The sequence below is a fragment of the Carassius gibelio genome, chromosome A17 (assembly GCF_023724105.1).
Source record: "Carassius gibelio isolate Cgi1373 ecotype wild population from Czech Republic chromosome A17, carGib1.2-hapl.c, whole genome shotgun sequence".
NCBI classification, from domain to species: Eukaryota; Metazoa; Chordata; class Actinopteri; order Cypriniformes; family Cyprinidae; genus Carassius; species Carassius gibelio.
The window spans coordinates 15,557,082-15,675,811 of record NC_068387.1 but is presented as its reverse complement, the minus strand read 5'-3'; the positions used below and the strand labels follow the sequence as shown (position 1 = coordinate 15,675,811).

Sequence of the window (118,730 nt, the reverse complement as noted above, 5' to 3'; positions counted from 1 at the left end):
GGGTGTTTTACTTTGTGTAAGAGAAAAAGAAAGAAAAACTTCAGATGGAAAGCTGATTTACTAGGGAGACACTTAATCCTTCACTTTAAGTCTGTAAGGGGGTCTGCTATTCATATGAAACCATTTTCTGCAATAAAATACTGAAATACCCTTAACCTCCTACAAAATAGCCAAACACAAAAAAAAGTTAGAAAAAAAAAAGCCTTTCAAATGTACATCGAAACCTACTTCCTGTTTTACCATAGTTAGGGCATGAAAAGAAGTGGCATGGTTTTGTCTTATATTCTGAATGGAATATCCATAGTCTACAGTTTTTTTACCATCAGTATGTGATCTGGTTGGAAAGTTTCAATGCACGTGACAGCACAGTTAAATCAGGGTGAGGAAACAGGATGTGTTTAAAGAGATGAGCAGGACTGAAGCTCATGACCCTTAAAGATCAACCGTCCTCATGGTGCTGGTGCATGTGTTTGCCACGAATGGCATGTGATGTCACTGGAGACAACAAAAAGGATATTTTAAATGTATGTATGGTGATGAAATAATTTTTTCAGACATAAAAGTCGGGACCAAAATGAACCCTCATTAAACACTATTGTTACAGTATCTGCAGCTGGCTGCTGACTTTAAGTAACTGCAACACAAAGGTATGTTTAAATGAAATTCACACATGTACTTTCCAATGTACACTCATGTACCACCTTTTTTTTTTTTTATATGCTACTGTTTAAATGGCTGGTAAAAATATTTATTCACAGAACTGTAGAGAAGTAAAGAAGTTTACTTGTAGACAGGTCAGGAGTAAAAATTATTTCACTCTTTTCCATATCGATTTCTTTTATTTTTGGGGGGTGAATTATGTCAAAGGCTAAAAGGAAACCAAAACAAGTGAATTTGAGAGAGATTTCTGGGCTAAAAGCCAAATCCTGACCAGATGAATGGAGCCTCTATAATGTCCAATCTCATTCTGTCCTAATCTAGTTGTGTGCACAGAAACCAGTCTCGTCCATTCTTTTACACAAGCCTTCTAAAGCATAATGTATTAAGCATAAAAAAACAAACAGTAATCCATATGCAACATCGTATTTTGATCCATAGGAGCACCAGTTCAGATTTGAGTAACGTGAGGGTCCAGATTTCCATTTATGAGTTTGATACAAAAGGGAGGTGTGGGCAAAACCAGTGGAGAAAGCGAGGGGAGAATACAGTGACCTTTATTCACACACTGACCCACATTCTGTGACGATAGATTATACTAGCAGTCACTCAACATAGACGGTGGAGAGAGAGAAACAGAAAGAGAGAGAGAGAGAGAGAAACAGAGAGAGGAGAGACTACCAGGCTTTATAATCCTCTTCATTCTGCCAAATCAGGTCAGCCACAACACTCCCTGCCAAAGCCTTGTTACCCAACACCAACACTAGTGAAGCCATTACATTTCACGTTCTCACTTGTCAAAACACACAGATTCTACGACCTGATCTTGTTTTTTCTAATCTAATGAACTGCCATTCATTCTATCCAAAGGAAATATTTTTGCGCTAATATACTGTATATAACTTTTTAAGACCGAGCTAGCATGAGCACAGCAATTATTAAATGGTGGTATATGCTTCTGTGGAAGCTATCGTTTTGATTTAACTTTATGCTTAAAAAAATGTTTAATTGCCCAGTTCCCGGTGAAACACTACACTTCATGTTGCCGTTACCATGGAAACAAGAACTACAGTAACCAGCATAAAGCACTGTAATTGAAGAGTTATTTTCCTTTAATAAATAATAAAGTTAATAATACTTTCAATCAGCAAGGTTGTTTTAATTTAAACAAAGACATAGTTATAAAAAAAAAAAAAAAGAAATTGTTCTTTTGAACTTTCTATTTTTAAAGAATCGTGAAAAAAATGTACCATGGTTTCCACAATGGTTTTAAATGCTGATAATAGTAAATATTTATGCGAGGGTCGCATTTTTTTCAAATACGTCGCACTTTCGCTGCATAAATTGCCGATTTCAGGAAGCAAAATATGCAGGGGTATCATGATTTCATAATCCCTGTATTTTTGTTGCAAAAAAATTCAAATATATCTTAGCAGAAAGTTGAAAAATGTTGCATTTAATTCACACAAGTAAAACAGGAAAACGCACATTTTTATTTATATTTTATTTATTCATTTTTAAAGAAGTTTTTGAATATTCGTTTTGTAAAGCTAGAGAACTTGTTTGACTCAATGTTTTGAAAGTTTGAGCCATGTGTTAATTAAGGTCTGAAATAAAACAGAATGAGAAATTAAATATTATGGGATTTAGTATGCTTGCTTATCATAGGAAGTCATAAGAAATTACTCTTTACAGAAAGGTAGTAGTCTAGTGAGAACAGGGTGTTGGGGGAATCACCTTTTTTTTTCTTTTTCATCAAACCGCAGTTTTTGCAAGTTCCCGCAATTTCATCGCATAAAATTGCAAAAATATCCCGCATATTCCATCGCACTTCCATCGCATTTTTTAAGAAAACCTGCCGCAAAATCAAGGATTTTTGCCCCGCGACAATCACAAAAAAAATCTGTGTTTTTCTGGAGGGACTGAATACCATTCACAATGCTTCATACACTCTAGTACTTATATTTATTTCCAATTTTTAAACACTTTCTTGCTTTAAAATGAATCTTGCAATGCAAATCATTTCAGAGCTGGTTGTTTTGGTTGAAGGCTTTGGTCTTTTGAAAAGTCTCAGCTATTGTACTGAATAAACCACTGCATCAATCTGCCTAAACATACAACACACTTTAGAGGGCAAAGGAGGGTAATCACTGAAGCCTAGGTTCAGATGATGTCATAGATGTGGTTGCTATGGCAACACTTCAGACCATCTGTCAGCTGGCTCCTTCCTTTACAAACCTCAAATAAGTCAAAACAGTCATATGACATAGTTTGCACCGTCCAAACTTACATACTAGATTATTTCTGAGTTTATTGGGACAATGGTAAAAAAAGTGAGAGAAGGAAGAACAGAATAATGCCTTTTACCAAGCTGACTATTTTTCTGATATATTCCAGTTGGCTAGACAGCAAACATGATGTGTGCACAAAAAAAAATCAGACACGGTCAACTTCTGCTCTGTGCTAAATCTGCTTGCCCTTATTGATAGAGAGGACAGGCACATGGTATGATCATAAGCTGATGTATGACATTGGTTCGTTTCTGTCTTGAGCTGAGCTGGCCTCAGGTGTGCACAGGTAGGGATTTGTCACAGAGAGCAGCTTATTGAGATCAGGCAGATCTGCTTGAGGGCTGGATTAAATGCATTACAGTCACCTTAACGCAGATAACAATCTTCGTGGTGTGGCCAAATGTGCCCTCCATTGACAATATTTCCGAACATTATTTCTATCAGGTGACTGAAACGTGCCTACTGGAGTGTTTATTCCAGTTATATGTCTAGAGGCCTGTTAATATATGATTGGTGCAAAATGAAGGCAGAAGACAGGACTAAAGTAAAGATCCAAAAACAAATTGCATGTCTTATATTTTGATGTCGAAGTGAATGTCTCAAATTTTGGCACGCCCGTATTAATTCTGCAAGTCAGAATGATCTACAAAAGTTCATTTCAAAATACTAAAATCAAAGCATGTTTTTCATTAGTTTGACTAAAGGCGGGCGTACACGGTGCGAATTCGGATGGTCGGAAGATCGTATGTCCACGCACACGGCACGAGTGAGTTTATCTGAAAATCGTACGGACGAGATGATATACGACACGATTTTACAACCTGCGAATTCCAGAAGCAATCGAACAAAGTTGATAGACGCGTTCGACTTGAAGCACCGCTGCATGCACAGAAGGATCACTGTATGACATTAAAGTACCGCGAGAGTGCTAAGAGAGCACACATATCCAATGCATTCGAATCGCTCTCGCGGTACTTTGATGTCATACAGGTGATCATTCTGTGCGTGCAGCGGTGCCTCAAGTGGAACGCGCCTAATATAACTGCTCTCCCTCTCTCATAACTGCAAATAAAATATTGATACGAGCCGTGACTGTTTCCTACACGTACAGGTTATTTTTCAGCAATAGGAAACCGGGACGTTTGGTTACCCTGTGTGTGTGTTCTTGTATATGGTTTATAAATATCTGAAATGGGTATTAAAATGTAAACATGGTTTGTGAGGACAATTACTGTGCCCTCGTAAACCAAATGGCTTTAAAAAATACTATAGGACCTACGGTGTTTAATAGAAATTTTAAACATGCATTTTTCGTGATGGACAGAGGTAGTGTATGGGGATATACAGTATAGAATACCGTTACGTTTATGGAGAGTCCCTGTAAACTACATATGCGTGTGTGAGCGAGAGAGGGAGAGAAAGAGAGAGAGAGAACTAAAAAGGCATTGGAATACGTTGCTAGAAACATCATACAGCGCTCGCTGTTCCTGACAGACTTCAGCTGCCGTCTTCGTCTTTCTTCTTCTGTGGTTTTCCTAGTTCGTGATTGGTCAACTTCAGATAAATCAACAAATCGGCTCGTTCAACAGCACAAATGGCACGAATTCAAACCGATAGCTCACAAACTTTTTAGATATGTTTAAAAATGATTGGGAGGTCGGGAAGTGCTCATAAGCCACTCTGCTCGCCTCGTAATTCATCGCAAATGATACAAGCCGCGACCACACGAGAATACGCAATTTCCACACGATTGAAAAAAAATCGCATGCGAACTCGTACGACAGCAAAAATCGCACCGTGTTAAGAAATTAAACTAATTAAGAAAACTACCATCAGTCTCCCATTTACAAAACAAATGTGAAGATCAAATAAATTTCTACCACAAAAAAAATTAAAATATTGAAATCAAATACGGTCTGCATACATTAAAGACCCAATGAAATAAAACTGGGGTTTTGTGGCTTCATTCAAGCTCATGTTTGAGCCCATCTGCTAATGTACACCTAAAAGTTAACAAAATTAAATTTTTCATATATGCAATTTAAATAAAAGTTTCTCTTTCAGACAAAATATCAAATATATACATGACATCCTGCACTTAAACATAATAATTTTCCAATAAAAATGCTCTCAACCCTCCACAATGCGTGTAAATCATTGCAGAAAAAGTTTTTTTAGTTTTTTGTTTTTGTATTTTTGTTTTTCAGTTGAATAAAAGACAATTTTTTTATATTTCATCATTGAGGATTTCTTCAAAAAAAAGTCTAAAAATCTCTTAGGCATTTTATTTGGACTTGAGCCTCTCATCTGCTAACCTAATGTGCCCTAGCAACTCTTTAGACAGACTCTTTTAATCAGCAGACATAGTGATGCTATACAGCAGCCTTCAGCCATGTTCAGCAATAAATCAATTTTGCACATGCAGCTAATGAGAGAATCCAACCCAACCCAATCATGAGCCATTAGCATCATGGTACATCAAATGACACTAACAGAAATAAGCAGATAAAACTACAATACACCCTAGTCTCAACCTTTATAATAAAGACAGGCATCTTGTGATTAAGTGTGCTTTCCCAGCAAAGAACGTTCAGCAGCAAAACCTTATCCTACTTAGTAAAGTCACTTGATCAGCATGAACTTACAACATAAATACTGCACTGTAACACACAAAAAAGATTAAGAAGAACATAAGAGAGACAAAAGAGACTGAAAATAGATCTACAACCTCTCATGGAACAAATCTAAACCACACCACGTTTTGTTTCTCAATCTCATCTTTCAGTCTAACAAACCTAATCCACTTACATTAATGCAAAATGTCCTTTCTGTTGAGAGCAACAAAATAAAGAGTTTTTAGATGGATGATGACCTCGGCAGGTTCTCATTCTTTCCAAGCCATTCAGTGTTTTGTTTTATTCCCCATGTCTTGGTCCATAAAGACAAGGTGCAGCTTGCTTAAAACACATATAATGATAAAGAGAGATGCATTACTTATGATAACCATGTCCATGTTCAATGACAAAATATGATATCCATGATGACAATGACTTTTAATTTTGTGGTTTTCAATGCATTCATGAGTTTTAGTGACAATTTGTGACTGTGTGATAAAACTGTGGCTTTGTATTGTGACCAGGCAATATTCAACAAATATACTATCCGTAGATTATGATCTAATAAATCATTTCAGTGTTTTAGGATTAGTGAGTAAACCATATTTTTCCAAACAATAGTCATTTCTCTTCTTTCCCAGTTTGTTTCATGTGGAAACTCCAGAGAGACCAAACCTAATATGCAAACAGTCCATTTGAATGTCTGTCAGGTGATACTGACATCACCCTTGACTAAACAGAAGAACAGATGCTACACTGATGTAGTTTTCGGATCAAAGAGAGCCTAAATAAACATTACTCATCCAGAAACTACAAAACCCAACAGACACAAATAAAAAAAAAAAAAAAAAAAAACATGCATGAAGAGTCACATAAAGCAGCTGTGATTAGCCACTATCCTGCTAATGCTCACTTTGACACATTAAGCACCTTCCTTAAAAACTTAAAAAGAGCTTTCTGTCACTTTTACTGTCTCAACACACAAATCCAGGTCTACATCGGTTTTAAAGCATCTAAATAAAATAAAACATTAATATTCAACAAAATAAGTATTTCTAATATTTTAGATTGTGAGCGCAATGACCTAAAACTACAAGATGTCTGTTGCCTTTGGCTCCATCAATTAAATTTTAATGCATACCCAACCATGATGTCACACCAGCAAATATAGCAAATACTGACTGTAAATTCAAACAAACTGAATCCTAACAGGTTCATTTCTGTTTTTATGGGAACTCTGTAGTGAGTCTATTGCCAGTTAATGTCAATAAGCAAGCCTTTAGAATGATGTTTGTACAGAGATGTAGTTTTGTTCATTCTGAGAGGTGTGTGCTACAGATGTACGACAGAAATACACGTGTTTACACAGCTGAACACAACAGCAAAAATAAAAACCCATAAACAAACACACAAATATATACTCTATATGAGGGTCAGAAAGACAGAACACAAACACAAGGATGATGTTACACTCTAGACACCCAAAACAATCAAAAAGACTATGAAAAATATAATAGCCTCAATAATCAGCCTCATAGGAAAGCCACACACTGATACAAAGAAGAGAGATGATAGTGTCTACAATACAACATGGGCATTGGGCAATGAGTTTCTGGATGGTAAAACCACCGTCATAACAGCCACTACCAAAAATATTTTTTCATACTGTACACTGTAATGATTCCCAAATTCACTTTCAAGATTTCGACCTTCAAAACAATAAAAAAAATGATTGTTTTTTATTTTAAATAGTTTCACTTTAAATCAAAACAGGACAGAATTTTAATATCGGCCATCTATGAGTTATAAAGTCATAGCATGAAAATAATTATCTGCTAAGCAGGTATGATTTTTAATATCCGTGCATCCCTTATAAATGATGTAAGTGTACAATGCAGAACTCAACAACTAAAGTTACCACTGAACAGCTGTCTGGCACTGAGGACTGTATACTAGGGTTGCACGAATAATTGAATGCGATTGTCATGCGCATTTTGTTAGCAAAGTCAGTAGTAAATCATCATAGTGTGCTTTCAGATGGAGCTGCATTTACTACACAAAGCTCCGCAAATTAAAAAAAAACTAATTGCATATGATTTTATTGCATGATTATGAAATAAAAGAAATCGTTTGCGATAATGACCGCTGTTTGCATAGGTTCACAGTAAACTACAGCTCGATGTAGTAAATACTGCTCAACCTGAAAGCATGTGGAAAATAACATTTTATAATATATTATGAACTCACTTCATAACGTCAGTCGCGTGTTTGAGATAAATCCTTCTGCAAGATGATGTGGCTTCTTATCGGCATTTCATGGGTTTCTTCTATGGGGCATATTTGGATTTTCAGCATGAGGGCCTTTCGGGTGGAGATTTACTGCTGATCACTGAATCATACGCATGAAATTTGCTGCTTCTGTCGAATCGCGATTTCGATTCCATTTCGATTAACTGTGCATCCCTACTGGATACTTCATAATATACTACATTACACTCACTGTAATGAAATGCGGGAATCTAGCTTATGGACTGGAGGTCCCTGACAGGCCTCAGGATGATCACCCAACAGCCACTGCTGTCAATTAACCAGTCATGAGGACAAAGCAGCGCTAGGAAGGCTTTTATCAGGTTATAGTTTGGCAGAGGCATTCAACTGGTGAACAGACAAACACAGATGCCTGACAGCTGCTGGAACATTAAACACCCATGCAAACCATTGCAATAAACGAGAGATCCTTGCACCTGTCAAGGACACACACATAGTCCGTCAACACAAGTGCTAAGTGAGGGCCTTTAATTTTGTGGAGGGGGGTGTGTTGTTGATGCTTTGGCTTAACACCGTCTCGTCTGCATCTCTGACAGTTCATGGCCATTAACATCAGCACTGACTGACAGCTATGCAATCTTCATAAACAAAGAATGACAAGTGTAGTGGGTGGTGTGTCCCCACCCCAGTGCCAAATGACAAGATGACAGATAAATGTTCTTTACTGACATGATTCAGTCTTGATCCAAATGTGCACATTAAGCCATAATAACTGTATTCTTTTCAGACATAGTGTCTAAGAATCTGACCTTGTGCTTGCATGCATTGAAATATACAATAAAAATAACTTTTAATAAAGGCCTAACCTAAGAGGTATTCATTAAAAATGGTGATGATACTTCTGAATGCATTACTATAATCTCTGGTTATTTCCAGTGTTGGTTACTGAAAGATAAGACCATAACGGAAGTCATTATCTCAGACATCAAAGTCTATCTAGGCCTCCCCCGCAGTACTTTCTCCCTTGATGCCCTTTGTATTTCATCACATGGACCAGATATACACAGGTGACAGGGTCACACATGTGCTTGTTGGAATCAAGTATGAGCATTTAGCATTCCACAAATAACACGCTTCTAGAAAATGAAAGCAAAATGCACAAGTTTGTCTTTCAAGAAGTGAAGATGCTCTATGAATGCACACGCATCTGTGATGTACTGCATAACTCAGTGCATTTTGGAATAATGCAAATTGCTCTGAATACACATATTTGATATGGTCTGATGAATAGCTACTGTACAGTATATGTAAAAATACATTAAGTCATACTATCCTAGAGGCGGTGTTGTGTTTTTTTTTTTGTGTGTGTGTGTTTTTTTTATCTCTGTTCTGTCTGCTGCTTGGATGGACACCAGAAGAAAAAGCTGTTGTAGTTTAGGGTGCAAAGGTCATCTCTGTTCTCAAAATAGCAGTGCAGTTCAATGTTAGCATGAACAACATCTGAACTGAGCTGAGTGAATCTGGTAAACCATACAACTTAGATAGGTTCTTCAATCGAATAAATGTAATGGACCATTAAGAACATTTCACAATTATGTACAAAGACACGCATAGTACAATTTCAATTACACAATGTGAATGCAAACAAATAAGCACAACTATTATTAGTATTTGAAAATAGTATTTGAACAAATAAGTCAGATCTATCTGTAAATACAGTTTTGTGTGAGAGGTGGGAACTTTTGTTGTAGTATAATTCATTGTACTGATAGTATGGTTTGTATAATAATTCGGGGAATAATGATTATGAACCAGTTTTAACAAATCAAAAATTAGATTTAATAAAATACTCTGATTTCAGAACAAAAATCATAAGCGAATCAAATACATCAAAGTTCCTTTTTGGCGACTTTTTAGTCACAATTGTGAATCAGTCAGAGCTCAGAGGAACCACTGACTCACTCACTGATCAATGACATTTTAAGGAATTGAATCAAACGCCAAAATTTTTGTTTGTTCAGTGTTTTTGTATGTTAAGTGTTTAATTAATACATACTTTGGACACAAAAATATTAGATAAGCGTTGTTGTGACCTACCTGATCGATGAAAATCAGCCGCGTCTATTCATGATGTCGATGTCAAAACTCAAGAGTTCATGGTCAACTTTAAACTCTTATTTAAAACAGCTCACGCCTTGAATACTCAGCAGACTCATTCTATACACAACATCATATATTTCACACTGAAACAAAGACGTTAAACTGCTAGAAAGCAACAATGTTGCTAAAATAATCTAGAGAAATGAGACAAGGCTTCCTCTTAATCAGCGCGAATTTTCCAGAGCATGGTCTAAAACAGAAATGAACGCGCTGGTAAACAGTTTGAAAACAGATTCTCGTATATTCCCATTTTAGAATCGATATCCAGCATTATAAATATCCTTTCGCGAGAATTACAGCGCTAAAGCTGCGGAACAGCAGTGATGCTGTACTGAAGTGAGACTCCATCATGATGTTTGTGATGTTTCGTCACTTTCCAGCAGCATCCTCTTCATCCGCACCTTGCTTGCTCACAGCGATTCACTTCAGCTTCTACATAAACGCCTACGACATCAAAGAGCTAAAACAGGTAGTTTGTTAGCTCATAACGCTTAATCAGGCGGGTGGACTTCCTGTCTTCAGCTAATGTGTTAGAAAAGCGTGCGCTCAGCGTTTGGCCCGCGCCTACAAACAATCTCTAACCCCACCGAGAGCGAGCTGCTACCATGCTCTCACGCGCGCTGTAAGTGTGACTCTGACGTCAGACGTGATTCACAGTGCACGAGCTCCGGACTGGCTGTGTGGCTGGGAGCGAGCGCGAGCATTGAATGGCGATTCTGACATGTGATATGGGCACGTTTTTGTGTACTAAATATGTGGAATATTATACACTTTTTGCAGTTTATATTTATTATCTGGATGACCCTGTACACGTTATTACAAATACGTGTTATATATTTTTGGCTAGTCTATAGCTTATGGTGTAAAACGTAGGATAAAGAAAACTGGTATAACTAGACCAGTTGGGGTTGCCAGTGGGGGGACTAGTTCACCACAGATGTCCGGTAAGAGACATAAAGATGCAGGTTAAGTCTTTGATGCATTTATTTTCTTCCCAACAATTCACAAATGTTGCAGACATTACATTGGTGTTTCCATTTGGGTGTGGTCTTTAACAAAAGATATAACAAATTAGTATAAACAAATCAAGTAGGTAAATTCATACAAAGAAGGTAGCAATATACACTTAAATGAACAACCTACATAAGAATGTGTGATGACAACCAGTAATTGCATTTAAAGTACCTTAAACAATGAATATCAACTAAAATTCAGAAGGGTCACAGCTATCAAAAGCTGAAGTACATAAATAAACTTACTTGGTTCATCTAACATACGCACACAACACCAACACTTGAGAAAGCCTCGAGCACATTTGCTTTCACCTACTTGGTGCAGGCTATTTCTACCAAACACTAATCATTGCCACCTGCTGGAAGTGGGCGGAGCATAGTGTCTTTAGGTTGCTGCGATGACATCACATTCAAAACACTGGCTGATCACCAGAAAACTTCAAAATAAAAGCTTGTTTACAGCGGGCCTTTTTAACAGCCGCCCCAAGATTTCTAAAGAATGTGGAAATCTGTACATTATAAAAAGGCAAGTCAATTTCAATCTGGTATCGCAGGTAGCTGTACAACCTTTGCCACAGGTCGCACATAAGACTTGTCCTTAACTTTCACTTCAACAGTCCTGATTCTATTATCAAACCCAGGGAATACTTGAGAGATCTGACCAATGGGCCAGAGGGCCCTGGGAAATTGAGGGTCCACAATCATAACAGTAGTTCCCACCTTGATATCGGGTGACTCTCGCTGCCACTTGCTGCGAGTCTGAAGACCAGGCAAATAGAACTTGATAAACCGCTTCCAAAAGTGATCTGCTATAATTTGGCTATGGCGCCAACGACGTCGACTCAACAGTTCACTTTGGGGGTACATCACTTGAGGAAGGGACGAATCAGGCCGCCCCATAAGAAGCGAATTAGGAGTAATAGGATCTGGACCAGAGGCATTGGATGATGTATAACCCAGGGGTTTAGAATTTAGAATCCCTTCAATCTCGATGAGCACAGTTTGAAGGGTTTCCTCTGGTATTGGTTGAGTTCCCAGAGTGACCTGTAGAGCCTGTTTCAGGGAACGAATTTCCCTTTCCCAACACCCACCGAAATGTGGGGCATGAGGCGGGTTGAATCGAAAGATAATCTGCTGACTGGCAAGTTGTTCCTGAAGCTCCGGAACTAGTTCAGCATATGTCTGATGCAACTCCCTTTCCCCTCCTTTAAAATTAGTACCTTGATCACATAAAACCTCAAAAGGTTTCCCACGTCTGGCTATAAATCTTCTGAGGGCCATCAGGAAGGAGTCGGTGTCAATTCTTGGGAGAAGATCAATATACACAGCACGTGTAGTCATGCACTTGAATAGAATACCCCAGCGCTTCTCACTTTTACGTCCAATCTTTACGGAATATGGCCCGAAACAGTCAATGCCAGTCGAATAGAAGGCAGGTTTAAATAGACGTAGTCTGGCAGGAGGTAGGTCTGCCATCCTGGGTATCTGTGGGGTTTTGCGAAACTTCTGACACACTGGACAATCTTTGCGCTGATAACGTCGAATTGCTTCCCTACCCCGAAGAATCCAATATTTCCTACGCATCTCCGCCAGTATTCTCTCAGGACCTGGGTGGAATAGCTTCGTATCATATTCCTTAATGAGAAGGGTAGTGACTGGATGCCGGGGATCAAGGATAATAGGATGCATCGACTCGGGCTCAAGCTCTTCACAGCGGCGAAGACGACCTCCTATCCTTAGGAGTTTGCTTGCAGCGTCAAGTTCGGGGGCGAGGCAAAGCAGTCGACTGTTGGTCTGTAGTGGTTTCCCTGCCATAAGCTGTGCCATCTCAGAAGGAAAGCTTTCCCCTTGAGCTTGCTGAAGGATAGCCATTTCAGCCTGTTGAAAGTCCTCAGCTGATACATTGATCCCATGTTCCCCAAGAGATTCTACTGTTGCAGTCAATAAATCTTGGAAGGTCAGAAATTGGCTTGGATCAGGGATCGACAAACGAATTACAGTATTAGTCAGACCACAGAATGTAGAGTTTCTCAATTCATCACCAGCTATGGAACAGGATGGTGGTGGAACCGGCCACTGATCAGATGGGAGTTGAAGGTATGTTGGTCCCGTATTCCAACGGCTTTGTGGTCCAAGTTCTGCCAGCCTTTTACCTCGAGTGATGTCATCAGCAGGGTTACTTTCTGAATGCACATAGCGCCATTCCCAGCAGCTGGTAAGGTCCTGAATCTCTGTTATTCGTGTACCAACGAAAACCTTGAATCGGCAGGATTCAGATTTAATCCAGGTCAAAACTGTGGTGGAATCAGACCAAAGAAAAACTTGATGAATGGGCAAAGTCAATTCATTCTGCAGGATCTTTGCTAACTGGGCCCCTGTCAGGGCTGCACATAGCTCTAAACGAGGTATTGACAGACGTTTCTTAGGAGCCACTCTTGATCTGGCCACTATGAAGGTGATCTCCACTTCTCCCCTTTGATCTACTGTTCGAAGATAGGCAACAGACCCATAGGCACTCTCGGATGAGTCACAAAAGATATGGATCTCACGCTGGCTTGAAACATCATCCTTTGGTGCACTGCAATAGCATCTGGGTAAGACTATCTTTTGTAGATCACTGAGCTCTCCTGCCCATCTTTTCCACTCATTGACTAAGTTCTCAGGTAGTTTAGGATCATCCCAGTCCCTCTTCTTTTCCCATAATCGCTGTACTATTACCTTTGCACGTGTGGTATATGGGATAATGTAACCGAGAGGATCATATTGGCTAGCAAGCACTTTATAGATGTTGCGCATGGTAACCTCTTGGCACTCTACAGCACGGAGCTTATAGGACAAGGTATCAGTTTCACAGTTCCACTGAAGTCCAAGCACTGATTCATGGTTGATGGCATTACCCTTTGCAATCCATTGCTCAGCACTGTCAGATCTGGATGCCACTGGTAGATGACTAATGGTTGAGGGTGTATTGCTGGCCCATTGCCTGAGTTCGAATCCTCCTCCTGCTAAAACACTTTGCAGCTGGTCTACCATGAGCCTTGCTTCATCTACAGAAGGCAGACTTTGCAGATAGTTGTCAACATAAAACGCCTTTAGTACAGCATCACGTACCTTGTCACCAGGCTGACTATTCTCCAGGATGTGCTTCTGCAAGGCAAAGACCGCACAACATGGGCTACTAGTGGTGCCAAAGGGTAGAACTTGCCATTCATAGATTCTAGGCTCCACTTCTCTTTGCAGATCTCTCCATAAGAAACGGAGAAGGGGCCGATCCTCTGGAAGGAGTCTAACCTGGTGGAACATTCCTTTAATATCACTACAGATCGCGATTGAGTGCTCCCGGAATCTTAGTAGCACAGCCAGTAATGAAGAAGTCAGTGTTGGCCCTGGAAGTAACAATTCATTGAGATTGTTCCCTTGAAACTGGAATGAACAGTTGAAAACCACTCGATGTTTCCCATTATGTTCAACCATGTGATGTGGGATATACCAACTTATTTGAGCGTCTTCTGCTCCTGACTGCAATTCAGCAATGTAGCCTGCCTGCTCCAGTCTTTTAATCTCAGCCTGGTAGATAGCTGCTTGCTCAGGGGACTTACTGAGACGCCGCTCCAGACTTCTTAACTGAGGCATTACTGCTTCTTTAGGTGCACAAAGAGGGGGCATATTTTGGACCCTTAGCAGTGGGGTAGCATATCGCTTAATCCCATCAACATCAACTCTAGAAGTTCTTTGCTCCAGTAGTTTCATTGACTGCTGGTCTTGTACAGATCGAGTACTCATTCTCTCATCTCTCCACGGAAGGACATCCAGTTGCCAGAGTCTTTCAACTTGTTCATGCAACATAGCAGAGGGTGACCAACTTGTTGTGAACAGACACTGTTGCTCTCGAAGAAGATGCTGTAATGCTTGAACTGGTCCTTGCATTGTCCATCCAAGGAGAGTTCTAATTGCAGCAGGACCCCCTGGTGGACCTAAACGAACTGGCTCAACTGGGGTAATTAAATGAGGGCAGTCAGATCCTATGAGCAAAACTGGATGAGCAGCTTTAATTTCTTGGAGGGGAAGTCCTTTAAGATGACGGTACCTTTTCCGTAAAGCCTTGACAGGATAACAGTGCACTCCAAGCCCCAACTCCGCTGCAGTGAATGCTCCATTGATCCGATACATCTTGTTTGGCTGGCGGGCTGGTGAAAGGTTAAAGGAAACAGCCGCCCCATGCAGGACCTTTAATTCTTGTCTGACAGTACGCAGGGGCAAGTCCTCTGGCTTACCTTCCAGTTTCAGCCGGGTTGCTGCAGTATTTAACAAGATGGTTCTTTCGGAGCCATCATCCAGAATGGCATAAGCGGTCATCGATCGATCTCCATTTCTTAGAATCACTTTACATATCTTCAACAGTACCTTACGACTTCCTGGGGGCTTGTCAATGAATAACACCTCATTTGCAGCCTCCCCCAAGACAGGGCTAGTAGATGGATCTTCTGCTTCCACTACTTTCTCCTTGTTCCATATATTAACATCATGAAGAACAAGCAAGTGACGACCATTGCATGTTTTGCAGCGCATTTTAAGGTTACACTCTGATGATCTATGGCCCCGTCCACAGCGCCAGCATCGGTTGTGCCCCTTAATCCAATTCTGCCTCTGAGACTTGGAAAGTTGAGAGAAATTTACAAAGTTATTCAAAGTGTGTTTGTTGTTATCACAATAAGGGCAGTAAGCTTTCCCCTTGGTGATCTTAGCAGTGACAGCTGAGGAATGTGATGGTGATGAAGGGTATTTCTCTGTGCTAAGCAGAACCTCTGTGCCCTTGTTGAATGATGTCAACCTCCTTGACCTATCCCTGGGCAAACTGGTTGAGTATCCTCTGCCCGAACGGCTTACATACCTTGTGGAATCTTCTTGCACTTGGATTTCATATTCTAACCAGTCTGCTAAGTTAAGGAGGGTTGGAATCTTCACATCTAATGGATAAATAAATCTTCTGAAACTGCTACGCAGATCATGTGGCAACTTACTCAGAAGTCTGGACACATGCGAGCCACATCTTAATTCCACCATGCCAGGCTTACCTAGTTGTTTCAGCATTCCCACCAAGGATCTCACCCTCAGAGCATACATTCGAAAAGTTTTAATATCTCCAGTGCTGATGCTGGGCCCATCCATCAATTCCACTATGCGCTGTAATGCTAACTGATGTGGCTGGCCATACTGTTTATTGAGAGCATCCATAGTGTTGGTATAAGGATGACGTGAACTACTGTAAGATTCAGCAATTAACTGTGCCTCTTCAACCTTGAGATGTTCTAGCAGGATATGGAATTTAAAGCGTTCTGTAGCATCAGCTGGTAGAATGTTTTCTAAAGCAATCTTAAGCCGTGCAAACTCTCTGGGGTTTGGGTAAATCAGGTCAGGAATTGTAGGAGTAGGGCCACGATATACTCTTTCCTGGTCAGTAGTTGGACTCAGAGAGTGGTGGTGCCGTCTCTTGCTCCTAGAAGACAAGCTGTGCCATCTGGAAGAAGATTGTGGAGATCCAGAGCGAACATAACTTCTTACATTCTCGGCTTGAGTTCCTCCACTCTTTCTCTGACAAATTTGTCTAACAATTGCTGGACTGGTATTAACATTCTTCTTCCTGGATGAGCTCAGGGACAGATTTCTCATGCCCTCAACAGAAGAGGACAAACTTTCTTGACTGCTTGAACCCTCATAGCTCTCCACACTTTCTGCTGAACTACTATCTTGCGATGCATTGTAAGAGGCTTGGGCATAGTTTGAATTTGCTACAGGTTCAGCTACTCTTGGCTTTCTAGGGGCTGGAACTGGTTTAGGGCGGTCTCGGGCTTCGGACTGACAAGGTACAGGAAAGGTAGACAATGCCTGAGGAGGCTGTGACTGATTCTGCCAACTTAACAATTGTTTCACCTCCGCTTGTAGCTGAGACATCTGAGATGTAAACTTGGCGTTGGCCTGCTTAAGATCATCTCTTTCCTCCTGCAGCCGCTGAACTGTAGTAATCAGGCCACTTTGTTGTCTCCTTAAATCAGCATTTTCTTCTCTCAAGGTTTCAACCTGCTGATCCCATCGATCTGTTACATACCACTGTTGAGGACTGTGATAGTCATGGTGATGTGCTGCTACATGTGGGGTGTCCATCCTGACATCCTCCTCAGGTGACACAGCACAGGGGGTTTCATGGGAATAGCTAGGTGGTGATAAGGATCTTTGTAGACTGTAGCCAGTCAAGTCATAATCCTGCAAGTGTGCAGGCAGAGATGATTGTCTCCTGGGCCGCTCAACAGGAACATCATCTGATGGCTGCATCTCCATAACTGTGGAAAACTCTAGTTCCGGCTCGAAGGACCATAAAGAAAACTGGTATAACTAGACCAGTTGGGGTTGCCAGTGGGGGGACTAGTTCACCACAGATGTCCGGTAAGAGACATAAAGATGCAGGTTAAGTCTTTGATGCATTTATTTTCTTCCCAACAATTCACAAATGTTGCAGACATTACATTGGTGTTTCCATTTGGGTGTGGTCTTTAACAAAAGATATAACAAATTAGTATAAACAAATCAAGTAGGTAAATTCATACAAAGAAGGTAGCAATATACACTTAAATGAACAACCTACATAAGAATGTGTGATGACAACCAGTAATTGCATTTAAAGTACCTTAAACAATGAATATCAACTAAAATTCAGAAGGGTCACAGCTATCAAAAGCTGAAGTACATAAATAAACTTACTTGGTTCATCTAACATACGCACACAACACCAACACTTGAGAAAGCCTCGAGCACATTTGCTTTCACCTACTTGGTGCAGGCTATTTCTACCAAACACTAATCATTGCCACCTGCTGGAAGTGGGCGGAGCATAGTGTCTTTAGGTTGCTGCGATGACATCACATTCAAAACACTGGCTGATCACCAGAAAACTTCAAAATAAAAGCTTGTTTACAGCGGGCCTTTTTAACATAGGATGTATACTTTTATTGTTTATTTTAGTTTTTAAATAGTTTTTTTATGTCTATATGATTTTATTACTATTTATTTATTTTAGTGCAACAAGTTAAACCAAATTTAATGTTGCTTTGGCAACTAGCTAATATAAGTTAACATTTTTATTATTTTATTTCAGTTAACAATTTATTTATAATAGTGACATATAAAATCAGCCCCTTTATTACAATCACCCGCAAACTCACATTCAGATCTGCCTCCATCTGCCTCCAAGTCCTTAACATTTTATTGTTTTTTTTGATAATCCGTTTAAATTGGATGTACGTCACTATTTGAAAGATCTGTCAGTCTGTTACATCACCACTTTTATACTTTATACCTGCTGTCTGCTGCTTCGTGTAGTCTGCCATATAGACTATAGTTGTATGTTGTATGGCTGTGTTATCTTGTGATTTGTAAATGCCCCTAAGGATCAGCATGTTTAAGAATTCCATTGAGCATATTGCAAACAATGTACCCTGCTCTCCACTACTGCAAACACAGTTTAGTACATATTTTTTCTTCCTTGATAGACTGGGAAGAATTCTCATCTCCAGATTTTAAAATTTAATCTGCACAGAAACCATAGAGATTTCAGAATGAAACTGTGAAAGCATAAAAGAGAGATGCTGACAACTTGTTTAGCAAAATAAATGTAGCACTATTTATGCTGCCAAAAATATTTACAGGAGATTTAATGGGTTTTATCTGATTTATAAAAGAAAGATACATCTCTTCTTTATAAAAGGCCAGTCATGAGCACTTTTTTTATGATGGATTGGCACCGTTTATTGGACTTCTATTGGACTATTGAATATCAACTATTCATTGCCATTATAAAACTTGGAAGAGCCAGAACATTTTGAAATATAACTCAGATTATATTCATCTGAAAAAAGAAATTCATAAACACTTATGGCCTGAGGGTAAGTAAATCATGGTGTAATTTAAATTTTTGGGTGAACTATCCCATTAACGCTGAGGTTTTTTGGAAGCTGAACAAGGTTATCTTTCCCTCACAACCAAAAACACACTTCTTTGATTCCGTCCTTTATGATGTCAAGCCGGCTCATACTCAAAAAAATTCTGAAACTTATATAATCCCTGAAGGAGAGTAATTGGCAAAGAAATACTCCACCATACATCCAATTAGTTTTTTTAAACTAAGCCATGTTTGCATGAGGATCCAACTCAGAGAAAATAAGTCAGAATTCATCAAATAGCATTAGATCTCCCCTTTAGCTACAGTTAACACATACATCATGAACCCTTTCAGTCCCTTTCCATTTTACATAGGCTTTCTGAAATTTCTGGAGCTTGCTATTCACAGAATAAACTGCTTCAGGACATTAGTCACAAAAATATTACCAGAATATAAAATTTAAACCATCTCTCTGAGGGCAAAAAAAATACATCCAAGAATTGATGCTTGAACTGAATCAGGGCCTATTGTTTAGAGAGTCTGACTTGTAACCCGAAGGTTGAGGGTTCGAGTCCCAAGTCCGGCAGGTATTGTAGGTAGGTGGTGGGAGTGAATGACCAGTGCTCTCTTTCACCCTAAATACCACGAGAAAGGTGAGACCCTTGAGTCAGACACCCAACCCCCAACTGCTCCCAGGGCGCCACAACAATATGGCTGACCACCATAGGTGCGGGAAGTGGGGGTGCTGAGTGTGCTGCAGCACCCCCGTTTTTTTTTTACTGCTTTGCTGGTCAAGTGTTTAACAAAAAAATTTTTACAAATCAGAGTGTCTATTTTACAGTAAGTGCAAATACTCTGCCTTGTTGGTAGATGGTAAAGCCTATTTTTATACTCTTTTTGACGTGATCAACCAGGGTTCGATTCTGCCTTTTGCCAAACTTTTTTTCCTCTTTTCAAGTGCCATCAGAAAAGCATTTCTTTTTTGTGTGTAAATAATCCATTTTTTAAAATAAAGTATCAGGTAGGGTTAGTGTAGGTGGCATCCATTTAATAATTTGAGCTCAAAATTTACATTTATACTCAGAAACTAATTATACAGTACAGTATACTTTTTAATAATGTATTACAATGCTGAGGTGCAGATAACTGCCACTATTTGCAATAGGTAAGGAGCAGAATATCCTGCTATATTGACATAGTATAAATATAATCTAGCTATTTTCAGTCTGCATAGCATATCACACAAAAAAAATAATCCTGCTTTTTCACTTGGTGAATGTTACGATGAACAAGTCAGAGACGTTCGGATCCAGTTGCAGCATTTATTAAACTGAATGGTCAGGCAGAAATCAGGAATGGCGTCAGTTATGTCAGGGATAACCAGAAACAAGCAGAGATCGGGGCAGGCAGCAGAGAATCAGAGTCGGAATACACATTCCAAAGGTCAAACACGGGAATAACAAACACAGGGAAAAATGCTCAGAAATGCCTAACAGGGCTAAACAAGACTCCATAGTAACTGCGAGTGATTGTGCTGCTTAAATATGTGTCTGTGTATTAGCTGCAGCTGTGTGTGTCTAATAGGCTGATGAATGAGGTGCAGGTGTGGCTAGGTGATTGTGATGCATTGACTCATGGGGAATGTAGTTCGGGTGTGGTGCAACAGGATGAAAGGTGCTAGTGTCCAAGTGATTATGGTGACATCTGGTGGTTGATGGAAAGAGAAGATGTCAGGGTCATGAGTGGAGTGCCCTATATAAGAGTTCATGGGCACTCCAGCTGATGATCATAACAGTGTACATAGCATCTATCTCTAAGAAAATGTGCTGTTTTCAATAGTGTAAATAGGATCTATATCGTTCAAAAAAACACTGCTCCGGGTGTGTGTTTTCACTAATGTATTTCTGCAGTTGGATGGGTTAAAAGCAGAGCACAATTTCCAAGTATGGGTCATTATACTTGGCCACATGTCACTTCACTTTCGAATTGAGGTGATTGCTATTGTCTTCTGTAGAGTTGCTTTACAACTAAACATTACCTTGTTTCATAATGGATGAACTTGGTAACATCAATACTGATAAAACTAAACTTAAATAACATTGAACTGACTTGAGCTGAATGATGACACTATTATCTTCCGCTTCTGTAGAGCTTTACAACTGAAATTGAAGGTGTTTCATAACTGATGAACTTTGCAAGACTGTTATTTTCCTTTTTTTTGTGAAGCTAATTTAAAACAGTCAGAATCTGACATTAATATTGTATAAAGTGCTTTATAATTTTTTTTTAACTTGATTTGACATCTCAGTGCACTGACTTTATCCAGTGAACACCAGATGGCGCAAGCAAACAACTGTTTCCAGTGCTGGTGTCTCTAATGCAGCAGTGGTAGGGCCACATCACTCCACATTTGCATCTCTGTTTCTTTGTATGCATAATGGGAGCATTAGTCTCCTTGTTATGCTAAATTAATAACATATGAACCAACATGTGGGAGAGATCTGCCACCAATGTGACAAAAACAAAAGCATAAATGATGAATAGCAAACAAAAATGCTGTCCTGACAAAATGATTCATGTGTAGGTCAAAGGGCACAGAGGTCAGATACTGTACTTAAGGCTGCAGGACACCACAGAGGATACAAACTATTTATGCCTGTGACTATAATCAAAAGCCTTTCAAATAGACACATCGGCACCTGCAAAAGCTTTACTCACAGAAAAACAACACAAACATACTCATGCAAATTAAGTTTTCTGTCACTCAGTTTGCTTGAGTGTGGAGATTTGTGGATTATTATGACATTACATACTCAACAGATTGAAAAAATGTTTTGTTTTGGGATTTCAAAGCATAGTTTAGACTCATGCCATCCGGCCCATGGACCTACAGTAGATTTCATCTGTTTATGTGTGTGGAGTGAAGAGCTCTGGTTCTAATTTTGGCTTTACTTTACAGACAAAAAGATTTACAGGCCAAAGAAAGAGATGGAGGAACGCAGTACAAAGTAGGAGGAGAGAAAAGAGAGAGTTTAGGCTTGCACTGTTTTTAGATGTTGCTCACAGTCCATGTGTGTGTGTGTGTGTGTGTGTGTGTTTGGTGTGTCCATACTGTTAATGGATCTGCTAATTAAGGACTTCTCAGGTGAAGCCAGAAAAAGCAGGAGAGGAAATGGAGGAGAAGAGAGCCAGGTAAGAGGAGCTGGTAGAAATATTTTATCAACTGAAGAGAGAAGATGGGGGGGAAATAAGACAAACCTAAAGGAGGAGCAGAGAGAAAAGAAAGGTATGTGGCTGCCTGATAGTATGAAAGGGAATACAGAGAGAGAAAGAGTAAAAGAAGAAGGCAAAGTGATTAAATAGCAAGGAAAGAGAGAACTAAGAGAGGAGAGACTCTGGTAAGAATTTTTACACCAATTAAAAGAAATGGCAAAGGAATAAAAAGGGTGATTCTGTCAGGACGACTGCTCTGTTAAAGTAACTCTATCTGCTCTGAGCCGTAACATACAGTAATGACTTCCCAGTGATGGGGCCACTCCATTCTACACACACACACGCACACACACACACGCACAGAGAGAGACACTTCTAATGGGCACTCTGGGGCTTATACACAATACTGAGACTACTGTGAGTTATTTAACGAAGACGCAGATGAGACAGAATCAGCTTTGATCAAGATTTGTGCTTTTCTTTTATCTTGACATTTATAAGTATGATCTCTTTTTTTTTGGACATCAGGTTATGATCATGTGGCTCTTAACGTGGATGTTGTTTTTTCTGTATGTCTTGTGCAGTGTTCATTATGTCTGTGCTTTCTTGAAGAACATCTCTCACGATATCCTCAAGAAGATTCAGATCTTTGGGAGATAATGGTTCAATTTTAAACACAGTCCCCGTTCCCTTATACTCATTCTGGAAAGTTTTTGTTTTGAGGAACAAACTTTTTATGCATCTGAGTGCATTCTGGCACTTTAAAAGTCACCTGTTGAACGCATGTTTCAGATCCATAAACGTCCTTCCATGAGCCATGAATCTGATCTGTCATCTGTTGTTCATGACAATTACCCTTCATCTTGGCGTCAAGGTAAGTGGTTTATAGTTGCTTTAATGAGAACATGTTGCCAATGTGTTCTTATTTTAAATATGAAAAAAATATAAATTAAGATTATGGAAAGCAATAGGCAAATGCTTTTTTGAAAAGCAATTTCAAAAATACATTTAGCCTATTTATAAATTTATGATATAATGCTATATTTTACAGCATTTTATACCATTAATTAAATGTGCAAATATGTCTATTTGTCAATTAAGAAAGTAATTGAATAATTTATTTTATTGTGATGTTTAACATTTTAAATATGGATTTAACAAGCAGTTGCAAGTCAGATTATTTAAAATGTTTGTTTGGATTGTTAAATTTAACCAAATACCCTATAAAAAAAATTCCATGCTGTGTGCAACAAGCAAAAAGTTATTGATTTTTCAAAACAAATGTTTGATATTTAAATTAGTTTATATGAAGTTTATCATAGAATATTATTAGTCCAAAAGAGTTAAGAAAGGTAGAGTTTACAAGTTTACGTTTACTGTGCCATAATGGTTAACAGACTGCTGTAAATGTGAATGCTTCTTCATTTCATATGCATTCTTCATTCATGTGCCTCTCCCTTTTTTAGAGCATATTTCTGCACACATGCAATATGCTCGCAATATGACTCTCATCCATCAAGCCTTTAAATGCTCAGTAATTCTCACATATATTTGAAGATCTCAAAGATCAAGAAAAGGACTTAGGGAAAAATAATTGAAAAATAAATTACAGTTCATTACTTTTTCCTATAAAAGCAGTGGATTTAACCGACAGCTGAAGGATCAGACCCTGAAGACTGCAGAAAATTCAGCTTTGCCATCACCAGAACAAATATAAAACTTCTATAACTTTATTTGGGTGTGTGTGTAAGGGTGGAAGAGCCCAGCGTAAACAGAGGCAGGCTGAAGAGAAGTTGAGGCCTTATTTGGGCAGAGTGGATCCAGGTGAGATAGTTATTTAATGTCACTATTATTTTAAGACTGGTTTTGAACATTATTTATTTAGTATAAAAAGTTATTTATTATTTTTACTATTAAACTCACCTTTTCTTTCTTTCTTTCTTTCTTTCTTTTTTTCTCCTCTTCAGAATCCCTGTGTAAATTGTTGAAATGTCACAGTCCTATTGGTTCCTGGTGCCAAGTAGTGAAAGAGGGTGGAGTTCTCACTCCTAAATGTGTGTGTCCAAAGACCTGCCAACAGTAAGACACACTCTAGCAAACTAATAATAATTTTCCAAGACACCTGAGCTGATTTCTTTGCCAAGCTACTTACAGTGAGCCAGTGGCATGAACTGTGCGGCTCAGAGCTCAGTGTCATGATTAAGAACAGACATAAGACACGGCTCACGGACTCCTTGGACTCAAACCAGCAACCCAGACATCTAACTACTGGTATATTCGCTCTGTGCACTTAGTCTTTAATGCAGATAGATGCCACATTCAAAAAAAAAAAAAAAAAGAAAAGATGTGCCTGAGGGGACACACTTTAAAAATGCTGATGTAGTTAAAAAAAGAATATGATATTTTATTAAAACATACCAGGCAGGATGTTTTTTTTTTTACAATACCTTATGTAGTTAAACATATTAAAACAACCAATTAAACAGCTTTAAACTTGATTCATTAACAATAGCTTTACTTCTTTCTACATCAAGCGGTGAGCCTTCACAGTACCTAAGTTAGTTATCATTAAAAAAGTAGGCTAATTAAAAAGTCTATCAATAAATATATTGAGATTCATTAGTATTAACGTACCTTCAATTGCATGACATGTTAAAATCGACAGTTTTGGTTTTCTAAATGTCTCTTTTGATGGTTTTATGACAGTTCACTGCTCAAAACACTGCTAGGCACAAGCTATTTTTATCCTCACAGCAAGTGAGATTAATGCAGTCTGTATTTTCTTTTAACTTGTGTAACTGTTTCATGTTTTCTGATTTTGCACAACCTGTCCATGATGGCATCTGTCTAATTTGGCTGCTTCTACTAAGTGACATTTGATTTGGCCTCAAAATAGTACAGTTTGATATGACGCACAGCCTGTGATGTCAACAACAAAAAATATGAAGAGCATTTTCTCATTCCATTTACAAAATTAGATTATTTTTGCCCAATTATATGGTGTGTTGAATTGTGTTATTTGTGTTTAGTATTGTTACCTGCTGTTTTTTAATGCTGTTTTCTAACCAACCCAGTCGAGAAGTACTTTGTGTGTGGATGTTGTTTTCTACAGGCAGGGGGCAGCAGTGTGCAGCGTTATGGGCAAGACGTACAGCAACGACTGTCTTCTTCACAAGGAGGCCTGCCGTAAAAAACGACGCATTGGCAAGGCACATAATGGAGCTTGTCTTGGTAGAAACACACACCCAGCTGAAAAACAAACCAACTAATAAACAGAAACCATCACAGAATTTATAATGGTTCACTGGTTATAATAAGAATCGTATTGGTTTTAATTCAAACTTGATCCCTGTGGGTCCTTTATTGGTAGGCCTAATTTGTCACCATTTATTGGTTAAAACTCTAATGGAATATGTCCCAAAACACATTCCAGGAAACCATTTTTTAAATTTTTTATTGGTAAGTAGTTGATAGTTTGGAATGCTGTAATGATATTAGTGGAAATCATTAACATTTCTTTGATGACTTCTACTGTTTTAGATGTTGTTTGTTTTTTGACACCAAAAAAGTTTTAGCTTCATTATACTTAAATGCACATTCAATCACTGACAAGTGATGTTGTCTAAAAAACGCTCTTGTGGTTTCTCTGTAAGTGAGCGAGGCTGAGTGCTCTGAGGAAGAGTTCGGTCAGTTCCCGTACCGTCTGCAGGACTGGTTCTTACTCCTCAGCAGAATGGGAGAGAAATACACACCAGCCGCTCCTTCTCAAATCTGCCTCACACACACCCAGCGAATCCAACTCGCAGAGGTAAAACAAAGAAAGCAAAGAAATGCACTGAACTCACTTAAACATAGGGCCTATGCCATCCTTAGGTCATTCACGCTATGCATGCATTTTTGCATTTCAGCACTCACACACACACACACACTACTAAAAAACTTTACATTGTGTGTATTTGTGATGCTTTATGTCAAGATTCATAAATATGTCAACAGTCAAAAGAAACTCTTGGTTCATGTATATCCACACAAACCCTTGATGAAATGATCAGAGAAATCCGGTTTACGTCATCAGATTGAAGTCTGTTGTTTCAAAGATCGAGTTACAGCATTTTTTATTATTATTAAACACATGTATGGATGAATTGTTCACAAAAGGATCAATAACACGCATTTAGAAAACAGATAGTGTGAATATCCATTTCATGCCAGCTTTAAGCATTCCCTTGAGACGCTAGTCACGCTACCCTTCTAAAATTCACTCTATTGTCAAAGTAGTGTAAGTGTGCAGTGTAACTCTTTTTTTTTAAGCAGTCAGCACTATTTTAAGCCTGTAGGCTAAGCTGTTAGCTTGCTAATCAAAATCTAATTGAATATAATATGTATAAAGTACTTCAAAACACTTTAATTTAAATATTAAATGAGGATAAATAATTCTCAATGCCAGTTATGATTTCTAATCAGACACCCATAAAAAGCTATCTCAGCCAATGGATGATAGGGAATCTTCTTTTCTGTTCAGTTGTGAATTTGTGATAGAAGCATTAAGTCCCGATCCTTTGTTCTTTTCTCCCTTTATTTTTCAGAGAAGGTTTGTTCTGTTGGATCGTAACCAGGACGGGAAGTTAAGCAGGAGAGATCTGAGAAAGCTTCGCTATAAGCGGATGCCACTGGAGCACTGCGCTCAAAGATTCTTCCAGTAACACACACACAGAAAATGACACACACAGTCACCTCGCCACTGTGATTTTGTGATGATTTCTCCTGTCTGACCTCCTTTGTATTTGCATAATATTACTGCAAACCCTCCCAAGCACCCTTCTGATTATTGTACACATGCCTTCAGGATTTCACCCACCCCTCTCTCTCTCATCCTCTTTCAATCTTTCTTCTCTCGCTCATCCTCTCAGTCTCTCTCTCTCTCTCTCTCTCTCTCTCTTATTCAAAGCTGTTGATGCTTATTGCCTTCCTACTGTTCTAATGTGAGTGGTGTCCTTTACGGCTGATAGCAGCGGGGATATAGAAAATCAAAAACAAGAGGCAAAGGCAAAGAGACTCCACTTTCAATAATATGGTGTTTGTGTGTGTGCGCGTAGGTCATGTGACAAGAACAAAAATAAGGAGGTGACCCTAAGGGAGTGGACATCCTGTCTGGTTGACCGGTCGGAGCGCTGGTTTCAGGATTTCATGTGTAAGTCTTATATATTTGTTTCATCTGAATATGAGATTCTCATGTTTATGCATGTTCAAACACATACACACACACATTGTGTCCCTTCTTCCTCTCTCTACCGCAGCCATGAAGATGGGCTCACCAAAGCTGTGTCTTGCCCCAGAAAGCACCCTCTAAATACCTTTAGATGCTTTATCCAGGTGGAATTTTTTTAAACCTTATCAGCTGGACTCATGAATTTTAATAAACTAGGTGACATGACAATTATCTAGAAGTTATAATAATTGATACCTTGAGAAAGCTAGTCATTTGCATTCTGCATTTGATGGATTAAAAATACTGTAAAATAGGGATATTATGAAATATTCTTACAATTTAAAATTATGTATATATATATATATATATATATATATATATATATATTATTATTATATATTTTTGAATATATTATACTGTTATTTATTCCTGTGATGGTGAAGCATAATTTTCAGCAGCTATTACTCCACGCTTCAGTGTCACATGATCCTTTGTATATTATTCTAATATGGTGATTTATTACTTAAGAAAATGTTCTTATTATCATCACTATAATGAAAAAATACGATAGCTATGCTTAATATTTTTAGGATTAAAATAGAACATTCAAAAGTTATTTTGTAACATTATACATGTATTTACTGTCACTTTTGATAAATTTTAATATATACGGGCTGAATAAAAGGTTTTATTTTCTAAAAAGTATTAGGTAAAAATGTAAACAATTCCTTTTTCAAAGGTTTTTTTAATTTTATTTTTGTGCAAAATTCAATATTTGCATATAGTTTTTTCTTTTTTCATTTCTTTGTTTGCAGCCAAGCAAATCAAAGCACTTAAAACACAATGACAGGCCAAAAAGTGGGGGGATTAAATATTTAAAAGAGTGGATTATAATAGTTTCTTCACCTCTGTTAATTTTAAAGTCTGAAAAAATGGGATGTAATAAAAGTCTAAATATCTCAGTTGCTTTTGTATAGCTTTGTGCATGTAGTTGTGTATATGTTGGGACTCAGTGCTGCAATCTAGTCAACAAAAACTGCATTTTGAGGGACAGCGGCATGTATCATGGATCACACACGCAATTACTGCAGAGAGGGACAGCAAGAGAGGGGGGGCTATTGGGCTATAACCTTAAACAGAGGGATGGAGAGCAGATTAATTGAGGGGAGGGGTGGTGTTTAATAGGAGAGAGATGGATGGCACATGAGAGACATAAAAGAATACGTGAACAGGGATGAGAAGAATAGATAATATGCAGAGAGACGGGGAAAGGGAAGGACACCGAAAGAGAATCTCGTAATGCATCAGAATGAGACAAGGAGGGGGACAATTTACAGTAAACCATTGCAAATGGACGAGAGAAAATAGATTGAAGCATGAAAAATGGATCAGAAAGAGAGAGATGGCAGGGGGAAGGGGCTTGAGAGAGAGAAAGAGTTGCAGAAGGGTGTGATAAAGTGTGGGAAGAGATTGTTAGATGGAAAGAGAAAAAGAGGAGAGTAACTAAATGGCATCCCACCACAAAGTAACTTCCCCTTCCAGTACATCACGGATGTCTTCCACTTTTCCAAAGACTAAACGCTTCCAATCATGTCTGCCAAGTGTGAAAAATTGATTCTCAACATTTGCAAACAAGTAGATCGAGTTTTCCGTGTCTATATGACTCCAGGAAGTGCAGCAGAATAATCAGATCTCATTACATTTGTACAGTAGCTTTTAAAGTGGGTTTGGTTTCCTGTAGCTGTAGTGCAGTCAAGAATCATCTCGTCTGCCAGCATCTTCTGCTTTGTTTTGCTTTATGGTGCGGTTTGATATCCGTCATTGTGTTGCATGATCATTCTGAGTTGTGACATTTTGAGGTTATGCTTTGAGTTTCATGTGTGCTGTGATTTTCTTATGTATTGTGTTGTTCATATGTAATGTAGTTTGGTCCTGTGTTGCCTTGTTTTCATTTAGACTTGACTATCTGTCAATATATATAAATATTTACTATATATATATATATATATATATATATATATATATATATATATATACATATACATATATATATATATATATATATATATATATTAGGGGTGTAACGGTTCACAAAATTCACGGTTCGGTTCGATACGATACACTGATGTCACGGTTCGGTTCGGTTCGGTTCGATACGTTTTAGATACAGCAAAATGTAAAAACATCTCAACTTTTCAGAATGCCGCAAGCGCACCGCGGGTCATGTGACAAGAACCAACCAATCAGCTTCATCCTTTCCCGTAACAACGTTGAGAGCTCAGCCAAGATGAAGGAACAGCTGATCATAGTTGTATATGGATTGCAATTTTGAAATAAATTCAGTAGCAGAGCTACTGCAAGCGATTTTTAGAGCTGCAAATCCATTTATCCTTCGCTGAAATTTCCGCGTCTCATGGAGAGAGCACGTCATTGTTGCTTAGCAAAGACAGACGCCTCATGAGCGCTTCTGCCCGAGCGCTTTGGAAAGGAGGAGAAAGACGTGCTTAGCGTTTTCCATGCGTTTTTAGGCACGATATGTGAACGGCCCCTAAGGCGCTCGCTCACTCAGCACGCGCTGAAGGCTCGTTGCAAAATGTCTAATGCATTTAACAGACCAGAAATATAAGATCCTAAAATAACCAACAGGTCTGGTGTTTGGGTTGGATTCCCTGTAAGCTATAGTGTCTAAATGCTGCAGGGATAGTTTGCTGCGTGCATGTTTCTCCTTTTTTTCGTCTTTTCCCAGATAGTACTGACGCATATATCCCAGATATTCCCGCTGTTTTTTTTTTTTTTTTTTTTTTGTAATCCCGCTGGTGTACCCTGTCATGTTGCAGATGCGACATACCGTTGTTTTTTTATCCACCACTCTCTTGCCATCACCATTATAGCTTAAAGGGAATCCAAAGTGCACCCAAACACCAGACCTGTTGGTTATTGCAGGATCTTCTCATTTCTAGTCTGTTAAACGCATTGGCTATTTTGCAACGAGCCTTCAGCGCGTACTGAGTGAGCGAGCGCCTGCTGAGTAGCCTAACATAAACATATAAGATGGTGTTTTTTTCTTCTTCGGGAGTGTCAGGGGCGTTGCCTGTTACGTTGTTTGGGTTATTGGGCTACCTTGTTGAACGCATATCATTATATTTCTTTCTCTCTCTTTTTTTTTTTTTTTTCAAATATAATTAATTACTCCAACGAACCGTTCGGTATACATAATGCGTACCGCGTACCGAACCGAAAGCGTCGTACCGAACGGTTCAATACGAATACGCGTATCGTTACACCCCTAATATATATATATATATACATATATATATATATATATATATATACATATATATATATATATATATATATATATATATATATATATATATATATATATATGTGTGTGTGTGTGTGTGTGTGTGTGTGTGTGTGTGTGTGTTTGTGTGCGCGCGTGTGTGCGTGTGTGTTCGTGTATGTATAGGCTTCCGGCTTACATTTATGTATTTATTCGGATATATACTGTATTTATTTAAAACGTATTTTCATCAGCATAAAAGCTGTGATATATGAACAGTATATTAGTTAAAACATGAAAACTAGAAAGATAATTTGCAATAATTACTGGTAACATTGTATACTTACTAATCTCTTACCTAAATACATGTTTTATTGATTACCATGAAAAATGATTTTGATTTCTTACTCATTTTGTCAAAAAAAAAAAAAAATGTATACACTACCATTAAAAAGTTTAGGGTCGGTAAGATTATTATTATTATTATTTGTTATTCATGATATGTAAAAATTGATAGCCTGAATGCACTGTAAGTCACTTTGGATAAAAGCGTCCGCTAAATGCATAAATTTAATTTAATTTAATGTAATTTATTTTTTTATTTTTTTTTTTTCAAAATATCTCACCAAGGCTGCATTTATTTGCACACACACACATACACACCTACCCACAAAACAAAACAAAAAAATACTTTTATTTAATATTTTATATTATTGCATTTATTTATAAAACATTAATATTGCAAAATACTAATACAATTTAAAAGAACCTTTTTCTTTTGGAATAAAATGTAAAATGTAATTTACTGTATTTTACTAATTTGCTGGATATTTATTTCAGCAATTATTACTCTAGTCTTTAGTGCACATGACCCTTCAGAAATAATTTTAATAGCTGATTTGGTCCCCAATGAACATTTCATATTATTATCAATGTTGAAAACAGTTGTACTGCTTAATACTTTTGTTGAAATCATTATGAAATATTCTCAAGAGAATAGCATTTATTGAATTTGTTTGTAATAATGTAAATAAAATTCTTTACTGTAACGTTGATCAGCATAATGCATCCTTGCTAAATAAGCAATTATAGAATAAATAGAAATTTCTTTAAAAAAAAGTTTTACTGATCCAAAACTTATGAACAGTAGTGTAAAAAAACAACAACACAGAAATGCAAATTCAATGTCAAAGACAAAGTCTACATAACAATCATGTTTTCGCCCCTTACACTTCCATTGTAATTGTATTATTAATCAAAATTATTTTCTATTCTAATGTCAAAAGAGCTTAACTTGTATTTAACCCAGAATATTATTTTATTGTGCATGTGTTCAGGAATGAGTTCTGTCTGTGCTTAAGAAGATAATAAGCATGATAATGGTAACATTTCAAAGCTTGGCAGATCTTTAATTAATGTGTAAGTCAGAAAGAAAGGGAGAAGAAAGAGGGTCTTTTATTGGCAAAAATTAAATGAAATGAGGTCTAGTGGGGAGACACGACCCCTGGGGTCAAATCATGTTCCCCTCAGCTCTCTCGAGACCCTCCCCCTTAATCAGTTATAACTGTTTCAGGACACACACACACACACACACAGACCATCTCATTAAGAGATCTATTGTAATATGCTCTGCTTCAGACTGTGTGTCAGCACACACACACACACATACACAGATGTTTCAACCATCTCTGGCCACAACTCTAGTGTCTCTCTGAGGCCACACAGACAGCTATCCTGCTGTTGTAATGGATGCAGATGCAGGACAGGAATAACAAATCCATATGGAATTCTTGTATGGATGAGATCATGTACATGTGTCATGCACTAAACTCCCGTTGGATGAGAGATCAGAGTGACTCCATGACCTGCTGCAGCCATGACATCAGGCACTGGGAGGTCAAGCTGAACTCTGGGTAAAAATGACATGTTGACTGGTTAAAAAGACAATGCACATGACAGCTGAAGATTTATGAGTGAATATTTTTCCCTCAATCACTGACATTCTTCCTCTCTTCTGTTTTTTTCTTCATATTGCCCCCCTTTTTCTCTAATTCAGTTTTATTGTGCTTTATTAGTGTGACAAAAAACTGTACATTTGTTTTGCCAAAGTAAAATATAAAAATGCAAATTCAATGTCAAATAAAGTATAACGTAAATTAACAAGTCAAGTTTGTTTGGCACTTCAAAATAGTACTAGAATAACTAGAAAATCATTATTAAAGACAAAATAACAAAATAAAATTAATTAATTAAATGTGAAATAATAGTTTGAAATGAAACTGAATTTGAAATTAAATTTTATTTAAAGAATTTGAAATAAAAAAAATGAAAATATATAGTAACGTAATATAAATGTTTAGAATACTAAAAGTATAATATAACAGAGAAAGAGTAAACTAACAAAATGTGAAATTGACAAATTTGAAAAAGGGAATCAATTAAAATGTTAATACTAACTGATTCAGTCAGATTAAGATTTATTTAAGTGATTTAGTCAACTAAAGATTAAAGATCATTTTTCTCATCGTCTGTTCCTTTTTCTTTTTTTTTCTTTTTTTAGTGTGCTTAATTGTTATGACAAAAACTGTGAGTTTCTCAACTAAAGTGATTTAGCAGCCTAAAGATGAAAAATAGCATTAAAATATTCCAAAATGGTGATGTGATGCACCATATATATATATATATATATATATATATATATATATATATATACACACACACACACACTCTTTCACTCTGTCTTTTGGGTCCCTGGAGAGAATCCAGTTTTATATGGGCAGATGGGCAACTGCTGTTAAAATTCGGATCACTATCAACAGACCACTTTCATATCTCTCTCAATTATGTCTTCTCTCTATCCCTTCTCTCTCTCTCTTTCTGCCAGTTGTGTTGTGTTATGCAGGAGTTTGTCCTGAGCTACAGAGTTCCTCTTGTCATAACCTCTGAACTGCACGATATAGCATTTAATATGCTTAAAATCTTTTTAGGACTAATGGGATCTTTGTGAGAAACCTTTAACAAGCCATAAATAATTGATAAAACTTATTATCTATTATTTTAATTAAAGATATGTTGTAGGGGTGTGTGTGTGTGTGTGTGTGTTCATGCTGTACAGAGACAGAAGCATCCAGCAAATATGGTGAATGAATTATTAAGAAGAACACAAGAGACAGAAATTCTGCATGATAAAAAGAAAAACTAACCAGTGAAAGAGAATGAGAGAGTGAGTAAAACAGAACACCAGCAGTCGCAAACTCAGAAGGAGAGAGAGCTGATGGAACATGTATTTGTGCATTCATGTACATGTCTGTCATTTTTAGTATCTCTGGTAAATTCCAAAAGGTTAATCAGTTATAAATCAAAACTTCAAAACCCCGGCAGTAACAGAGAGAGCCCGACTTCAGGCAGTACAAACGGATTTTGAAGTGGGCCAGACCCTGTTGCTCTCAGCTAAAATACAAACAACATGTAAACCAATGATCATCGCAAGTCTGCAAATACATGTCAAGTTTGTCATTTGGGCCAGGGCCACACTTCATAGGCAGCTGCCTGTGTATGCCAAAAGAAGACAGCAAGGCAACCCATTTGTTTACTCCCATTTTCTCCCATTTACCTACTTAAATAAGTCCATTTTTCTAGATTCATTAGGACTTATTAGTCAAGGAAACCGAGTGTTGGGTGAGCTCTGGTTTTACTTGTGAGCGATGCAACTCCTTGCTGCATCTGGGGTCACAAACATTCATACACACACACACACAATGACCAGATGGGTGGAGTGTTCTCATTACCTCAATAGCATAGCTGAAGCACCCATAGAATATATTCAAAAAGGCCCAGGAGACATGCTTAACACACACACACACAATGCAAATAGCTCTTTTCATTCTGCTGTGGAGGATGGACAGAATGTGAGAGAGGGGTGGAAGATGCGAGAGATTGCATTGTGTGGAGGAGAGAGGCACAGTGTCGAGTTCGGGAAAAACACTTACAATTACATGTACATATTCAATCTTTCTGAGAAGAGCACTTGACCTTTAGAACAATACGTACACAAGCGCACACACACCCACGCTTCAGGTGTGTGCTCTGGAGCGACTTTATGTTCAGTGCTCATGCATTTATGATTAATAGGCCGATATATATGTCTGTGCCTGTAACGTAATACATATTGCCCTATATCAGCAGTGATAGTGCCATTTATTACCTATAAGGCAATGTACATTTCATATAGATACATATATACTAAAAAACTACATTTCAGTATGTTTTTGTAATTAAAAAAAAACATCTGTCTTTTATATTCACTTGTATAATATCAACATACATTGATGGATTTACATTTAGGATGCATACATGTACATTGACATGTCCAAAAATGTATTAAATATATATTGTTTAAACATAAATTTTTGCATGAACTAGTTATTTATTTTTATATGAAATTGTTCACATTTTTAATAGATTTAATTTAAGTTTTTTTATGACAATATGTTTTAATAAGAGGAAAAAGAATGTGTGTGTGTGTGTGTGTATTGTAATATTACCTGGACACCTCATTCCCATTATTTTCAAGGGTTGTTCCAATAAATGGAAATCTGTGTTTTTAAATAAGAATTAAATAAGTTCAGACTTGAAGTAGATTTTTATTTTTTATTTTAAATAATTACATTTAATGTAAACAATGGTTTTAAAATTTTTGGTAGCCTAGCAGTAATGTTAAAGAGATTTTCCTGCATTCTGGTAATTGCAATTTTGGGACAAATTAAAATAACAAGAAATCTAAAAGTATTAAAAAATCTAAAAAATATTTTTTTATTTAAATTAAATTAAATTAGTTTTTAATTAAGATGTTTATGGTTTGGGTTTCTATGAGAATTAATGGAAACTCTCTTTGGTGTGGGTCCCCAAATGTAATTAACACATCCGTTATCTTCATACACACACACACACACAAAGACACACATCTCCATACACCCTCCCCAGTTCTTTCTGCAATTACTCCACACACACACACACACACACACACTACCACACTTCTTACAGTGGCAGCCCTCACCAGACACTTTCTCCATCCTTCTATCCATCATCTATCTCTTCTCTTTCACACACACTCACACGCACACAGTCCACATGCGCATGTGTCTGTTTGACTAGCGCCTCAGTTATCAGACTGCACCGATCTGGGTCGGGGGGAGAAAACAGAGGAGAGAAAAGGAGAGGAAACAAGAGAAGAGAGAGAATAAGGGAGAAAGAGGAGAGGAGAAGGGTGGGAGGGCTTTTCTTTTTCTCTTGTTTTACCTCTATCTTCAAGACTCCAGGAGGACAGGGGAGTTACTGTGACTCTGTGAGCTTCAGTGCAGAAGACATCTGACACGTTTACTTCTTCACCTCTCCTCTTATCTTTCTTCAGAGTGTAAGTCCTGAGCACTGGCTGAGGTAAGTACATGCGATTGTATGTTTGTGTGTCTGTGATTACTTGTCAGGGACTCAACAACCATAGCAATACCAATAGCAACACCAAAGTCATGGGTTCAGTTCTCTGTTAAAATCAAAGAAATAATGCAAGTTGTTTTGAACGAAAAAAGTATAAATGTTTATTAATACAGGAGACCTCTTTCTTCAATCTCTATTTTCTATCTATTATATCTCTATTTGCCCCCTTACTTTGTTACATGAGACTGGGATCATCCTCTCTATGCGTGTGTCTTTACTCGTGTTTCTTTGACCACTAAATAGCCCATAAGAACAGCGCTGAGATGTCTGTGGTTTGAGATGGTGTTTCAGTTTCAGGGAAATCCAGAACAGCGCTCACAAACTCCTCATAGTGTGGATGAAACTCAAACTGAATCACAATATCTGAAAATACAAATTTGTAAAAAAAAAATAAAAAATAAAAATGTATTGTGTCAATCTGATGACACTGAAATCTTACCTAAAGAAATCGATTATAAAATCTAAAAACATAAGATATTTGAATAAATCTGATTAAAAATGTTATATTATAAAATCTAAAAACCGTTAAAAACCATTAATATAATATTACATATATAAAAATGTATAAAAAATGTATAAAAATATAAAAAGTTTAATTTTGTTAGATTTTATGATAACATTTCCTTTGTAAATATGGGCATTATATTGCTGTGTTAGCATTGTAATTACATGGCCATGAATTAATTACATTTGGATAGTAAGACAGAGACAGCAAGGAAAAAAGACCAAGCAAATTAGTGTTACTTGACTTCTTGAAGTCAACAATTAGATCCTAAATTCACAACCATAATATATTTCTGCTCCATCCATAATCTCATTCAGTCTTTCACTAAACTCTTTTTCTCTCGCCTGAGCACATCTCTGTCTATTTCCCCCCCTATGGCCCACATTTTGCACAAGTTCTCAGTTTTCATTCTATACCATTCAAGTTTGAAGTCCCTTTCTGTCTTTCCTCTTCTCTTTTCCACCTCTCTCACCTTTCTCTCTCTCTCTCTCTCTCTCTTTATATCTGGCTCCCCTGGGAACAGTCAGGACCCCTGCAAAGAGCATGTGTCACATGACACCACAGCCACCAATGCCATCAACAAGCTCTCCAACAAATCAAGAACGCGCGAGAGAGTGTACAGTAATACGAGCTCACAGATCACAGTAAACAGAGATTGAGAGATAAAGAGAGATATAAAACTGGGGTGAGATTTACTGGACGCACAGGCTGTCCTATAAACACATGGGCAAGTAAAACCTTTAGAAATAATACTTTGCATAAAGATTTTTTTTTTTTTTTTTTTTCTTAATGCAAAATATTTTGGGAGGAGATATTTGCATTTTTTTATGCAAAAGATTTACCTCATTTGGGGTTCACTAACTCGGAGGTTAAATGACTATCTGTCCAGCTCTTTTTCACGTTCACATTTATGTGGACGTGTCAGTTTTGTCTTCCATTTTTCTTCTACACTTCTTTCCATCCCTTTTCTCCTCCCGGCTCCTCCCTCGTTCACTCTGACCTTTACCTCTTTTTTCCCCTTCCGATCCTCTCTTTCTCACCTTCACTGTCTTCTTTTCACCTTTCTTAATCCCTCTCTTCATCTTCCTGGACATTTTCCCGCTCCCATCTCTCTCTCTCTCTCTCTCGCCTCCCTTCACGCTTTCCTTGCCTCCTTCTTTTCCACCCCCTCCATCCTTCTCCTCTGTTTCTAATGAGGGCCTGTTCAGCAGTCATGATCAGAGCAGAGGCTGGGTGATGAGAGCGCGTCGCGTCTCAAACGCGTTCACTCCACCGTCTGTCATCCGATCTACGGGGCCACGTTCCCCCAGCGACAACCATTCGTGTTGTTATGGGGACCCTTTTCAGCATGACGGCTTTGATCGCAGCCTCTCTCTCCCCGGAGACGTGAACTCACATCACTGGGCCCATCAGCTGCAGATAAACACCGACTGAACATCTGAGAGTTTCAAACTTCGTCAACTCTCCCCCACAGCCGCCGCCCGGCAGTGTTCAGATTACCCCCAGGTGCTGTTTTGGTTGGGTTTGTTCTCTTTGTCGATGGATTTTTATACAACCAAAGCAGCCTGCTGTTCATACATAATGAGAGGAGTTTAATTACATTTCCACGGTAAACCAATTTGATGTCGCCTGTTAAAAATAGAGCCATAGATTCAAGTGTGTTTGCCAGGCATCGCTGAAGTGCCGCTCTCGTCTCTGTGTGGAGTGTCAAAGCAGAGAGCAATGAGTTCTAGCGGATAGCAAATTTTCCTTGCTTATATAAATAATTCCCTCTGAATAAAGGCAAATGTTTCCTGCTATCAATGAATCATCAGCTGGAATGAGGCTAACTTTCTCTCCCTCATCCTCTCACGTTTTCCTCCCTCTCTCTCTCTCTCTCTCTCTCTCTCTCTCTCATCTTGCCCTCACAACAGATGGAGTGTGAGAATCAACTGACTGACTGATAGCTCTGTTCTTTGCTTGTCAGCCGTAATGAATAATCTTTGTGCTGAATGTCGGTAGAAACACAAGTCAGTTTGTCAGGACCTTGGGAGATAAATAACAGCACTGTCATCTAACACGTCATCCTGAGTCCAGATCTATCCCAGGATTTAGCTGGGAATGTGAGTTTCTGCCGTCAATGTTGGATTTTGACAGGTTTTAGAATTTTTTTTAAACTTAATTTTAATTTTAACTTGGAAGTTTATCTCTTAATTTTCACATCAAGGACAAGGCAGATGTTTTAAGTATGATGGATTTACACTTAGTGAAATGAGATAAAGTAAAAGAAAATCTGCTGTAATATCAGCTCCTATGAAACTTCCAGATGTCCTCATTTGTCTTGCAGCTTTCATAAGCCAAGCATAAGCCGTTTGTAATCTAAATAGATGGACTGACAAGATACGGTAAATCAACTTTTCACCAGTCTGTACACTTATGCATTTTTTTCTTTAAATAGTATGCAAATGAAAATATGTCATATGAATAGAACAGTGGTAGATGAACCTTATCTGAATGATACTACATTTGCGAAGATTGTGAACATCTGTGGAACATCAGATTCTTATGTTAATGTTAAAAAAACTCAATCTCAGTCTTATTTCAAGTGCCATAGCAAAAACATTTAAAGCTTTTTTCCAAAGTGACTTACAGTTTATGAATTTTAACAGTAATTTGTCAAAAAAAAAAAAATGTTTTCTAGGTAAATTATTGTTTTGTTCACTCTCAAAAATTAAACATCAGTTTTGCAAATTTTTTCTAACTATTTATAATTAGTATGTCATGGGTCGAAGGGATAACATAATGGTCAAAGTACAGTGCACATGGCGGATGTAGTATATGCTCAGATCTCAAGCACATACTTCATGTAAAGAAGTCCCTAAAGATCTTAATACAGTTTAGTACATACTAAGTATGGGAATTCAGAAGCACATTATGAAAGGTTTTATCTCTTGTTTTAAACTGACATTCTCTGTTTTCCAGACGAGTGTAAGTGAGCGGCCGTTTTTGTGTTGACAAGGATGGCTCTCTCGTGGTGTCTCTGCCTGGCCATGGCCCTCTTTTCTGGCCCCGGCACAATCTATGCCTTGGCACCTGAAAATGAAGTGACATTACACCCCACAACATGGCTGAGTGAAAACAGGGTCACACCAGTACATCTGCCTAAAGGACACACTCGCAGGTAAAACCCGACAGAAGAAATAAACACAATTTCTCCAATAAGAGGCAGGTACACTTAAATGGGCCAAGTGTACCAATCAGACAAGAATGGAAGAGAAACAATGGTTGTATTTTGCTGCTTCTAACTGGAGTAAAGAAGAAATGGAAGAGTGGAAAAGTTTAAATCAACATTGTAGTCCTCCAGAGAGATCACTTATCCTGCATGATCACTTAGCAGGGACTAGACTCGTCTGGAAAACGCATAATATCTCTCGTCTAGAGCAGTGGAGTAGAGATTCAAACACCCAGGAGGTCACAATGTGCTAATGCTGCATGGGAAAAATATTCAGTATTTACTTAATAGTCTTGTAAATATTTCTCGATATTATTATTCAATATTGCACATTTATAATATTCCTGTTGTTCACTATTTTATAAGTTTTATAGTTTGTTCAGTACACATGGAAGCAGCTGCCTTTTTATAATCATTGTTATTATTGTTAACTAAAACTAAAACTTTTTTTTTTCTTTTTGACGATTGAAATGAAATAAAATATTAATATTAATTGAAAAACTTTTGAAGTTGAAAACTTTTGAATGAAAAAAATGCTAATTACTAAAACTGAAATAAAAATAACTTTAAGATTTAAATAAATATGATAAATGGAACATGGAACATAAAAACAAAAGCTAATTTAAAATATTAATAATTAAAAGAAAATATTAAAACATTTTTTTGGGGGGAGGGGGGGTGATCCAGTGGATTTTTTTAGGATTTTTAAAACTTAGGCCATGTGAAAATATATTACAATATTTCCCTTGTAATCATTCTGTAGTAAAGACATTACGCTACATTTTACTAGCAACACAAACTATTTTCGTGACATTCTGAAATCAATGATGGGTCAGTTATTCCCTCCTGTCTGATTGATTCTTCTTAATGATCTTAAAATTATGACACAGATTTTCCTCCATATCAAACCCACTGAATTCAAGCAGCTAAAACTGCAGTTTTATTTTTCCATTAGCAACACTAGCCAGTGAGAATCACAGTGAGAACTGCTCCCTCACCCGTAACAGAGGTGTCAGGCTTCAGACTGAGCGCGAGAACGAGAGAGAGAGAAAAGTACAGAAAGATCTCAATGCACAGTCGCGGGGCAGGAGCTGATTAATTAATTGATTAAAAGATTGTAACTGTGCCTTCCACACAAAACTCTCTACCCTTTAATTGGATTAAAAGGACAGGGATGGACACACCTGAAGTGTACCTGCCAGTAATCGATCAAACTAAAACTATGGCCCCTTTTTGTTGTCGTATTTGTTGTTGTTCTCAAGGGCAAAGTTAAACCAAAGTTGATTACCAGAAGATGAAATCAATATTATGATAATGTGCCATGCTGGTGTGCCAGTCACATGCAAATAAGAGATCCAAATCACATTAAACAAACGCTGAGTCTTAAATCTAATGTCTGACTATTTCCATAACGATAATACAATGAAAACCATTGACTGAAGGCAGCAGCACAAGCAGGGTTTCAAGGTCAGAGGAAGTGGCGCTTGCCAAATGGCTGGTGTTACCAGAATGCACCGAGGGAGGTTCACCAGATTCTGGCCAGTGTGATGTTATTCACAGAGGGAGACTGAATGTGTTTCCTGTGTAGGGGAATTTACAGTTAAAACCCAAGGACCAGATATGTCGCAATGAAGACCAGGACTCAGAGATGAGTTAAATTAATAATAATAATTTTACTTGAAGAAAATAGTTTGCAATCTCATCACGCAGAAGTCAGCTTCAACACTCTCGAAGGAGTTCGCAGGCCGCCCCCAGTACAATACAAAATCAACCACAGTTATACCCTGACAGAGGATACTAATTGCGTCAATACATGAGTCAACAAAATTCTGATTGGTTCCAAAACCTAGATAAAACTCTCCAAAGACGTAGATCTGATACGCTGGACACTGGCAGTTGATTGTTTGTCCTGGGACTGTCTGAGCTTCTCCCTGTACAGAAAGATACTAACACACATACACAGAGAACTTATCTAAAATTCAAGGCTTTCTAGCACTGGCAAGTGTCTTATCATTACGATTGGATACACACACATAATATGTGGACATTAATCTTGAGGAAAAGAAATACAGCACACATAAGGTTACACATTTCACTCTTGCTATAACTTGATTAATAGTCAAACAAGAAATCATGTAATAATATAATATAATATCAGTATGAAGGATATGGCAACTCGGCATCCACTCCTTCAGTCCCCCGTTTTAGATCAATGTGGGGTCTAATACCCCACATCTGGTCTAATAAATGAGGTCAGGTGTAGTTGTGATGCATGCTAATAATGCAGGCTGTTTGTCAACTTAAACATGTGCATACTTAAAATCTCTGGTACTGGCTGACATTTCTAGTAATAAACACATTATTTTGTACAAAATACTTCCCATATACATTCTTATTTTCCATATACATTAATCTACTTACTTAATCCCACAATATCGGCACTTGCACTAGTCTTTCTTCACATAATGTCTTTTCCAGTGAATCATTCTGTGTGTCCCTCTACCTGGAAAAGTGTCCTCACTTTCATCAACATAACATCAACTTTGTAAATACCTCTCTTCCTACTACAGCTACTTCACACTTACCCTCTAAAACCAAACATTTATCCAACAGCCTTAAGACTAAATTTGCATATTCATTAACCAGATTTAACAAATCATTAAAGAAAAACGCATACACTATAACCAATTCAAAAAAAAAAATTAACCCTTAAGAAGGATATTTGTCTTATTTGTTTTCTTTTAACATGTCTCATACAACTATGATGAATTTTAGTTAATTTGGTCATATAGTAAATTAAACTCATTACAATAAACGTATATATATTATTCTCTGGAAGCCGGGCTAAATGAATAACCACTGTTATTGCATTCCTGACATATGTCAGACCCTCAGTCACCTCACAGATAACAAATACAGACATTGCTTATAACCTAAATCCCAGTAAAGAGACCCTTATTTTATGAAAATCTATAATTTTCCCGATCAATGGTACAATTATAGAGATTGAATATCCATTTTACCCTTTCATTCCAAACTTGGTGTTAAAAACACAAAAATAAACAAACCAAAAATAAGTAAGATCAATATTGAGCCATCTTTAAAAATAAAAATAATCATAATCATTATTTCCTCGAAAACCTAGAGCAGTTCCTAGTTTATTACTTAATAGCCCTTTTATTAAGCTTTACTTTCACCACAAATCCATTTGCAGTCATCATAGTTCACATGCTGTTTAAACATACATGAACCATTAACCTTGTCATTGTTAACACATTTGGTTAAAATTACATTTTAAGTATCAAAGTGTCTAACTTTTAAAATACAACTAACCTATCCACTTATTGTCATGCATGTATTTATTTTATACAATGACATTACTGTTAACCATACTCATTGCCTTATTATTACCTTTTTTTTTTTAAATGCAAATCTTGTCAATTATCATACCATATTACTGTACTCAGACTATATTAACGACACATTCAGAAGCAAATCCTCAATACTTAGTATAAAGTCAATTTAGTTCTCACTGTTTTGTCAGTGATAAATGCTTACAGGTCAGCTACGTGATCAATGTCTTAACAACCCTCGTTCATGTTTGTCATTTGGCAGTGATATTAATTTACTCAAAATTATTATAACCTGAAAAAGAGCAGACAGATTTCCCAATATTATTACTAAATGAACAATACTATTACTTAGTTCTAAACAGCCAAATATTTATTAAAGAGACATCCTCAGTTTCTGTAAATCTGTATTGAAACAGTATACATTATCAAAAAGACCTGTCAGTGTTCACAATATTAATTTGACTTGACAAGTGTTCATAAGCAGCTCCATAGAGCCTATTACAATTGTGTTGTTTAAACAAAATTTATTATTATATTTTTTTTTTTTTTGCTGTGCTATTTCAATTAATTCAAACCTCTTGTTATGGATTTGCTCCATTAAGGGGCTATCCACACGTTTTTGTTCAACTTATCTCTGTTCTACATAAACCACTACATAAAGCTTTTGCACTATAGTACACAAGCATGATTCACTCCTTTGTTTTCCCACCAGGCTTCTTTATGTGAGGGTGCTCTCTGGATAATTTGGTTAGTGACGTAGCCAATCTGTCACTGTTTTTCTGCCGTCAAGTCTAAAATATTTACCTTCACCATTCAAACAACAAAGTGTTAACTTGTTAAAATTTAGACCCTCATTTAAATTTAGGCATGGATTTTGGACGGCAAACTTAAATTTCACAAATCCAATCATATAAACACTCTTTAACATATTAATCCAGAGAGTGATTTAAATCAGTATTATAAAAGACAAAACAAGTCATTATTACCAGTAGCAGACAGAGCTGGATAACCAATCCACTTAAAGCTCGTCCCATGTTCGGCATTGTCTTTTCATTAGTTTCACTCAGAATTATGGACTTCTGTAAAGTAATTTCACTTAACACATCTGTAATGATAAAACACTCATTCCAGAGGTTAGTGACTCAATTGAAACATAACAGGAACAGAATTGTCCCCCAATAATATATATATAGCCATCCTCATGCATGCACATACTTAACACATTTATATTTTAACAGCTCATATTTAAGGTTTTCCTTTTGGTATTAAATCGGAAGGATTTAAACTCAAACATTGTCTGTGCATTTTACCAAGTTTGTACCTAATCTCTTATCTAATCTCAAAGTTTGCCTGCTCATTAATGATTTTTATTTTGAGAAAAATCAGCTGGGTTGTTTTGGTCTTAAAATTATTGCTCTGTTTTGGTTACTCTTTCTTAGCAGGCCAATAATAGAAGAAGAGCACCATCCCTGCCTCCACTCAAGCACTCTCTCTCTCTCTCTTACTGTGCAAAATATTATTTATTTATTTATTTTGACAATTTTTGCCAAACTTTAACTTAGACTATAATATAAAATTCATTACAACATATAACCCTAAATTATTCAAATAAGTTAAAAATGTCAAAGTTTCTAGATCTAAAATCTCAGTTTAAACTGTTTAAAATACATAAGGCTAGGAACATTTCTTTAAAATTATTTTTACCTTACATGCTTAATTCCCTTAACCTTTGTTATCTAAACCATCTCTTGATTAAGCAGAAGCAGTCTTCATTTTTAGCCACCACCATATCTTGTAATCATCTTATGCCATGCCTAATGACCTGCATGAGTAAAGACTATGATATAGACATATTAGTTCAATATCATTTTAGCCTCATAAGAAATTTTTGTCTCAAAATAATGGCTGTCATCACATGGTCTCAGATGGTTCTTGAAAGCCCATTGCCATTAACTTTTTATAAATAAGCTCCTTGTCCTCAGGGTGTGATCCACTGGCTTAGTGGCATCAAGTTGTGGACGCTTGTCACAACAATCAGTCAAGGAATGCGGTTGCTGGTGATCAGGTCTGGAGGAGCTCACATTTTGAGGCAGATTGCTGTACTTCCTACAGTTCCCCTCTTAATGATGCTCTAGGCCTATCAAGCATCCGCTCAACTCCACTACCATCTCACATATAACACCTCCCTTCAGGGCAGGTGCCCAGTGGCGGTGACCCCCTGCCTTAGGTTGTCCCCTATTGGCCAGAAGAGGATCTTACCCGTCATTGAGAAATCACCTCATGCACACTGGTAACCACTTTTTCCCGTTGCAACATCCTCGACAGTCTTCTTCCAGAATCCAGTATTTCCTGCAGCTTAGGAAAGGTGCACTCAAGAACCATGAGAGCCATTGACAGCACCTACTAGTGTTAAAACATTGAAAAAGGTTAATCAAACTAATATTTAATCGCTAAACTCAATTGGATACCTCCAAACTATCATGCTGAGATTACTCAGTGAATTTATTTTTCACACCCGTCCATTCATTGTAATTTTCTGTTGCTTCTGTAGCTGGAGCCATCAGGCCCTGTATGATGGTGAAGACTAAAAATAAGACAGATAAGTTACTGGTCATAGAACAAATAGCAATACAACTGTTTAACTATTCAAAATTATTTACATCTATAGCTCAGGGTCTGTATTATGATTTTAAAGACCTCATGTCTCTTCAACAATTGCTCCTAAATTGTTATTCATTATTTTAATAATCTCTTATTTCTTACATGCATTGGGCAGTTGAACATTTAACTACCAATTGCCCTCTTAATGCATTAAATCTGAACTCTTTTTATCATGTCCTTTAGCATCTCAGTGCCTATGATTTGACTGAAACACTGTGCTGTACTATAAATATCTTATCACTTAAACACAGGCTCAGATAATGGCATTTTAGCTTACTTTGAATGAGAGAGAGAGAACTCTGAGGGATTCAGGACTCGTAACAATGCATTTTCATTCATTTTTAACAATTTCATCGTACTATCATTTTACTCTAGCCCAGTTTAAAACTTGTCAGAAATTATATGCATTTTAAAAATAAACATCTTTATATTTGTATTTTTACTTTATTTTCGCAACTCAAATGTTTCTCAAAGTTCTTTGCAGTCATTGTCATTACTTTTACATCAACTTGTATTTATCCATTCACTTAATTCTGGCCATGGCTTCTGAATTTCAACATTGGTTTTAAATCTGTCAGAGGTTATCTGACCCAGGTATATTACTTTGGGTCTTGCTAGCATGCTGTCTTCAAAGTTACTTTGAAACCCCCGTTTATGTTACTTGTTTACAACTTTATCATCTCATAAACAAAAAATAATTTTCTTTTCTCTTCTTTTTTCTTTTTTTTATGATGCTGCGTGACTACAATTTTGCAATCCAACAATAAAATTACTCTTTTGGCCAAACATTAGTAAATATAGGAATTACATTTTTTTTTTTTTTACTCAGAACATGTCTCTGGTACTTTTAAAGCTTAAGCCAGAGTCATGGTGGGGGCCAGCATGAGATAAAACAACGGCTTCATTGTAGTCAAAGTAATTTTATCTTTTTTAAAGCAAAACATAAGCTTCTAAGTTTTTCCAAAATGCCACTGCCAATTTGTGTGCCTTCAGTTGTTTTTTTTCACTAACCCAGAATTCTGTTCAGTATTCCTTGTCAGGACTTTCAACAATTATATAGCACTCAGTTACTTCGGGGATTATTTTTAACAAATCGGCACATACATTTATAAATGTTTATTTCTCTGGTTCTGTCTTTGTTTAAAGCCAATAAATTTTTTAGTTTTAACTTTCCAATCAGAATCAAAGCTCAGACTGACCATTCTTTCAATGAATTCAGAGAATATTTTTTAAGTCAGAGCTTCAGAGCCAAACTGTTTACAGCATTTGCTCTCTTCTGTTTCATTATTTCTATCAGGGCTTACCAGGTTACCTAATTTGTCAGTCATATTTCTATCATAAACCAAAAACATATTGAGGCGGCGATCTTACCAACAGCACTTGACTTCTGCGTGATGAAATTACAAAGTATATTCCAGAATTTCCATATACTGGTCCAATCCAATCAGGGTCATGAAAACTACATTTTAGCTCTTTTGGGGTTGTTCCTGAGGCATCCCAGATCAATCAATACTTTCCCTTTGCATATATCCCTATATTTTTATAGGTGCACATATGAATTATCACTATTTATTTTTAAACACTAATTTTGGATACTCTTTTCCCTAACCACTGACCTGGCCTATTTCTAAGCTCGGGGCGCCCCTGTCTGTAATGGTGGGTGATCGAGAGTTGGAAGAGCGAGATACGACTAGAACCCCCGTCTAGCGTCTTACATTCTTCTCGGGATTTCCCATACCCCTACTTTGGCTTCCCTGGCCGTAAATGCACTGCCCTTTATGGCCTCTCGTGCTTTTCGGCTTTCTGTGCTTGACCCAGCACTGCCTATTTACGGCTCTATGTGTCCCTTGTCCCTCGGTGCTTGACCCAGCACTGCCCTTTACTGGTTCACATGCCTGTTAAGAATGCGTTTTTGTCCCCCCCGGACTGTGCACACCTAGAAAATTTTTACGTCTCTCTCTAAGACCTATAGATGTGCACCTGTTCCCTCTGTAACTGTACACATCTCTAAATATCTTATATCAAGACCTACCGATGTGTACTTGTACCCCTTATACTCACAAGGTTACTTATTTACAGGTATATTGTGACACCAATTTACCTTACTCCACCCTGGAGCTGGTGTCTACCCCCTCACGTCTGAGTGAGTCTATCGTTCCTCCTTCTCTCGACCCCCTCCACTTACAGACAGTCCCTAACCAATAATATTAAATCTAAAATCTTTCCTACCTTGGTTTGATGATTGATCAGGGATGTCACCAAAGAACTATTGCCCGCCGATCCTCCACCATTAACTGTAGGGGAATTTACAGTTAAAACCCAAGGACCAGATATGTCGCAATGAAGACCAGGACTCAGAGATGAGTTAAATTAATAATAATAATTTTACTTGAAGAAAATAGTTTGCAATCTCATCACGCAGAAGTCAGCTTCAACACTCTCGAAGGAGTTCGCAGGCCGCCCCCAGTACAATACAAAATCAACCACAGTTATACCCTGACAGAGGATACTAATTGCGTCAATACATGAGTCAACAAAATTCTGATTGGTTCCAAAACCTAGATAAAACTCTCCAAAGACGTAGATCTGATACGCTGGACACTGGCAGTTGATTGTTTGTCCTGGGACTGTCTGAGCTTCTCCCTGTACAGAAAGATACTAACACACATACACAGAGAACTTATCTAAAATTCAAGGCTTTCTAGCACTGGCAAGTGTCTTATCATTACGATTGGATACACACACATAATATGTGGACATTAATCTTGAGGAAAAGAAATACAGCACACATAAGGTTACACATTTCACTCTTGCTATAACTTGATTAATAGTCAAACAAGAAATCATGTAATAATATAATATAATATCAGTATGAAGGATATGGCAACTCGGCATCCACTCCTTCACCTGCCTGAGCAGAGCACGCTACAGTGATGCTGCACCTGGCATCAGCTGTGATCTGTAAACATTAGGGTTTGTGGAGATGCATATCTAACGACGGCGATGGATCGATAGAAGCTTATCAGGGATCAGTCATTCTGAAGTCATTGCTTTTGTTTCTCTTCACCTTCATTAGCAGACAAAGCTGTGCAAACAACAGCAGTCAAACAGTCTCCAAGGAAGCTCTGCGGCATGTTGTTTATAGACATAAACTTGTCATAAACTTTTTAGAATTCTTTTTATCCCCCCCCGAGGTGCTTTAAAAATGTCAGTGCTTTGTTTTGTTCCAAAACAGTCATAATGTTGTTTTTAATAACCACTTTTTTCCCCTCTCTTTGACTATTATAATGCAAGGGATAGTTCATCCAAAAAGACCAATTCTGTCATCATTAGCTCACATACATGTCGTTCTAAACCTGTACAAATGTATTTCTTCAGTGGAGCGTAAAACAAGATATTCTGAAGAATGCTGGTAACCAAACACTTTTGGTGATCATTGAATTCCACTGGACAAAAAAACACTGAGACATTTCACAGAATATCTCCTTAATACTCAACAGAAAAAAAGGCATAAAGGTTTGTAGCGACATGAGGGTGAGTAAATTATGATCAAATAAAACAAATTTAAGCAAACTATTATTTTAAAATAAATACCCTATTCACATAAGAAAGGAATATCACCTGCCTAGTACATAGATGCCATATGTTCACAATACAGAGAATTTCCACTCAAACGATCGTATTGAAATGGTCAGGCTTTGTTGAAAATTTCACACCATAATACATCAAAATAATCACATCCAAAATAAAAGTTTGTTTATATAATATATGTGTATGTACTGTGTGTATATATATATATATATATATATAAATACAAACGTGATTAATCGATTTGACAGCTCTAGTTGAGATCCTTCTAAATGATATTCAGGCACAGCACATAAGGTTGGCTGGACATTTCTAAATTTTACTCTTATTTTTACTCTGGTGTCTAGAAATTAGAATATGATTGAGTGGATCAAGTTTATGAACACTGAATAGGTGTTTATTCATAAATGTTGGCAGTCATGAGTTAAATTATTTGGGTTTCTGATGTCAGAAATCCAATGATTTTGTAACAAAATATTTTTGCAGCTTAATTTCAATAGAGGTTCTTTTATGGAGGTCTGTTTCAGCTTTAGAGTTAAAAATAAAACAGGATTTTTTTAAAATAAGAAATATAGCCACACTGTGAGATATAAAGTCGCAGGAGATGTTAAGTGACAGTTAAAAGTTTGTTGTTTAAAACATGAGGAATACAAATAGATTAAATTAGATTATCTTAATGAGACACAATTTGGCTTGTGCATATTGGTAAAGGAGACTGTTAGACCGATTAATCTATGATGAATGGTTAATCTATGGAAAATAAAATAGATTTTTTCGAAGATCTTACGAATAATTAGACCAAACATCATATTTACTGTGTCTAATACAAACAGATACTGATCTGTGTTTCAGACTGTATTTCACACTAAAGAAGAAAGCCGATTTGCTGTCTGTTACTGTGAGCCCCTGTGCAGTGCCCATCGAATGGAGCTTGGCTGTTCGGACCCTGAAGGATAAACCACCTAAGAAAGCACACTGTGAGTTTTTGTGTGTGTATGCTTATTAATGGATTAATGGACGTGCCTGCTTGAAGATATATTTGTGCATTCATGCAAACACGTACATGTATGTTTGTGTTTGGGAGTGCTGGCATAGGCCTAACCAGGGCTAACGGGCTAACAGACAACTAAGCGTTTTTATATCCAATGGGTTGCATCCCCTCAGAGGCTTTTGAGGCACACTGATTTAATTAGCAGGTGTAAAATTGCTGTTGTGTTGCTTTAGAATCTCTGTGGACAGAAGATTCTCCTCTTATCCATCTCTAAATCTCCAAGCTTTCCCTGACAGAGAGAAGACGAGAAAGAAAAAAAAAATTCTAACAGAAACAAAGAACACTGACGTCTGTTTCTAATTACAATTTTTAGTAACACTTTACAATGAAAGTCTGTTTGTTACCATTAGTTTATGAATTAGGTATTGTGAGCTTACAAAGAAAAACATGTATAGCATTTATTAAAGTGGCCCTGTTATGATATTTGAAAGATTTCTAATTCGATTTTGGGAGTCCCCAACAACAGGTTTGCATACATGCAAGGTCAACGAACACTTTCTTATAATATGCATTATTTTCTTATAATATGCTTTTAAATTTATTTGTTCGAAGATTCATCTTTCCGAACCCCTCCTTTGGGTGAGGCTACTCTGCTATGATTGGTCCGATGACCCAGTCTGTTGTGATTGGTCTACTGCTTACAGCGCTTGTCGGAAATAGATGTGGCAACTTGTGATGTGTGTACTTTGCGTAAAGCGTATTCAAATGTAAAACAACTAATTTAAGCGATTCAGAGTCTACTCTTTCATTTGAGAGACAATAACTTTATGAATGATTCACTTTCAGCTTTACAGTTTTACAGACTGTTTATATCCACATACAGCTAAACTACAATTTGCTTTTGCATTGCATTCTATGGTGACTACATTTTTGCACTCTGCTTTCGTAATCATGCGCATGTTCTGAAAGTAAGTCTGGCAGGCAAAGCAGCATTATAAAGTCATAAAGTGACATATAAATCATTTAGACTGTGAACTCAGGGGTCCCCATCTACACCTTTAAATTATTCACATTTATTACCAAACATTCTCTCTAAAAGTGTACCGACAAAAGTAATGATGTTTTGCATAAAATACAAACTTATCCGTGCATGCTGCCCAAATGTTTTTGCACTCTTTTCATAAGAGCCGTCTGTTGAAAATGCTGAATCTTGATCTGAAATGCTTCGTTTCTGCAGGGAGCTCCAAGAAGAGCATGCCTGAGGTTTGGTGGAGAGGTTCTGGAAGAGAGGTTAGGATTTACACCTACACCGGCAATGCTGTAGACACCTACACCGGTCCTGCCAACGCTCCAGCGTCCATCTACATCCTGCGGCTGAAATCAAACGAACAGGACACGCAGGTGTCAGCATACCTCCACGAAGGTCCTGGTCCCTCGGGGGCTTTCCCTGAACTGCCGTCGGACCCCAGAGTGCACACGCTGGGGGTGGGCATGACCAGTGTCACCTTAAACTGGGCTCCAAGCTCATCTATAGCCGTTAAAGATGGTCACCGGCCACATCGTGAATATTGTGTCTTAGTCAACCACAAACATAACTACCGAAATCTTTGCGCTGCTCATGAGGGAATCCGAAAGGAGATACAGAGTATGCAGAAGAGACAAAGGAGGGACAAACAAAGCAAAGAGATTGTGTGGGCAACAAGTAAAGATTGGTGGTGGCGGCAGCCAAATGCCCTCAAGGATCATGAATCATCTACGACTGACAAGTTTGAGGACACTGGGTGTGTGTGCAGGGACATTGAAAGTGTGTGCACGGTTTCAGACCTGCTTCCGAATACACAGTACTACTTTGATGTGTTCATAGTGGACAGGGTTAATGGCACGAGTGTGGCCTACACCGGCACTTTCGCCCGTACGCATGAGGAGGCTCGATCAGCCATCACATCCTTACGGGAAGGCCAGGTCAAATGGGTCACCCTGAGCTGGGAAGCAAGCAGTCAGGGGGATCAGTTCCTATTTAAACCTCGCGGGTGGCAACAAAATGGCCTGCTTACCTTGCATACCTGTAACGGCACTAGTAAAGTCAAAGTCAGCGTCTCCAGTAAAGGACAGACTTTGACATCTCAGGAGGTGGGACATCAGCTTGCCCAGATATGGTTGCACGGTGCCCCTTCATACCTCATCCAGCTCCAGGCCTTAATTCCAGGTTCCTCATCGACGATTCCTAAAGGTGATTCCAAAAAGTCCAAATTCTGTCTCAAAATGCAAGCGTCGTCAGCGTACCACCGCCGAGCCATGCCGGTGTTTCCCACCACACTACAGATTAAGTCTTTCAACAAGTTGCGGACCTGCAACTCCATCACTCTGGCCTGGATGGGGACCGAAGAGCGGAGTCTCTATTGCATTTATCGGCGGCAGATCCCACTCGACAGCAAGCACACCTCAACTGATCGTTGCGTCGACCCAGAGTCCCGTCCTGCCGATGAGAGAGTCTTCTGTAAGTATTTCCAGGAGCTGGACCAACGGCGGGCAGTCACAACAGCAGTGGTTGGTCAACTGGAACCAGGGATGCTATATGTGTTCGACGTCTATCTTATGAGACGCTGGGGACTTCCAATTAAGTACCACAGCAAGACGGTGAGAACCAGGAGTGAATGTTGAGTGGACATCTCAGAATCTTGCTCTCAGTGGAGAAGGACTCAATGGAGAGATATAACGCCACAGGAAAGCCAATATAAGGCCAGAGAGGGAACTAATGGGGGCCTTGATCTGGTGCAGTGAAGGTCGAATGTGACCACTGAAAGACATAATATAATATGCCAACACACAGACACACAAATACCAAGAGAGGTGAGACCAATCTCACACCAGCAAAGACTAATTGACTTTATTCCTGTACTAATGTGTGTGTTGTTGTTGTCTGTTGTTAATTATACAGTATTGAGTGTCTGAATAACAGAATCTCTCTCATCTCTTACACAAAAGAGGACCGTGCCAAAATATGCAAGAGAAACAGCCGGAGGCCTTTGAGCACCAGTGCTAAACAGAGCTGTATCAGATCTCTCAATCTGCCATCAGACACCAAGTGAGTGATGGGAGAGAGAGAGCGAGTGAGAGATGTGTGAAGTCAGCAGAGATGTATAGTAACGAAGTAGAACTACTTCGCTACTGTACTTAAGTACTAAAAGGCGGTATCTGTACTTTTCTAGAGTATTATTTTTTTCTCCTACTTCCACTTTTACTTCGGTACATATTTTCGCTGAGTTTAATACTTTTACTCCGATATTTTTTTTATGTGCTGCATCGTTACTCGTTACAATTATAATAATGTTACGAATCATTCCATTACAAACCACTGCCAGAACTGTAGATGGCAGGTTTGATGAAGCTGGCACATCATTGAGCGAATCAAGCGAGACTGCGCGTGCTGACTGAACTGCTGTGAAGTGTGAAGAGAGAGATGAACACCGAGCCGAGCCAGATAATGACTCGTTCACGAGTCAAGAACCGGTTGCATCGGTTTTCGGATGACCAGTAACGTTAGTTCTTTCTGACAGTTCGATTCAATAAACCAGTTGAAGAAAACAGTTCACCGATTCTTTTGCACTCGATGCAATGGCGTCATTGGCGTCATTGGCGTTGACTGCACATGGGCTCATAACATTAACACAGAATCAGTTCAGAATCAATCACCAAAAGAAAACAGTTCGGTTCCAGACGCTCTGTGTGTCGGTTTGCTTCACGCTAAATCACACATGCGCAGTATCATCAGCTCCTCGGTTCACGAATCGGACGCGTCTGACACAAACGGTTCTTGACTCGTGAACGAGTCATTATCTGGCTCGGCTCGGTGTTCATCTTCAGTTCTCTCTTCACATCAGTTCAGTCAGTGTACTGTTTGAATCAATGAATTACTCCGGGATATTGGTTTGTTTTAACTCAGAGGGAGTGTCAGACACATTAAACAAGTTAACATCTTAATTCATCTGTGGATTAATGCGTATTGGAGACGCGAACTGTTTAAAACGATTCAGTTCGATTTGGTGGACTGTTTCAAAAAGATCCGGTTACATCGAATGATTCGTTCGCGAACCAGATATCACAAACTGCTTTGTTTTTAACTGTCTTAAAACAGACACGGAAGAGAAGACAATGCTGAATAAAGTCATAGATTTTGCTATTTTTGGACCAAAATGTATTTTCGATGCTTCAAAAAATTCTAAATGACCCTCTGAGGTCTTATGGGTTTGAAACAACATGAGGGTAAGTTATTAATGACATCATTTTGCAAATTGGGCTAACTAACCCTAGTAACAGTTTTTTGTTTACAAGAAGTTACAGTCAAAGGAATTGTGATTGTCCTTTAGGTTAATCATTTGAAATAGTAAAAACAATATGTTCAAACTTTTGACTTCTTTCTTTAATAGCTACATAACACAATACTTCTACTTTTACTTTCAGTACTTGAGTAGTAAATTTTAAAATAGACTACTTGCAATACTTAAGTACAAAAAATGTTGAATACTTTAGTACTTCTACTTAAGTGTGGTGCTTAAAGAGCACTTCTACTTCTACTCAAGTCACTTTTTTGATAGAGCACTTGTACTTTTACTCAAGTATGGTTCTCTAGTACTTTATACATCTCTGGAAGTCAGTGTGTTGATTATGCTCTGCTAAAGCATGCAGCAGGGAAAAACGAGTTAGCAGTTTGCTTCGTTGTCTGTGATATGATTATTGTGCTGCGTTTCTGAGCACTAATAAAAACACAGTTAACAACCAGACATGAAAATGATCTGTAGATGTTTCACGCTTTGACATTCATCAAGGGCAATGGCTGTTCAGGCTCCTGATATAAAATGGACTGAATTTAGGTTATACATGTGAATAGATTTATTAAAAATATTTACGAAGAACTTTGAATGCTGCAGTCCCACAGAAACAGAAACAAAAGTGTGCCAGTGGCTCTATCTGCTGGCCAAATGAGGAACGAACCCTAAATGGCTGTTGGATTTCCCACAGTGGGTGGCAACAAGTTTTCAAAGGCTAGTTAAAAGAGAGAAAAAAAGTATTTCAGGTTTGATGGGGATGATGCAAGAGTGATTAAATGAGGACATACAGTATATGGCCAACTATCCATTTAAGTCGACTGAAACAAGTCTTATTTATTAATAAAACGTGCGTGCAATGTGTTTAATGTCCTTATGTCAAATTAATTGCATATGGTCATCAGTCATGTTATAAAAAGCAGTAATAATAATAATAATTTACGTGATTACATTTAAACTATCAAAACAAATTATCAGAATAATCATCAAAACCTTGTTTCACTCATCAAATATTAATAATTTTATGAATTGTTTACATGTATAATGTAGAAAAGTGGTTTTAAAGTTCAGCAAAACTATGATGAGGATAGAATTCTAATTTCACAGCGTTTTGAACCAGGTATCTGAAATCAGCATACTGTACAATACAACTGCTAGAGAATACTGAAGTTAACTATAAACTGTATAATTACTGAGATACAAACACATGAATGTACAGTACTGTTACAGTGTAAAAGACAAAAAGAAAAACACCATATTATTCGAATAATTAACTTTTATTTTTCAATTGCCATTCTCATTTCAGTTACAGAGGTAAACATTTAAGGGAAATCGTAAATAGAGCAGTGCTACACCTGCCAAGAACTGTCACCTCCACACACACACACACACACACAATCACACACACTCCCATCCAGCACTGTCATCTCCACCAGACATAGAGCAGATAAACCATTATTTCCACACAGGAAACATGTCCGCTTGCAAAAGATCTGCATCCGTGTTTAATAGACCAGCGTGGTCTGCTGATCCAGGCGACATGGCTTCTTGAAATCTGCCCACTCAAATCAGCAGCAATGAAACTCTGTGGTCAGACAGCAGAATGTCTACTGGAACTCAAGAAACCTCTGTCCAATGACAAAGAAAGTCTAGGAGTCAAATATGGCTACAACTTCTGCAACTCTAGATTGTCCTTGCTGAGCTGAGTGATGAATAGTTGGCTCTGTCTTAGAGGCGGAGGCGTTAGGCTGGGGTACGAAGAGATGTCTTCCCGTGACACCCCTTCGGTATGGCTATAGAAGAATCCATCTCTTTGATCATCAAACATTTTGATGGCCTGTACACTCATAATACATGATTTGAGCTTGATACTCTCCAGATTGAAAAACAAAAACAAAAAAAAGTTGTTTAGAAGCAATATTCACTCACTGAGATCAACACGTTAATCAAATCGGAGAAATGCAAATGTTAAGTTAGAGTCTGTACGTTTTCAATAAATGCTTTTACAGTGAAGCTGCCACATAAACATTACAGACCTGTAAGAGCCACATTTAATATCTGCCAGTAAAATGGTACGCCAAAATGAGCTTCACCAGTCAGTGTTAAATATTTAAGGATTGCCTGGCACCAAAGGAACCAAAACCACTTAATGCCAACAACAAAAAAGATACAGTACACTTATTTGAACAAACCCTGCAGTCTTTGTGTGCGTTTCTATTTATATATGTAATAATGAATAAACACCAGCCTGTCCGTCGCTTGCCAAATCTGTATGGCTTGTGGGACTTATGGCTTATTTTCTTGAAACTTGAAATCCTCTTTTCAACCGTCATTACGCAAGCTGTACAGTTGTACTGGCCCACTCTTGCATTGCAGGTGTACTTCCAGAATTTCAGTGTATTCATGTTTCCTTTTGAAAAACAGGGTCATGGTGGTACTACACTGAATAAGACCTTGGAGCAAGTTTGAATGTTTGAATGAATGCTTTTGAAATTTACATGACCACGGAATCATGATATAAAGACTTTGAATTCTTACACACCTACGGTCCATGATCGTGGATGAAGTTGGTGGAATTGCATCACAATGGAATATCCATCTAGGATATAAATAGTATAATCTTCTATAGCAGGTTCACACGATCCAACAGGGTCCTGAACACACCGGTGAGGCAACATTCAGGCAATTTAACACCTTGCTTGAACGAACCTGCATAGAAACTCCATGTAGGCTTCATAGAGCCATTTTTAGGGAAAACCAAAAGTTGTTACTCCATACAGTACAGCATGTACAGTACATCTACAGATGTAAGGGAAAGACAGTTTCCTGTATTTGGCAGCCATATAAAGCTGAATATCCAATATACAAAAATAAGGTTTTAGAAAATTTCAAACATCAACATGAATAACGATACTTCTAATAATAACAACAGCGGTCATAAATAAAGTTCACGCCCAAACGACGTGTTGTACAAAAGTCCAGCAGACGTATAAAGCGCCGGTCAGTACTGAAGAAAAGTTGCATCAGTGCCGAGGTGTGTTTGGTTCAAGAATGTGAGGGAGACTGTATGTGTGTGTAAGTGTGTTTGTGTTAAAGCCCTGGTCTGCTACTGCGTGCCGTCGAAGCACCTCTGTTGTGGGACCGTGCTGGAACAGACACTAGGTGTAGTAATAGAGAGAGAGAGAGAGAGAGAGAGAGACAAAGTGTGAACACTACGTTTATGCATTTAAAGGTACTCTTATATTCTTAGTGATTCTCCTACCAAAATGATTAGCATTTTATGCTAAATCCAATCAGGTCCGTTTTTATATTCTCGATGAGTTTGTAAATACACACTCCGTATTTGTAGTACAAATGTACTGTAAGTCTGTAAAGAATATTTTCTGTGAGATCTTTGTAAGGTTTAGGACGTTCCATCTTAAGAAAAAGTTTGGACTTTTTGCACTCACACATTTTAGTCAGGAGTGCGGTACTTAATTAATCATATTAAATAATAATAAATAATGCATTGATAATAAATGACTTGCTTTCTACATTTCACTCTTTCATCATTATTCTTCAAGTAAAAAAATATGTAATATTTGAAAATATAAAGTACTAAGAAAGGCCAATTTGTTGAGCCCAAGCATATAAATCTTATTACAGTGCATGCAAGGCTTCTGATATTCTGATACAGATTCCTATTATATTTTTATTTTCCACATTTTTATGCTATTAATTCAGCTGAAACAAACTTCATTTTAGGATTTGGTATCCTAATTTTGTTTATATATTCAGAGTTGACAGCAATAACAAAATTAATATTAGCATGCTGAATTATTGTTAGCCTGCTTTCTAGTATTTCCATTATCGATTAAGTTTATGGTCAGCATGTTTTTATTGGGGTCAGTATGAATACTTTTATTTAGTAACAGTGCATTAAACGGATCAAAAGTGACAGTAAACACTTTAACATTATTACAAAATGTTTCTGTTTCAAATAAATGCTGTTCTTTAGAACTTTATATTCATCAAAGAGTCCTGAAAATCACAGTGTCCACAAAAATATTAAGCAGCACAATTGTTGATAATATGACGCTGAAGACCGAAGTACTGTCATCGCTAATGAAAATCAGCATTGGCATCACTGGAATAAATTCAATGTAAAAATACATTAAAATAGAAAATATTTATTTTAAACTGTAATGATATTTCACAGTATTGCAGTTTTTTCAGTATTTTCCGTCAAATAAATGCAACATAAGAAACTTCAAGAAAATCTTATGCACCCAAAACTACTGAACAGCACTTAATTATCAAATTTCACTGCCATCGTGACTTTTCTTTCTTATATCTATTTAACTATTTATAGCCAAATTAACACTGCAAATAAAGTTTACACAGAAAACCTACAACCGAATTTGCAAGTACTGGTGTTTCCTTCAAGAAATACAAATCTACTGTAGTTTATAATGACAAAAATACAATTATGTTTTGTTTTTCTTTCTGTACATTAATTATTGTTTACCTTTATTTTACAAAATAATGCAAAAATGCCCATTAAAACTGATTCTCACTAACCTGGGGGTGGAGCTTTAGCATTTGGCTCCTCCTCTTGCTCATTTGGGAAGTGACCAAGGGGATGATGGGAAAAAGAATCTATGAAGGAGGAGCTGCTGATGCCCAGACTGATTCCAGTCACACCAATTCCCAGAGAATCTACACACACGCACACACACCCAAATACAGTCAATGGGACAATTTATAATGTTATAATGTTCCTCTATACATCTGATGTGTGTTTGTATGCACCCACCTACACCAACAGACGCTCTGCCAGGTCGTCCCTGCCCAATGTTGTCTATTCCAGTGAATGAACGCTGATATGGGGTGTCTGACTGCAAACAAAGTTTTGCCATGATACACAGTACACAGATAAATACACATGATGAGGGTCAGGAGGAAGTTTAAAGGTCGTGTGTTGTATTCATGTGCAGGAAAGATTCACCCTAAATGTGTGTGTGGTGTTGGGTCTGGAAAACACATCGAGCAGGTGCAGTTTGTCTCGGGGTTGCAGTCCGACACTCTCATTGGTCACTGCACTGTGTGCACGACTCGAGGAGCCTCTCTGCTTCTGTAAACACACACGCTTTCATGGTTAACCAAGGTTAAACTAAGACCTTTAAATAAGTAAAACACCTTTTTATTAAAATACATGTTAGCGGAAATAAAATAATAGTGACAAAGGCAATCTCTCATTTTCATTTAGTTTGAAATTATGTACTAAATAACTAACACTGAAAGAAAAAAGAAAAAACATATACCAGTAAACAAGTAAAAAAAAAAATTACTATAAGAAAAATTAAGTCAACTAGTCAAACTTAATAGTATTTCAGTGATACTAAAATAATAGTGATGTTTTCACATGTACAGTATATAAATATGTTAAATATATTATACATAAACACATACATAAATATTAGAGAACATTGATAATATTATATTTCCTGAGCAACAAATCAGTGTATGAGAATGATTCCTGAAGGATCATGTGACACTGAAGACTAGAGTAATGGCTGCTGGAAATTCAGCTTTACCATCAAAGGTATAAATTACATTTAAGATATATTTAAACAGAAAACAGTTATTTCATTGTTATTTTAATTATTCATCTAAAAACTATTAGTAATGTCAGGTTGTGTATTATATAAACAGCACCTGCGTAAGCCGTGAGTGCTGTCCGGAGTGTGTGTGTTCTGTGTCTCCTGTACCAATGGGAGGGAGGAGTGTGTTTCTACTGAGATGCATTGGAGGTGAGGCCAAACGATCACCGACGGTCGTCCTGAAACACACATAAAGACACACACTTTTGCAGGAGAATCACTTTTTGGGAAACAGTGTACGAGGTACGATGCGTAGTGCTCTTACAATCTTGTGCCTCTAACCACCTCTTCCATGGAGCCAGTCGTGATGGGCTGTGTTACACTGGATGTCAATGACATTAGAGTGCGAGGGGGCGGGTTCCGTCGCCGTGCCGACTGAGGGGGGCGGGTCAAAGAGGAGGTGCTTTGTTCCAGTGCACGGCGTGGTCGAGGTTTACTGGTGGGAACGACACTAGAGCCGGGACGATGAGACACTTTCTCCTCGGAGTCCCTATGGTCAGACAAATACAGAGGATCATTGAAAGATTCATTTAAAAAAAGCCATAGAAATAATCTATTCACCAATAATGTATGGAAATAGTTAAAAAGAACTGATGTTCTGTCAGAGTCTGCGGTCTGAATAAGACTAAGTACTGAAAAACAACATGGAAGACAATAAACAGTCAACAAGTCTTTAAATTGTGTTGTCTTTGCTGGTTGCATGCAAAAACAAACTATAAACCACTGTATTCGGATACACAAGCAAATATTGGTTCTTGTAAATAATTCATTTTCTATAAAAAAAAAAAAAAAGGAAATAATATTAATTCTCAATATCACTGTTTTTACAGTATTTTGGCTCAAATAAATGCAGCCTTGGTGAGTATGAGACGTCTTTCAAAAACATTAAAAATAAAATTGGAATTTCCAATATCCTGGATTTTGTATGTTTGCCTGTTTCTTCCTATGGGAGGCACTAGAGGGCTTTCTCCTATGCCTTGTTGTCTGGACAGGCAAAATATTACATCATCCGACCTCTAGTTTGGACCAATTCCTGCAACATCACAACACTAAACAACAGTGCTGAATAGTAAAGGTTGTAAAGGGTGTGTTTATTTCTTCTCCTACTGAGTTATTCGGTCCAGTGTCCCCAGGTTCCTTTGCTGCAGTGGAATACCATGTATCATGATGAGGTCATTGAGATTTTGATGAGCAACTGCCGTCCCTACAGGTACTCGACTGGACTGTGGGAAGAGAAAATCTTAAGCAAATTCATGTTTTAATATCATTGTCCTGTAATGCACAGGTCTGTATATCTCAACAATTAAAAAGAGATCGCATTCACAGCATCTGACATCCATCATCTGTACAGCATGCGACGACTTGTAAAACAAAAAGACACTGAAAAGAAACACAAAACTAAGAGTGGGAACAAGCATTATAACACCTCCACAAGATTAAAAAAATGAATGCAAGCTTAAAATAAATTCAGAGTTTACAAGGATGTTAAAAAAGTGGCCTGTAAGTTGTGTGTTAAAAAACAAAGATTAGTGTTGAAGTTTAGGAGAAAGAGAGAGAAACCGGTCCACAGACAGAAACACTCTCTCGCTCGCCCTCTCTGATTAAATGTTGTTATCAGGGTGGAGTTACATACTGTCGATGACTTTCTCTGCTTTTTGGTTTTCCGTCTTGACTTGTGCTTTGAACCCCATGAGTTTGAGCTCTTTGGAAAGGAAATGAGGGGAGAGGATAGAAATAGAGAGGTAAAGAAAGAGAAAGAAAGAATACAGATGACAGATGGATGATTGGACAGAAAGGAAGAAACAGGGACACAGAAGAAAAGGAGGTAAAAAGTTAATGAATCAAAAGCCTGGGGAAAAGCTGAAAAGACAAATGCTGAGAGCAGTGAAATACAGCATTTGTGTGTATTTTTGTGTATGATCATATATGTAAAGACAGAGAGGACACAAAGCAGGGAAGATCTCTCCACAATGACAGCATATATACAGAATTCCCACAGCTTCAGACAAATTCATTTCTATGGCTTTTCCAGTTTTCCACAATTTTTTTACATAGTAATTTTAAAATAGAGCGCAATTTTTAGCCAATTAAATATTTTAGAGCAAAATATAAATTTTTGGGGTAGTATTTGATGCAAACCATATCCATGTTTTTTGTACTTATTTATTTTTCATTTTATTAATGCATAAAGGATGTTATCTGGTGCAGTTTCTTTAGGCTATTTCATAATTGTATTTTTATCATTTTTCCCCTTTATGATTTCATTTTAATTGTACTGTTGCATGGCAAATTCAATTTTTAAATGTACAACAATTCCAAGTTATCACAATTAATATTGCATGCATATATATATATATATATATATATATATATATATATATATATATATATATATATAAAAAAAGCCAAATAATTTCGGAAACAGTACCTAAACTTCCCTTAAGCTTTTCAAATCAACTACTCATTCACTACAGACTACAATCAAGATTATCTTAGATTCTCGATGACTTTTCCAAGATCGTGGGAATCCTGACAATTAAATATTTTGGAGGATATCGTCAAGCAGATGGCAGGGCAAGGGAGGGTTACAGATTTCTCAAATCAGATGGGATTTCAGATGAAATCAATGCTGCATCCATCTGCCACAGAAGGAAAAGTAGGAACCCTTCTGTTCTACAAGTGCTTGACTAACCTGGGCCTGCAAGCTGTCCGCGAGCTGTTGCGTTCTGGTCTGGGACAGTGGAGGAAGCACTGTTGAGACATTGGACAGCAGCAGAAAAGGATTCTGGGTATCAGAGCAGGCAGGGCTGAGGGCCACGGTATTCTTCTCATCATCTGGTGGACAGAGACGTTCAGAGAGATTATTCTTCACTTATTCATTACATGGCTCTTTGAAATACTTGATTCGGCCAAACGCAACACGCTGCTTTCAAAATAGTTTTGAATAATTCGGACTATAAGTCGCACCTGAGTATAAGTCGCATCAGTCCAAAAATACGTCATGATGAGGAAAAAAACATATATAAGCTGCACTGGACTATAAGTTACATTCATTTAGAACCAAGAACCAAGAGAAAACATTACCGTCCACAGCCGCGAGAGGGCGCTCTATGTCTTCAGTGTAGACTACGGGAGCACTGAGCAGCATAGAGCGCCATCTGGCGGCTGGAGAAGGTAATGTTTTCTCTTGGTTCATTTCTCTTGGTTTATGTCAAATTAATTTTGATAAATAAGACGCACCTGACTATAAGTCGCAGGACCAGCCAAACGATGAAAAAAAGTGTGACTTATAGTCCGGAAAATACGGTACACATAAACTGTATATTTCTGTATAATGTATAATTCACCTCATAACAGTATTTCATTTCTTAAATTATTTGGTGAGGTGATTAATTAGAAGGAAACTCAGGGTGAGCTTACGCTATGCCTACATCTGCGTCCTGGGTGCAAAAGTTAGTGGAAGCTAGAGATTATGGTTTATAACGTTTTGAATATGGATATAATCTTACAAAAATGCATCATTTCGCTTCAGGAGGCCTTTATTAATTCTCTGGATTGAAAGTAGAAAGTCATAAACACTTAGGATGGCTTGACAGTGAATAAATCATGGGGTGATTTTCATTTTTGCCGTGAACTATCCCTTTTAAAAAATGTTACAGACTGCAAACTTTTGAACAGTATCCCAGTATCCCAGTTCTAGTCTTACTAAACACAAACCAAAATAACCATCATTTATTCAAGTGTTTGAAAATTCCTCCTACCTGACACAAACCCCTCCCAATGCCTTCGTACAAGCTCCTCCATCCAGCCAGTGAGCTCACGCCACACGTCATCAAACAGCAGATCAAGCACCGCCTCGCGGCGACAGTGATAAGGCGAGACAGGGGGCAGCCAGCGCCTCCGCCGTCTGTTCACAAACTCACGTTCCCATTCCTCATCCCTAGATAAACACACATATTATTCATCTACAAAAACCACAGAAAAACACCAGATCAATTATATTTAACTCCCATCTGTCACACACAAACTCACAGGTCCCTGCAGTCGAAGGCCAGATACTCTTCTATCAGCCCCTCGGCTTCGATTACCCTGGGCAACTCTTGGTTACTACAGGGTGTGACACTCGGGTGGGTCACGTCCACAGAGGGCCGACACAAAACTGCCCTCCGACCCTGCACACACAACCTGCCACACACACACACACACAGAGAGAGAAAATAGGGTTTATAGAACACTAATGATTTCATATACATCCACGAACCCACAGATGACTCACTCGTTAGTTTTCTCTTTGCTCTGGTCGCCACTGGAGGGGATGTGTGCATGAGCTGGTGTGGCGAACCACTGGAATCCTTCATCTGTGGGACAAACCAGCTGTGTTCCAAGGATCCTGTCACACACAAATGCCCAAAACAGGTTTAATCACCAGATACTGGGCTGCCCATTAAAACTTACAATCACAATTATTTTGCTCAAAAATCCAATTCTTATTCTAGCTCGTGAAAGCATTTTTTCTTAGAACAACCATTTTTAAGTTGAAGAAGTCTTATACCTTAACCACCTGAAAAAACGCAACAAAGACAAGATTCCTATCTTCCTCTTTGCCAGGTTAGAACAATTTGTTCAATTCTCATCTGATATTCACATACATAGTGATTTGAGGAGATTATAATAATCCTGACTTCAAGGTTAGAGTTATGGTCAGACACAGAAGAAAATGCAAACATGAGCCAGGTATTTTCTGCTGCATCTGTGGGTGTTTTACTAAATCCAAACAAAAGATTCATGGAAAAAGCTTATTTATTTATGAACTTGTGTTAATATAAAGTACTTTGATATTAATGGAGCATTTGAGCATATTTTTTCACTCCTTTGCTTCTGACATTTGAATGTTTTGTTTATTTTGATAAGTGCATTAAACTGATACATATATAATTTGAAACTTATCCTGTGAAAAAAAATGTATGTGACGGACATTTTTTATTGATATTTTTTAACTCAGCATCTTATTTTTTTTTGCAAGTCAGAATCATTATTTTTAGTATTTTTTTAACGTTGCAGTGCTATGATATCGATGCGATTATTAACTCACGACTGTTATTACTTGAGAAAATTTATTTTTAGATTTCAGCAGAATTATTGATTTTTGAAGCTTACATTTAAAGCAAAATCTGTAAAATTCCTAATACAAATTCCAATAATTCCAAATTATTTAAAACAACAAAAATTCCTTTTATTGTAGCACAAAGTGCATTTTTCAGCAAACGTTTACCAACAATACAGTTGAGACTTAAGTTTGGATTTATTACAGTTCGTCACTGAGACGGTTTCTTTGCAGATTCATTAGCAGCAAATAGCACAAACAGCACTGTAAGGGACTGTATAGCGCCTTTAAATGTCAAATGAAAATACGGATAAACAACTATCTGCAAATACTGCAGATAATTATATGCAATTAATCAAAAGATGCAGGAATCATGATCGTGATCAAAATATGATTAATCCTGCAGCACTAACCACAGACCACGAAGGCGTCACTGATGTTCACAGATCTGAGTGTGTCCATGTGTGTGAGTGTGTACCGTAGATGAGGGAATCGTGAAGCCCACTCCTGACACTCTTCCTGCAGGCCTTTGAGCTGTGTTTCACACTTCCTCTCGTACAACAGCTCTTCAATCTCTTCAAACATCTGCTGGACCTGCCTGGAGGCGGCTTTATCAAATTCCTACCGGGAAAAAAAGAGATAGCGAAAGAAAGAAAAAAGAAAGAGGCAAAGTAAAAGAGATGAATTTGAACACATTTTGAACACGTTGTGTATTGTTAAAAACAAGAACGCATATTGTGTGAACGGTCCCTTAGAATTCGAGAAGACATCACTCACATCGTAGCCCCACGAAAAGACAGAGCTGTTCTCTGTAGAGATGCCAGTTCCCGTGTAACTATGGATACCAGACCAAGACTGAGCTGTGTCATCTGTGGTGAGTGTCTGACATCCTGATCTGACGGATGACGCAGAGGACTCCTCAGACCTAGAAAGAGAGAGAGGGAGTGATTATTTCATCAATTCAAATGTCAGATTGGAAAGAATTGCAAGAATATACATATTACACTCCATAATGAGACCTTGCCCCTTTGATATATACGTGTACAGACACACATTGTACCTGGAGCTCACCTGCTGAATGAGGACATGTCCTCCTGAAGATCATGCAGGAGTCTGGGATGTACACTATCATCATCTGCCTCCTCTGGAAGAGGATGCTGGTCCAGACAGCTGCGGGACGAACCACGACTACCAAAACCAGCAGAGAGAGAGAGAAAGAGGAAGAGCGTTTACTGCTTGAAGACAGAGCAACTTCTAAAATCTATATAATAATCAATCAATCTATCTATCTACCCAAGATCTATCTATCTATCTCCAACGATCTTTCTGACTAGCTATCATTTGACTATTTCTTTATATCTATCAATCCATTACTCGAAAACACAATGTAGTATTTGTGCAGGATTACTTGATACATATTAACAAATAAACTGTTATACTTAAACATCAGTCCACAGTAACCTAGTGAGCTGGCTTCCTAATAAACTAAGATACCAGAAATGCTGTCTAAGTAGGCAGCTTGAGATAGTGTCTGTGTGATTTCCACGCACATCTCTAGGCTGTGAGATACAGGCCGGCGGCTGTATCGTGAAATCATCCTCCTGAAGCGGTTACAGGCGCATCTCCTCCATCAAGGCTGTGATCCGACTCCGAGCCTCCTGTGTCCGGACCGGCCCGCTGCTGCTGCACCACCGCTGCTCCACCCTCATGCTTCTCCAACAGTCGGAACCACACACACTTTGATCACAGCTGTGCTGGGAGAAAATGTGAAGTACCCAGCTCTCAGCTGGTCCGATCCTGATCTATCAAACCTTGTGTGGATGAGAGTTAAGAGTCCGCGAACATTAAACGAAAATCTGATTATTCCACCATATCGTCGACTGATTTATTAGGAAACGTTACGTGGTTTAAAAAAAAAACAGTTGTATTCTTCATCCATCCAGGATTATCTTCTGAACAACAATAACAAGACTGTCATCATGGAGACCAAGGTGCTCGCGCCCACTGATTTGTGGGAAGTGATGTTTTCAACGTATTTTGCCATCTTGACGTATACACTGCTCTCTAGTGCATGGGAGTATTATATTTTATAAATTATTATACTATACTATACTATACTATACTATATTTTATTATATGAAAAAATATGGGAGGACACATAGGAGTAATTATACGTGCTAAAAAGGTCAGTATAGGTCTACCTATCTAATATTACTAATGTCAAATATTGGATTAACTAGAGCTTTCAAAAGGCCATCAAAAGGGAAGGAATAGCATCATTAAAGTATCATAAAAGTTTTCAGTACAACTCAACTCAGCCATTATTTAGTAATATTGTTATATTTAGTAATACTGTAATATTTAGAAATATCTAGTAGTACAGAGTAATTTAATAATCTGTTACATGTTCATAAAGGAATCAAAAATGTCTGATTCGGGAATAAATTATTCAGGCAAATCCAATATAGGGAAAGATTTGGTTCAAAAGAATAATCAAAAGAGGGACCATTGTATTCTTCCCTTTTTTTTCTTTTTTTTTCTTTTTGCTGGTGTTACTTTTGACAGTTACAAATGAAGAAATTACCAACTTACAAATTTGTTTATAAGTAACTTTTGTAAGAAATAATTTACAATGTTAACATATAATTTAGCCTAGACAGTTAAGACCACATGATGAATCAAAAAAAGAAGAGGTGCCAAATGTGATGATCACATAATTTATAAACGAAGCACATATCACATACAGACTCACAATGCAGAACATTTCAAATCAAACACTAGAAGTCCTATGTTTTCATCTGCTTGCTCTCTCCAAACATTGAGATCCATCAGTCTTTGATGTTCTGTTCAGCTGGGCCAGGTCTTCAGGATTTTCAGGTGGTTTAGTTAGTCTGCAATGTATTTGAGTTCAGGAAACTTGGCTTGGTGTGCAGCTTTGATTTGTTGCCACATCCACTCGTGCCTCTGTGCTGCGTGGCCTTGCTCCTGTTCCTGCATCATGAACGGTCGGCTGATCCAGTGTTCATTCTCTGCTTCCTGTTCCAGGCGTTTAATCACATTGTGTCTCATCTGCCAGATGACTGCTCGGGATCGACGGTACTTCCCGATCCACTGCTTTCCTGGGATTCCCTTCCGCAAAAGAGCCAGAGTCAAGAACATCCTGCAGCCAGTGATTCTCACAAGAGTGATTCTGTGAAATCTATCACCAAGCAGTTCAGAGACAAAAATCAGGATTTACACATAAACATGCTGATATGAGGGAAATGTTATTATTCTAACAAATTAAGCAAAAAAGGTTTTTAGACGGCGATAAAAATGGCATATTCATGTTAACAATAGAAGACTGTACTGTAAACGTAGATTCTTTGAGACTATTCAGCCTTGAATTTAGAGTTTGAGTTCATATATTATAAGGAACAGTAGATATGATCTAACTTCATCATAATCTTGCATTTAAACCATAGACTGTATAAAAACAGATTTAAACTTGTTAACATTATATTTGTCTTTAATCGACTAGAAAAAGTACACTTTAATGGAAAAGAGCAAAGTAAAATAATTACATATCATATACAGCGATAAGTCCATCTTTATATCTTAACACTTCAAATAACACTTTTTAACACATTGCTCTTTTCTTTTTTCCTATTCTATCTGTTTTCTTTTTATACATTATATTATTTAAAAGCCTTTGATACCTGTACTGCGTTTAACCTACATGAGACTTGTTATAGCACATATCATTGCTCTTTGGATAAAAGCATCTGCTAAATGACAAAATGTAAATGTAAGTAGTTTTTTACATTAGCGAGGATAGTACAAGATTATTATTGAATGTAATTATTCAGAAATATTTACTGCTGTATGTCATGATACTGCTGTATGCCATGAAATTATATGAAATATAATTAAATGGAATAAAATAAAACAAATTAAATTCAAATAAACTTTTTTTTCATGTGAGAAAAAAAAATAGTCACAATAATAGTCACGTGATAAGAATCTGTCCAATGAGAGTTCAGTCCCATGGCCCGGAAGTGTAATCCGGTTCGTGTTTTTATGCTCCGCTCCAGGTCTTTAGTGTTTCTGTGCTGCGGCTACGGTCGTGTTTTGGTCAGGAGGAGGTAGAAAGATGACAGCCAGAAAGTCCGGGTCGCGATTAGAGACTGAAATAGAGCGCTGTCGATCAGAGGGACAATGGGACAAGATAGCAGAGCTCGTGCGGCAGATGTCTGCGAAACTCATCTCAAACGGTGTGTGTGAATCCTGTTGTGTACACTTATGGCTAACGCGTTATTAGCTCGGACAGTGTGTGAGAGTCTCAGGCCTGTTGGAAAGATCCGAATCTGATTGATCTCTGTACATTTAACTACAAATTAAACAAGCCACTGAATGAATACTTTTTTTTTGAAGGTGTCTAAAATGTGATATTAATACCTTGTTGGTAGTATTCTGCTCGTCTGCCCAGAGCACTTCCTGATTAGCAATCCAGTTGTGTCCATTCATCTTCATAATTTCTATAATTAATATTTCATATTCATATAATTCATATTAAGTCTAGGAATTTATGAAGAGTTGTTATTGACTTATTGCCTTGCGAAAGATGTAACGTAAAAATATAGGAGTCTCTTTTGCATTTGATACTGTTAAATGGTGCATATTCAAACTTGAAAATTTTCATTCAAATTAAATCACACAGATAAAGAAAACTGCAAAGTAATACATAGTTAAGAATAGAATAGGACTGTATATTTACCAGATATTAGTTAAAATTTGAAGGAATTTTACATATTTAGAATTTTTTTTTATTGACAGATTTCAAAATAATTTATTAAAAAAACATAAAGTTTGTGTATTTGCATTTGTGAATGTAAAATAATTTATAGTAATCAGAAAGAATAAAAAAAAATATACAACAAAATTATACTTAAAAATCTGTAAATAATAATTTTAAATATTATTATAATTATTTATTAATGAATAACAATAATATGTAGGTCATTTTTATTTTGTTTTCATAATTGTATGTATATGTATATATATATATTTATGTATTTTTACAAGTAATACAATTTCACAAAAAGAACATTTTACATCAGTATCATTGGTGAAAATCTGGAAGATGTATTATTTGACTGGGCTAAAATGTATGAATTATAGGAGCCTGTCCTAAAGGTTGGTTTAATCTGATTTACATCTGTGGATTAAATTGCACGTTTCCATCTTTATATTTTGCCCTGTTTATTAAAAGGTATATATTAATAGGAATTATTGATTCGTCTCATTCAAAATGATTATAGTTTTATGATGTGCATGTAAGGCAGCAGATTAAACCACACGTGATGGTTCTCAAAGCTGTGCCTGTGCGTGTTAAGACCTGTAAGAATGGTTTCAGGTGCAAGACTGGATTATATCAGGGCATTATTTAATGCTGTTTTCACAACCAGCACTTCCCTCTTGCCCAGTAAATGTGTTTGTGTTTTGACTTTACAGTTCAGATATATGCAGGTGGCATCTCTCCACAGTTACTTTTTCAGACAGAAGAGAAAGATGAAAGAGATAGCTCATCCAATTATGACAATTTTGCCATCATTTGCAGTGGTACATTTAAGAATGTGTGTGCATAAACTTGCAGAATGTTATTGTGATGGAATCATCGTAGTGTATGATTTATTAACCAGTTCTGTCTGTGTGTGTGATTACATGAGTAAATTCAGGTGCCCAGACAAACCTCTGCTTCTCTTGTAGATGATCTCGGAGAGCTTCTGCTGGGGGAGGCCAAACTCCAGCAGTACCTCAAGGAAAACCCCATCAAGCAGGGATCCAGTCCCCGCGGGCCCCGACCAGTCCTCCAGGAGGTACGGAAACACTTGACGGCTGCACTTGATCGGGGAAACTTAAAGGTAAGCCTGAAAAGTCAGGATCATCACTTCTGTTTGTAACACTGTATCGGTGTGATGAAAATTAAAACGAAAACCATTTAAAAAAAATCTTTCTTGAAATAAAATAAACATTAACTGAAATAATGTCAAATATTAAATATACTGTATTTTAGCTAGTTGCCAAAGCAACATTTCTGATTTGCATTTAATTTGCCATTATGTACTAAAATAACTGAAATAAACTTAATAAAAAATATGTATAAATATAAACTAATAAAATCGACACAACCAAATGAATAAAACTCTAATTAATGTATATTAATGTAATAACTAATCAAATAAAATTATGATTAATAAAGTTATAATAATTAGTAAAACAACAAAATTATTAATACCTTAAATAAAACTAAAATGAAAACAATAAGTAAAAATAAAAACTCAATATGTTAAATTGTTTGAAATAATAGTAGTATTTTAATTATACTGAAATGTATCTAATCCATGATCATAATGTAAAAAAAAAAAACTGTATTCTCACAGTATGTGTTTTGTGTAAGACACATATCAGTGGAATGGAGAAAATTTGCTTTAAAAAGTGATGCTTAAAAAAATAAAAAATAAACCTTAAGAACACCGCACAAGATGCTGTAAAAGATGTGAACCTAAGTGTAGCTGTCAAACATGTATGTTTACAACCATGGAAAAACAGCTCAAAGGAACGCAAAAACACACTCTTTGAAAACGGCCCCTATGTGTGGAATAATATCTCGGCATTTAAAGATTCAAATTCAGTCATTTATCAGATTTTTAAATGAGAAAAACCAAAAGCAATTTATCATATCCAACAATACCAAGTTTTGGGAGTCACCGACAACCAGATTACAGTAGTAGTGGAATAAAAAGTTAAGCTAAGTAAATCTCAAACTGACTTAAAACCAGTCATGGTTGGGGCCTTTCCAGTGTCACTTTTGTTTATCTGGATTTTAGCAATGTATTTAATTTAGTCTAGTTCTGTTTCTGAGAATGTGCGGTGATTGTGGAGCTATATTTGATTTACTATAGTACACTGTATGTATTTTCTCTTTCTCTCCCAGCCTGAGTACATGCAGGAGGCCAGTCTGGTCATGGCTAAGCTGTGCTACGTGGAGGGTGATTACGGGGAAGCACTGAATCAGTACAGCCGTGTGAATCTGGATGAGATGCAGCTGGTAGGGTCTCCAGTGTACAGACTCTCCATGATTGCTGAGGCCTATGCCACCAAAGGTAAATAATCAGTGTAGTAACTCTAAAGAAAATAGAGCTGCTGGGTTATTACATAGCAGAAATGCTGTCTTTGTGAAAGCACAAACCAGAGGCTGCGGTTGCAGTTTTACTGCTTATGTATGCGTTGTGAAACAGACCTAAATTATGTAAATTGCTTTGATAAGGATGTTTTGACTAACTGGAACCGAAACAACGAGTTCCTGCAATATTCCTGCAAGTCCATATTTGTGTCCTTACTGAAAGCAGAATGCTGCGCAAAGCAACTAAATCACAGCAGTAGGATATTTAATATTTGAAAAACAGCAATGTAAAGTGTGTTTTTTTTAAACCATTGCATTTTACTATAAATATAGTATAAATTCAATGTAAATTCTATATATTATGTTACTGTTAATGTACTGATACCGAAATAGCAATTTTGCATTAATGAAGTGATATTAAACACGTTTAGAATGTCTATGTAAAATGCCATATCTCTAGTTGTTTTAAAATTTTCTATTAATCAAAGAATACTGAAAAAATTTTAACAGTGTCTCACAACAGTTTTCAATAATAGGAAGTGATTCTTGAGTACTAAATTATATTGAAAGATTATAGAATGATTTCTAAAGGATGTGACAGTGATGTCTAAAATAAAGACTGCTGAAAATTCAGCTTTGTCAGGAATAAATTACATTTAGAAATATATAAAAATTCGAAAGCAGTTTATTTTAGTTTGTAATAATATTTTACAATATTGTTTTACTGTATTTGATCAAATAAATGAAGGTGAGCATAAGAGAGTTCTTTCAAAAATATTTAAAAAATCTCACCAACCCCAAATTTCTATCAGTAGTGTACATTTAATTAAATCAGCAGGTATATAATTACAAAACATATTGTTTATTTTATTTTTTATTTATGTAATTTTTAATTGATTTTAATTAAATTTTAATTCATCTTTAGCTTTGACAGAACAGTGCAAAGCTGCGTCACAGCTTCCTGCAGTTCACATTTTGACCTTTGGGTGGCAGCCTTGCTTTAATACTTGATGTGATGCTCTGCAGAGAAAAGTGTTTGCTACTAAATCCTTTGCTCTGAACACACACGTACACACACACACTCTTAATTCTGAGCACAGTGAATGTGTTTGCCAGGACCGCAGTGTGAGGTCTTTGATCAGAGTTCTGACAGATCGGCGGTGCGGTGGGGCTCTGGGGAAAAACTGCAGGCTGGCACAGAGCCCGTCTATCCAATCGCCTAAAATCATCTCTGGGACTGACAACTGCCTTTACAGGGGGGCAGCTTCCTCCCTCAGCCCCGATCATCCATCACACCCCAGCTACCGCACGCAAACACGTGTGTGTGTGTGTGTGTGTGTGTCATCTCACTGGCACGTCCTGCCTCGCCTCCTGTGTATAATAATTCCTCGTCCTCAATCTCCTTCTTGCTGCCATGAGCTGCTTGTCACAGCCTGTCCTGAGGCGTCAGATTTACTGCGGTCGTTTGTGCAGGACTTTAAAGAGCCCGGTCAAAGTAATGGGGCTTGTCTTGGATCTTCCTATTATAACGGGCTTTTAAAGCTGTAAGGAGTGGGATATGTGTGTTTAGAGCAACACAGCGGTCGAGAGGACCAGATTTCTGTTGAATGTGTTATTTGTATCTAAACAGAAGTGAATGTTCCTTTTTCAGACCTTCTAGACTAAGTTCAGGCCTCCAGTGTAGCAGGTCTATATTAGGTAAAGGGATTTACAGCATGTAGACACACTCTCTCACTCCCTCTCATTCAGTTTTCTTGCACGTTTTCTCTTTGGGCATCGGTGTGGAACAACAAGACCATAGAAAATCTCTTTGCCTTCCTTTCTCATTATTTTGTCATTATTATAATTAAAAAATAATTGTTTTCTATCTTATTATATATATATATATATATATATATAAAAAAATCATTTTGGAATCATTTTGTGACTTGCTACCAGACAGTTTTCTTCATCCTTTGATATCTGTTTATAAGCCGCTATCTATTATTGAAGCATTTTGAAAAGTGGTTAGGAGGTCTACAGTTTCTGTTTCCTGTCCCATTGCCATTCTGTCATGAAAACTTGATCTGCATGGAGAACCCAATACTAACACCAGCCAAACAAACAACTCTCATCATGTTTACCAGCCACCTGAGTGCAGTCTGCTCTGTTTTCATGCTATGATGTGACTTTGGAAGCTGAAGCCAGTAAACAGAGACTGGCCACAGATTGTGTGACATGTCTAAGGAAACGTACTTGTATTTTTCCTGCATTACTTGGCTCTCAGCTGACCCAGACAGGGCAAGGTGATACGGCAGTGGAACAGACATCAGCTCGTGCTAAAACATTTAAAGCTTTTCTGATTTGTCTGAAGTCTTTGATTTTCTGTATATACTGTAACATGTATATTTCAGTGTCTCACTTCCTCTTTCCAGCCAGAAATAATGAAACTCGAATTCTATGAATCTATGAATGTCATATTTGGTATGAGACTAGCCTGTGGTACATGCATACTAAATCTAATCACTACTAAATCAATAACTTAAACAACAATAAATGACCTTGGATGACTTATGAAATACTGTATACTGTTTTTTCACAGTTCAGATTATCTTTATTTAAATGAGCCGTCATAAGTCATAATCATCCTTCTGAATGTGAGTGTGCCTTTCTAGCTCTTGGCATGTGTAAGTCATCTCATCTCTCTGCTGTTTGTTCCTAGGTCTTTGTCTGGAGAAAGTGCCCATGGCGTCTCCGTCACTGTCCAATCGTAATGCGGACCGAGACCAGGAGATCATCACTTGTTATGAGAAGTCTGGAGACATCGCCCTTCTTTATCTCCAGGAGGTAGAAAAGGTATTTCCAAATGTTCATTCCCTACTGTTTTAGTCCAGTTCTCATAGACATTAAAACGTACAGTGATTTTGTAGCTGAGGACAGATTTGCACAGTAATGCTGCAGAGTGTCCACCATCCGTGAGACTAATCTCTCAGAGTTCACTTTCTTGCACAGTAAGATGAGTCTCTGTTTCCCTTAGATTGTTTTCACACCACTAAATTCTCTTTGGTGGAATATTCGATAGTGTGGCACACAGATTCATTCCCTTGCATAGTGTTCAGTATTTACAGTGTTGGCGGAGAAGTGAGGGAGCGTAGAGAGAGACCGAGAGAGAGTGAATGATGGCAAGAGAGGAGAACGGCAGAGCTTGTGTTCTGCTGCAGTGTTGACGCTGCATTTTTTGGGTGCAGCCAAAGGTTTACATTTGACCTCCATGCTAAAACTCGTACCCTCCTGACCGCCGTTCTCTCTAAAGTGTTCTCAGGGTAAATCTTGTAAACAGTCTGACTCTGTGCTTCTTTTGAAGACATACTGTATGGTTTGTATTTGCTGAATATCTAACTGGAAGTGACCAGGAAAGAGTTTGAGCTTGTATCAGTTATGAGTGACAGTAATATTTGTTGACTTTGACTCTCTTCAGGCTCTTAGTGTTGGCATCCAGAACCGAAGTCCAAAGCCCGGTCCGGTCACACAGGAACAGGAACTTGGCTTCTTCCTGGAGACAGGACTTCAGAGGGCTCATGTTATTCATTTCAAAAATGGGTGAGTATTTGTGTGTTTATATTATCAGGAACTAAAGCTGGGCGATATAGCTAATATATAGCTAAAATATATCCATATTTCTTAGCCTCTTGACAATATTTGATATGTTTTAAAATGTTATTTTTAAAAGCTTTATTTTGAGCGTACAGTCAGTGTTGCAAACTAGCTTTAAATTGGTTAATATAAGAAGCAAATGCAGGAAAAGAAATAAATAGAAAGAAAGAAATGATATATATATTTACATTTATAATGTTACAAAGGATTTCTTTTTCAAATAAATGCTGGTGGTCTTTTGATTTCAATTTGATCAATTTATCAAAGTATCATTGATAATAAAAATAAATGTTTCTTGATCAATTCAGCACATGAGAAGAATTGCATGACACTGAAGACACAGTTATGACTACTGAAAATTCAGCTTTGACATTACTTTAATAAATTACATTTTAAAATGTATTAAAATAAAAACCTTTATTTTAAATTGTAAATTAATTTCACAATAGCAAAAAAAAAAGTACTTATATATAACTTAACTACCCTAAAGGTTTTAATTGCAATGCATTTTTTGAAATTATTATATATTCTGAATGGTTATGCAAAAAAAAAATATATATATATTATTTGACAAAATTAAATGGTCATGAAGATATGTAGCTTTACATCACCAGAAAAATCATCTCAAATATGTTGTGTGTATAATATTTAATATACCATCCAGCCCTCTCCGTAGCACAACATTGCTGTCCATTCATTTGTTCGTACTTCTCTAGTTTTCTCTTCTCACTCCTCTTTCCCTTGGACATGTGCTTCAGTGAGCGGTCTTGGAATCTGCTGAGCTTTCTGTCTGCCCACTAACTCTCTGTCTGTCTTTTTGCATTTCTTTTTTCCAAATGCTTCATTGATCCTCTGTAGTTCTCAGGTTGTGTGTGTCTGTGCGTTTCATGTTATTTATGTGTGTTCTGATGCCACACTCTCCCTTGCACCGCGGCCTCTGCACCATGGAGCCGTGTGTTTAACGACTACTCGTACGTATCCCTAAACTCTCTTCATGTAGAGTAGTGCCATGCTTTTACTGTAGCAGCTTCACACAGAAGCCAGAACCTAGTAAACCGCCTACATAAGCAGCCTTTAAAGCATCAGGGTATGCTCTCAACATGAAGACTGCATGAATACGCTGCATTCCAGGTTTTTTTTTTTTTTTTTTGCTTTTTGTACCTTCATGCATAAGAACATTCCAGAATGCAGTAAAAAAAAAAAATTATGAAAATATTGATTATAAAATTACTTTTTAAAATAATTTTTAACCCAAAAATCTGTAAATCTGTTAATTATATTGAAATGACTGCTCTTTTAACCTTCTTTTCACCAAAGGATCCCAATTTGTTTTTTTCACAATTATAAATATAACACCAATTCATTATATTTCGGCATGATTTCTGAAGGATCATGTGACACTGAAGACTGGGGAAAAAAATTCAGCTTTGCCATCAAATGTATAAATTACATTTTAAAAGTAGAATTTTACACAGCAAAAATATTGGACAGAATTGGCGTTTCGCTGTATTTTTATCAAATAAATGCATCCCTAGTGAACATAAGGGACTTCTTTTAAAAACAAAAAAAATATTGCTTAAGCCAAACTTTTAAAAGCTAGTGTAACTATAGCAGACACTTTTGCCAGACACTGCCAATGCACTTCCAACTGTATCCAAAACAGCTTAAGGTACATATTTGATCAGTTTATTCCAGGATTTCTCAGGAATCTCATGGGTGGACAAACCTCTTTCAGCTGTAATTTGACTTTGACCTGCTGATTGTAGAGAAACGGAGTAAGCCCCTGTCCCAAATCGAACCCTAAACCCTTGTGGTGTTCCTCTGAGTCCACACTTTCATGACAATGCCAATTTGACTGCTGGGTAGAAGTCTAGGCAGAAGTGCGCATCGAGGGTGCTCAGTGGTTGCAGATGGGGTGCTAACGAGCATGCTTCTGATGAATGGGACACCCTGAAGTGAGTTAAAGTGACGTGACACACAGCCAAGTATGGTGACCCATACTCAGAATTCGTGCTCTGCATTTAACCCATCCAAAGTGCACACACACAGCAGTGAACACACACACCCGGAGCAGTGGGCAGCCATTTATTCTGCAGCGCCCGGGGAGCAGTTGGGGGTTCGTTGCCTTGCTCAAGGGCACCTCAGTCATGGTATTGCCGGCCCGAGACTCAAACCCACAATCCTAGGGTTAGGAGTCCATCTCTCTAACCACTAGACTGTGACTTCCCTTCTACTAAGTCTCTTGGACTTACCGGGCAACAGCCATTGTAACTAAGTCCGCAAGACCACAAGTGCACATAAAGAGTGCAATTTGGGACAAAGCCTAACAGATCTAGTATGCAATCTAGTCGGTGATCTTACTGTTGTAGTAGGGAAAGGGAAGGCATGGGAAGGTTGAAGAAGTAAAACACAAGTTGTCCATCTTATTTCCTATTGGTTTGTTTATCTTTATTGTTTTCTCATAGTGAAATTTCTCTTTTCTTTTTTTCTTTTTTTTTTTTGATTTGCAGTACTAGTGTGAAACGTGTGGTGGTCTTACACATGGCAGTATGAGAATCTCCATCATTATTTATTTGTGCAGTGAGTGTGTGTGGTTGGGGAGGGATCTTCCATATGGATGCAGGTGGGGCATCTGTCGGTGCTTGAAATGCATCTGTGTGAAATACGACCGCTGCAGTGCTGCATTGTGGGTAATGTATCTGTTAGGCTCATAAATGATTGAAAGCAATGACTTTAAACCTCACACAAAATGCATGTACTACAGGATAACAAATGTTCAGTCCTCCGCCTGTGTGATTATAAAATCTCTGTGGAGTAAAAGACAATACTTTTGTCTAAATAAAAAAAATCACTATAAACAAAAAAAAAAGTGAATTTAGGCATCACAACATTATAATATACTGATTCAAATAGATATTCATTTTGATAAAGATAACATTAAGCATTGTTTTAAAAGTATTAGTGTTTTAAAGATAAACTTTACGTGAGTGTTAGAAAACAGTGAAGATAATCAAAATGTAAAAATACAGGAAACTTTGTGTCTGATGAAAGAAATTGCACACTTTATGTTTGATGGCACACAGTTGTGAACAGTGAATCTGTGATTTTAGCCAGTGCAGCACTTGGAAAGCATTGACACTTATACGTTTAGCATCGGATGAATCCATTTGACTGTGTTTGAACTGATGCTCGGATCGACCATTTTATGTATTAGCTCTGCTTCTCTCTGTCCTGCTCGCTCTCATATACCTATTTCTACACTTCTGTCTCTCTTAACTACTGTACTGCTTCTCCCTTCATTCACGTGCATCTCTGCAACATTTCACACCTCCACAGCCAGAAGCTATATTATCTGGCCTTTTACACACATGTCCATTCATTTTGTGTGTGTTTTAGTGTGCTGTCAGTTTGTATATTGCAGTCTGATGAGGATATTGAACCCCAGTCACTGACAGGCGCTAACACACACGTTCACATGTTGTGCGGTGTCAATATAAAGTGCTAATTGTGACTTGCACATGACTGTAGAACCCCAGAACTCCTGCAAATCTGTGTGCCCACCAGGACCTGATAACTTCCTGTCCACTGACAAGTAACTGCTTTAGTCTGACTGTTGATGCTAGAGCTCAGGTCCGATCAGTCCTGAGGGTGTGTGCACGTGTTTGTCAGCCATCAGGTTCTTTTCAACTCTCTAGAGGTGATTAATGGATCGCTTTTCTCTCCATTTCCCGCTGCTCCAGTAACCTGACCCGTGGTGTCGGCCGTTTCCGAGAGATTCTCAGAGCCGTTGAGACCAGAACCACTCAGAACCTGCGTATAGTGAGTTGTGTGTTTATGACTTTGTCTTGTTGTCCATGTAGATTTCTGGTACTTCTGCTATAGTTTAATTATATACATATATAATTTTATAATTTTGAGGCCCCTTGGAAGTTTGCTGAGGTCCCCCATTGGGCCCCTGGTAGAGAACCACAGATCTGTAATCTGAAGGTATACTGTATGTGTTTAGACTATCGCCAGGCAGCTTGCAGAGATCCTGCTGAGGGGCATGTGTGAACAGAGTTACTGGAATCCACTAGAAGACCCCCCTCACCACTCCCCCCTGGACGAGCTGCTAAGACACTCCCCCCACACTAAGGACTACGCCCTCAGCCGCCGCCCGCGCATCTACTCAGGAGAAAAGTAGGACATTGAATTCAAAATAATAATAAATACTATAAAAGTATAATGGTAATCCTGCAGAAACGCTGGATTTTTTTGTATATTGAGCTGTTTCATGTATATTGTTCATTTGTTTTGGGGGGTGGAATAAATTGATCAGAATCCTGGAAGTTTGTTTCTTGTCACTGTATTTATGATGTCATGGATGGAACAATTCTTGATGGCCTTTCTCTCTCTCTCTCTTTCTCTCTCTCTCTAGTTTGTTTTGTCCTCAGGAGAACACAGAGGAGGCCTTACTCCTGTTGTTGATCAGCGAGTCCATGGTGAGTAACAGTGAAGATTCTGTGACCCCTTGGTTCAACCATCGGCACAGGAGAACATGTGAATAAAGTCAGCATGCGGGGTACTGAAAGCAGAGCTGGAGAATCAGAGATGCTTTAGCTTGACCTCAGCAGAAACAGAGACTGGAGTAATGGCTCCTGAAACTCAGCTTTGCCATCAGAAGAAGTGCAATGTGATCATGTCGGTTTGGGGGATTGTGTGTATTGATATCTGTATTTATCATAGGCTAACAGAGACGCCGTACTGAGTCGAATCCCCGAACACAATAATGACCGAATCATCAGCCTCCAGAGCGCCTCACTGGTGTACGACCTGCTGACCATCGCACTCGGCCGACGCGGACAGTATGAGATGCTCTCAGAGGTGAGGTCCTGCCCACGCTCCTCACCATGGGAGCATTTTTGGGGTGTGTGTGTGTGTGTGTGGTTTGTAGTCCGATGTTTTCATTAGTGTACCTGGACAGATTTTTCTCTTCTGTCTCCATCTGTTGATCATGCTGTTGTTGATAATGTTGGACTCAGCATAACCTTTGCTATGTCTTTTATATTTAAAGATTTTATGGTTGTGCAATCACAGGGCCCTGGGAGCCTACCATATTTATTGTGTGTGCCTCTGCAGGATCGTGTGTGTGTGTGTGTGTAGCTGTTTAGTATATAGATCTAATTATTCAATGAATTGCTCTCTGCTAATCTATTGGTGTGATTAACTGTAAAGCCTCAGAGACACACTGAAGCCTGTGGCATGCTGGGTAATCTTCAGCAGGATACATGGCCTGGCTCTGTGTTTGACCTTTGTGTGTGTGTGTGTGTATCTGTTGGGGGGTCATAATTATTATTCTCAACTCTTATCTGAAGGTATGTTCGTGTCTCTTCTCCACAGTGTCTCGAAAGAGCCATGAAGTTTGCCTTTGAGGAGTTTCATCTCTGGTTCCAGCTTGCTCTTTCCCTAATGGCTGCTGGGAAGGTTAGTGTTCTATTTTCTGCCTTCCATGTACCTCAGAGTTCCCATTGTCATGGAAAATAACCTAGAAATATCAGGCAATTTTTAAGTTGTGATTTCAGTGCAAGGAAAATTAAAAATAATAAAGTCCTTTCATGTCATTTATTTCAATATAAAATATCTTACAAACCCGATTCCAAAAAAGTTGGGACACTGTACAGATTGTGAATAAAAACAGAATGCAATGATGAGGAAGATTCAGATTTCAATATTTTATTCAGAATACAACATAGACAACATTTCAAATATTTAAACTGAGAAAATGTATAATTTTAAGGGAAAAATAAGTTGATTTTAAACTTCATGGCATTAACACATCTCAAAAAAGTTGTGGCATTCCCTCTTCTTTTTATAACAGTCTGCAAATGTCTGGGGACTGAGGAGACAAGTTGCTCGAGTTTAGGAATAGGAATGTTGTCCTATTCTTGTCTAATACAGGCTTCTAGTTGCTCAACTGTCTTAGGTTTTTGTCACATCTTCCTCTTTATGATGTGCCAAATGTTTTCTATGGGAGAAAGATCTCAACAGAAGGCTGGCCATTTCAGTACCTGGATCCTTCTTCTACGCAGCCATGATGTTGTAATTGATGCAGTATGTGGTCTGGCATTGTCATGTTGTAAAATGCAAGGTCTTCCCTGAAAGAGACGACGTCTGGATGGGGGCATATGTTGTTCTAGAACTTGGATATACCTTTCAGAATTGATGGTGCCTTTCTAGATGTGTAAGCTGCCCATGCCACACGCACTCATGCAACCCCATACCATCAGAGATGCAGTCTTCTGAACTGAGCGCTGATAACAACTTGGGTTGTCCTTGTCCTCTTTAGTCTTCTTTTTTTTGACCTATAGAGTTTTAGCCGCCAACGGTGAATTGCACGGTGGATTGTGTCCACGGACAATGTTTTCTGGAAGTATTGTTCTGATTTCCATTACAGTAGCATTCCTGTATGTGATACATTGCCTTCTCAGGGCCCGAAAATCACGGGCATCAGGTATGGTTTTCACTGCCACTCTGAGAGGCTCTTTTTATACCCAATCATGTTGCCAATTGACCTAATAAGTTGCCAATTGGTCCTCCTGCTGTTCCTTATATGTACATTTAACTTTGTTACCTGTCCCAACTTTTTTGGAATGTGGGAATTAAACTTCATGTGTTTGGAATTTGTCATGAAATCCAAAATGAGCCAATATTTGGCATGACATTTAAACATTTCTCACTTTCAGCATTTGATATTTGATCTATATTCTATTGGGAATAAAATATAAATTTATGAGATTTGTAAATTATTCCATTCCTTTTTTACTCACAATTTGTACAGTGTCCCAACTTTTTTGGAATCAGGTTTGTATACATTTCATACTCAATACTATTCTCTTTATATATATATATATATATATATATATTGGGGTCAGTAAAAATCGTTGAAGATTTTGAAAAAAGTTTCTTATGCTTACCAAGGCAAACACTTGTTCGATCAAAAATATAGTAAAAACTAGTGTAGCAAAATAGTATAAAAAAAAAAAAAAAACTGGTTTGTGCTTTTTATATATATATAAAAAAGTAAATGTAATATATATATATATATATATATATATATATATACTGTTAGAAATTACTCTGAGTCTAATCTTGGTGTTTGTGTGTGTGTAGTCGGCCCGAGCAGTGAAGGTGCTAAAGGAGTGTATGAGACTGAAGCCGGAAGATCCCACCATTCCTCTGCTGGCCGTCAAGCTGTGTATTGGAAACCTGCACTGGGTAATAAAAGAGGAATCATGGGAAATACGCACGGGCTCAACCGGAGGGCTGACCCTGACCTGTTTATGGCTCTGTAAATCCATTACTGTTAGACTGTCCATGAACAGTGAGACGGTGATGACATGGGGTGTGTATTTGTGTGTTTTAGCTGGAAGAAGGTGAGCGCTTTGCTAAAATAGTGATTGATATGGGTGAGAAGGCGGCTGAATTCAGGGCCAAAGGCTATCTAGCTATTGGTCTCGTCTACAGCCTGAAAGCCACAGATGGTAAGCATACCTGCAGTACAATGCACTGTATATGGCATTTCTATACCATTATATGACTGTAACCTTTACTGTATCTTCTGTAACACACTCTATATTCTCCATCTAATCCCTGTTTTGTCCTCTATAATTCACTCTGTATCTCTTTGAAACACTCTATATTGTCTCCTTAATGTTTTTATATCGCTATATACTCTTTATCTACCCTGTAACACACTCTGTACTCTCCCAGTAGTCTTTTATACTATGTCGTTTTTTTCTCTTCCTTATATAATGCACTTTAAAACCACTTTAGAAAACATTTAAAATTCTTTATACATTTTCTCTGCATTCTATAACGGGATCTATACCCTTCTATAATTCACTGATACTTTATAACCTCTCTCTTTTCTTATATAACACACTCTGTAATGACAGTTACATAATTTAATAATCACTCAGTAATGCTTCATTATGTCTTCCCTCTGTTACACATGTTATAATCCTATTATATCCTTTCTCTAACGTTAAGGTATCTAAAACCTTGCAGATTGTATCTTCTTCTTACCATCTTCTCACATTTATGTTGTCTTTCTTAACAGCATCTCTTCGAGGAATGCAGGAAGAGTATCAGAAAAAAGCACTGAGCGCTTTCCAGAGGTGATTTTCAGACTCTCCTAAATGTAATATCTTATTTAATATGAATTGAATACTAAATATCTCTCTCACACACATACACACTGATGAAAAACTCTGTCTCTCTCTCTCTCTCTCTCTCTCTCTCAGGGCACAGAGTCTGTCCCCCACTGATCATTTAGCTGTTTTCTACCTGGCACTGCAGCTGGCTGTATCTCGACAGGTAGGAGAATCAACATCTGCTGTTTACACACAGGTAGTGAGAATGAAAACTTCTCACTCTCAGATGATGGGCTTCTACTAGAATGATGACTCAATAACTAAGTGATGCATTGGCACATGGTTAAATTCATCTGCATCAAGCCACATCTAGGGCTGGGATAAATGCCCCTCCAAAAAAATGTATTATTTTTTTATTATTATTATTCAGTATTGATATTTTTCATAATATTCATTTCATACCATTTAAAGAGGAAGGACATGCACTCCACGTGTTTGTTGGACCTCAGGAATGAATGTAATCAAACATCTTTCTTTACTACTAAATTCCGCATATTAAGCTACCTTTTAATTTAGGGCCCCATTTTATTTCCCCTCTCAAATTTAGTTTTTTTCCTGAATTCTATGTACTATGATTTCAGTGTATCATCAAAAATTATGTATGATGATATTAATTCCAATAAAACTATGAAAATGAAAATGAATATGAAAATATAGCAATTCATTTACAACTAAACATTTACGACATAATAGAACTTGTATACTGCACAAATTAAAACAAGAATGAAAAATTATCTTGGTTATATATGACTATAATGTTTTATTAAACTTTATCAATACATTTTTTTCATTTTTTATTGATTTATCACTAAACCCTAGCCATATCCCACTCTTCTTACTATGGGAACTTTATTTTGCTCTTATTTCCCTCTCAGTCTGTCTCTCTCCCCAGATGTCAGTCTGTTATTTTTCCTTCTCATTTCTCTCTTGCTCCGTTTAAACAGTCATCTAATAAAAGCATCTCTTGTGTGTGTGTGTGTGTGTGTGTTAATGTCAGATTCCAGAGGCTCTTGGTTATGTACGACAGGCGTTACAGCTGCAGGGCGATGATGTTCATTCCCTGCACCTGCTGGCCTTGCTGCTGTCAGCTCAAAAACACTACCACGATGCTCTCAACATCATCGAGATGGCCCTCAGCGAATACCCCGAAAACTTCATGTAAGTCCCTGTCACACTTTATCAAACCTCTCGAGCTTGTAGTTAGATGTAGCCTTGTTTTTTTTGCCTGCGCTGAGTTGAGGCAGTTGTCTGAAGCCAATCCGAGAATGGAAAGGAGCCTATTCTTGGATCAGAGAACCAATCAGATGATTCCATGTTCTTTTGCACCACATTTGTAAAGCCTCACACATGCATACACAAACACACACAGTCGCAGGCAGCGTTTAGACATTCAGAGGCATGCCACAGTGCCCACTCTAATGAGAATGTTTGTGTTTGCTGTAGCAGCTGGGATAGATGGGTACATATCTGCTGCTGGCATCTTCAATTAGACGAGTTAGAAGTATGCGCGCGTGTGTGTGTGTGTGTGTGTGTGCTGGATGTTTGAAGCACTGGGCAGTCCCAACGCAAATTCCCTTCTCATTCAATTTGATCAGAGTCTCCTCCATCTCTGTATTTGTGTGTGTGTGTGTCTTGTTGCTCTTCTGGCTGTGTGCTTCAGCCACTTACATAATAGAAAACAGCTTCCTCCAATTCTATGCTCCTCTTTTTCAACATGTTTTCCCCCTCAGGGTTTTGGTATTGTGCGTATGTGTGTTTGTCCAGTTTGTGTGTGTGTTTCCATGCATTTTGCTTCATTGCCTTGAAAGGAAATGCAACAGAACATCCAGCCCTCCTTATTCCACATACACAGACACAGGCGACAGGATTAAATCAGCGATTGTGTGGGTGTCCTATACCGTGCAAATACAGAGATGAAAGCGCAGCTGATGAGAATGTGCCATCAGCTCTCTGAATTGGCTGAACTCGGACCAGCATGGCCTACAGAGACTGGAGCGTGTGTTTAAAGCGCTAACCGATCTCTGCTCAGCAGAGTCGAGCAGCTGCATTGACAGCGAGCTGTTGAAGAGCAGGCTCTATATATGGTATCTGCTTCACACATAAACACACACATCTCTTCACATGCTGCCATCTCTGATTATAGAAATGGCCATCTGCACTCTTGATGGTGAGACTTTCGCTCAGCTCGAGCAGATCTGCTGTCTGCAGAAATGTGTGTGAAACACGGGTGTTATTAGAGGAGACAAGATATAATACTCCACAATTATTCATCCGCATATGCACAATACTAAGTGACACTCAGTATAACAAAAAAAAACATAATTTGGATAATTGTACATAAATTGGTTAATATTCGATAATTAATTGTATTTGTATTTATATTTATATTATCTATGCTGTCTATACTCATTTGTAGTTACACTTACAGTTAAAATGCAGTTAAAACCGTAATTTTGAGAAATATTTGTATGATTTATGATAACTGTTTTCTATTTTTATGTATTTATTCCTGTAATGGCAAAGCTGAATTTTCTCTGGCTGAATTACTCCAGTCTTCAGTGTCACATGATCCTTCAGAAATCATTCTAATATGCAAGTATATCTTGTGTGGAAACGGTGATATATATTTTTTATGATTGTTTGATGAATAGAAATACCAGTACATTTTTGATATACAAATTTTTTTTAACATTACAAATGTCTTTACTGTCACTTTTTGATCAATTCAATGCATCCTTGCTGAATAAATGTATATCTTAAAAAAAAACAAAGGTAGCATTTGTAGCTTGTATAATTTAAAATTTTTAGTGTTTAATTTATGTAAAATTAGCAATTTATGAGTTTATGGTCATAACATAAAAATAACATAACATGAATATAATACATACACAATATACAATACATCATACATTAACAATTGACCAAACAACATGTAAAATACCTGTACAGTTGAACAAAGAATTCATGGAAGTTTTTTTCTCATTTCGCAGAGAAATCTATTGATATGCTGTTGATGTTTATTTGAAGAATAAGAGCAGAAAGGGCTGAATCATCTTGACTTTGGTTTAAAGTTTTATATTTAAAAGGGCTTGCGTAAGATATTTACACTGATTTATCTATTTGGGAAGTCGTGGCCTAATGGTTCGAGGGTTGGACTCCCAATCGAAGGGTTGTGAGTTCTAGTCTCGGGCCGGATGGAATTGTGGGTGGGGATAGTGCATGTACAGTTCTCTCTCCACCTTCAATACCACGACTTAGGTGCCCTTGAGCAAGGCATCGAACCCCCAACTGCTCCCCGGGCGCCGCAGCATAAATGGCTGCCCACTGCTCCGGGTGTGTGCTCACAGTGTGTGTGTGTTCACTGCTCTGTGTGTGTGCATTTCGGATGGGTTAAATGCAGAGCACAAATTCTGAGTATGGGTCACCATACTTGGCTGAATGTCACTTCACTTCACTTTCATCTTTATCGGTGTTCAATAAAGCTCTTCTTTGTTTATTAAACACTTCTTTAGACATTCAGATGGATGGAGAGTGATAATAAACACTTCTTTTTGTCTGTGTAGTATATTATTCACAAAGGTGAAGTTGGAGACATTGTGTCGAGGTCCAGAAGAAGCATTGCTCTCCTGCAAACGCATGCTGCAGATTTGGAAGTCCTGTTACAACCTCACCAACCCCAGGTACACACACACACACACATTCCAGCTGTTGACAGATGAATGCTAGAAGCTCAAGTATCGGCACTCACCATCACACATAAGACAGCACAGCATGTGTCTCTGACTGCGAGGAGCTCACCACGCCTTCATTAAAAATAAATAAAAGCAAAGCTCATACCACTGCTGCATAATGTGACTCAGTCCAGCATTCTCTCGCTCACTATTCTCTGATTATTCTATGCTGCCAGAATACTCCAGCTTTTCCTGTCAAACTGTCTTGAACTCAGTACCTGGTGGCAATCCACCAGAGAGCAATTAGTGCCTGGACACTGTAACCAAACTCTGCCACAAGTTCAGAGTCCCTCCATCCAGACCCTGGGTAGCGCTTCTTTGTCAGGACCACCTGTGCTCCTTCTCTCTAAACCCCACCGCTGTTATTTAAAGTCGTCCTCGAACCCTAAACAGTTGCCGCACTGTCAGATGTTTTTGTGCGCATTCCAGAGACAGTATGAGGACACAAAGAAATTCCACATCTAGAAATATGAATGGGAGAAATCGTCCATTGGTGAAATTTCAGTATAATTTTGTGAAAAATATTTTCTTTTGAATATTTCAGTTATTTCTACACTGCTTTTCAGATGAATAGTGTTGCAGAAGCATTGTGGTTGTGTGTGCAAAAGCAGTCTGCTGAGTGTGATTTCTGAGGGTTTCATCATTCTGTGTGTATTGATGTGCAAGGATCATGACATCCTCTGTCTCCTGTCTGAGTGCTTGACTCATTTTCAAATTTTAAAGTCTTAATTGCCTCTTGTCTCGTGTGTGTGTGTGTGTGTAGTGATTCTGGGAGGGGGAGCAGTCTGTTAGACAGAGCTGTTGCTGACCGTCGTCAGCTGAATGCTATGACACTACCTGACTTCAGTGATCCAGAGACAGGTGAGTGCGCACATGCACACACACAGACACACGCTCATAAATTAATGTGCATATATTTGTATCGCTATAGTTATTGTGGTAACAGCTTTTTTTGCCCTACACTTTTTGGTGAGTTTGCATCAGCTTTTATTGTCATTTTATCTGTATTTCCTGCATACGTCTTTCTCTTTCTCTCTCAAACACAGATTTAGATTTAGAATGAATGGCCTAATAAGAATATATATTTTAATATACTTGTATTTTTTGAATATCCAAAGCTGTAAGCCTTTTAGAAGGGTCATATCATGAACATTTTCTTCTATTTTAAGTTCTATGCAAACATACTGCATTTATACGTCACAGCTTGTTTTTTTATTATTATTTTTTTTTTAAACAAAGTGGCAAAAAAAATGGGTTTCTGGCGTCAAAACACTATTTAGTCTTAAGCAACTTGGCCTGCCAAGTCATGGTAAAGTGATTAGAAGGAAATGGGATGGATGCTTTTATTCCTCAACACAAGAAACATTTGTGGTTTAACCCCTTTAATTCCTAAAAGAACAATAAGCCTTTATTCAGTACTTCATGTGAAAAACTGCTTCGACTCATTTCAGTTACAGCTAAATTGCCATGCATTTCCCCAGTATCTTGAGTAGAGTGAGTAGAGTAATTAGATAAAGAGGACTGAGATGAGTGCAGGTGTATTTTTGCTGTGTTTGCACAGCAGTGATGCTGGACGGTTTCTGAGCGGTGTATGCAGACTATTAACATGTTCTCTTGCTTCTGTGATTCAGCAGTTACCCATTTTCTTTAAAACCTTATCTTTCTGTTTCCAACTGTTTCTGCTTATTTATTTATTTTTCATTTATTTATTTATTACATTTTCCATTATTTTTATGTCTGTCAATCCAATTTTTTTTTATTATTATTATTTAAATGTAAAAAATGTACATATAGGTCAGAAGTTAAAAATGCATCGTTTTTAACATTGTTTAATATAGTTCAGATTCATGTTAAATTAACACTTCCCTATGACAGTCCTAATTATTTTTTCTATTTACTGGGATTGATTTTTATATTCTTTTTTTCCTCAATATTCTGTGTTTCCCCAAATAATTTATCATTATTATTATTTTTAATATCACATCCTTTTCACTTTCTCATTTATTATTCCTAGGCTCTCATGCCTCTTCCTCCTTCTCGGGGTCAGAACCTGTATCTCCTCTTTTTCCTCTCTCATCCTTCTATTCTTCACCTCCACCCAAGGCCGAATCCACCCAGAGGCGCAGCAGCCATGCTTTCTGTGACCATGCCCCCCGCCGACGCTTCTCCTCCGCCAGTAATTCACTCTGCACCTTGTGTGTGTTTTTCGGCCAATAGCAAGGCATGATTCTCCTCTCACTAGCCAATCCCCTGCCCCTAACTGCACTGCTCAGTCTGCATAACCCCACCTACCAGCCCAATTCAATTGGGATTTGGTTGAGTGTTTGGTGACTTGTTTGCTGCTGAAGTTTGGATTGGTGCTGAAGCAGTGTTTGGGTTTCGGAGGCCTCATTTCGAAGACCATGGCCTCTAAAGACCATCAGGCACTAATGGTTTTGTAATGTGGTGATTTTAACCTGCCCCAAGAAGCAATTTTCCCACCAATTTTCAGGCCATATTTACACTTTCTTTCTTGTTTTAAGTACAGTGAAGAAAAAAATCTTGAATGCACAAATTATGTGAAAACCGATTGAGTCCATGTACTTCTTTTTTTCAAAAGTTAGATGTAGCTCGCTCTACTTTTATGGTGTGTTACGTTCTGGCTTATATCAGCTTTAAAAGGCCGTTAATTGAGTACAGGGCTGTTATAAGACTGTAAATGCCGCTGGCAGGATGATGTGATGGTGTGGGTTCAGGGATCCAGTGGCCCATGAGCACTTAATCTCCACTAAGAGGCTCATGGGGAAACGAAAACAGAGAAACAGTGACACTTGCTATCAGCCGTTTAAGACCTGGGATCATATCCACACTCGTATCTTCAGAGAGAGAGAGAGAGCGAGAGAGAGAGAGAGAGAGAGAGAGAGAGAGGGAGAGTTCATCTACAGATATCCTGTGTTACTCAAATTCACTCATACTACAGTTTTGTCCCCTTTCTCTTCATCTTAGATACATTCTCCCTCTTACCCTGTTTACACTACGTATAAAAATCTGTCTCAGACAATCGCTGTCAGATTGCTGTTTATGTCTGTGCATGTAAATTCATGTATTTACATGCATTTCATGATCAGATTTTGATGGGAGAGTCTCTGGTTTTGGGATGGTATGACTTTACCATTGTGTTTTACCAATTTAACCTTAATTTAGCACGGTCCACATTTGATCAGACCTCCCGAGACAGACATTCCCATAAAACCAGGTGTAAACAGGGTCTGTCTTTTGTAATGCTATGTGTGATCAGTTTCTGCTGTTACTCACTGTGCGGTGTTTGTGCATCCAAACTATTGCATTTACACACCTAAAGTCCCAAACACAGTGTCACACACACCTGTGAACCTGCCACCTGCGTCCACAGAGTGTGAGAATCTCAGAAACAGGGTTTAAAGGGCCATCACCTGCTCAGGAGGACTCATGACACTTTGGTTTGTGGTGTTAAAGAAAGTCAGACAATTTCTTTTTGTCATTACATTTGTGTTTTTGTAAACTTTCTGTTGTGGTGGTTGTTGTTGTTTTTTATCTCAATTTTTTTATGAGTAATTGTCCCATTTTTGTCGTTCTTTTTGGTTTCCAAGGCAACCTTCCAGATGCTTTCTTTCATGGTTTTGACTCCTTTATTGGGGTTTGTAAGTAGTCCTGCTGTTATTACTCTGCCTCTATACACACACACACATATATATTAGGGGTGGCACGGTTAGCAGAAAAAACCCCGAACCGTTCGGTTCTCCACACATGGTTCGGCACGCGCTGGGACTGCGGTTCAATTTAAATCTAAATTTAAAGCATCTGTAATATGGTTTGCTATAAATAACATGTACAACAGACTGGGTTCAACTAATATATGTTTATGTTGATGGATGCGCATTCTGGATTCCCAGACATTACAACAATAGCGTAAAAAAAAAAAAAAACCCTGGAAACCCATTCACTCTTGATCAATGTGAATGCCTTATGCTGGATTACGAGCAGTCAATTATTCCGTCATCACCCGGGTGCTGATAGCGCGTGCACAGATGAAACCTGAACAGCACACGTTAATATGTATTTAAACTAAACTCATTCAAGCTTTGTCACATTTAAGAGCCAGAGGACATGAGCTCATGCGTGCAGTGGGAAAAATTGTGCATGCACTCATCCGAAGCACGCAAACCCGCACCTCAGAACGTGGCCAAATATTAAGCTCTCTCTGAAGTATTGTTTAAAAATAAGGGTGACCATATGAGCCATTTTCCCATAACGCATCCTTGCCAGGATTTCTATATTGCCTAAATCATCCAAAGTAGTTTGACCAATAACATGCAGGTATGGTACATAATCAACCAATCGTGGCGTGTGAGAAGGTGAGATCTACAGAGAACGATCAAAGCAATGCAAATACATGTACATGTTAGGCTTTTGTTCGTTCATTCAACTTGAAGCGTCGCTGCGCCCCGATCATTGTATGACACCAAAGTACCAAGAGAGTGATTTGAATGCATAAGGAGCCGTCTGCTCTGCTCTATAAAGCTCTCATGAATGTCATACAATGATCGATCTGCACAGCACAAACAGCCAAAATCTGGATATTTTTGGCAATATAAAAATCCTGGCAAGGACGCGTCCTGGGAAAATGGCTCATATGGTTACCCTAGTTTAAATGGACAAATTCACACAAAAATAATGTCAAAATGCCTGTTTTGATAAGTATCCTACAGGAGACATAGCCGGCTGAACGCAGCCCTGCAGGATCAGTGCGTTCTCTTAAAGTGACAGTTTTTCTATTAATCTTAACAGCAACAACAACAAAGAAATCACTCACTGCTCTTGATTAAAAAGCTTTTATAACTTTAATAAAGAATAATCTTTCATTTATACAGTCCAATATGCAGTGCTGTTTTACATTTTGATTACTTTATTCAATTTCTGTACCTAAAAACTAATGCTAGACCTGCCTAAAAAAAATGAAAATCACTGTTTATTGTTTGTAGCTTTACTGTATTGTATTTATTTGTGCTGTTGCCTGTAGTTGGATAGAATATTCTTCTTTTTTCTTATTATTAGAAATTATAGTTTTTCCATAAACATAGCACATACAGAACTGTACCGAAAACCGTGACTCTAAAACCGTGAAACAGACTGGACCGTGAAAAAGTTGAACCGTGCCACCCCTAATATATATGCGGACACACACACACACCTGCTTCATTGCCTCGCTGGCCTTCTCCCCTTTGGCAGAGTGCACCCACCACCTGTCTGTTAAGAAACTAAACACACACTGGCATAATGTGTTCAATAGAGGCATTGCCTCTTACCTTTTGTTTTACCCCCTTATTGTGTGTCCTTTCCTGGTGTTTTGTGTCCCAGGCCTCTTTGTACTGGAGAGACGTAAATGCACTCATTTGGCCTCAGTTCTTAATAATTAAAGAGACAGTATTGTTCCTCCAGGCATTTCAGACAGGGTTTAATGCTTACTGCTGCTTAAAGCCAAATATTTATGGGTACTTTTAGCTCTGTTTGGATTCTGACTTATTAGTTTTAATGAGACAATTAGTTATAATTATTATACATGTTATTAGAATGAATGGTATGGTAAGTATCGCTATTACTTTTGGTCATTATTAGGATTATATTATAAACCGCACTTTATTATACTCCAAAACTGCTTGTGCAGTGTCTGTACATGAATAATATTTTAATCCTGTATAAATAATTTTTTCCCATTTACGCTAATGTCACTTTTGATTAATTTAATGAATCCTTGCTGGACAAAAAAAAAATTCTTCTTAAGAAATAAATAAATAAATCTTGACCCCAAACTCTTAAACTGTATTGTGTATATATAAATATCCACATTACCTGTCTCTTGTTATTATAAAAGCCCTATAAAAGTTTTCTGTGATTATAAATTAATTAATCTAAATAATTAAGTGCCTTGGGAGAGCAATGACCTTGTCTAAAAAATGTGCTCTATTTTTTTAAACGTTGATCCAAAATTAGACTTAAGCTCTTTTAATTCCATCTGACAGTCCACAGTTTAATCCCAGTTTAAGATAATTGTTTCGTTTTATTTGAAACCTGAGTGAAGTCAAGCGTTTTTAGAGGGACTTCTACTGATCCTGTAATTATTTTAAAAGTTATTATTTAAATATTGATCATTTGTCATTAGGGTCACTTGATATAAATTGGGTGTGTGGTATCTGATGGAACAGCACCCAGGTCTCTGGATCGTAGATCACAAGCTCTAATTTCCTTTAAGTGTCTCACATTTAGAAGCTGTTTCTAAAGTCCAGTCTCTGTTAAGAGCGATGGACCGTTAAAGAGGATGTGATTTGCGGGTGTCATAATCGTGCCGAGTGGTGCTCATGATCAAAAATATGACATATGCTATGTACAGGTTATTGTAGGATTGTAGGAATGCCAAAAGTGGGGATGCATTAGAAACCAAAGACTTTCTGTATATTTACAGCAGGTTCTGGTGAAGAAAGTACTGTCTCTTTAAAAACATAACTGCTTTTATGTGTGTGTGATTGCGTGTGATGATGCTTTCCCACTCCTAGCATGGAGCTCCATGGTCACGCTCTTTCTGCAGGCTGGTCTACTGCATCATGAGATGTTTGAGTTTGCGTGTGTACACGCATGTGCTTAAGAGAGATGTGAAGTTGTTGACTTACTTCAGTAGTTTGTAAAGTGCTTGACCCAGTCAAGTATAAGAACTTTTTAAATATACTCACTTAGTTCATGGATAGTTCACACTTAAAATAATTCATATTGGATCATTTCATGTTGTTCCAATCTGTATGACTTTCTTTTTGTGTAAAACACGATGTCCAAGCTGCTCTTCCACACAGTTGAAATGCAGACAGATGTTGTCAAGTTCCAAAATTACAAAAGAGCACCAAAGAAGTCATCTGTTTGACTTTTGAGCTTAATTCAAAAGACACATGATGGAATTTGAGTTCTCCTCCAGTGTAACTTTCAAGTGTTTACTATAAATATATTACCATTTCAAAGTTTTGGGTCATTTGTGAAGTATTCATATAATATAACGTAATAATTATATGTTTAAAAGAACTGCATTTCATTCAAATGTATTTTCTCTGACTTATGATCAGTTTGTTTCATCATTGCTGCATAAAAAGTGTTAACTTCTTTCAAAAGAGCATAAAAACTTACAGACCCCAAACATTTAAATGGTAGTATTATTAATGCATGTGACAACAGGAAGAGCGATGAGAACAAAAATCATTAAGTCATAAAGGAACAATGTGGGAATAAGAAACATTGACTGAATCGAGATTATTATAGTAAAACTGGTTTAACCTAGAACAGCCATCAATGTTCTGTGTCGTGGTTTTAGTTTGTTCATTCTTGTGTGAGTTTTTAAAGGCTGTGGTGTAGAACATTCATGAAGAGATCCCCTGGAAGTCTTTTGAAATCCGTACACACCGGGGCAGATTCTCAGTGTTTGGTCCAGTCATCCATGGCTTTGTCCACTGTCGCCATAGAAACACTAAACATAGGAGCAGCAGCTATGGATTTGACTCAACAGGCTCATTGCTAAAGAGAACGAAACTGAGATGTACAGGGATCGATTTCAGTCTGAATGTGTTTTATGTCCCGCTGGTCTGGTCGATAAAACCCAGCCTATGACTCACAGAGACTCTTGAGGATCTTAATATGTTCCTCTGAACCCCGACAGAGACTTTAATGACCACACTGATGCCCTGACCACAGCTCACAGCCGCACGTCCAGACAAATAGGGAATCTGTGATCGCTGGACTGTAGGGGGCAATTTCATTTCAGTTCCCCCAGTTCTGGAAACTGATGTGGTGTCTTCAGTTCATTCTCTGCAGTTCATCTCCTGAATCTGGCAAATTGAAAAGGAACTGACGCCAGATCTGGAATTTTATTGGTAAAACTGCTCACCCAGAACTAAAGGTCATTTGCTGCTGGCTGCTGAAAGCTCAGAAGTGTCATTATAGGAATAAATTACATTTTAAAACATATTCATATAGAAAACTCACTTTATATGGTAGTAATATTTCAGAAGTTTTTACAGTATTTTTGATTTACCGACCTCAAACGTTTGAACGGTGGAACACAAAAGTAGAAATTTTGAAGATTGTACAAACCGCCTGTTGCCTGCAGTTATAAAGAATAGAAACTCGAGCTCTTCAAAAATGTGTTTTTGTGTTTACGTAATATACGTGTGTACTGTGCATGTACACAGTATATAAACATACACACACATATACATGTATATATTTAAGATATATATATATATATATATATATATATATATATATATATATATATAATATATATATACACACACACATATGTACGTAATATAAATCATATATACATATCAATATTTCTTAAATCTATACATGTATGTGTGTGTATTAGGTATACATATACGCAGTACACATACATATCATGCAAACACAAAAATTTATGAATTTTTCTTTTAAGTCTGATCTTTTTAGAGAATCATTTGATGATACTTTCAAATTTAAAATGATTGTATATGAGAACCAGAATGTAATTTGGGGTGAACTATCCATTTAATGAAAACAGCATAGTTTGCGTTGATCTGTTTCTCTGATATGAAATTTGATTTACATTTACAGCCTGCTCTTTTAAAATGCTAGATTGGGTCAATTTGTGGAAAGTAGTTGCAAATATGCAGATTTTAATTTTTCATTGTTAATAATTTTATGCTGTTTGTGTTTAAGTGGCGTGTGCAAGTGTGCTTGTTAAAATTTTGTCCACGTTTTGGAAACTCTGAGGGTTTAGTACAGATTGTTGGATCTCTGAATGTTTTTTAACCCCTGTGTTTCCCAAAATGACTAGTAGTGTTGATGTGTTTTTAAATCTTGAATTTTAGAATAGAAATGTTCAAATCAAGAGATTTTGAACTCTTATATGTTAAATATATTAAAAAAAGTGTTTGTTTGTTTTTTTTGAATATTTTGAATTAGCCTTTTTTTCTTTTTTGTATTTTAATTTTAGTTTTACGTTTTTACTAATTTTGTACTTGATACTTTTATAAGATCAACATTTTGTTGCTTTATTTTTATTTAAGTGTCTATCATTTTAGCATTTTATTTTATTTTGTTGCAAAGTAGTGTTCCTGTAGCTTAATTGGTAGAGCATTGCGCTATGAAGTGCAAGGTTGGGGGTTCGATTCCCTGGGAACACGTTAGGTAAAAATTGATAGCCTGAATGCACTGAAAGTCACTTTGGATAAAAGTGTCTGCTAAATGCATAAATTTAATTTAATTTTAATTTAAGTCAACATAAATTCTTTTAAAAATTAATTTATTTTATTATAGCTTTAATTCAAATAATGATTTTTAATAGTTTTAATTTTAACATTTACTTTTAATTATCAATAAAAGCACTGTTGAAAACATAGATCAGGCTGTTTGGCCTTCATGTATATATTAACAATATTCTAGTTCAGAGTTTTCCCTGAGAAGCCTGACTGTTAATGTCTGGAGTATTGTGGTTGTTTGTATTGAGCAGGGGGTCAATCTCAGTTCCTGGAGGGCCACAGACCTGCACGGTTTAGATATAACCCTGATTAAACACATCTGATCCAGCTAATCTAATCATTTGGGCTCATTTGAAAACTACATGGTATGTGTGTTGGAGCAGGTTGGAACTAAACTCTGCAGGGCTGTGGCCCTCCAGGAGCTGAGTTTGACTCCCCGGGTATAGAGGCTTCTATTTCCACTGCACTCTATTTCCACTGCAGGTTCCGTCCACGCCACCTCCATAGCAGCGTCCCGGGTGGAGCAGGCACTGTCTGAGGTGGCCTCTTCCCTTCAGAGCAGCGCTCCGAAACAGGGACCCCTCCATCCTTGGATGACCCTTGCCCAGATCTGGCTGCATGCAGGTATAAACTTCACCCATAGCCCTAAATTTGCATACTTGTAACATAAGTCAAGCTCGCATTCGATATTTATAGTGGGAATAGAAAATAATCCCCCCCTCTCCAAATATTATAATAACATTTTATTGCTTTGCAGCCTGAAATGAAGACAGAAACGGTTTATATTTTATCCAGCTGTATTTACAAATTATAACATCCAAGTAAACGATATAACACCAACATTTCAGAACAAAAAAAAATTAAAACCAGAATATTCTGATATGTTGGTGTTATATCTTTGTTATATGTTATAAGTTGCACTGAATAAATACAACTAGATGAAACAAAACTTCATTTTAGGCTGCAAAGCAACAAAATGTGATTATTTTAAAGGGCTGTGATTGTTTTCTATACCCACTGTAGCTTATTAATAGCTTCCTCTGTCCAAGCAAATACATTAGGAAAAACCAAATCCTGCAGGATCAAATTACCCATCTGGAAGCTTTTGCTTTATCTACAATCAGCATTTATGAATACACAAGCAATTGTGCTTACTTGTGACTTAATGAGTTAAATGCAGTGAAGTTTAGGAAAGTTCTACATCTTCATGGAGTTGATGCAAGCAACTCTAAAGTCATGGGTTGGATTTCCAGGCCACACAAGTACTGATAAGAAAAGCATGAATGCACTTTAATTAGGGGTGTGCGTGTTTTTCTGCTGGTTTAGGATGATCTTTTTCATTAAGAACCCATATTTGCCCCCTTAAATTGATTTCCTTTATCTTTATAAGGACAATTTTTTTATCTTTTATGACAAATTCTCACTTTTTAAAGAATACATTTAATTAGAAAAATAAGACATTTATAGGTCTTTTACCAATCAGATTAAACCAGGATCAACAAAAGTAACAAAAGTTTAATGCAGGTGGCCTGAATGCATTTATACTGCATTTACAATTGCAGAAATAATTAAATGACAGTAATGTGTTAAAATACACTTTTGAATATTTAAATGTTTTTGAAAAGGAAATGAGACTTTAAATATGAAATCTATCTTAATGAATCTTAATGATTGAGTCACTGAATCATTCATTAAAATTATTTGTTCAAAACTGCTGATTCAAAACAGTGTTGTTATTGTTAGCTAAAACTATAAAAAAATATAGCAGGTCACTGTCTTTATGAATGAGTCATTGAATCGTTCACTCAGACAGTTCAGAAACGCAGATTAGTTCAGTAACAAATGTTGTTATTGCGTACTAATAATCAAACTATTAAACATTTTGTTAAATAAAATAAAAACCTGAAATAATATGTAAATATTAGATGAAAAACTTTGAAATGCTAGAAATGACTGAATTTAGAAATAAACTAAAATAAAAGTAAAACTGAAAAGCTGCAATAAAAGATACAGTTGAAGTATGAAAATGACTAAACCAATAAACTGAGATAAAAAAATAATTTAAGCTAAATAGAAATATTTAAAAGCAACAACTAATAAAAAATAAAAAAGCACATTAAAATATAAATGATACTAAAACTAAGCAAAATTGGGATACTAAAATAGAAAAGGCATTTGCAAAATGAAAATCCTTTCATTTGTTATCTCAGAATAAGATCATCACCTCTTACCAAGTCTAATTATTCTTTAACCAGCTTGACTGTCTCTGAGCCAAGTAAAGGAACCTTAGCAGGACTTGGCAGGGTGAGAAAGAGTAAAGGTGCTTAGTAGTCACTTTCCCTGGAGTTTGTTGGCTGAAGAGGGAGGACACCCCTCCACCATTAATCTCCCATCAATCTCTGTCTCATCACTGTTTGTGAGCTATGAAACGGTTGAGACTGATGAGGTAGCTGACAGTCTGTCTGAGAATCACATTTCCTGTGTGAACCCAGATAAGAGAGAAACTCAAAGCTCAGTCACCACAACAATTCTCCTGTCACTGTTTTCTCTCTCTGTCTTTCCACAGCGGAGGTGTATATTGGAATGGGAAAGGCGGCGGAGGCAGCAGCGTGTACACAGGAAGCAGCCAGCCTGTTCCCCATGTCCCATAACGTGTTGTTTATGAAGGGTCAGGTGGCGGAGCTGCGGGGGAACGTGGACGAGGCCAAGCGCTGGTACGAGGAGGCGCTGTCCATCAGCCCCACCCACGTCAAGACCATGCAGAGACTGGTGAGCACATGCTTTTTATCCACTAACTGAAACCCTTTTGCAGTTTTACATTTTTATTTTGTTTGTTGCTCCCCACATTGCAGTCGATTTCATGTTTTACTCTTCTTATGGGAACATTTGGTTGTTTTTGTGCGATTGCTACACTGAGATGCAAGAGAGAGGCGAGATTTCATCCAGTGTTAGTATTTAGCAGACAATGAGTCCTGGATGTGGAGATTTGTCAGAGGAAGTGTGTGAGTGTGTGTGTGCTGCTGTGTCCGGCTGTCTGCCTTAATAGTAAGCAGAAATGTCACGTCTTATAAAGGAACTCCCCTGTAGTAGCCAGTAGCAGGAGGAAGTATTACCCTTGTCTCTGTCAAATCTCTCTTTCTCTCTCTCTCTCTCTCTCTCTGTCTCTCTTTTTCTGACCTTTTTTTGTGTGTCTGTTAATGTGTCTGACGCCGTTGTAACAGCAGGACAGTGGACAGCATCTGAACTCGTACACTAGCTGCTTGCACCACATTAACCACATTTTTTTATCAAACGTCTTTTTATTAAAGCAGGTAATTTGACATACAATTCACTTGTACATTCTGAGAGCTCTTTTTTTATAACCAATTCAAAAAAATAGATAAAATAAAATACAAAAGGTAATTTAAAACTTAAAATGGTACAACATTAAAAAGGCAAAAACAAAACAAGAACACACACATACAAAGACAAAAAAAAAAAAAAAAAAAAAAAAAACCCACCAGACTGACCACAATCCCCCACAATATCCCAACCCCCTATTCAACCATCTAACCCCTTCCCATTTATCTTCACCCTTCCTCGTAGAGACCTTCACTCTAAAACTATTAACATTGTCACATATCGTGTGCTAGGATACGGACTGTTGCACCGAATTTGTAGTTTTTAGGTATGATATGAGGGGTTTCCATGTTTTATTGAATAAGTTGAGCCTGTCTCTCATTGTATATCTTATCCTTTCTAAATGAAGTGTGTTAGTTAAATCCTCTAACCACATCTTAGAGGTAGGTACAGTTGCGCTCTTCCATAAGATGAGGATTAATCTCTTTGCTATTATTAAGCAATAAGAGAGAAAACGCTGTTGTGCCACGCTCAGTTCTCTGAAGGTCTCCGATATTCCAAGAATGATAAACATGGGCTCAGGTTCGATTGAAGTATTTATGACCTCAGACATAATGTTGAATATATCAACCCAGAACAATTGAACCCTTGGGCATAGAGCAAAACTATGGAGAAGTGTTGCTACGGAAGAGTGGCACTTATCACACATGGGTGACACTTCTGGGTATATGTGATGTAGTTTCTCTTTTGAATAATGAAGCCTATGCATAATTTTAAATTGGACAAGACAATGTCTTGCATTGTCTGAACAATTATGTATGTTTTCAAGACTATCTTTCCATAAATCATCTGAAATAGATTCACCAAGTTCCTCTTCCCACTTTCTTTTATAGTTTTCAGTCAATGGGGAGCTTATTAGTAAAAGGCTGTTATAGACACGTGATATCAGTTTACTTTCGTTAGGAGACAATTTCAGACAGTCGTCTATTTTAGATTGTGGTTCAGTCTCAAATTCTCTTAACACATTAACCACATTTTTAACTGTACTACGAAGAATATGTTAAATTCCACTTCTGTGCATTCAAACCGGATTATATAACATTGTCAAAACAAATACAACAGATAAATATATTTTTATAGAACTGTAATACAGAGGTCTTTTTTGACACATATTTGACAAACCGAGTAAGAACAATGAGTATATGCAATACAGAAACTGTGTGAAAAATTATATCATAACTAAATTAAATGTTTAAATTAAATAAAAACTACATTTAAGCATTTGTCTAATACAATAAAAACTGTAATACTGTATTTTTCCGTGTGTGTGTGTGTGTGTGTGTGTGCGTATATATATATATATATACTTTTTAAACAATTCCTGTAATGGCCAAGCTGATTTTTTTTAGCAGCAAATACCATCAATTACTCTAGCCTTCAATGTCATTTATATTCATATATTATGTATAAAATAAGATGTTATTAAAAATATTTAATATATACAAATAAATCAAATGTTATTTCCCGCACTGCTTTTTCAAATAATCTCTATTTTCAATTCACAATTTAGTATAAATGTAAACTATAATTATAAACTAATTATAGTACATTTGTATCAACAACAACCACAAAAATCTGTTTTTCTATTCAAATTGTTTTACCAAACACTGAACTATATAAATAACTCTATTATGTTATATTATAAATCTGTTAAATAATTCTCTATGACAGATCAGTGGTTTACTAATCAATGATTTTGATATATCTTTTATAATTATAGAATATAATATAATTATAAAATGTCTTAACGGGTCATGTTGAACCTTAATTAAAGAACTTATAATGATTTTGAATTTGACTCAGTATTGAGGCTAAAAGATGTGTGCATATTATTAAATCAATAGGAAAGTTCAAATTCATCCAGAACTCCATCTTAAATTTCCTGTTACATGTTTTATTTAGTTTTTTTGACCAGCAGTGGTTTCCCTTTTTCTCTTTTGATTTGTCTCTCTGTCGGTCTTTTTGCAGGGTCTGATATTGCATCAGCTGCAGAGGTACAGTCTTGCGGAGAAGATCTTGCGTGACGCGGTGCAGGTGAACAGCACGGCCCATGACGTGTGGAACAGTCTGGGAGAAGTGCTGCAAGCGCAAGGCAACGATGCCGCTGCCACCGAATGCTTCCTTACTGCCCTGGAGCTGGAGGCCAGCTGTCCCATCTTACCTTTCACCATCATCCCCCGCGCCCTCTGAGACACTTCGAACGCTCACCAGCGGCACCTACAAAACCTCTGTCTGAGAGTCATGCATGAACCACAGCCCTTAAACACACAAACAAACGCCAAAAAAACCCAAAAACTCTTTCCCACCCCCTCCGACGTGTTTACCGCTCCTCAGACATGGATCTGCTGAAAAACTCTGAACTTTTCCACACTGCTTGACTGAATCACTCTCATTGTTTTTTCCCTTCCTATTCCTTCCTTCCTTGATCTGCTAGAATTTCCACCGGCTTCTGTACATCGTAGAGCTCCCGCCCACCCTAAAAACCCCACCCCTTCCAACACTCTCATTGGTTCGTTTCATACCACAGTACAAGTGAACCAATGAGAAACCTTTTCAAACTGTTGTCAGGGTGAACCAGGTGACTGACGCAGTGGTTTCTTCAAACCACCGTGCTTCCCGAAACATACAATCTTGAGATTCTAGTAGCTGTGTGTCGTACAAACCAGTAATAACACTGACTTAGAGACGGTTAAAAGTGTGTGTACCCATGCTGTGTGTGCTAATGGACAGTCAGAGTGTGTGTGTGTGTGTGTTTTGTAAGTGCTGATCCTGGATATCCCTTCCTATGTGGCATGTGCGCGTGTGTTTATTTTGAGTGGAATACATGACACAGTGTTACAGTGGATCCCTGTTACACAAACACACGTAATAAAGGTTGTGTTTCCACGCAGTTGTTCCTGAGGGCAGGTGGGTCACCCATGTTATGACTCCTAGAGAAACATTACATCTCCCTTTGATCAAACACTGTATTGTTTATAGACTGTATGTACAAAAGTATCGCCTAGAGCAAATGGAATGGATGCCAAAAGAACAACTATTCTTAAAGCAAATATTTTATCTGGATTCTCATTAAAAGAGAAGATAAATCTAGTTTTGGACATTTCATTTTGTTTGTTGGTTTATTTTTCCACATTTATCATGATTCAGAGGTCAAGATTTATATTGTTGATTTATCAGAGACGTGCTAGATGTTTATTTATCTGCGTCCCAGTGGCCGTATGCTAGATGGGTGAAGACATATTTTTGTGTGTGTGACTGTTACAGATGGACACGATAAATGCAAACTCTCCTCATAACGGTCAAAGAGATTTCAGTCATGCACAAGAGAGGAGGAGGAAGATAACTTGTGTATTTGGCGACTTGGCAGTGTCAATCACAAGGCCAAACACACAACTGGAACTGCTGTTTTATGATGTCAATAAATGAACAATTGTGAAAAATCTGTGTTTTTGCTATTCCTTTATTTTCACATTATAAGTCATTTTTGAGGACAGCTTATATTGCTAATGGAGCCAATATAGATATAGCTAACTGAATCTTCTCCTCATTGCATCTTGATTGGAAACAGGTTTCGATACAAACCTCAGTCTGTCCTCAAGGGGGCGATACATATACTTTCATGTCTGTGCCAGCATACTGCATTTATTATTCAGGTAACTAGTTTTAAAAAATATCAACTGTTTAACTAACTGACTGAAGGTACGTTCACAGTAGACTAATATTTTTCGTGCAGAAAATATTTCAAGCCAAACATATGTCTGTTGGTCAGAGGTAAATTCACATGACCAGCTGAACCTGGTGCAAAATCTGTTCATTTCTAAATGTGTCATAACGTTGTCTCATCTTAAAAGAGACTTGACCATATAAAAATACCATTTGTGCTAAATTAGCTATAGCATCATTTGTGACAGTTTGTAGAATGTAATGTAAACTTCCGTTCCATTAGGAATCGCTCTCTGGATTATTTCAAAGCACAGTTATGTTTGAAATGGAGCTTGCATTTGCGTTAATTTATAAATGTATGGTATGTTTTGGCCATATTTTTCCGTTTAATTTATTTTCCTTACATTCCCTGCTCATGTATGTTAGAAGAGGCCACTGTTTCCCTGACTTGCGGTTGAATACCTTTAAAAAGCTCTCAAAAATTGATGAAGGTCCAAATGCTCACAAGCAGAAAAAAATAATACAGAAAGAATAGATGAGGTCAGCCGTCTCTGAAAAGCAATTAAACGACATGGCCAAATAAAAACGAGTCAGGAAGAAGGATGTGAGGTGGGAAATGTAGAAAGTGAATTATTTAATGCACTTACAGGCCTGACTTAAACTAATGAGCGCTGACCGCTTGCTGTTTTACGGGACAGACCGCACTCCCAGGAGGATTCTGGGATGTACTAAAAGCTGCAGCAAGAATTTGGTCGTTATTAAAAGAGGTGCGTTTTAGTGTCTGCCTGAGTGTTTCTGCCTCTTGAGACTACTTCTTCCACTCATTCCCGCTGTAACGAGACGAACATCATAAACAACCCAGCACAGGCTCACACTGACTCTTTGATCTGGGTCAGGAGCATGTTAAACCCTAATGAGCCCTCAGCGATGGCATTATTCCTCTGGCTTCTGAAAACATTACAGGCTAGTCCTGACCAGTGTATCTCTGGGGGGGGTTTTCCTTTGATCATCTTCAGTTGTAGAGCATTAGCATGGCCTGACAGATGGATGAAAGGTTTGAAATGCATTTCACTGACCATTTTACAATGCAGTACTTCATTGCACATCAGACCCTCAAACAAGACACTGAATTCATAGTGCTTACTAAGGCAGCTGTCACTATTATAAGTGCACATACTTGTGGTTAGGGGTTTATTCACATCCTTTACCCTAAATATTAAACTTCAGTGTGTAACTCATCTCTAAACACCACTTGGCAAAATGCTCTAACCAATTTAATACCCTGGCAACCGCCCCAATACCCTACAAACACTTAGTAAATGCCCTAGTAACCTGGTAACCACCCAGCACTGATGCAGCAAGATTTGCATGGCAAGAATCAGTCGTGTTTGTGACGTAACGTTCAGTAAGTGTCATTTGATTTAATGCAAGGTAAAATGCAATGTAAATGTTAAGTGAAAGTGATCATAAAATGCGAATATCCAGTGATTATAAATAAATATATGTGATATGGAGTAAGCTTTCTCTGCGGTGGTCTCTCTGTGGATGGTGGCTCATGTTTCATTGGTATTATTGCTCTGATCCTGTCATTGATTGGCAGCCCAGCTCAGCTGTCACATCAGAGAGCAGCAAATCAATACAAGAGACTCCAGGGAGTTTGATTTTTTTGTAGGGTGAGCTCACATTCACACAGCCATGGAAAAGGCCTGTCAAAACCTATACAGAACAGAAGAGAAATAGGTTATACAATAATTTACTCACCTTCAGCTTATTTCAAACCTGTATAGGTTTCTTTCTTCTCTTGAACACAAGATATTTTGAACTGCTGGTAACCAAACAATTGACAGTAACCACTAACGTCCAAATGATTTTCCACACAATAGAAGTCAATGGCTATTGTCAATGGTTACCTTTATATGGATTGTCATCATATTGTTTCACACCCCACCAAATTAATAACTTATTATTTTAGTCCACAATTTCTGATGTTTCTGTCCCATTCTGTTATTTCTTCAGAAGATCTGCTATAGTGATTGCCCATGGATCCATATGCCCTCTCCTCACATGCCTGTCCACATGTTCTCTGGCGATTATCCCACTGAGCGGTGTTGCCATTGCTCAAGGACATTTACTGTCATTTGTCCCAACAGTATTAGCTTAGCATATAGTACACCCATAGTTTGCGCTGGCTTTGGGACATGTAGGGAAAGCAGGTCTTTATGAAAGTGTGTGATCCGGTGAAACAGGGTAAGGTGACTCTATCCATGACCCAAGCTGATTCACAGACACAGTGTTGATAGCAATGTGTCATCTATCACCAGCAGATTAGTGAGTATGTGTGAGAGAGAGACACACTGAAATGTTGTTCATTGTTTTGGAGTGTGACAGTTCTTGGTGTCAATGTCACACACTAGGCATTCTCAGGGGTCATGACCCTTCACCCAGTTCACTGGATCAGCAGTCTTTACAGTCTTTTACAGTCTTGCTTTTGGATCAGTATTGTGCCTTTAATCCAAATGCGCCTAACCGAGTGACTCTCTCATAGTCAGCATTCAGACGTTTCAGAGATTTTCAATGGCTTATAGGTGACACCAAAGAAAGTGAATTTGTTGTCATGTTCAAATCCAGCCTGCAAACAACTGTACTTTTGTTGCATGTCCCATTTGTTTATATTGCCTCTTTATTACTAATTTTGGTACTTTATTGTGTTTTACAATTAAATAGATTGCTCATTGCATACTAGTTTCCATGATTTTATATATATATATAATTTTTTTTTTTTTTTTTTTTTCTTGCAGTGTTTTATTTTTCTTTGGCCACCCATATATAATGTGGATAATATATAGAATAATAATATATAATGTGTTTGTATATATATATATATATATATATATATATATATATATATATATATATATATATATATATATACACACACACACACACACACACACGTATTCCATTACAATTTTTTAATTTTATTTAAATGTAGTTCAATGTATATTTAATTGTATACATAACAATCACATTATGCAATATTAATATTTTACATTTAATTAATCACAAGCATAAATATGTTAACTTTTTCTCTCTAAGGAATATTTGTAACTGCAAACAAAAACAACTAATGCCTCTGTTGTCCTCTAAAAGTTCTTCTACCCTCTAAGAACTGTGTAACTTCTCTAATTACAATACAAATCAGCAAACACACCACACACACAAACACACACATGCTAATTCGTACAGCTGTTCCACTGTGAAGCAATGTGTTACAAATTATGCTTTTCCCACAGGGGTGTCCAGTCTGTAACAAACAGTTACAGCAGATGACTGTCCCATCAGCACCTCCCTCCACACACAACACAGATATTACAACACTCACAATCTTCTCATTCATCCATCAATCCATCCATCCCTTGGATGAAAGCGTGGGAGGAGAAGTAACAGATGGAGACTGGGAAAGAGACGGACATAGCAGGAACATCCAGTGAGAGAGAGAGAGAGAGAGAGAGAGAGAGAGGATTACGGGAAGGACTCACTGTACTCTGATAAAATAAATTTAAATTCAATTCCAGTTAATTAACTTTATTTATAGCATAACAATGGCGATTGTCTCCAAGCAACTTTACAAAGTGGCAGGTCTAAAGGCCCAAGTGAGCAACCAAGCAAAGAAAGAATGACATGAGAATACATCCTGGCAAGGGAGTAATGGAGAGAATAGATCAATGAGACACTCTGCTGTAGTCCTGAAGGAAAGACTCCAGAGTTTTCACTGAATCTCTTTAGTTGCAGAGAGGTCAATAAATTAATAAAACGTTCTAATTAGCAAAATAAATGTTAAAACATAAGGGGTTGTAGGTATTGGGATTGGTTGGCTAAATAAATAAATGACCTGAAGAGGATATGGCTACATAAAGTTAATCATAATATGCTTTGTAATAAAATATATATATTTTATATCTTAAATATAGATAGATAGACGGACGGACGGATGGACGGATAGATAGATAGATAGAAAGATAGATAATTTTACACTTTCATTTTACATCATAATTGTCGTTATGAATTAACAAAATTTAGAATATATTTTTGTGACCCTGAATTTTTCAGTATTTTTGTATTTATTTACCAAGACTGGGTTTACTTGCACTTAGTTGTGTAATCTAAGTCATAATGCTGTCAAATGGCAAAAAAGAAAGAAACCTGGCGCGAATCGTTGACTGATTCTTATTGAATGTAGCGCGATTGACGCATTGAGAGTGATAAAAAAGTTTTACTAATTAGTACATTTTTGGTTTATATGGCATCAGTAAACTGTACTAAAAAAAAAAAAAGTTTAAAATAGTTTTACTATATTTTTATGGCATTTTTGTTATTTCTGGAGCTCAACAGCAGCCTTTTCACTTTTAATTTGGTAACTTACATTGTGATGGTGAGTAAATGATGACAGCATGTTCATTTTTGAGTGAATTATAATAATTATCCCTTCAAAGCCTGAGTGAAGATCTGAGCTATAACTCAGTCATGGCATTAGCCTGTCTCACCCCACCCAATTTATTTTGAGATCCTAAACAATGCTGTCCAATGTGACCTGTTCTAAATGTGGATACATTTTAAAATATCAATCATCAACGCAGCCTTTGGTCTCCAACAATGTGTGTGTGAGGCATGAAGTGCAAACTCCCCTTTGTACTCTTGATAGTGTGTGTTTACGTGGATGTGTTCAGTTTCTCCTGTTACTGTAATGCAAGCCTGTTGTCTTTCAGTGACCAGTGTGTTGCTGCCCTGCCCTGCAGCATAGCGTTTCACTTCAGCATCATTTAACCCCACAGAGCAGCCTGTCAATCAGTAAGCCACACCTCTTCTGCATGATGACCTCACTCTGTTTCACAGTGTGGCAGCAGGGACTTCCTCACAAACACAGAGAGGAAAGCACAAGGTGGAACAGATCAAATGCTGATGTCTGCAATCTAAAACAGCCCACTCCTTATCCACTCATATCTCATTCCCCACCGCTGTGCACTTTTCTTCCACCATATGGGCTTCCCTACTTCACACACACAAAGACACACACACATGGCTCCGGATAGCTTTGAGTCTTTCCCAGACCACTCTGGAGTTGTGCCAAACGCGCATACACACCTGATCATACAACTTAAGTGATGCTCCATGGAGGATGTGCACTGTGACAACTAAATTAATAAATAAATAAGCTGTATGCTGACATTATATATTTATTAAGAATAAAAATGGCGACATGGATACACATTTACAAAGGTTTAAAGGAGTAGTTCACCTTATCGTTTACACAACCTCAGAAAATCCAAGATGTGGACGAGTTTTATTAGCCTACATAATAGTCCATCTGTCATCAGTGGTTCAACTGTAATATTATGAAACCACAAAAATATTTTTGTATGAGAAGAAAACAAAAATAATGATTTTATTCAACAATTTGTCTCCTCTGTTTCCCCCCACATCACTGTAGTGCCATTTTGGAGAACACCTGCTGATCGCAAACTGCGTACACTCTTCTGTGTCAGCCGCGACACAAGGATGTGCTGTTTTCTTTCAAATCAAAGCATAAATAGAAAAGTATCCTTGTGGCGTGGCTTATGTAAAGTCCTCTATACATAATATTGCTTTCTCCAGTTAAAATTTAAATGCCTTAATGATGGATTTGTTTCTTACACAGCTTTTCACTTCACAAGATGTTAACTGATGGACTGGAGTTGTATACGTCATGAACTGCACAGGGACACAGAGATTGAAGATCCAAATGCAGTTTATTGAAAGCACAGTCCAAAGTCACAGTCCATAAAGCAGGCAATAGGTCAGAACATAGGTAATCTCAGATCTCCCTCCATCCAATCAACAACTGAAGGATTGAACCAATCTCTGCCTAAATGTTTTCTGTGGGGTGTAACAATAAATAAGGAAAGAGCTGTCGCTACCTTCTTTACATTGTGACTTTTTTTCTTGTTTGGTTTAATATCTGGTTGTTATATCATTTATTTAATATTTACAAATAATTTTCCCCACTATATGTTTACAGACCCCCAACAGTAACTCCATTTAACCCGTGCTGAGGAGGAGGGGCCTGGGTCCTAAGTAGAAAGCAGTTGAAGGAATCTGTTCGAGTAAGCTTGTGTTTGGAATAGAATATGCCACACAACAAGACGGTTTTACTGAGTACCATCTCAGATCTACATTATAGGTCTTAATCCACTATGTATATGTGTCTCACTGTCTGTGTTCAGTTGAGGTCACAGCAGGCCTCTGAAGTTCACTTGTAATTCTGAATGGACTGTGCATTCTGAGGAAAGGGAATCAATGGGATGTTTTGGAGTATTAGCTTTTATCTGGTGTCACCACTTACAAACTCTTACATGGATACTGCGTGCAGTATTCACATTTTCTATATGAATATATACGGTATACTTGGATGACATGTTACACTATTATTAGCTCACTGTGTGACACTGTATCCCACACTGTAAAGCACTCAATTTGACATCCTATTATGTAATGGATTAATAAACCAGAAGTAACACAGCTTAATAATATTTGATTGAACTGGCAATGGTTATTATTTGACTTACATAAAATTGAAAAAAGAATTAAAAAAAGTTTCTCATGAGTTTTATGATTTTAAAGATTTGTATGATTTTAAAGAATTTAATACAAACAATTCTGGCAAACTATATCAGCATAAAGACAGATATACAAAAAAAATAGAAAATAGTAATAGTAAAATAGAAATAGTCTATAATTTTAAATAAAGTTCTAAATATTTGTAAATCAAATTTATTTAACATTCTTTGATTTAACAACTTGAATTTTACTAAGCAAAATATTAAAATGCCCCAAAATTGGTTAGTTAAAAAATGCTAAATAAGCCAGTTCTCTAACTAATCAGCTTAATGTTTTAAGTATTTCTATTATTTTTTTTTTAAATTACAAATTGAAAATAACAATTGAAGGATATCCTGAAGTGTTCCGAAGTGTTACATATTATAATTTTAAATATTTCTTTCTCAAATTAAATTTCTAGGGCAAAAAAAACAAACAAACAAAACATTTAGCTGTGTTCAACATTTTATGTGGGATATTTTTGCTATTCTAGCTCAGAGATTCTTCCCATAAAGCCTGAGAGGACAGAGAGAGTGTGACCAACCATTGCCTGCAACCAAATCATGAAAAGACATTCTGTCTTATCTCAGAGGCACCAAGTAACCAGAACATTCTGCATATACAGCCTAACATTTTCTGAAGCCTTCAGCCATTCTCGGATTCTTTTTCTTGGAAGTAATGCATTTAATACACACACACACACACACACACACACACTTGGCCACGTGCAGCTCATCAGTCAGAAGAGCAGAGAGATGTGGGCTGTTAGCGCGCTCTCTCTCTCTCCTCCCACACGCCTGTCACTGTATCCTGCTTCTCACTGCTGAGCACATAGTAGATGCACAATCATCTCTACACCCCCCGAGCACACTGTCACTGAGCCCAGGCTTTAAATAGCTGTAAATTAAGAGCGAGTCTGAAAATTAAGTGCAAAAGTCTCACATTGAATCCGATGCGAATTATGTGGTAAAGCTTCAACTGGACAAATGAGAACGAATTATTCCAGAAACAAAAAGAAAAAGGGAGACATACTGTAGATATCTGCTGTAGGGATAAACTCTGCCTGACTACAAGAGGTGGATCCAATCAGCTGTAGTCTCTCTCTCGCTCTCTCTCTCACACACACACACACACACTCCATTTCTCCAGAGTCTCTTCTCCAGCTCCCACATGGTGTTTGATATCCCCCTCAACCACCAGAGCCATAGATCCAAGTTGCCAGGCAACCCCTAAAATCCCCAAAGACCGACGCGCTCAAGCCTGCGCTCGGATGGATCAGCGCTCACACAACATGACACACACATATATACAGAGACATACAGAAAGAGAGTGGTTGCCAAGGTGATTTCTGTAGGTTGGCTGCAAAAGCTTCCCTAAATGTTTCTGTAGAGGATGACAAAAAGGACAAACAAGGTTGAGAGCTTCGAGTTCATGTTCTTTTATTGGAAAAAAAAATCAAAAGACAAGCATGTACAACTTGGAATGAACATAAACAGAACTGAAGGTGGGCAGTCGAAACAAACTCCTGGCGGCCAAAGCCCTCTTTTGCGCTCTCCAGAGAAAAATCAACATGCTCACGGTCAGAGCCCAGAGGAAAAACTAAAGATACAAACATTTATGATACAGTCACCATTGCCCTTACCCGAAAAACACTTCCACGTAAGGTGAAAGGTCACACCCTTAAACTCCCAAGCCACTCCCTCCCGCTAAATGCCCCTGCTATTGGGCACAATGCACAAAGAAACAAAACGCCAAATATCCTGACATGCCAAACATAGTTTAAAATCTCTTAACTGCTCATTTTTCTTAGAAATATCTCTTTATTAAGTTATTGAAGCAAACTGCAAAGGTCCCATTCATTCGTCCTCTATGCAGATTCCGAAAAACCCGCCCACCACCGCCAAACGATATTCAAACCTCTTTTAGATTCACCCCCAGAACGCTCCGACAGACATCGCTGAGGTTTCCGCCTCGATAGCGGCTCTGAACTCAAGCTGCATGCATGTAGAACAGAAACAGGAAGTAGAAGACGAATGGCCAGCCCAAACATTGCCACTAGCAAATGGAACCAGTTAAGCAGTTCACCAGATGCTTTTACTTTAGTTTCTGAAGGTTTGATATCAGGATTAATTGATTGATCATTTTGTAGACGTCTAAGCAGTTCTTTGGGAACAGGACCATTAACCAGTACATGCAGGTCATTTATGTCTTTTTTTTTTTGTTTGTTTTATTATATATATATTTTTTTCTATATATGGACATTTTCCTTTTATAACATTCAGTATTTTCTATACAGAAACAGTATGAATAAATGAATATTTTTGCGTAAGAGGTAAGTAAAACATTTGACTGATTTTTTTTTTTTGTCTTCTAAAGAGGTCAGGAGAGAACAGAAGAGCTTCACTTTGCCGTCATCATTTGTACAAATTCTGTGGACAGAAAGAGAGATGGACACTTCAGACACGAGGCTCATGATCACAACATGAGCACAAAATCCACTAGTTTGCAAGCTGCTCTTTTAAATTATTCTCCATTTTTGTATATGCAGGCAAATTATCCAAATCCAAGCTACATTAATGTAATTGAAGTGGCAATTTATAAAAGTAATGTTTAATCTCCATAAAAGGGCGACCCTTTCCAGGTAATCTCAGCACACAGCTGCGTCGTACCTTCGTAATTGACCTGACCGTCGCCGTCGATGTCAGCTTCTCTGATCATTTCGTCCACCTCTTCATCCGTTAGCTTCTCACCCAGGTTTGTCATGACGTGGCGAAGCTCTGCTGCGCTGATGTAGCCGTTCCCATCCTTACAGACACAGACAGGATCAATAAGTCAGCTGTGTCATGCCATTAAAATATATTAAACCACTAAATCCAAAGTAGGTGATTTTAAAAGTGTAACAACGTATTGTGGAAGCATAATGCAGATAAAAGGGGCAGCAGTGGTAACATTCAACAAAGGGAAGCAGTTCAATGATGCTTTTTCCTAAATATTTGACAATCAAATGTCCTAGTAAACTTGTAGGGAGAGATGTCTGACTGTGGAAGTGACTGTGAATCCCTTCAAACCAGCTGCAGCTTCACGTGGAACAAGGGCTTATTTAGTTTTCCAAGGGTTGCTTTGTTTTTCCTTGCCTCCTAACTCTTTCCATGAAAGCAAACACACCATCTTACCACCATGCCCTCTTTTCAGCACTGACCTTGTCAAACACTCGGAAAGCCTCGCGGATCTCCTCCTCACTGTCTGTGTCTTTCATTTTCCGTGCCATCATTGTCAGAAACTCGGGAAAGTCGATGGTTCCATTACCTGGAAGGGACAGAGAAAGAATAAATGGAAATGGGCCGGGATGTTTGGAAAACTCGGATAAAGTACCCTGGAGTTCAGGATGAAAGCAGGGGAGTCAATAGGGCATAATTATAATGAGGTCTAATAGCACATATTTAGTGTGTTTGAGTGACATCTAGGTAAAGTGAATTAGTCCTAGTTGAGATTCACAGCAAACACTCTCCAGAATGACTTAAACTATGAGAAAGGTCACAGGAATTATTGTTTATTTTCTTATATTGTGAGATTAAACAAATCAAATTAGGGACACAATGTATCAACAGTAGAGTTTTTATTTAAAACACTAGTAAAATGATAAAAGTTAAATGGTAATCTTTAGCTACCTCAAAATGAATATGCATTTTTCATGCTTTAAATGTTGCAATGACTGAAATTTACTTGTAGCATTTTAAATGACTCATTTTAGCTTTTAGACTTTCATGTTTAATTTAGACAAAACAGTGCAGAACGTTAATATTGATCACATTTTTCATTTCTAAATTTATTCCAAACAAGGCATGTTGAAGGTTCTGGGTTTCTCAAGCCGAAATGTGTTTTATTCTCTTGAGGTTAACCAAGCTGAGGTGGGATATTTCCATTACACGGGACAAATATGACATCCTCCTGTGTGCATGCGTGTGTGAAAATGATCACTACAGCCATTCCCAGAGGGCTCACACAGCGCGTGTAATCTGACAATGTGGATGTAGACACGTGCTTGCATATATATGTGTGTGTGTGGTTTTCTTTACATTGCATGTTCTTCTCGATGGAGCTCTTCACAAACACTCTCTTGATTCCATGGCCACCACTGCCAAAGTAGATTATGTAAAGCTGGGTTTCCTCTAGGACTTTTTTCAGCTGTGGTGGCAGAACTATTTCCCATTGATCACACCCCTTACCCCTTGTGGCTAAATCTCTCTACCCAAGAATCACATGCACTCAGACTCAGAATTTAATTTATTTTAACAACAACAAAAAAAAAGGATAAGTAACAAGCACAATAAATTCTGTCATTGATTTATTGAAGCAGATTCTGCAGGAATGAGTTGAATTATGAGCAATACAACAATTCCTGCGCCTAAATTCAGGTCCTACTCTAGAACAAGCACCAACCTTTCAGTCTCTCTCTTGAATCCAACATGGAAGTGACTTAAACTGCAATTTATCAACTGGCTGCTAGAGACTGGCTCCAAATGGAAGTCAATCCCATAGACCCCATGAGTGATGGGTTGTTACTGAATGTTGGTTCATTTAGTACGAATCTTTAATATGACTCAGGAGCAACAAGTTCTCTCAGCAAGGGATTTGCTCAGTTCATAATGACCAAACATGGGCAACCTCCAGTAGGTTCTGTACAGGAAACAGAAATGATTAGTTTACCTCCCGAGTCTTTCGGGTAAGAGTCGTTTGTTCATCACATGCAGCCACATAGACCAGAGGCTATCCAGTCTGTACTGGAGAGAGAAATTATTAGTTCATCTTCCGAGTCTTCAAGTCCGAGCAAAGACTGCATAATAATAATAAGATAATAGTTTTGAATGGTGACAGCAGCAATGGATACAGAAATAAGATGATAATTCCCAAACTTCCTTTCAAACAAGCGTGTCATTCGTTTCTTTACTCTTAAAGGTACGTAAGGTTTTGTGGTATAAAATTTTATTTGAGCTTTATAGCTTATTTCTTACGATCTATAAATTGTGAATTCCTGTGATGGTTCTTTTTTTTATAACACTGAATTTGGTAATAAAGAGTTGGTTAATGTTTTAAACTTTATCTGTATTGCGGGGAAAATCACTTTGATCATTTCTAATTGTAACACAACATTACAAGATACTGATCCAGGAAGAGGTCACAAAAGAATGAACATCTCGGACCTGAAGACTCAAGAGTCTTTTCCGGTACAGACTGCAACGCCTTATGCTTATGGGGCTGTCACGTGACTTGAACAAATGAACTAATAATTTGTTTCCTGTAAAGACTACATAACTTTCGGTTAACACAGGGGGATGTGATGTGACAAAAGAACAAACCACCCCAAGACTCGGGAGCTGAGGTGAACTAACAGATTGCTCAGCCAGCTAAGCAATGTATTCATCATTTCGGTTTATTATAATTTGGTCTTGGTTGGATTATAGTTATGTAATGTGATCAATGTTTGCATAAATAGATTTGTTGGGGGATTTGGATAATAACATGTAACATTTTAATTATATTCTGTTGAAATTAACAAAATGTCAGTAAAATGATCCGAACTTCCCATCGCTACTGTGAGTTCCTCGACTACAAATGATGTGAGTGGTGACACTGTGAAGCTGCAGCCATGGATGATTTTTAGTCCTGCCACAGCAGAATGAATGTAGTGGAAACACTGTAATGGGTTTCATGAGATCTTTATTACCTGCTATTTTTCAACTGGCTTTTCTGCTGTCTGACCTACAAAAATGACTCCTAGCGCAAAATAAATAAGCAGTATGTCAGAATATTAAATAAAAAATTAAATAAACGGCAGTGTCAGTTATGTCAGCTATGACGTTCCCCCCTTCCCCCAAAAGCAGTTAAGCACAAACCCACCCTGCAGCGGATTCCAAAGATTTCATTGGTCATTTGAATCACAGAGTTGACTGCCTACACCACACTGAAACAAAGACTAATTCCTAACCTTAACCTTAGTATACTGTATGACGTGTTTCCTGATAGAGAGCATCACGGTTTCTTCATTTCTGAAATGGGAACTAAATCCAACTCACCATCAGCATCCACCTCGTTGATCATGTCCTGCAGTTCAGCCTCCGTGGGGTTCTGCCCGAGCGAGCGCATCACTGTGCCCAGTTCTTTGGTTGTAATGGTACCATCACCATCCTTATCAAACAAGGAGAACGCCTCCTTAAACTCTGTGTGGAAACACATCAAAATTGTATAAAAAAACCTGACATATATGAAACTTAACTTTCACAGGATCGGTTTTCCTGAATCATCTAGCTGAATAAGTGGTTAGGTGACATTCACCCTTGACAATGAAGTTAATTCAGGGCATGTTTACACCAGAAACACACACAGATTGGCTTACCAGCAATTTGCTCCTCGGTGAGTTGGTCAGCCTGGAAATGGAGAGGGAAAAAGTGATGAGTAAACAAGGGTCATAAACATTGTTTTATTGTGCCAAGCACTTTACAAACTGAGCAAACCCTAATGGGACAGACGCCATGTCATGAAGAAAACAATAGTTACAAAATCAAGATCAAACCAATAAATAAGAGTAAAAGAGCTTTACCATCACATGAATACACAAAATAAACTACCACACTCAATGCTCTTCATAAAGTTTTATTAAAAAGCAAAAACATCTACTTCATCTGCTCCATCTGCTTTATCTTCCTGACACTCAAAGCTTCTTCTTGAAAACTCAATAGAAGCCAATTAACTAATCAATGCCAGTAAACAAGACAAAATACCACATCCAAATCATAAACTAATGGTGAATGAGACCACAATATGAAAACCGCTAAATATATTCAAAGGAACACAAAAGAAGGGCAATTCTTGATAAAGTAACCTTTATCCCATCAAACTGAATATCAGTCAGATCAGCCACCAGTCTCTTCACCTTGGGTTCATTGCCCCAGCCATCACTCTTCTTTACATCATGCCTTTCCATTTTAACTGGTGCTTTCCCGGGTTTGACCTCAGCGAGGTCAGGCCATCCACCACTTCTCGGACCTTCACCAGACCTTCTGCCAGTCACTCAGCCCGCTTGATGTTTCTTCAAATCCTGAACATCTCGACTCGCACCACGCTGTCAGTGCGGCTGTTGGTGGAGTCCACCAGCATCTGCAGGAAGGAGTTGAGGTTTTTCTCCTGTAGCTCGATCAGCTCTTTATAAAAGAACTGTTGCTGGTCGAGGAGATCGTAGACCACGGATAATGACAAGGGGGTCCTCCTCAGGGTAGATGACAGGTCTCTTTGGAGGCATTCTGGTCTTTGTGAGTAGAGGTTACCTGAAGCACATAGTGGCGAGTCTGGCTGATCAGGCTATACCCATGAGAGCTCACCTGACCCTTGAGACCAGTGTTAGTGTACCAACCTCCCAGGCCGCATTGGATATCGCTCAGCAAGATATTAGGCTGATTTTTGAGAAGCTTAACATCAGCAGCTCACTACAGTTACAAAGCTGAGGGTCAG

General features: G+C 37.7%; 6 protein-coding genes across 13 annotated transcripts in view; 3 read left to right on the top strand and 3 right to left on the bottom strand.

Moving 5' to 3' along the window:
- The first annotated feature begins 17,993 nt into the window (after window positions 1-17,993).
- LOC128031556 (SPARC-like protein 1) lies at window positions 17,994-27,590 on the top strand. The gene is made up of 8 exons (XM_052619876.1): window positions 17,994-23,024; window positions 23,902-23,974; window positions 24,118-24,229; window positions 25,263-25,381; window positions 25,804-25,958; window positions 26,737-26,849; window positions 27,247-27,341; window positions 27,448-27,590. Exons 1-8 carry the CDS (start codon window positions 22,968-22,970, stop codon window positions 27,498-27,500), a joined length of 777 nt encoding a protein of 258 aa, XP_052475836.1. The 5' UTR covers window positions 17,994-22,967; the 3' UTR covers window positions 27,501-27,590.
- Window positions 27,591-35,691: 8,101 nt separating this feature from the next.
- Window positions 35,692-55,223, top strand: LOC128031555 (protein NDNF-like). 2 transcript variants are annotated; one of them, XM_052619874.1, is made up of 4 exons: window positions 35,692-36,078; window positions 39,602-39,800; window positions 50,306-50,430; window positions 51,682-55,223. In XM_052619874.1, the coding sequence occupies exons 2-4, from the start codon at window positions 39,640-39,642 to the stop codon at window positions 53,103-53,105; spliced, it is 1,710 nt and encodes a 569-aa protein (XP_052475834.1). In that variant the 5' UTR covers window positions 35,692-36,078; window positions 39,602-39,639; the 3' UTR covers window positions 53,106-55,223. The 2 variants fall into 2 exon arrangements, with proteins under 2 accessions (XP_052475834.1, XP_052475835.1); XM_052619875.1 differs by lacking the exon at window positions 35,692-36,078 and adding an exon at window positions 38,967-39,024.
- An 809-nt stretch (window positions 55,224-56,032) lies between these two features.
- LOC128031554 (protein FAM149B1) lies at window positions 56,033-67,539 on the bottom strand. Of its 3 annotated transcripts, XR_008188117.1 has the most exons (17): window positions 67,066-67,539; window positions 66,587-66,703; window positions 66,293-66,440; window positions 65,994-66,136; window positions 64,688-64,801; window positions 64,444-64,596; window positions 64,173-64,351; window positions 63,104-63,246; window positions 62,045-62,113; window positions 61,519-61,634; window positions 60,677-60,901; window positions 60,467-60,590; window positions 59,757-59,882; window positions 59,565-59,646; window positions 59,330-59,467; window positions 57,312-57,927; window positions 56,033-57,206 (listed from the first exon to the last, which is right to left on the bottom strand). XR_008188117.1 is itself a non-coding variant. In XM_052619872.1 (16 exons), exons 1-16 carry the CDS (start codon window positions 67,110-67,112, stop codon window positions 57,860-57,862), a joined length of 1,992 nt encoding a protein of 663 aa, XP_052475832.1. In that variant the 5' UTR covers window positions 67,113-67,539; the 3' UTR covers window positions 56,033-57,859. The 3 variants fall into 3 exon arrangements, 2 of the variants coding, with proteins under 2 accessions (XP_052475832.1, XP_052475833.1); XM_052619872.1 differs by having other exon boundaries at window positions 56,033-57,927; XM_052619873.1 differs by lacking the exon at window positions 62,045-62,113 and having other exon boundaries at window positions 56,033-57,927; window positions 67,066-67,538.
- A 783-nt stretch (window positions 67,540-68,322) lies between these two features.
- Window positions 68,323-69,111, bottom strand: LOC128031557 (ribosomal protein 63, mitochondrial-like). Its single transcript, XM_052619877.1, has one exon. It carries the CDS (start codon window positions 68,672-68,674, stop codon window positions 68,402-68,404), a length of 273 nt encoding a protein of 90 aa, XP_052475837.1. The 5' UTR covers window positions 68,675-69,111; the 3' UTR covers window positions 68,323-68,401.
- Window positions 69,112-69,575: 464 nt separating this feature from the next.
- LOC128031551 (tetratricopeptide repeat protein 7B-like) lies at window positions 69,576-104,368 on the top strand. 5 transcript variants are annotated; one of them, XM_052619867.1, is made up of 22 exons: window positions 69,576-69,768; window positions 71,264-71,418; window positions 72,492-72,660; window positions 75,382-75,515; window positions 76,138-76,259; window positions 80,054-80,132; window positions 80,320-80,492; window positions 80,731-80,794; window positions 81,039-81,176; window positions 81,693-81,776; window positions 83,463-83,567; window positions 83,716-83,833; window positions 84,412-84,469; window positions 84,596-84,668; window positions 85,503-85,663; window positions 88,069-88,185; window positions 89,000-89,097; window positions 90,251-90,412; window positions 91,845-91,895; window positions 98,013-98,153; window positions 100,096-100,298; window positions 102,897-104,368. In XM_052619867.1, exons 1-22 carry the CDS (start codon window positions 69,648-69,650, stop codon window positions 103,116-103,118), a joined length of 2,748 nt encoding a protein of 915 aa, XP_052475827.1. In that variant the 5' UTR covers window positions 69,576-69,647; the 3' UTR covers window positions 103,119-104,368. The 5 variants fall into 5 exon arrangements, with proteins under 5 accessions (XP_052475827.1, XP_052475823.1, XP_052475824.1 ...); XM_052619863.1 differs by lacking the exon at window positions 90,251-90,412 and adding an exon at window positions 77,264-77,284 and having other exon boundaries at window positions 69,577-69,768; XM_052619864.1 differs by lacking the exon at window positions 90,251-90,412 and having other exon boundaries at window positions 69,577-69,768.
- Window positions 104,369-112,646: 8,278 nt separating this feature from the next.
- Window positions 112,647-118,730, bottom strand: part of LOC127933454 (calmodulin-1) — a 9,420-nt gene continuing 3,336 nt past the window's right edge. The window contains exons 2-6 of the mRNA XM_052530467.1: window positions 117,619-117,649; window positions 117,299-117,442; window positions 114,424-114,530; window positions 113,894-114,029; window positions 112,647-113,653 (exon numbers count right to left, since the gene is read on the bottom strand). Coding sequence (XP_052386427.1) covers window positions 113,625-113,653; window positions 113,894-114,029; window positions 114,424-114,530; window positions 117,299-117,442; window positions 117,619-117,649 — 447 coding nt within the window. The 3' untranslated portion in view covers window positions 112,647-113,624. The remainder of the gene's footprint in view (window positions 113,654-113,893; window positions 114,030-114,423; window positions 114,531-117,298; window positions 117,443-117,618; window positions 117,650-118,730) is intronic.

Coding starts and splice junctions, on each gene's coding strand:
- LOC128031556 (XM_052619876.1), top strand. CDS start 22,968: ATGAATCTGATCTGTCATCTGTTGTTCATGACAATTACCCTTCATCTT. Junction 23,975..24,117: donor TTTGGGCAGAGTGGATCCAG/GTGAGATAGTTA, acceptor TCTCCTCTTCAG/AATCCCTGTGTAAATTGTTG. Junction 25,382..25,803: donor ACATAATGGAGCTTGTCTTG/GTAGAAACACAC, acceptor TTTCTCTGTAAG/TGAGCGAGGCTGAGTGCTCT.
- LOC128031555 (XM_052619874.1), top strand. CDS start 39,640: ATGGCTCTCTCGTGGTGTCTCTGCCTGGCCATGGCCCTCTTTTCTGGC. Junction 39,801..50,305: donor CCTAAAGGACACACTCGCAG/GTAAAACCCGAC, acceptor TCTGTGTTTCAG/ACTGTATTTCACACTAAAGA. Junction 50,431..51,681: donor ACCACCTAAGAAAGCACACT/GTGAGTTTTTGT, acceptor TCGTTTCTGCAG/GGAGCTCCAAGAAGAGCATG.
- LOC128031557 (XM_052619877.1), bottom strand. CDS start 68,674: ATGTTCTTGACTCTGGCTCTTTTGCGGAAGGGAATCCCAGGAAAGCAG.
- LOC128031551 (XM_052619867.1), top strand. CDS start 69,648: ATGACAGCCAGAAAGTCCGGGTCGCGATTAGAGACTGAAATAGAGCGC. Junction 69,769..71,263: donor TGCGAAACTCATCTCAAACG/GTGTGTGTGAAT, acceptor CTTCTCTTGTAG/ATGATCTCGGAGAGCTTCTG. Junction 71,419..72,491: donor TTGATCGGGGAAACTTAAAG/GTAAGCCTGAAA, acceptor TTTCTCTCCCAG/CCTGAGTACATGCAGGAGGC.
- LOC128031554 (XM_052619872.1), bottom strand. CDS start 67,112: ATGATTTCACGATACAGCCGCCGGCCTGTATCTCACAGCCTAGAGAT. Junction 66,137..66,292: donor TCTTTTCGTGGGGCTACGAT/GTGAGTGATGTC, acceptor TTTTCCCGGTAG/GAATTTGATAAAGCCGCCTC. Junction 64,597..64,687: donor AGCAAAGAGAAAACTAACGA/GTGAGTCATCTG, acceptor TGTGTGTGGCAG/GTTGTGTGTGCAGGGTCGGA.